Below are 116,721 nucleotides of genomic sequence, written 5' to 3' on the forward strand. Positions count from 1 at the left end.
TCGATAGTTATCGGTTATTCTAGAAGTTCCGCGCCACCTACCAGCCTCTGCTAGAGGTAAAGAATTTAAAAGAAAAATCAAGTCGTAACCTTGCGTTCGTTTGTGATTAGTCGAACGAACTAAATATTAGGTCCTTACATATAAAATTGGCGTATTTCGTACTGGCTACTTTAATCACGATGTTCTCATCTTTGGTAAGGAATTCCAAATTTAAATTTGTACAGCTATTTACTCATGTATTTGTGCTTCGATGACCGTCATTCATTTGTTTTTTCTTCGGGTTTTTTTTTCTGTTTGCGTCACTCATTTTACAAAATGGAAAACTTAAAGTATCGCATTATTTACGAGTACGAGTTCCGCCGTGGTACTAGTGCTGCGGAAACGACTCGAAGGGTGAATGATGTGTATGGCGGTCATGTTACAAAATAAAACACAGTTCGTTTTTGGTTCCAACGTTTTCGTTCTGGAAATTTCGACCTGCAGAATAAGCCCCGTGGACGGCCTGAGATCCAAGTTGATAATGAAGTATTGAAGGCCATTGTGGAAGCGGATCCATCGCAAACCACGTCCGAGTTAGCTGCAGGCTGCGGTGTTAGTGATAAAACTAGCGGCTCAACAACCTAGGCTGGTCAATCGCTCCACGCCACTGCTACTTCACGACAACGCTAGACCACACACTGCACAACAGACGGCTACCAAATTAGAAGAGCTTCAATTGGAATGTCTAAAACATCCTCCGTACACCCCGGACCTTGCTCCAACAGATTACCAATTTTTTCGAAATTTGGACAACTTCTTTCAAGGGAAAAAATTTAACTCTGATGGGGCAGTCCAAATCGCCTTCACAGATTTTATTGATTCCCGTCCGACTGTTTTTTTTTAGTAAAGGGATCAATGTACTACCTATGAGATGGCAAAAGTGCATAGAAAACAATGGTTCATACTTTGATTAAATAAATATATTATATTTAAAAATATTCGACTTTTTGTTCCTCCCATACAAAACGCCAATTTCATATGTAAGGACCTAATATAACGCGTATAATGTCGCGTGACACGATATTTGATAAAAGATACGTTGACAAATGACAATCAAACAAAAAGTCCTCGTTTTTCGGATTACATTCTCCCCCTGGAGTGACCACAGGCTACTTGGAGAGACATAGATGGCCGAGGATTTTTCCCCGTTGATTGGCCGCTCCTTGGTACAACAGGATGACATCACATGCGACGATTTTCGTTCAAGATATGCCGATCTACGATAAGTATCGTTACGTCAAATGACAAATCTGTAACAATAACGCACAGCCAGGCTCGAGTAGTGACTTAGCGCACGACTATCTGCTTGCACACGCATTTATTACTTGCAGGTTGGAACGAAAGAATGTTTGATAGGAGGATTTTATTACCCAAATTAAACAAAACGTAAAAATAACGTTTATTTACATAGCATTTTAATTAGGCAGTTAAGTATCTCTGTAGTTATGCGTGTTAAAACAATGATAATTTTGAAAAAAGATTTTCATCTGGATTGCGTTGCCAAAATGGCAACACTTTTTAAGCGTCGAAATAAAATTCGCATGCACATGGCTAGAAGACATATAATTCTAAGTCTTAAGAGCCATTTCGACTTAGCTCTAAGTACCCTCATTACAACTACCGTGTGTGATGTCAAATCCAATTACAGTTTTTAACATACGGTCGTCACCTTCGACTCTAGCACGTCAAAAATGAATTTTGACATACAGGACTGATGTCGTGTCAGTGTCAAGACAAGACCCTGACGTATTTTGACGTAGTTTTTGAATTTTTCTAATGTTTAACAGGTGTGCTCTGCTGAGAGAAAGAGAAGAGTTCTGGCCTGGGCTTTATCTGTTTTGCCCAGACATGTAACAGATCTAATAGAAACCGGTTAACATGTTTTTTGATTACACTATTAGATCAAATAACAATTGTATTTTCGACGGATCATTTTACTTCAGTATCTAGAACATTAGAATTAGCATTTGATACATGAGGCTCAATTTACATTAACGATTAACGGAATGAATAATACAAACAAAATACCCTCCAAAGTTACACATTTACCAGAATAATATAAATTCTCGCTCATTCTAGAAATACTGCTCTAACATAGTTTTTAAGCATTTGTTTGTGTTTTACATAATTCAAACTTAGTAATACTTTCAACAATTTGTTGTCTTTCGCATTACGTTTAGGGTACATAAGTTGACCCTTAAAGCAGTGGATCCAGTCTTGAATGCAATTATTTCTTGATAAGCCCGATTTTAGTTCCGACCTCCGCGAATGCGTTAACTGCCTTTTTAATGTCTTCTTCAGTGTGAGCAGCGCTTATTTGCACCCGTACTCGTGCCTGCCCTTTCGGTACTACTGGGTAACTGAATGCCACCACGTAGACACCTTTAACTGTAAAAATTGCTTCGTTGAATAATCCTGCTAGTTTGAGTTTATAAGTTAATATAAATGTCATCTATTTTGATATTACTACTATTGTAACACCTGTAATTGCTACATGATGATACGAAACTACTGATACTACAACAACGATTTCAATTCGTAACTTACGACAGAGATTCGAATAATCAAACCCAAAATGAACTAAAGAATTGGAAGAGTACCACAAACCGTTTTACAATTATTGAGATCAGATAACGCCGGTATGTTTAATTGACTAATGCTGAGCTAAGATGCTCAGCCGTTAATTGTCGGGACTGTTTCAAATTAAACTATACTAGTAATTAATCCTTTAAACCGGAAAACTATTTTTAGTCAAATCCTGGGTCATTTTCCATAAATTATAATTCTTCACTTACCTAGCATCCCAGAAGCAAGCTCTACAGCCAACGAAGCTTCTCCAACCATAACGGGGCAGATGGGATGGTCGTCACCAGCTACAGTCAGACCCACAGCTTGCATACCCTCACGGAACGCCTTGGTGTTCTGATGCAGCCGCTCACGGAGTTCGTTGCTGCGTTCTACTACGTCAAGGGCCTAAAAAATCAAGATTGATTTTAGTGAATAGGGTTGTTCTAATAATTTAAGATTTCAAAGATATTTCAACATAAAATATATTGATGACATTTTCTATGCGACTGCATAAATATAATCAGCGCCGCAGCGCAATTCACATATTTTTTTATTTTTTTAAGTTTTAGAGCTTATAACTAAATTACGTACTAAATTTAAACTTCTTACTAATACACAAATCTTTACATATAATTAAGTACTTAATAATAAGATGGATTGGTAAAAATAAAATCATTAATTTCAAAGAAAACAATAAACTACCTAAAATTTGTAGAAGAACACTTAGGGTCCTAAACTTATGATACATTATTTATTTCACTAATGAACTTAAATGACAGAGCTCTCCTTGCCAACATCACAATTGAACAGGTCTATATCAATAGTAAAATTGTTAAACTCCATAAAGTGGGAACAGCTCTGTAATTGGTGTTAACTTGAGGTGTATACAATAGGTTCATATTTTTTAGCGTCCTACTATACACGGTTTCTTATGGTCATACTCACAAAATGTCAAACTCACGCTGTATCGTAAGTAGTGAGCCGATCATAAAAGTGATTTATGAAATGGTTGACTATTTTGACGGTCACAATATGGCCTGTGATTCTAGTCTAAAAGCCTTGGTTGTGGGTTGTACCACTCATCAAATATCATATTACCTTCAAAGAAGCACCGACGACAGGTGGCGGTGGTGCATTGGAGAACAGATATGGTCTCGAGACATTTCGAAGTAAAGTGATGAGTTCCTTAGGACCGGTAGTGTAGCCCCCCGCAGCTCCACTCACCGCCTTGCCCAAGGTTGAACAGATAATGTCAGCTGCTCCCATAAGACCACAGAACTCTTCTGTACCCCTGGTAAGATATAGATTATAAGTGCGCTTTATTGACCGTACTTTAACTTTCGTAGATAGATTATTATAAAACAGGGGGCAAACAGTTAGGTAGCTCATCTACTGTACCGCCACCCATGGTCACTCTCAATGCCAAAGGCTCGCGAGTTTGCCGACCTTTTATAAATTTGTACGCTCTTTCCTTGCTTGCTTTGAACGACGGACGTCGAGGTGATATGGCTGGAATTCCGTATTCTGTCTCGACGTCCGATGATGAAACATGTAGTATATATATATGTTAAGAGCAGTGTTGACCTAGTGGGTTCAGCGTGCGACTCTGAGGTCGTAGGTTCGAGCCCCGGCTGTGCACCAATGGATTTTCTTTCTATGTGCGCATTTAACATTAGCTCGAACGGTGAAAGAAAACATCGTAAGGAAACCGGCTTGCCTTAAACCCAAAAAGTCGACGGCGTGTGTCAGGCACAGAAGGCTGATCACCTACTTGCGTATCCAATTTACAAACGATCATGAAAGAGATACAGAAATCTGAGGCCCAGACCTAAAAAGGTTGTAGCACCATTGATTTATTTTATTTATATATATGTTAAACGTATAGTATATGCATATGATATATGTAGTATTATTTGTTTAAATGTATCTAAAGGTCACAACAACAAATGTGACACGTCAAACTTTATCAACATCTCTACAAAGATTGATCTAACGTCTAGTACCTGCCAGTGTCTCCAAAGAATCCCGTAGCATGACTATCATCAATTGCTAAGAGGGCTCGGTACCGGTCTGCCAAAGCCCTCAGACCCTTTACCGGTGCCACGTTACCGTCCATCGAAAACACTCCATCAGTCACTATCAGTTTTATACGAGCTTCAGAGTGTGCGAGCAAATGTTCCAATTCTAAAAAATGGTGTCAAAAAAGCTTTACTATATCTATGGATTTATATATCCTATAGCATGGGATTTAGATTTTTCCGTAATTTTGAACACTCAGTGTTTAAACGCTTATTGTTGATATCGTTAAATGGTAAGAAGTTAATTCCTATACGCATTCAGCCAGTACTTTTAATATGGGCTGGTAGTGGACCCGCCATTTTTACTAATAGTTCTATTTAAACCTAACATTAATTACAGAAACGCTAATACACTTTTAAGTTCAACGTCTAAGATGTGGTTGGTAACAAATCATCTTGGTTCAATAAATTTAGGCTTTATTTTATGTTTTAAAGTACCTAATCGTCAAATATGTTTAACGTGTTATATATTCAGGCTGGTTACTTGAGAATAATAACGAATGAAAAACACAAATATTTAATATCAATATAAAAGCAAGCCAAAAACTAACCACTCAGATCCCGATGTGGGTACCGGAACTTCTGGGCTTTACAAAGTCGAATGCCGTCGATAATAGAGGCATGGTTCAAGGCATCCGAAAATACAGCATCTTCGGGCGTTAACATGGCCTCAAATAACCCAGCATTTGCATCAAAACATGAGCCATACAAGATCGTGTCTTCGCGTTGATGGAATTTAGTCAAACGATCCTCTAATTTCTGGAATAGTTATCTTATAAAGATGTAGGAACGTTCTGGACGTTTATTGCGCTATTTCATATTGTTGTCTTAAGTTCACTTAATTGAATAATAGTTTTATAATATTTGTAGTTGAAACTTGGCCATATATAAGCTTTATTTGAGAAGTAAGTAAATAAACAAGTAACTTGACTACGCTTTTTCGTAATTGTAAAACAAGGATTGTACGTGTTAAAAATCTGGTAATGTTATACACTAAACACTATCATCTACTATCATAAAACCATGTATCTTAAGATTTGAATCAATAGCCAAAGTCTTCATCTTGTATTATTATCCGTACCTTATGTAAACTTTGCGTTCCACAAATAAACCGCACTGAACTAAGGCCAGCTCCATACTTGGTCAAACTTTCTTGAGCAGCTGTTACCACTTCAGGGTGATTCTGAAAGAGGAGCATTATTTTTAGTACTACAAGTCTAAGTCTAAGTGCGGAATCCACACTACATCCATCGCATTATACGAAATATCGTAGGATTTTGAAAAACGGAAATGTTTCATCCTAAACAAAACGTGGAAGTCATCATAAAAAAATCAATGGCGCTACAGCACTTGGCTCTTGATCTCAGATTTCTGTGACTGTTTCTTGATATTTTTTTCTTAAAAGGCAAGTAGGCCTTTAGGTGATGCCTTTGTGCCTAACACACTGTCGACTTTTGGATCTGATGTTTGTTTCCTTAGAATATTGTTCTTTACTGTACGAGACTTAACTACGTACATTATTATAAGGGACACACATTTAAGGCACTAGGCTCTGCTCTTCGTCATATGCAAATAATATATTTTAAACAAACTAATGACCACAACTTACCGATAAACCTAAGTAATTATTTGCGCAGAAGTTGAGGAATTCTCCTTCAGCACCTTTAACTGTCACCTGGAATAAACACATTGCAATAAACATACTTACATGTTATGAAAGAGATGGGATTTCTGACACATTTGAACTAATAACCACGTTTCTATTTTTTTTTACATAAACATGTTTCCACTTTATATTTGCAAGGAACTTTTCTGTAAATAATATTTCTCGAATAAAATTGTATTAACGAATTTATTTGATAGGTATAAGTAGTAAAGATGTTGTTGTTTTTAAAACAACAAGTGGTCTGTTATACTTTAAACTTCTTTTTCTGTATAACCGTCTTTTTCTGTATAAACAACAGGTTAGGGGTTTCATTAGTTGCTTTAAATTAGTATTTGAACGAATTATATATAGACAGTTAAATAATAAAATAAATATAAGTTAACCATATTAATTTACCGTTCTGTCTTGGGGAGAGGTAATGATGCGTTCATGCTTCCACGTTTTTGCTCGTTTGATCTCTTTCAGTCTATCTCCTAACACATCACGAAGTTTTTCCACTCCTGCGCGCTCTTTTGAATTCAACTCGTGAAAGTGGCGTATTTGGTGTCCATTGTTTACTGGAAATGAATAATAATATTTTATGTGTTTTGTCAAACTTTATCATAAAAGACAGTCAACAACGCTAACTGATCTGAGAAGAACAGTTAAGTTACTATGTGAGGTTCAATTTCTTTTTGTTTAAATAGGTTCTAAAACAACATGCTTTAGGAATAGGTAGAAAGTATGACTTTAAAATTTTATACACATACACGTAAATATTTAATCATTATATTACAATATAGAAATTACAAATTATCAAGGAAAATATACAGGTAAGTAGCAGGATTGCATGAAAAAATTGAATATTTTCATTAATGTCAGTAATTCAATTGTAAGAGCGACATACTCGTAGCCAACAATACACATGAGCATTAAATTATCAGATAAGCGAGCCGAAGGTGAGTATAAAATACTTTTATTTTTAGTTGCAATAAATAAATAAATTGTGTTAATTTAAGAGGAAAATTTAATACAAATAATTCTAGTATATTTATTGACACTTCGTTGCATAGAGAAATATAATACAGCTGACATAATTAAATGACAAGTATGTGCAACTAGTGACCTTATGGAGCGATCTCTTCTAGGCAACCAATGTAAGAGAAAAAATTAGATAAGGCAAGCGCAAGAAGTGCAAATACATAAGACATGTAGACAAAACGAATGGAACAAAGCAATTAAAACATATGTATACTTAAACAGTGATAATTATGACAATCATGATAATTTTAAACCAGTTTCACATCAGTTAGGACTTTCGTACTAACTGATGTGAAAGTTATTAGTTATATCGTATTGTTATGAAGACGGGTCGAATGCAATATTTCAAGATTTTTCCACTACTTATAGATCTTTTCAGTAGGCTGAAATATGATTTCTGTTCGTTTCAGGAGAGAGTCAATCGTAAATACATATTAGACAATTGTAATTTGCATAATGTTACCCTGGTTTTCAGAAGGCTGAAACATTTTTCAGGCCGTTTCAGAACATATGTAGTTATACCACTAAGATGAAGGAATATTCTAGACGGAATTTTCTAGGTGTGGAACAAGGCCGGAATGATACGCGAGAAAAAGGGAAGATCGAAACATTCTCGAAGCTAGACTCAGCACTCTAGAACGCCGTACGACAAGGACGGAGCAATGTGCGAAAGAGACAAAAAGTACGGACGGTCTCGAATTCTGCAATCAGTACTCAGTAGCAATCCCGCCTAGAGAGTTCAGCAATATTGTACAAGATTATTCCGAGGGATATATAAGCGAGCCGATACGCGACCAGTTTACCTGCCCCCTCCTATATCCACCGTCTACAGGTGCTTCAGTCGTGATTCATGAGAATCGCGACTGAAGCACCGGTGCACCCTTCTACGTAAGAAACGTCGATCTCCACCACGACCTGGAGCTCCCTACCATAGCCCAATGGATGAAGTTGGCGTCCAGAAGCCAAACCATCTAAACACCATCCCAAGTCGCCCGCGCGGCCTATAATAATAATATTCAAATACAGATTAGGGTAAATAACCGGGAGGACCTTTACCGGTACTTCGCTCACTCCAGTGAGATTCCGTCCTGCCCTTCAGGTGATTGACCACCCCGCGACGGCCCAAACCGAGGTCCTAGTCTCACAGGAGACGCCCTTGCGCTAGCCGCGGGATAAAACGCCATTTCAGGCCGAGCTACGCTCTCCAAGCTCGAGCTGAGCTGTAAAGGCTCTTAAGGCCAACAGCGAGATTCCATTTAAAAAAAACAGTTTACCTTAGTTTCAAATGCGATATCAAGAGATAAACACCGAAGCGATAAAGTGCGAATAAAGTGAAGACAAGTGTTAAAGTGAAGCTGGAATGTGCATAATTAAGTTTATTTTGTGTGTGTATTTAATGCATTTCTGCGATTAATTTGTGCCCATAAATTCCTCATTGATTTCAAGAAATAAACCCTTGAAGAAATCTACGGATTTTTTTAAATTATAAATTTGTTCCAAAATGTCTCGATGACCTTGGCCTTGTTCATGAATTTTCAGTTCAGTTCAGTTCTGTTAAACTGAAAATTCATGAACATTTGTTATCATTTACTATAGGAAATAATACAAAAACAGCAGATAAGTTGTGTAAACATCAAATGCTAAACAGTGAGACTGAACCTTGTGCAAATGAACAAGCCAAGGTCATCGAGACATTTTGGAACAAATTTATCTTGAATGCTAAGTAGATTTCAGTTCGAATCATTAAGTACATTATGCTGAATTATATATAAATAGGTAAAAAAATATCAGCTGATGACGATAACTAAAAAGTACCCGAAATTTCGATAATAAGGAAATTAAAAATTAATAATTAATAATCTATTTCTAAATAAATTATTAATTAAAACGTATTAATATGCAATGTGAACTGTGTGTTTTATATAACGATTCCTATTTCTGATTTGAACATACACTTTTCGTACTCTTCGTTCAAAGTGTGACTTAAAGTCATAAAGACATTGATAGAGATACATAGAAATGTTTTTGTTGTTAGTTGACGTCATATTTTTGGATTCGGCACTTTAGTACAATTGCCAATTTAAGGCAATTATTGTGGCAACGTCTGGATGCAAGTTTTTTGGCGTGACTCTGCTATATCTGAAAGTAAAACCAACACACACATGAAAGTCGATTGCTCATGGTTCCACATAGTGGGGGTGCGCGGATTAAATGCTCAGTTGTGTACAGATGAACTTCGAGGCGATACGGGTTGAATTTTGTAGTGTACGTCTGATTATAAAACTCAGCTGCAGTTATTAATCTGAACAACCCTTCTGAACACTCTCCATGGTGAATGCGGTAGAAGATGCAGAAAGGTCTCCCAAATGAGAGACAACGCCAAGGGAACAAGCCGTTCGGAAAGTGACTGGTCGTCGACGATTCGAATCGCTCTTCGTTGAATACGGTCAAGTGGAAGGAGCTGGGGAGCTCCCGCCAAGAGATAAGAACACTATTGCATATGAAAAAGAATACTTTAAAAATTGCCATTGATGGTAATATCTGTATTACTATTAAATGCAACTTTATTCCCTGATTACGATTTCAGTGAAAAAGCCTAAATGCACCGAAGAACAATCTTTGTTAAAACGACAAACAATCCGTTAATAGGCTAAAAGAGAGTTACTCCCCCATTTTCCCTCCTGACGACAATGTTGGATCGGAGGCAGTTATAACTCGTTTTTCCCAAAATATAGGGTGAATCAAGATGTCCAGGAGTATTCTTAGGAGGAGCTTATTTAAAATAAAAATCTGAGAAAAACGCACGTTTCGATACAATGTATATTACGATCACGAATTAGCTGCATAATCCGCCCATGTTTCGGGTTTCTTACTACGAGGATATTGACATTTTCCACCTCACAAAAGTGGATGTGAGGAAATGTTGGAAGAGGCGGGAAGATTGACTTTGTTTAGCAGTAACAATTTAGTTTTTTCATTGAAATATTAAGTATTAACTGGCGTATTATTTATGTTAAATTTCACTTTTCTTTCATTTTTTTTATATTTTTGCCTATTAATCTACTTATTTATGTTTTCTGTTTCATATAAATCGTTTATCTATGTAATCTGTGTTGGCTTTTTATATATCTAAGTGTTTTGTTTTATTATATATATTTTTAGCTGTAAGATTCCTAATAAATAAATAAATCTTTAAAATCAACCAACACCAAATATAAACTCCAAGCATGGCTAAATGAATATCAAAACGCTATAATACTTAATGATCGAAAAAAAAACTATTTATACTACTTCATATATAAAATTCCCTCTCAAACAATAAGAACAAAAAATTTTGGGGTTTTAAATCGATATTTAAGAACATTTGAAGTTGGTTCTTGGGGCAACGTTATAAGATTTGGCATCACTAGTGGTATGATAAAGTCCTATTGTAAATGACATATTTTATATGTGTAAATACAAAAGTGTACCAGTTCTCTTAGAAGACCCATTATCAGTTAATAATGAGTAATAATACATAAAAACGGCTAAGCAAGTCTTACACAATGCTTTTTAATCACGTAACGTGTAGTTACATATATAGAATTAAATTTAATAACAAGAAACATTATATGTTTTGCTAAAAATTGGTACAGAGTGTCGTGGTAATACTTTTAATATGGTAGATGTTTCGTAGATTACATAATAGTACTTCTGTTTGAATCCTTTCAATACATCAACGCGTTATTTAAATAATTTGCCGGACCGGTTTATCTTAAATGTGACTTTGTGGTTAAACACCGAAATGTCAATGACTTGAACACGCATTAAGGCCACTGCAAAATTATGAAAAACTCTTCGTGTCACTTTTATCCTTGAGGTATTGAAAATATTGTTTTTATATTAGTAACGAGGCAATACCTAATATGTAGTTGAATCACATATTAAGGTATAAACTACACTTTCATTTAGCCATTCAATTGAACACTATATTATACATCTATAACACTAATAACTATAACACCTAATTGTTTACAATTGAAAGTGAAATTACGTACCGATGCGCAGGAGTTGTGAGCGTAAAGCCATTGCGTCAAATGCCCGACAGAAACACTTGCCGCGCGCGGGTGTGGCGTTACAGTATATAACAATTTAGTTGAGATATTAGCGAAAAAAATACTACATGAGAAAAAATCCGCTCAAAACAGTGTTTAAACTCCTGTCGTTGGATTATAACTGTTTTAGAATAGAGAATGCATTAACACTACTAAAATACCAATTATGGAAATAGTCAGTTTTTAAAGCCGTGACAACAATCCAGACAAAATTATTTAGATACGTTAAATACTTACACTTATGTTAATGATTAAATGATCGTTACTTGGAGGTCGTGCTCTTGATCGACTGTATACCAATTATTACTACGATTTTAAACCGACTTCGAAAACCTGAAGAACAACCTTTAAATTAACGCAACGAATAGTCTTTTATTCATATATTTTTTAAACTAACGGTGGTAGTTAAGAACGTGGCATATCTTAGACCCAAAGATGTCAATATGCGACAAGTACATAAGGCAGACGAACGACTTTGAAATTAACAATAATTATCCGAAACCTATGGTGACATTGAGGGTTGTAGACCAACGGTAGTTCAATAATACGTGATTAACCACTGTTCAATAATATAACATATTTGCTATTTGATAATAACTATACATCGTAATGAAATCTCCTACTGTTTCACAACTGAGAGCGATGTTTCAACTGTGGTGTTTTGCTGAGTAGTCACGCAGGTTTATATACCTTTCAATATGGTTTTCCACGGACACGAGGTCACAAGCGGACATATTGTGTTTATTTTATTTAATAATACTAATATGTCTTGAGTTCACTCATCGCATACACTACTGTTAGCGTTCGAGTAGAGACGCTATACTTAAAGATACTAACTTAGGCTTATAATGTAAAAGATTATTGTAAATGATTCCTCAGTTTGTAACAGTATTCTTGTTCATAATCGTATCAAGCTATTAAATGTTTTGTCCTTATCATTCTCGTCTAAATAAACGAAACAAAATTTGCTTCAAGTATTGCGTTTATGAAAAAGACAATAACGTATGTCATATTATTTACATCGATCTTCGTGGTGTGGTATAGTTCTCAGTCATAATTTTAGTGAAAATGATTATAGCACGTTTTATAATGCTGCTAAATGTTGGTCCAGGTTAAGGCACTCTTCTTTGTACCCTTTCTGCCTTCCTTTCTAGGAAATTTTCTATGTAATCGATGCAGAATATTTGCATTGTGAGGTAGAGGAGCCGGAACTGGTTTTTATCAGTTAGTTGTTTGTAAAAAAAGGTTACAGTCAAGAGAAACAGTTAAACGGGTGATTCGGTAAAATAAAAGACAACATACAATTATTTAATTAGGTATTTAATATTTTGATTGAAATAGCGTGTTCATTATTTAAGAATTACAGACGACTCTGAAAAAGATAAATAAATATATCGAATTGTTCTTGTAGGATAGCGATACCGATAAGCAAAAATTCATGCTTTTTACGTTTAAGGAAAAATCATTGCGAAGTATTGCTATTTATAGTTGCCCTTACTGTACCAATCATGGAATGAAAAATTAACTTTATAATTGGCAACATTTAATATCGCCCATTGTCTATATATTATGGCTTTGGAAATAGACGATACCGCTTAGCTTAAAGGTCTCGTTACCAGGCCATAAAATTAATATTTAAAAAAGTTAACGATTACGATATCTGTCAAGTTAGATGTCAATGTTAAGCATGGCGCGTTTTTTTTAAAAACATGACAGTAAAAATTAATGAATTATGTTTTTTTTAAGAGTTAGTATATAGTTGAGAGATTGAAAAACGGCAAGGTTTTCATACCTCAGGACCAACGTGTATGGCCATCATGAGGTCGTACTCTTGGGGTCCAATAGAGATGTGTGCCCGTCCATCACCACTTACTATGACGGTCTTTCCTCTACAGGTGTTATTCACATTATCACCGGATATGACGTCACAGTAGGTACCAGCTGGAAGACCTGTCTGTAGCCGAAATTATTTTATGAAACATGACAATGTAATTCCAGAGGTAGTGCATTTGAATTACGGCTATGTAAAAATGGGGGGTTCTCTATCAATTAAAATATTACTGGCTCATGTGCGAGAATACATCGCGCTACCGAAATGACTAGATCCAAAGATCCAGAGCGTGTGGCTACTTGTCTATTATGAAATATATCAAGACATGGAAATCAGAGTTGCTGCACCTGGTTTCTATATATTTAAATTCGCTTCAACAGTTATTTCATTACAATGTCCTAATACCCACCTACAGGCCTTTCTACCGGACCGCCACCTTTGTAGGTAGGTAATATTTATAATTTTAGTTACTGTATTATAACACTAAGCAATTAAAAGAAACAGTTGCAGAAGATAGAATATAACGTAAGATGTGAGAGAACATTTACGTAATGCTTTCTACGTTTGATTTACAGCGAGCTACTCGTATTTTATATCAACCTGCAAATTTTGATTTAAGCTCCATCCATCGTTGTTAAAAGCTATGAATGCTCTGTCTCCTCTGCTAAATGCGATTTGATTGCTGCCATTATCCCACCAATTGTTTAAGGCTGTTTGACCAGCAGCATTTCTAAATGCCACCATGGCATAGAGTTGACGCCAGCGATGTTGGCATATCCACCCATTCCCGCATGAACCATCCTAGAAAATATAGTTCTTAGGTTCCCATTGGAGCTCTAATAGCTTCAAGAACAAAAGATAGCCATAATTACTGCCTATAATTATCACAAATATTGTTTATATGATATTTTTGGAAGGGAGGACAAATGGGTAGGAAGCTCACCCGATCTTGCATGGCTGCCAATGCAAAAGAAGACTTGTGGGTGTGCTGGTCTTAGAATTGGTAACAATTAATAAGGCATTAAATAAATTCAAATTTTATAACACTATGCAAACTTTTTGTCGACTATTTCTCTATTTTACTATTTTAGTTCTGAACCAATACGAATTTCGGGTCCTTCACGAAAAGAGCGTACAAATTCTTAAAATGCGCTCTCATTCGCGTGCCCTCGCGAGGCAATAAGCGTGTCTTTGGGCGGCGGTATCACTTAACAGCCGATGAGATATAAAAGCCTGAGTTCAAAAGAAAATGATTTACTAAAAAGAGATAGATAAGACCTCTAAATTTGTATACATAACATAATACTTTAAAAAATCACTTTTTAAACGGATTGAAGCTATGTATTATTATTATAAACTTATAATTATTTACATAATTTTAAATTTTCCGACGTTTCGCGTGCTTTACAGCGTGCGTCGTCACCGTGACCACGCAACAATGATAAGTTTATAATAATAATACATAGCTTCAATCCGTTTAAAAAGTGTTTTCTTAATGTGTAAAAGCTGTGTTAACAAAAGACAATACAACATAATACTTACGGAATTAATTGAAGGCGAAATGATATTTTCGAATCTATCCATCGGTGGTCCAATTTCGGAGTCAAGAAAGTCGAAGCTACTCATAATTTGCGGCTCACCATACGGATGGGCCAAAAGGAATGCTACAGCTCCCTTATAAAGTCTGGATTGCTTGTAAGTCAACACGCCCCCACCACCTCCGTGACCTCTTTCGTTATCATGGTTATCAATGAATGTCAAGGCATCACCGTGAGCTAACAAACCCCAGTCAGGACCCCAAGAACTAAACCATCTGAGCTGGTTATTCCCTCTGAACGCATTGCTCAAATCCATGCCAGCTTTAAACTCTGTGACAGCTCCAAGAGGTGTATATTCGTCCCTACTGACAGCTTCGCCCCCATAGTCTATGACTTCTTGGTAAATATATGGGCGCGCGTTTGGTGGAAAGCCATGGGCTGTATTCAAGTTGTCAAGTCTGTCGTATATAATCCGGAGGTCTTCAGGCCACATGTGTTTTGCTGCGTCAATTCTATGAAACGGCAATAAAGCATTAAAGTTCGAGAGAGTACAAAAGATGACTGACGTGTGATGCGAGGTCGTAGCAGTTGTACATCACCTTTTTTTTGTCATGCTGACAACACCGTTTCCGCATTATAGTTTGACAGATTCATCGTTTTTGTTAAATATACCAGCGGGAGACTGCCCATGGACACTTACATTACCCGAAGACTCGCAGGTGCGTTGCTAGCCTTTTAAGTATTAGTACGCTGTTTTCTAGAAGGGCCCTAAGGCAAATTGATTCGAAAATACTTCAGTGGGCAGCTGGTTCTAAATAGTCTAATAATGCTCAATTGTGGAACGACGGGGTGACGGGGAACGTCCAGGTGATACGGTGAGTATTTCGTATTCTGCTTTAACATGCGTCTAATGAAACTCAGCTGCAGATATTAATCCAAAAGCCTCCATCCAATACTTATGGAACATTAAAAAGTATTTTTGTGAAGGAATGAATAAGAATTCTCTTGGTACGCATATCCGCCACGCTAGTTCTCACACGGTCTCTAGAATAAAGTATTCTTAACACCAAAAAATATTCTCGAAATTGTAATTATGTAGCTATAAAAAAATAATTAAGATAAATTTAGTATGTTGAATTACTGATTTTTAAATTGTTGACATTCCAACGCTGTAAAAAACATTAATTGCTATAAAATTTTGTAAGGCGACAAAGTGAGTAAGACACTTCACCATAACATGGAACTTTTTATTAATGACATTCGTAATGTCTTAAACTAGGGTTAATTTTTCAATAATTTTAAGCTAAAAAAGCTAGTAAGCGTGCTATTTAAACAACTATTTATTACTGGTAAAACGTCTTCGTCACAACTCTAATAGCGCTAACATAACTCTGATTCATTGTTCAGTTGTTCAATTTTCTAAGTCAAAACATTTTTGGTTCCTCTAGGCATTGAATCTCCATTAATGTCGCGAACCACCACTATGTGGAAATAGCTATCTACTGAAGTATTTCCAAACCTAGTCGACTGGGTCAAGATAAGAGCGTACATATTCTCAGGCATTGAGAGTGTCTGGTAGTGAAAGGCAGATCAGGTAAGCCTAGAGCCCGTTTGTCCTATAAAACAAATAGAAAATCATGTTTTACCTAAACCCTGCAACTCCTAAGTGAATAAGTTTATTCATAAATTCGACTATCATTCGCCGTACATGTTCGTTGGATTGATCTAAATCTTTTAATCCAACTAATTCACAGTTCCGAACCTGCAGTGGAAAAACAACAGATAAGACACTGATTTTTTGATAAAATTATTAAATACGATAACATTATTGATTAGGTTACATTGTTTTTACGACTGCATATGATAATTAAAATTGTATTTATAAATTCGTACATAATATATTGTTTAAATTTGCGGCACTTGACTTGCTCACTTGACGATATAAATCTTCAAAACCTTAATACATAGTTTATACTAAATATTATAAAGATTTTAATGTTTGCAATGAATAAACACAAAAATTGCTAGACGGATTTTAAAAAAAAATACCGTTCCAATGCTGCATTATCCCTTACAACTTCATAGGTCAACTTACCCGGGAATAGTCAACCAATCCCAAGCATGGGGTAGGTTGACCATTCTTTCCTATAACACAAGATCTATACTTTACATCATAATGAATATCGTGTTTTTGCCACTTTCCAAGGGTTAATAGTTAATCTACTAACTGGAGCTGTTTTTAAATTAACATACTTTAAAAAATTAAAATAGAAACCTTTAAGCTGAAACTTGGTCAACCAACCCCGGTCTCCCCTATCCTACAGTATTATTTACAACCTATTAAAAAATATCCTGCCAGCTCGCTACTCTAAATTTATAAGTGCAATCCGACCATAAGAATCATAAGAAATAACTCACTCTCCAAGCATTAGTATTATAATCGGAACTTTCAATGCCGCAGGGTGGCCAGTTGAAGTGTTCTCTAGTAAAAGGCACAGCTGGATAGTACCACTCCCTAAATTTAGCTGTGTTTCCAGCGGTACCAATGTTATCGAGCGGCTCACCAGTCATGTGGTTGATTACGGCATCCACGTAGATTCTAGACATCATAGTATTCAGACATTATTTATTAATAATAAATTAAAATTAGGGGAGATTCTTGTTCTTTTACAGCTGTTAAAATTATTAATACAATGCTTTTTGCTTTTATGATAGGCAGACAGAATCTAATCTGGCTCTAACTCTGGTATTGCTAGAAGTTTATGTTAGCTCCACCTCTCTTACATTTTCGCAGAGCAATTTTTTTAGCTTTTTTAAAATAAGCCCTGTCTTATAGACCTCTTGGAGTTTCCTCTCCACTTCCAACAAATTACATACATACATTGCTTTTGAGAATATATATTTTACATTTAATTCGAATGACAATTTACTATTAAATTGTCAGTGTCATTTTGCTCTTAAATTATTATATACTTATCATAACATGATATAAATTATACAACTTTAACACGAGTAAAATAATTAATTCCTTTCATAAGAAATTCGAAACATAAAAGAGCAAAAATTGTCGTGTATTTTGTTTATATCTGGCTTACCTGACTCCAGCATTATTACATCGACGGACCATTCCAGCGAACTGACGCTCATCTCCAGACCTAGTGACTAGTACATAAGACAGCGGCTGGTATCTTTCCCACCATGGACGGTTACTTGCGCCAATTATTACATTTTCGTTCGGGGGTGATATCTAAAATTAAAGTCTATTGCATACACATAAATATCCTTCAGAGTACATGATTTGATGATGGGTCTAGCCAAGTTTGTTAAATAACTCGTATAGTCGACGCCGATTACGCGTTGGTAAATTTTCGTTATAGTAAGTAAAGTTCCTATGGACTCCAAGTGTTTTCACGTACGATGACTAATACTATAGGGAATAGATTTTCGAATATGTGAAGGTAAAGACATGGTTATTGATGTCTAAAGTGTGTCTAGTTTCAAAATATTTCCCTTTAAATAATAATCTTAATTATCAATATTATTGATGCTTCTATATTATACCTTTACTACATACCTGAATGCCTCCGAACCCACGAGGACCTAGAAAGCGTTCGCACTCTAAAGCGATATCATCCCATTTCCACTCAAAGAGGTGAACTATCACCGACCTTCCTTCGGCATAGTACGGGTTCTTATAAGCACTAGTTACTAATAAACATGTAGCAAAAGTTATTAAGGCAAATAACTTTTCCTAAAAAATATAATTAAAAATTTGTATATCATCTAATACAAACTAAATATATTTGTAAATTTAACTTTATGTTACCATCTTGCTTCCAAACAATTTTATTAATGATAATAGAAAGTTACACAAATGTGAATATCGCAACGCCACAGAAAATAATAATATTTTGATAAAGTAAATAATAAAGATAATATGGATTAAAAGTGGTTTATCATTTAGCTCGGGTTTCATAGAAAAAAATATAAAAAAGATGCATTTTCTAAACGAATATAAAAATATAAAAAAAATATTTGAATAGGAAAATACTCACGTATAGTTATAATTATCAATAAAAAATAAAATATACATCGATAATTTCTTAAAACTATTCAATATACATATATAAGATGTGCCTTAAAAAATAAAAATGTATTTATTTAATATCTACCTAGTACCTGATTCTACTAGAATATACGTTAACTCTTGATTATTTATTACATAGACGTATGCTGATAAGGTTGGAAATTTGGAGTCGGATTCGGAATGTGCTATATAAGATTCACTAATAACTCACATATAATTTTTAATAGTAATATATTGGAAAGCGAGTTTGAATTTTTTTCAATTTACCATTTGTAACGCCATGCGCGAAGGCATTCGTATTAACAAAGTAGTCATTTTTAAATGACATTTGAGAGTTCACACTTTACAAATGACAACAAGTCAGTAGTCTGTCCACAATCGGTAGCGGCTAACAGTGGAGTCTGTGTACATAGAGTTATTGTATTCTTGAGCGTGGGGTGCGCCGTGCGTCAAGTTTTGTAGTTTACTTGACAATTCACATTTTTGTAGAAACGCGAAGCTGGAAGGTCGTCAAAACTTCAACGTTGTTGAATTTACAAATATTAATTAATATTATTATTACTTTGTTATTCCTACACCAAAGTTTTCGTTTAAAAGCAGTGGAAATCGTGACATTAAAATTGATTAATACTTTTAATACAAAGTCATTAAGTGTTCTTTAAAATGGCATTAAAGTTTTATGTTATTTTTGCATTTTTATGTATCGTGCCCATAATATACGCTTGTAACGAAGCGATATGTGCAAGTGTTGTTTCCAAGTGTATGCTTACTCAATCTTGCAAATGTGATCTCAAAGATTGTACTTGCTGTAAAGAGTGCTTTAACTGCCTCAGCACTTTGTACTATGAATGCTGCAGCTGTGTTGGTAAGTGTCTGTTACATTTATAGTATAAAATAATGTTATATAGATAACTTCTGCAAATTATGTTTTGTATTGATATTTTAAACGTGACGAATGTAATGATAATTGTGAAGCACTTGCAATAGTTATGTCAGTAGTTGTGCACATGTACATGTTCTATGTGTTAATGAGACTTATTTTTTTTTGTAATAGATATGTGTCCTAAACCAAATGACACTCAAATTGAGCTTTCCAAATCATCATATGTTGAGGAGTTGCCAGACAATGTACCAGGCTTGTTTGCTGCCCTAACTGGAGAACCTGACCCTCAGCAAAGATGGTTGTCCATAACATATCCTGTAGACCTTGATATCTCTGCATTCCAACCAGCTGCAGAGAGGCAGTTGGTGTATCATCTCCGTAAGTAATGTAATACTAGAAGTACTCATCATATTAACTCTTCTGTTATAATTTTATTACATTTAGAAAATGCAAAGTGAGAGGTGACATGATGTGTGTAGTATTTTGAAATTTTAGGTTATTTTAGATTTAAAGGGGAATGGACTTATATGAAGGAACTGTTCAAAATGTATATATTAATTTATGTAGTAATTTTGTGGCAAACTTGTACTTAAAAAGCTTTGAGAAATTGACTTGAAAAACTAATTTATGCTAATTTTATTTTAAAACATGTAAAATAGGTATAAAATATTAATAGTTTTATCTTGCCAACACAGTCATGTTATTTACTCATGTTTAATAGTTCTCAGAAATCCCCTGCTGAGTTACCTTTGATGAGTCATTTCATTAAGGAATGCTTAAACTACCTGCTAAAGGTCCAATTTAAACAGCTTATTTTTGTTATACCATACAGTTATATTGAATGTTATCTAAAACTTGAACAGTTAACAATAGATGATAAAACTTTCTGAGAAATGTAATAATATTTTTCCAGGCATTTATAAAAAGATAATTTTTGGCAAAGCCAACCATTTCAATCTTCTACAATATTCTTTAGGGATTAGTTTTTGTTTTTTTTTACATTGTTCTTTACATATCTTTTTTCTCATATGTTTATTTACTTCAGATACTATTATGTGAAATGTTCATTAGAAAATCACAGGTGAATAACAACTATTTTTCAAAGTCAAAAATCATTTATTCATATAGGTATCACAATGTACACAGGTAACACAATGTACACAGGTAACACAATGTACACAGGTAACACAATGTACACTTAGGAACGTCATAAACAGAAATATACATTAAATACTTCTAATTTTACATTTACTGCCTATTTTTAAGCTTAAAAATTATTTTGTGTATTCTATTGAATGAATGTTATTCTTAAATTTCAGAAAGTGTGGAACAAGATTCAGAGCCGGTTAGTCGTGATATTCTCACTTTTAACTGCACTGTGGCATACATGTCTCAATGCATGTCCTGCTCCAAATGTAAGGCGTCTTGCAGATCAATGGGCTCAAATAGCTTTAGGTAATGTATTCTATGAAATAAAATAGGTAAAAATAAAATCCAGTATTAAAAAGACGTAAGGTGAAGATTAATAGTGCTATATCTCTCATACATCAAAAATATATTGATAAAATGTATAAATCTTGATTTAATGTATTGTCTTGTCTTGTCTATGTTGTTTATAGATAAAAAGTTACTGAAACTTTATTCAGGCATTACCAGTTGAAAGAATTTAATTTATCCAAATTCAATTTATTCAAAATATTACAAGTCCTATCCCATAAGCGGTGGTGGTTAAATCCGATTTCTATTTTAATACTTTGATTGTAATTTCATCTACTCCCTTATAAAGATTAAATCAGTCTTAAAAATAATGCACATCTTCCTTTCCTTCTCTAAAACTGTGTTTACGCTGCAATTGCAATTGCAAGAGAGAGAACAAATTTTGTTAAAGACTGATTTAGTATTTATAATGCCCCTTGACTAGTGTATTAACAGAAAACAAGGTTGAATACGTTCTAACGCTATTGTTATGAATTCTAGATGGTTCCACGATGGATGCTGCGAGTGCGTGGGCGATAAATGTATAAATTACGGGATAAACGAGAGCAGGTAAGATTTCACAATTCGCGGTATTATAAACAATCGATTTTAATAGATTACGCGAAATCGTAAGGCCGCTCTATTAATACGCGAGTGGAAACAATACGTAATATTAGTAATGTATGTAGAGGGTTTAAGAAGCTTTTTATACTGGTTATAGAAAAATTACATATAAATAATATAACAACTATAAACACGTTATTTTGATTTTATTTGTTAATGAATTATGCACTTGTTGTACTTTACCCTCTGTAGGTTTTTCTTTTTCTTTATTGTTCCATATTAGGGTTGCCTGGAAGAAATCGATTGTTAGCGATAAGGCCGCCCGTTACCTTATGACTTATATAACCTGCTTTTTTTGTTTCTCTTATTTGTATAATTTAACGAAGTTTAAATAAATAAATAAAACAAATGTATGTTAGATTTTCTAATTAACGTCATATAGATCCTGTATGGCCCAGCTTGGTTTAATTACTTTGAAAAATAATAATGATTCTAGTTTCGGCAATAAATAAAAGATTTATGAATGACCTGCGTGATATGGTTTCCGTGTTCACTGTGAACCTTGTAGGAATCAAACGATTTCAGCTTAAAATAATAATTATATTTGATTAATAGGCATACAATCCAGCAACATTCCTACAATCACCTTATTTTATCGTTTGTACCTGTAAATTGTTAGTAGACCTTACATTTTGTTTATATTTATGTAACATCTAAAATTGAAAAACAAACAAGATTTTTTAAACCAATTGAAAACTGACCAAATTCAATAAGGCAAAGTGCCTGCTAATATATAAAAAGGCCTTTTATATATGTATATATATTAAGAAAGAAACTTAAAATGACCTTAGGTTTTAGTTTAGAATTAACTTCTGAATTTAAAATAAAAAATATCTTTTTATTTTAAAAAAATAGGAACAAGAACTTGTGACATTATTAAACTGTCACGAAAGGTCGAAAAAGAAGATTTTTATAATCCGAGAAATAACGCGTTTTATAGAGTGCGTTTTCTTTTAAAATCTTTTAAGTTATGTATTCAAATATATCGTGTTTATCTCCGTAATATAGAATACAAAGCAGACACCTGCGCCCCAAGGCCACTAACTCCTGCATTAACATACGCTGACGTTCAAAACATATTATATTACACGCGCAGGTGTCGCTTAACTAGTATTTAGTATTTATAAAAATATATATTCTTTTTTTCCTTTTTTTTAAACTTTTGAAACAAATTTATTTAAAAATATGTCGTCAAAATGTGTAATTAAAACTTATTAAACGTTTATGAAATCCGCATTAGGCGAATAAGACTTTTTAAATACGTCATTACTAAGTTAAATTTAAAGTTATACTTAATTTCTTCCTCTTTTTTGAAAGTTTTATGTTTACTGTAGGTGTCATACTATAGAGTATATAATGTGGTGTACTTTAATTAATAAAAAATCCACTAATGCCTGTAACAGACCGCACAGACTAAAAAACCCGTTTAAAAATTAACAATATTGTATCAATGCAATCATTTACCTTTGCGTGTAATTTTATTTTTTTACCTAACCTAACTAATGCGCTTGCGGTGGAGAATCCCCCTCTGGGCGTCCACCACCGGGACACTCAGCACCCGGTGGTGGACGCACAGGCTGCCCTTCGTATTCTGGGGGGGGGGGGCAATTCTGCGCTCTTTAAAAAAAATTATCGGTCTCGGGGCAAACGGAGCAATCCAACAAAGGCACCCCCATCCACACTCGCCGTGGACTTCACAAATATTAGGGGGCTCAACTCCAACATCCACGCTGTCCACTATCATTTAGAGGCTGCGAAGCCGGCCTTGCTCTTTCTTACCGAGACTCAAATTTCCTCCCCGGCTGATACTTCTTACCTCTCCTACCCGGGGTAGGATAGGGGTAGGATGGGGGGGGGGATTCCCTGCTTGAAAGGATTCCTATCGCTGAAATCGTGATACTTGGCGATTTTAACGCCCACCATGCCGATTGGCTCGGCTCTGAAACCACCGATCACGCGGGAAGATCCTTTCACGACTTTGCTTTAGCCTACGACTTGACGCAAATGGTCCCTGCGATTACGCGAATACCAGATGTGGATGGTCATAAACCTTCTTTGTTGGACCTTCTGCTGACTTCACATCCGGAGACCTACCAAGTCTCTGTTGACCCACCATTGGGTTCATCAGATCATTGTGTGGTACGGAGCATTGTGCCGCTCACGCGCCCTTTACGGCCTAGCTTTGCGGGCTGTCGCCGTGTGTGGCACTATAAGTCAGCAGATTGGGACGGGATGCTGTCTTTTTTTGCGTCCTACCCTTGGGGGCCCATTTGCTTTTCGTTGAGTACTCCGGATGCCGTCGCTGACTCTGTCGCTGATGTGGTCCTGCAGGGCATGGAACTTTTTATTCCATTCTCTGCGGTGCCGGTCGGTGGCAAGTCCCAGCCTTGGTTTAGGCGTTCGTGCAAAGAGGCTTTGCGCCGTAAACGTGAATGCTTTAAAGCCTGGGCAGAAGCGGCGACATCCTGTGATGCGGCTATCGGCGAACGTAAAAAAAGCATACAATTCAGCCTCTCGGTCCTTCAAACGGGAAATCGCTAAGGCAAAGTCAGAGCATATTGCCAGGTTTGGTGAGAAATTGGCCCACCTTCCTTCGGGAACTCGAGCCTTCTGGTCTCTTGCCAAAGCTGTCCAAGGGAATTTCTGTCAGCCCTCTATTCCACCACTGCATAGGGAGGATGACTCACTGGCCCATACTGCAAAAGAGAAGGCCGATCTTCTAGGCTGTCTCTTTGCGTCGAACTCAACTTTGGATGATCAGGGGAAGGAACCACCGACATTATTGCGGTGTGATACTACGATGCCTGAAGTTACATTCCGGCAACGTGCTATCCGTAAACATTTATTTTCCCTGGATATCCATAAGTCGAGCGGGCCTGATGGCATTCCCCTCAATTGTGCTGCGTACTTGAGCTCCTGAGTTGGCTCCGGTCCTAACGCGCCTTTTCCGGTACCTGTACTCCCTCAACACTGTTCCGAAGTGCTGGAAGACAGCTTTGATACATCCGATCCCTAAAAAAGGCGATCGCTCTGATCCGTCCAACTATCGCCCAATCGCAATAACCTCCTTGTTCTCCAAAATAATGGAAACCATTATTAACGGCCAGCTCTTGAGGTATCTAGAGGGCAGCCAGCTGATTAGCGATTCTCAGTACGGCTTTCATCGTGGTCGCTCAGCTGGTGACCTCCTTGTATACCTTACACATAGGTGGGCAGTGGCAATTGAGTCCAAGGGGCAGGCGCTGGCGGTAAGTTTGGACTTAGCGAAAGCCTTCGATCGGGTGTAGCATAGAGCACTGCTCTCGAAGCTTCCAGCCTATGGGCTCCCCGAGAAATTATGCAACTGGATTTCCAGCTTTCTCGCTGATCGGAGCATTAAGGTGGTCATCGACGGAGCATGCTCCGACCTTAAACCCGTCAATGCTGGTGTCCCACAAGGCTGTGTCCTATCCCCGACCCTGTTTATTCTGCATATTAATGATATGTTGCAACTTAGCAACCTTCATTGCTATGCGGACGACAGCACTGGGGATACTTTTTACACGGGCCGGGCAGGTATTTCTCGGGCTGTTGTTGATGAGTGCCGGAACAAACTTGTGTCTGAAGTCGAAACTCTTTTACGTGGAGTCTCGGACTGGGGTAGACTAAATCTAGTCCAATTTAACCCCAAGAAGACACAAGTATGCGCGTTTTCCGCTAAAAAAAACTCCCTTTGTCGCTATTCCCCTCTTTGAAGGCACTCTCCTTAAAGCCTCAGCTAACATCGGAATATTGGGCGTTGACATATCGAATAACGTCCAGTTTCGCGGTCATTTGCAAGGGAAGGCTAGATTAGCCTCCAAAAGGCTTGGTGTGCTCAGCAAGGCGAGACGGTACTTCACTCCGGGCCACCGCTTGCAACTCTATAAAGCGCAAATTCGGCCCCACATGGAATACTGTTCTCACCTCTGGGCGGGAGCTCCCCAGTACCAGCTCCTCCCACTAGACCGTATTCAACGAAGAGCGGTTCGAATCGTCGACGACCAATCACTTTCCGTGCGGCTTGATCCCTTGGCGTTACGTAGAGATGTTGGGTCCCTCTGCATCTTCTACCGCATTTACCATGGGGAGTGTTCAGAAGAGTTGTTCGGTCTAATACCCGCAGCTGTGTTTCATTATCGGACGTCAAGGCAAAATACAAAATACCATCCGTATCACCTCGACGTCCGTCGTTCCACAACTGAGCGTTTTCTAAGGCAGTTTTTGCCGCGCACCACCACTATGTGGAACCAGCTGCCCACTGAAGTATTTCCGAACCAATTCGACTTAGGGTCCTTCAAGAAAAGAGCGTACCAATTCTTGAAAGGCCGGCAACGCACTTGCGAGCCTTCTGGCAATGTGAGTGTCCATGGGCGGCGGTATCGCTTCACATCAGATGAGCCTCTTGCCCGTTTGCCTGCTATTACATAAAAAAAAAATCACAAGGAGGGCAACTGGCGGCCTTATCGCTTTCGAGCGATTTAATTATTAAGACAAAACTAAACTAAAAAGATGATACATTAAAAATAAAAAGTAAATATTACTACACGAATTCAGTTTAGTGTAATCAAAAATCCCCAGGTCCGGCACTGCATGATTTGGGTTGTCGTTTCTTATTAAAACAGTAAAGGAGTGAAATAGGTCCAAAGTTAAATAGGCATCCAGGCCAATAGGCCGTATCGCACTTAACATCAAGTTGAATTTTGACCAAACGCCTATCTAGTTCTGTATAAAAAAATATGAATAGTAACTTTCACAAAATCTAATTCTAATATAATCTTTTCCAGATGTCTGGCATGTCCAGGTGGTCTAGAGACTCCAGAGACAGCGGTAGATGACGACCTCAGTTACGACGATCTCGACTATGGAGAGGAAGTCGACGCCCAATCTGTTTGAAGTATCAATTAAGCTAATAAATAGAGAGCTTTAATTTTACCGTGACCTATTTAGCCATTCACAAGATATACTTACGTATTATTTACGAATATGAGACAAGAAGAAATGACGTCTTTAATATTTTTTAGATTATTTTTAAAATTACAATGTAATGAGCCATGTTTCTGTGCGAGCTAACAGTTTCATCTTTCAAGAAAAGGGCGTACTAATTCTTAAATGGCAAGGCAATTCGAGCCTTTTGTCAATGTGTGTGTGTGGGCGTCGGTATCACTTAACATCAGGTTTACTCCGTTCTATGAAGATAATGGTTATAAGATGGAAAGATTAGTTCGCGCGACGACTGGGATCTGAAATCCCTTGTACCGTTTCCCTCTTTCATCACAGCGTATACACAACTTGATAGAAAGAGACGAAAGAGTACTGGGGGACTCTGCAATTAGGCTTTTTCTGTACGGAGACGTATCTGATAATTAATTGCCCGTACTATAAACAAACTCAAAATTGGTAATGCTAATGAAAGCTGTCAAACCCTCTTTTATTTATAAAGTTAGACATATTTACCAGTACTCAAAAAGAGATTGTGACTCAAGATATACGATTTAAAACATGGGCCGTAGTGTTTTTGAATAAAGCTCCAGAAATCAGAAAGTGTTAGTGTAAAATATTTTTTCTAAAATGTAATTTTGACGTTCACGATGAGATTATTACTTCCATATGGTCCAAATTTTTATACTCAATAATCACAAATCCAGTTATTATGTTAATTTATAGATATAAGTTAAAATCAAGAGATTCGGAACAAACTCTTTACTTGTATTATTAATATTTAACTTTTAATAAGTACTTCGAAGCGTAGAATAGATGTAATGTAATATAATGACTTTTGTCGATTGACTCCCAACATTTAATACACATGACAAATATATAAGGAATGATTTCATTATCATGTAACACATTTATTTCCATTACCCGTCCAGCCGCATTTACCCATTTCGCTATTTGAGAAGATTAAAAACCATTTCATATTATTCATTAGAGACTGTGGAACCTTAATTATTCTGTTAATTGTTAGCTTTAATGTCTAATGTCAGAAAAACCCCGCCAAAACGTTACTCTATGCAAAATGGTGTCGCACTCTGCTGTAACAAAAGTTAAGCGTTTTACGTGTCAATTGTCATTCTTTAATCACACGAATACACTTATATTTCGATATAAAAGTCTCCAAAATTAAAGCCCAATGTAATTTAGATAAGTGAAGACATTATTCACTAACTACTAAATCTAATCTATGGACGTTTTGTGTCACGTGACTGACGGATAAAAACCCTTCACTTGTCTCACCCCAGAGGGCACCAAAGTACTTTCTATGTGCGCATTTAACGTGTATCAGGCACAGAAAGCTGATCGGTTGTCTATTAATATAAATGATCACGAAAAGATACAGAAAAGAACACAGAAAAAAGGTCGAGCCACTGGTTTAGATCACACATATTTAGCTTTAACAATAATACCAGGACTCTAATACTTTAAAAGTATTAACATGGAGTCCGTAAAATCGCTAGTTGAAAGATGTATATTTTGGTTTGTTACAACTGACGTAACGCTGGCAATATTTTTTTTTAATATCCACTTCATTCATAAAAGCTTAATCAGACTCATTGCACGCTTAAATAAAGCACTCTTTCTCATTCTGACATTGTGTTGACGCTGTGAAGAAGAGATTTGAGTTCTTTACTTAAAATCGTGCAATACGCTAATTTATTTAAGAATAAGAGATGTTTAAATATAATTTATTATTGATTTTAACCTAAATTAAGTCGACATTAAATCTCAAATATTTAATTTAAAAATTCAGAAATGTTATTAATATTTATTATAAAACATATAGGAAATAATAATTTGTTGCACCATGAAATCAACTCTGATTGTGTGTGGGTGTGTGTGTGGTGATTCAGGTGTCTATGGGCGGCGGTTATGACTTTATTCAAAAATCCAATTAGTATTTTGCCTCCTATCCCATAAAAAAGTGATCCTTCTTGAAACTTGACGTTTAAAAGCCATTTTGCCAATACTTATATATATTTTTTGTAAGAGAAAATATTGCTATTACTAATACAAAACAAAGAATCTAAAGAATGTCTAAGTATCTGTTATACCGGTTTTAATACGAAACGTAATTATTAAATAAAATTTTTACGATGTTTTAGTCATGTGTAATTGATGTAATTTGATAAATAAATTTATTATTAAGTTAGCAAATTTCCGTCCGTGAATTAATCTTAGTGTTAAGTAATATATTTTTTTAAAGCGAGATTCTAATCTCCAAGTGCCAATTGTCATGTACAAATTATTGCCATTTAAAAATCATAAATATTGCAATATGCAATAAGTGCCTTATTAGTTTACCTTTGTATATGACGTAATAAATCGTTTGTAATCATTTTTTGTTTTATTTTTTGTGTACCTCCAAACCTGTCGTCCATGTTAATTAACGTCTAAACATCGAAAATCTTTGAAGGTCACCAGTGTAACCTTGAAGTTTTTGTTTAATAAAAATTGTTATTAGTACGCTAAAACTTTATTGTTTGATAAATTATGATCTGAGACGCTTTAGGCATTTCCTCATCTATTCAAGTACTATAATTTGAGTTACATTAAGTTTACATTATGTACTAGCTGTGTTTTTGTACTATTAGCACAAAATTTTGTGCTATTAGGTAACCTGAGAGCAACTCAATAAAATAATGAAGAACTTGAATTAGCAATAATATGTTTAATTTAAAAGCCAAACATCTAGAAGACATAAGACGTCATAGACATTTTTAGGGTCAATGCACTCGCTACTGTGTGTTTAGATGTTTGCTAAGACAGTTTCTTACGTCTTACATTTGCAAAGGTTCTTGCATTATCAAATTCATAAACACAGTATTTGTATGCTTATAAACCATTAAGACATTACCTAAAACTTTGCCACCTTAATCTATAGGTTTACATAGACAATACTTTGAACTCTGTATAGTAAATATCAAAAATTGCAATACAAATGCAAATTCTAATAAAAAATCGAGAGAATTTATTTAAAATGTTTTACTTATTAATACATTTTGTGTATATAATAATAATAAATTGGACTATGTTTACGTCCGAAAGTAGTACTAAAGACAAATATAAATACATTAGGTACTTAAATTTTGTATGGCGGGCACAAAATGTCCATAAAAGATATGTGAAGCCAATGTATACCCATGTTAGTGAGTACGTTTCTGGCCAATAAGAGAGGTGTATGTTCTTTCTGTAAATTTGGAGATAGTATCTCCCACCTCCATCCAGACTCATTGGAAATCGTATCCACAGCTTACCAGTTTGCAAAACGGAATGCCGAAATGACTGGAAGACTCCCAGCCATCCCGATGGTACAGATGAAACCAGGAATTATTTGGGCTGGTGCGGTAATAAAACGAAGGAGCAGGAATCAGTTCATACATTTCTTCAGAAAACTCTCTGTAGTACACTTAGTAAAATATTCTGTCTTCATTATGTCTGCATAGCTATGTATGTTGTCGATGTTCACAAGACATTGATATGCAGTATAGTATGGTATAGTGCTATAAGCTATTGAGTACTATACTATAGTATCTGTACTACACCTACGTTAGTGTATACCTACAGGTTACGGATATTTATAATATGAAAGTATATAACAAAATAAAACCCCAAAATACTTAATTTATCTTTATTTCGTGATCCATTTTACTCAAACAATATAAATAAAATAAATTTTGAAATATATTAGGTTAACAGGTATCCCAGATTAATAAAACAACTAACGCTATTTTATTATTTCAAAAAATAATAAATAATTCCTCATAAAAACATTTTAGATGTATGATGTATCGGTTTGTTTCTTCAATATTCCCAAAACATGAATGGCTATGGGGATTGCTACATTTAATAATCGTTTCATAAGTTATTTTAAAATATTAACCATAGGATTATTTTATTGGAAATAAAGAATTGACCTTCATTTTATTGACTTAGCTGTGTGTCCGATTACGTACTATTAAGAAATATTTTTGTTCTAAATTTCAGCTACGATAAGATCCATATCACTTGGCTCTTCAAATAGATACGATTCTTAACAACAATTTAGCCTCGAATTGACATTATTTGATACTTATAATTTATAGATCACTAAATTAGAAGTAGAAATTAATTTAATTTTATAAATTATTGACACAAACGCGTTAAAGAATAATAAAGAAATACATAGGGTTTATCATCACAATTTTATCAGGAGTGACAAATGTTAGGATACGTATTCGTACACCCTTTTCCATGTTCATAATAATAGTGTTACGAAGATGTTACAATAGTTAATCATTATGACTATTGACTTGTTTCTTCAAATGTCCGAAGCATGGACATTACTGTAATAAAAAGGATTGTAAAAAACATTTAGATTTTGTTCAGTAGTACGATATTAATATGTTATATTATTGTGATACATTTTTATATTGGAATTGAGCCAATGCCGAAGGGTATCGAAGGTTCGACTCTCACCATGGAACTCGACGCGTATAATAAATAAGAAAGTGGATAAAAGAATACTTGGGTTGGTACCTTTCTCTTTTTTAGTATTAGAAACTTTTATCTACACATACAAATCATTATTAGGCACAAATATATAGATTAAAAGTACCTATAAAGATGATAAGCCCTAGAAGTAAAGCCTATGCTAGCCTATGTATTAAAAACATAAACGATTTCACAGATTAATACATAGTTATACAACGAACATACCTCTTATCTATATCAAATTGTACAACTGTGTAATAAGTAAACTGTGTGTTGAATTGCATTGGCTTATTTATAGTGAAGACTGCGGAATCAGCTGTGCGCGAGTCGAATCGAGTTTACGAACGGCGCGCACGCCGCTCCTACTCGCCTTTATTTTTTATTATAAAGTTTATGTTTTTTAGTGTAATTAGTAGTACGTAGTATGTGTTTCTAAACTGAACCGAGAGTTAAGTGAATAAGTGACATAATGCGGAGCGAACTTCTCTCACCCACGGAGCTGGAGGGGACTGACTACCTCCTCTCCTCAACAATACGGCTGGAGGACAGCTTTCTGCAAATACTGGGTAAGTACACTTGAGAAAATATTCAAACTATTTGAATAGGATATGAATATTTACGAAAACGGCGGAGTCACTGCGGTCATTTAAGTTTTAACCCAAGGTTATTTGCTTTACATGTAAGTACTGACTTCAAAGAGTATTAAGCTTGTCTAGTCAGGTACTGCATTTACAGAGATGCCGTATTATTGTCTGCTATCTGACCCTGGCTAATAGATAGCTATTAACCTAAACGACGCTAGAATAATTTATGCTACGGATAGGTTTATTATCATTAACACACAAAGTATTTACGCAAATATTAACCTACATTTCGGTTTGAAAAATGCTAATTAAAAGTTTTTTCGTAATTTTCACCATTAACTTGTTCACTGAGCTAAGTGTTCGTACGTACCTACGCATTTGAAGGTAAACAAGATTCAATGTTTTTTTACTTAAACATAAAAATATGAATAAAGAATATTGACGTAAAAATTAATTTAAAATGTATGACAATTAATTATGTATTCGAATACGTACAGAATAAGTAATATAAATTTAAATCAGGTAAATTTTTATATACTATTGGTAATCCATGTTACTATATTATATTTAGTAAACACATTCTTTTAATATTTAATCTGGCACAAATATGCGCCGATACACCCATTTTTCATAACGCCAACGGGTATTAGAATGAAAGCAAAAAAATAATAATAGGTAAACACATCCTGCTTTATACCTAATAAACTTGATTAAAGCAATAAAATTATTCCAATTTTTTTTGAGGAAGGGGTTTATAATCTAAAATCCAACCTAGAAATAGCAGAGTTACAACCTACGACGGTCCATAAATGGCAAAACGTTTAATAGAAAATCGAGGAATCTTTTAATGATTCTTTTTTTGATAATTATATATATAAAACAGACATGTCTGCTAGTCCCAACGTCTTGTCAAGAATATGGCGACATATATAACATATATGTCGACATATTCTTGTGTGTATAAGCGTTATATACTCAAAAACTATCAAACGGATTTTTGTACGATATAGCAAACCAAAATACATATACCAAAGCATATTGTGATTTATAGGCAAGGTTTAGGTATAGTTAATTATAGTTTTATATAAATTTCCTAAATTATAATGAGGATTGTTGAAGAGGTCACAAAAAAAATTCCCACAAAAAATACAGTAGACGAAGCATAAGAATTTTAAAGTTATTAAATCAACGTTAAATATACATTCTAATTCCACTAGGTACTAAATTGTTGAAAATAAAAATAATATTTCTTACTAACTGGCCAAAACTTACTTATATTTACCTTAAATAATTGCAGTTTATTAAAATAGTCTTGGCTTGTTTTGTTCTCTTATCTTCAAAATTAATCGGAACAACAAAAATATCTGGAGCTTATATGGTTACAATTTTTATAGTCACCGTTGCATGAAGTGCCCGTAGAGCAATTACCTGAATTAGTACACGTTGCTTTTTATGATTATCTAAGTAATATAAATATTTTCTTTCATAAATATGTATTAACGATGCAACTTTTTCGATACAAAAAGTCCCCTCGGGATTTGTATGCTGCGATATTGCGGGCTACTTGACTGCTATTAAGTTTCTAGGATCTGGTTAGCGATATGAAGTTCTCATGTCATTTCACACGTGTATTTATACCATATTATAAACTTATTTATAACATATTTCACAACTCTTTGATTTTCCTCGTTTTAACATGTTTGAGAGTTTGAATAATATTTAAAAAAAAAACAAATATTTTATATTCAAATTAGGACACATGACAGGTGCGTATTATAAAAAGTTCGTTGCTTTGTATTTGCACAACGAGACTATTTATTCGTATACATTATCTTGTTTATAAATAACCCATCTTCAAGAGCAAAATAAATAAGACATTATTGCACTACTCGCGTATTATGTTACCTCGTTACTTAGTTGAGTTAATCAATAGTTACTTCCGCCTACTATAGACTATATTTAGATATATTATTGAAATATTTGAAACAATGAAAAGCTGCAGGAACATTATAAGGTGCGTTTTTTTATAGAACAGGAGACAAACTAATAGGAGGTTAATTGCGGGCTTTAAGAATTGGAACTCTGTTTCTTGAAGGACCCTAACTCGGTTCGGAAATACTTTAGATGGTACCACACAGTGAGCGGCAAAAAATGCCTTAAATAATGCTCAGTAGGGGAAAGACGGATATCGAGGTGATACGGATGGAATTTCAGAGGAGTTGTTCGAAAGGATATCACCATCGAGGAATACCTCTTTCCGAACAATTCCTCTGAACACTGGTAAATGCGGTAAAAGAGAAACCAACAACTCTACGCACACTATGGGCTCAAGCTTGGAAAGTGAGTGATCTGTTGACAATTACAAGAGGAAACATAATAATACTTAATCTATCCGTAAATTTTGTTTCTATATTTTAATCATATCATGTTGTGTTGAAAATGTTACATTTTTGTGCGTTAGCTCCTTGTGTAGCTCCTCTCCTCCATTTTATTTAATGATTAAATTGTTGAATATCAGATTATAATGTCTTAGGATAACGCCAAAATAAAATATAATCCGAACCTGACCTAATCCTATAAGAGATATGGTATCAATAGTATTTATACAATTTACATACAAGAATTATATATAAGTATTTCCTCCAACTTCGGTTTTGCTCCCTTTTGTACGGTTTTGTCCATTTGGTTCGATTTTGTTCTTGAGCCGTGGGGATCAAGGGCACAAGCGCTAATTAATGATTTAAGTTGGCGCCTGGAAGATAAGTACCGATAACCCCAGAGCTGGTGCTTTCCTCGCTCAACGAATAAGTATGGCAATACAGCGAGAAAATGCTGCCAGCGTTAATGGTAAACTGCCACAGGGACCAACCGTTTTAAATTTATTTTTATTATTACTATGCAGGTTATACTGTATATTTGATTGTTATAATTAGATTCTAACGAGTTTTCTAATTACTTTGTCTAGGTTAAAACTGGTACACTGACTTGCACGTTATAAAGACTGTAAATAGTGACATTGGACACTTTCGTATGTTAAATATCGTTTTTAGTAAATCAAATTTCTTAGTGGTTAGTCTTAACTCTTAGTTAGGCTAGATCGTAATGTTAAATGATGTCTTCGTGCCTCTGCACGGCTGTGTGTCTTTTGTAGTGTTTCCACATTTCTCGTCCCTGGAGGTCCTTTCTAAGCCACTCGGCTTAGGCTTATTTATTTATGCATTTTTGCACAAGAATTAAATTTGTAATAAAGTTAAAAAAAAGAGAAACCTGTTGCAACGGGTGGCTTTATTGCTACTATATATTCCAGGTAACGTTAAAGTGGTATAGGTCTGTATACTACGCGATATGGCCTGCCCATTTCAACTGTAAGAAACTGTATGTATAGGACTAGAGTCAAAGTCAAAGTCAAAAATCATTTATTCATATAGGTACACAATGTACACTTATGAACGTCAAAAAAATAAGAAATATATATTAAATGCTTCTAATTTTACATTTACGGCCAGTTCTTAAATCAAGGGTGTAGAACGGATGAGATGAACTGGCAATAAAATCTCCTCCACTCTTTAGAAACTTAGACATCTGTGCTTTTTTATAAGACATTACCTAACGGGCTGAAGGCTCATCTGATGTTAAGTGATACCGCCGCCCATAGACATGGCCAGAGGGCTCGCAAGTGCGTTGACGGCCTTTTAAGAATTAGTACGCTCTTTTCTTAAAAGACCCTAAGTCGAATTGGTTCCACATTTTGGCCTAAGACTACACACAGTTATGTAGCTACTATTTATTATAACAAGATTCTGCAAGCTCATTTCTGGGAGGGACCTCCTTCTTGCATTTAATCGTATCCAATGCAGGGTGACTCGATTCGTCGACGACCATGCTTTTCATGATCCAATAGTTTTGCGTAGAGATGTTGGTTCCCTCAACATCTTAATCTTCTTTTATTATGGGGCCTTCATGAAAAGAGCGTCCCATTCCCTGAAAAGTCAAGTGCAGGACATCCGGTAGTCCTCGTCGTTGTAGGTATGTATGGGCAGCGGTTATCCCTTTATGTTAAGTACCTTTATTATTAATATACATTCGTCTCAATTGTAATCAATACAACTTACTTTTATTTAAGTCAATGTTTATTATTTATCTAGGCTTAATATTCCAGTCATCATATCAGAGTTAACTATCTAATTATTGATAATATATGTTATCTAAATTACGCTTTCAAAAAAATATGATATCTTAGATAACTATCATTTGAGGGAGGTATTATACTTGTATCTGCCATAATTATTTATGAGTCAACTTGTTTACTCCTAATACAAGTTGTTATAATATTAGTTAGGTATAGATTATGCTATATTTTTGACAATTACGTCGTCTTCGATGAAGTATTATTTCATTTTCTCTTGAAGAATTTGATTTTAGCAGCCCATTTACTTTCTTATTATACTTTTATATGATTTTCCTCATGTTTCTTGTTACTAATCTAAGCATACGATCAACCAAGCTGCAGAAGATAAACCACTCTTTATATGTAAATTGTATTCGATTTACAACAATTTTTTTAATTACCACTGAATAAATACAGAACTCTAGTTAAAAGTGAATTAATCAATCAAGCATTTTGTAAATTTTACGATTATTTAAATGATCCTAATCCTTGGGATTGATTTGATCCAGTTCAAACAATTTGTATTACTCAAAACTTGGCGATTAAAAAGAGTGGCGGCGAATTTATTGAAAGTTTTTTTTGCCCTCTCTTCGCCCTTGACTTGCGAACTGGTAGTAAATGTAAATTTAGAATCAATTTGACATATTTTCTGTTGACGTTCATAAGTGTACTTGATAACCCATATGAATAAAGTTATTTTGAGTTTGAGTTTGAATTATGATGATGATTCTTACTTCTTAGTAGATATAAGTAGTAAAATTAAAACATGTATCCCAGATGTACAAGACTTTAATTCTTTTGACTGCCCAATTACTTAAATATACGAGTATAAATAGCGACACTATATCATCTATCACTAGTGCAGTATTTCATTTTTAATTTCGCTTTGATATAATTACCATAATTACTTCCGTTGTTAAATAATATACAGAGAACAAAATTATCAGTTAGGTAATTATTATAAAAGTTGCACTAAGAAACTAGTTTTTTTATCGCAGATTGGTTATTTTAATCTTGTTTTGTATGTTATTATATGTATTTCGATCCAGTAATAAGTGCGTTTTATTGATAAAATTTTATACTTACTTACTTTAAATTAAATAGACTAAAAACTCGAAATAACCAAAATATTAGATAGATATTGTTAGCTTTCCCTAGTACCAGCTTCTTCCACTTGACCGTATTCAACGAAGATCGGTACGAATCGTCGATGACCAATCCCTCCGAGCGGCTCGATCCTTAGGCGTTGCGTAGAGATGTGGGGTTACTCTGCATCTTCTACCACAGTTACCATGGAGAGTGTTCAGAGGAGTTGTTCAGATTAATACCTGCAGCTGAGTTTCATCATCGGACGTAGAGGCAAAAAACAAAATACCACCCGTATCACCTCGACGTCCGCCGTTTCACGACTGAGCGTTTTTCAAGGCAATTTATGCCGCGCACCACCGCTATGTGGAACCAGCTGCCCACTGAAGTATTTCCAAACCAATTCGACTTAGGGTCCTTCAAGAAAAGAGCGTACCAATTCTTAAAAGGCCGGTAACGCATTCGCGAGCCCTCTGGCATTGAGTGTCCATGGGCGGCGGTATTACTTAACATCAGGTGAGCCTCCTGCCCCCCTGTTTTATATAAAAAAGCTTCAGAATATTAAAATTATTGTAATAAAATAAATTTAGACTTCAATATAAAATTAATGAGTTTTAATTTTATCTAATCGGTACTAGAAAGACGTTAAAAAAGGTAGCAACAAAAAATGTATCAACATGATTTGGTGCATGATAACGAGCACCCTTAAATTAGAATGATTGACTCAATTTGTTAACAATTAGCTGGCGTTCGAACTCTATAATATAGTTGTCTTTGGCCAAGTCCAGACTTGACAATATACACTTGATATACGGGAGACATACCCACATACGAAATTAATCAGTTGCACCATTTAAACTAAAGTACTCTAGCCTTTTTAATCTAACTATGTACAAACATAACATCAGAGAGTGACGTTACTATTCCTCAGCCAAAACTAACCTTTTGAAAAGGGAACATATATTCATATTTTTAATTATCCGCGAACTGACAAAAGGTTTGCTTATGTCAGTTCCTATAGTGGTATAAATAGTTAGGTAGGTATTTTGGACTTTTAATATTTTACAGATAAATAACGTGTTATTTGTTCTATATTTAAGTATCCATATATACATGTATTTATATGTGTAAATACATGCTGCATTGGGGTGACGTAATGGCAACTTATTTGGTTAAATAAATAAACATTTGACGAAAGACAAAGAGTACTTTAGTTGAAAGAATTATTTTTTATGAATCTAGAGGTAACTTACTATACCTATATAGATCTTTGTTTATTATTGACATTATGTATAAAAACATCATTAAATCCGGGTCATCGTGCGATGTTATCTGTAGCTTTCTGTTATCTATGTTTGAGTCATAAGGGTTTGAATAGCGTGGGTTTTAAAAGAATATTCCTTCATAGATTTTCTTTCGTAAAATATTAAATACTGCCAAATTGAAAATATTACTCGATTGATAGTAAGATAATTAGAAAAATTGTTGGAATAATATTTTTGTCTTAATTTATGTCTCATATGAAATGTAATAATCTAGCAATTATTTTTAAAATATCTACATTATCAATGGTGTTATCGCATGTGCTTGTTCTTTGTATGATAACGGGGATCAAAAATTCCTGACAAAAGAAATTTATGAAGGTAAATGGTCGCATACGCATCATATCCTTCCATCTCGTTTTTAATGTATTTCCAACGAAGTCTAGTCGCTAAGTCGAACGACTAAAACTGAACTATTTAATTATTTTTTGATAAATAGTATTATTTTCATATATAATATTGTATCTAAAAAATCTATTGTGTAACCACTCGATTCACGCCTTTCTCGGACCGATTAGATTAAGTAAATCATGTAAGTATTAATTTTGAAATTTCGTAATCTTTATTTATATTTTTATTCTTATCTTTTATAATGTTTTTCATATTCTGTAGTTAACAACATTTGGCTCAACGTTGTTCGAGTTTTCATCAGTAGTAATAGACCACAGAAAAAAAACTCCTGTCAATAATGGCGGTAAACACGAGTAGCATCCAACAAGCGGCCTCTGCGCTATTTCCCAAGGGATCCCCTTCAAATTAGTCTTCCGGTGATACATCTGTGATAATCTTGTGACCTGTTTATATAGTTTTATTTAATGTGAATTTGGTTGCAAGAAACACCTTAAGAAATTGTCGTAAATATATGTATAATATTCTGCTAGATATACCTAATCGTAACTGCAAATAAAGTTGTTTATCAGTTACAAGTTTAGTTATTTCTACTAACTAAAATCTGACGTAAATAAGTTTGCATTTACATTATAATTAACATTAGAAAAAGATTTTACAATGGTCCTAAAATTTGACAATGACAAAAACTTTGGTATATATTAATTATTGGATAATGAATGAAAATGACAGTTTAAAAATGCAGTAAAAAGCCGCTTTAAAAATATGCTTAGCGTCTGTTGTGTGTGAACAAGTTAATCGTTTTAAAAATTAAATAACACAATTACGAGATTGGTACTAATAATTCACACAGTATGAAACGACTAAACTACTAGAGGAGGTCATTCAACGCAACAAGGTCATAAATAACTACATGTTTATCGTGTTGACTATCACGGTTATAGTATAGTTTGTATTTACGGTAGTATACCCGACAGTATACACATTTATATTTATTTAAAATATAAGCCACATTGCGTAAGCACTATAAGGGGAGAAGGGTCACATATTACCCCCACATTGTCTATGCTTGAAAATCTAATGCATTTTCGAGGATTCCTACAAAAAATTAATAGGTTTATTTATTATTATTTTTGAGAGCTTTGCTTACTTTTGCTGACAAGAGGATGGAGAGGGGGGGGGGGTATACATTGCAGTAAATCTCCTTACGTAATACTTGAACGGCCCCTTTAACCAACGCCATTTTAGACCTAATCTATATAATGGAAGATGGCACATATCGGATTGGGTCTATGAATATCGTATTCCTCATAATAGACTCTATTGCCGTAGCAAGATTTAATTGAGGTTCATTTACTTGATGCACAGCCATGGCTCGACCGCCACGGTTTCAGCAGTAAAAATAACCTTATTACAACGGATTAAGATATATAAAAGGGTGGTTTGACATGGCAAGATAATTAAAAAGTTATATTATTTATATAGATATTTATCTATGAAGTTAAATATCGATAATTACGTTTTTTTATGTAATAGAAGGCAAATAAGCAGGTGGCTCACCTTATGTTAAGTGATATCGTCGCCAATGGGCACTCACATTGCCAGAAGGCTCGCAAGTGCGTTGCCGTCCTTTCAAGTTTATAAATATTACAAGTTTATAAAAACCCAAGTTATCGTATTATACATTTGCCTATTATTTACATACATTGGGTATGACAGTTTAAGAATTAAGATTTTGTTCTTAAGATTAATCGCATAATATCGTCCCTGGAATCGATAGATAGCTTTTCATTCACCTTCAAAATAAGTTTTTTTAAGTATAAGAGAACATAGATTAAATTCTAATAATATGTATTATTATTATTTCTATCATCGATTAGTCTAAATAATACATTCAAATTGCTACAAAGTGATTGGTTGTTACTGTTTTATTATTAAAAGGGAATGCAAGCATGTGGCAATGCTGCCAATAGATCATACATAACCTATGCCAACGAATACTATGGTAAAATTTTTAGTGCTAATTATAGTACTATTGAACTATTAAAAGACACTACATAATAAACAATTATTGCCATATTTCCTTCCACAATAAACACCAGTGGCGCTACAAACTTTTAGGTATGGGTCACAGATTTCTGTATCTGATTCGTGATCATTTGTTTTTTTTTAAATTGGCAGGTGGCAGGAAGGTTATCAGACACTGTACGTTGTATCACGACTTTTTGGGACCAAAGCCGGTACAAGAGTGTGTTTAATATGTATACCATCGTTTCTCAACTAATGTGCACGACAAAGCCTAAAAGCTAAGTAAAACAGTCAAAACCGGCATTTATAGATGTTGACGATATGTGTCTAGCACTGCAAACTGGTTTACTTCCGACATTCGAAGAAAACGAATTATAAAACTGTACTAGATATATATTAGAATTAAAAGGGTTTGTAACCTAAATCTTCTAATACGGCTTGACCGATAACTGAGAATCGGTCGTAAACAAATATTATAAAGTGTATAAAGGTTGTCAATTCGAAGTGTAATTTTTTGTAATACTATTTATTTGGTTACTTTGTAAAATTTTGTTGTCATTTAAACATACTTAATTTTTATTTCTTACTCGCTTTTTTATCTCATATTTACAGTTTGTAAGAATTGTGTTGATAGTACTTTTAAAGGGAAAGAAATTACTTTTAATTGTTGTATTTTCTTAATATAATGTATTTTTTTTAAATAAATAGGTCTTATCCTAGTAACTAAATAGATAAACAACTGTTTCGATTCTTTGCTGTAGTGCTGTTATAACACTAATGCTGCGGCTAAATAGGCATCTCCTAGGCAGGCCCTCCGATAGGCCGTATTAATTTTGGCCTTGCATGGGCTGTAAATAAATAAATAAATAAAAATGAAATTAACATTAAAAAAACATTTTTTTCAATAATCTTTAAAATGCAAAGATCAAAAGATTTAAAATAATCTCACTCTGGTACTTAAAATCATTATGTTATATACACTTGTAACAATGATTCCAAGGATTATATTGTATCTGTAAAAGGTTAGGTTAGGAGGTGATTGTTAAGTAAGTATCCAAATTCAAAGAGTATTTATTCTAAGGAAAAATTGGGTGTGATTCAAAACGAAGTATGATTTCCGTAAAATCCTTTTAAATATTTACATAAGGGTGTTCAGATTTTATTTGAAACTAAAACTGCAAGTCCAATTCAATTCATCTTACCAGGTAACGTAACTCTCTACTCCCCTGCCATAGTGTCCCGGGATTTATTATCTCCCATTAAAAAAAAAAAACAAGATACATTAATTAATTTCACTACTTCGCGAATGGCGGGCTACGTGTCGCGAATATGCGAAATATGCATCGGTAATATATTATTTACAATATTCCTGGGCGACCCGGGCCGCCGAGCCGCAATTCCTCGCGAGACCCGCCGTTTAGGTTTTGTTTGCCGCCTTTAAATATTTAATAATTTTTTCGCAGAACCGTTCCAGGCACGGTCTGTGCTTTCTTAAGATGTCTTGTAGGCCGTCACGGTCTACAGTCATCTGCATTTGTTGCTCCAGGTCGTGCCTGGACGATGCGAATATAGGGCAGTGTAGAAGCACATGTTCCACTGTTTGTTCTACATTACTGCAGTCCTAATTTTAAACCTATGCAGGTAATGTGCAAAGGCTCCGTGCCCTGTAAGAATTAGCGCCATCTGGGGTGTGAAACGCTTCTCCTTTATTAACTTATACGTTGTTCTAACATTGCCGATAAATAATTGTGTAGTTCCAGCTGTTTCACCCCCCAGGTAGCGCTCGTTCCATACTTCTAGAGTCCTTTGCCTTATCTGATGTTTTATATGTGACAAGGGGTATGCGGCGTATTCAGTTTGTGATCTAAGTTTTTCATCCGCTTCTTTTGCTAACGTATCCGCTTACATAGTTCCTCTTTTGCGGCACTCTTCCAGGCTCCGGCGGATCTCGGCTACCTGGGGATCGAGAGATCGTCCACTCACAATAGCATCTAGTGCTGACCTAGAGTCACTGTATATTTTAGTGTCACGTTTATTTTCATTTATGTGGCTAGTCGCGTATCGTAGTGCCGTCAATTCGGCTTGAAATACTGTGCAGTGGGGCTTCATCTTCTTGCTATTTATTTCCATTCCATCTTTCCATTCCGTCCAAGCGGCGCCCACTCCTATACTTGTTTAACGTAATCTTTAAACTTTTACACTATTATATATTATATTGCATGCACTATATTTAAGGTTGAATTAGTAGGGAAAGGCTGGTAGACTGTTTACAACAATAACCATTATATTTCAATCAATTTAAATAAAATCATAACGAGTTATACAACTAAGCCGCCCACAGGAATCACTCTATTTGAGTATGGTACTTTTGAGTTTGCCGCGTTAGACAAAATTTGCCGGCGCACATCGGGACGTGACGACCCCATCGCCCATGGTGAAAAAACGTGTGACAGAGGTTATTTATAACATACAGTATGTCCTTCAAGTGGTACTTCATTTTATAACATACAGTATGGATAAGAAAAGCAAGTCAGGAATATGAAAATCATACTATTATTTAATTCAAGAGTTTAACATAAGCTGAATTTATTAACCTTCGAAGGTCAATATATAATCAGATTATTTATGCTTATGCATGCCCTTATTAATTTAACTTAATTGTTTTTAAGTAAACAGTACGGTTGAAATAATACCTTTTATTTATAAACTTCTAACGGATCCGCCAGACATTTTCTTGTACACACGTCTTAACAGAGAAACAAATATATCTAATAATGTAAATCATTCTTGGCTTACTTGAACACACAAAAATTAATTTCATCAAAATATGTCCAGCCGTTTAGGAGTTAAATTACGAACACAAGAACTTTTACAATTCTACAATTGATACAGATTTTAATAAATGGCCGGAAATCAACTTGTTTATTCAGTGGTTCAGCACATATAAGTATTAGTCCTTTAAGAAAAGAGCGTATCAATCACGTACTTATCACAGGTGTACAATATGTGGAAGGTATGAATGGATCGCGTCAATGCAACGTCACCTAGTTTTAATTATGTTAGTGTCATTGAACGACAGCGATTTGGCTCTGCCAAGACATCCTTGCCAAGTGATGTAGCGAGATACAATGTGTGCACTAGATGTGCAACCACATTGTTGCAGATCATGCATCGTTATATAATTCATTGATGATAAAGGCAACTTCTTTATTAATTAATAAGTACAACTTTAGTCGATATTGACACTACACCCAATATAAAGGCAGAAATTTTATATGCGTAAAAATTTGGCTAAATTGGGCAGAACTTTAGGTCCAAATAACATCCCAGTAGAGGTCGTTAAGGTCTTAGAAGGAGATAACATAGACATAGTAAGTCTTTACTCAAACGATTATTTAATCACATTTATCACACAGGTGGCTCCCAAACGAGTGGGTAAGATTTACGTTTAGAACCCTCCCGAAAAAGAAAAAAAAGATTGAAATGATGCGAGGAATATCGTACGATCTGTCTTATGAGCCACGTGCTAAAATAATTTTTGACCATCATACATAAAAGAATAAGTAATAAGTGTGACGATCAATTGGGAGGTAACCAGTTTGACTTCCACTCTGGTGTAGCTACACGAGAGGCTCTGAATGCCCTTGTACAGGAGGTTTATTGCTGTCGTCACTTGTCTATTAGACTCCTAGTGCGCGTTCTACTTTGCTACAAATAACAAAAGAAAGTCAAAGAAGTACATAACATAACAATAACAAAAAAGAACACAAAATAACATGTAACACTAACTATAACTAAAATAAAATAAAATCTAAAGAATAAATAAATAGTAGTAATAATATGTATAAACAAAAATGTAAAAGCTAATCCAAGGGTAAATTGAGTTACAAGTAGCTAATTAGGAGGCAGAAGAAAAATGAACAAAAATAATATTTTTTAATTAATTTAAAGACTGAGCTCGTCTGATATTAATTGGTAAGGAATTATATAGCAGGTGCAAAGCGCACGGTAAAGAAGGAGTCATAAAATGAGTAGGAGTTTCAAGAATTAGATTGTCTAGGGAAATACCACCGCCAGAGAGGAACATAAAGTTTTGCTTTAAGTAAGTAGGAGTTTTAGGATTAAAAAGAACATTATAGAGAAGTTAGCCAATTAAGCTTTCTTCGGAACTCCGAAATATGGTCAAATTTACAAAGTCCAAATATGAATCTGATGCAAACATATTGTAAACGTTATAATTTATCAAGCTGCAACTCAGTTAAATCTGGATAACTCACATCAGCGTAATCAAGAATAAAAAGTAGAGGAGAATAAGCAAGAGAACCTTTAGTAGAGATAGGAAAAAAATTGCGTAACCTATTTAGTGCGTAATAAGAAAATCCTCCGGCTCAGTTCGTTAATTTGGGGCTGCCAAGACAGGGTTGTATCCAAAGTAGTTCCCAGGTTTCTAACAGTGGAGCAAAATGGAATGACGGTATTATCTGATTTGTCACTATCGGGGCTGAACTCACGACCTCAAGGTTGAGAGTCGCAATTATAACCACTGGGGATGTATATATAATGTATCTAAACTGTATGGGAATATCACCAAAGTTTTCTAATGAAAAATCTGACTAGAAAATAATGTAGGAAAATCCCTGCTCTACAACTTTTATAATAATTTATTAAAAATAAATCATCACTAACTTACATTATCTTCTATAGCAACTAAGTTTTAATAAATAATATGACATTTTCTATTAATTACTTAAGTAAAAACTCATAATCATTAAGATTAGATAACAATTTGAAATATAATTTTTTATCGGTTATTTACAAAAATTAGGGCAAGAAACACTTGAAAATGTGACTTATTTATCATTTAGATTTCACATTACAACCGTATTTAGCCCAAAAAGCAGAGTCATGTAGAAATTACAAGTAGCAAGACGATCGTGATTTAGCTGTTTTTTTCAAATGTCACTTTGATTTTAAATTAGTAAAACAAATACAAATTTCTGAACCGAAAACATCAATAAAATTAAACTTTAGCGCGATTATGCAAAATCTCTGTTATGTAATAGTACTTACGATTAGTAATGAAATTGTATATTTTTGCATAAAACATTAAGGAGCGCTTCTTGAACATATTTAGAACGAAATGGTTGCAAATCATTCGAATATTAGAATTAAATAAGTAATAAAACATTCGTAGTAAACAATCGCTTTGCTATTTTTCTTCAATATAATATACAGAGACTATCGTATCGTCAAAAGTTACGTTGAAGGGGGTGTGGATTGGAATAATAGGTACATTATGTACCGTATTCAAATATGGGGGGAAATCCAACGTTACAAAATAAATGTCATTTAATAATCATAATTTTGCATGGTATTATGTGAGAAATAAGTAGAAGTTAATCTAATACCATACATCATTTCATTTTTTGCAAGATTACGACCTCAGAAGCCCTGTATCGGTACTGATTACAATTATGGGTAAAACACTTTTTATTCTGTGTTCTACCATGTGACTTCGCATTACAAGGAATTCTTTAGGGCTTTACGGATACGACACACTCCAAATGAAAACGGGGTGATCTATTAAGTATTCCAACGCCTAGATATTCCATGGTCAAAACTAGGTCGTAAATCAAAACTAAATGATAAATCCGTCAGACCAATAAATAGATTCTGGATGTGTTCCAGTGTCTACATATATTAATTATTATTGATAACCTATGCAGTACTTATATAAAAGCAAGGGAAGGTCGAGGCAGTAGGATTAATTATACACCTTTGTATTAAACATTAACTTTAACAAAAGTAAAATTTTAATAATTAGATGTACTGCACTTGAACGTATGAACGTTACTAACTCATTATCTCATAGCACTTATTGCAAAAGTTTACATAAGGTACATTATAATCAGCTCTAAATATTTCAAACGTTACATACTACGCGTAATAAAAAATCTAAAGCTTTTTATAAATCTGACGATTATTTAAATGATCCTAATCCTTGGGATTAATTTGCTCCAGTTCAAACAACTTAGCGATGAAAAAGAGCGGTGGAAAGTTTCTTACCAGTTCTTGCCCGCTCTACGCCCCTGACATGCGAACTGGTAGTAAATTTACAAATAATTTAACTTTTATTCTGACGTTTATAAGTGTACTTGTTTACCTATATGAATCAAGTTATTTTAAGTTTATATTTATATTTTTTTTTTTTTCCTAAGCCACACTTGTTATAGTCAAAAGGGTTTTTTTACTCTTTAAAATGTAATCCCTCGTTCAACCAATGAATAAAATCGAACATAATATGTATAGCGAGTCTTGATTGATTACCTTGCCATCTATTGGCGATAGGACGTTTGCATTCTATATATTATTCTTATTCTATAGGATTGTTTTATTATAAACTTATGATAGATGGCGTTAATATAATTATCGTCTGAGCGCGATTCATGTTACACTTAAAAGTAACAACCGCAAGGTGACATATGACATAAATTAATGTCATAAAAACTGTCAGAGTTGAATAAAAGTGACAGATATCTATTATTTTTAATATTTTACAAACTCCCTTCAACTTCTATACGATTTTTTAAACTTCCTATTATTTTAAAAGTTTAGAATGTTGTTCTATTATGATGAATAGTTTGAATTTTATCTTTTATGAAATTTCATTAAAGTAAAGTGTTTTAGTGCAAAAATATGGGATTGTGCGACGAAGGTATGTTGAATGATTAACTACGTCATTGTCCACTCGTAAACAAGTCTATTATCTCGATATAATTAAAGCTGTTGCATTTCCTTTACGTAAATTTTGTGGAAGATTTTCAACTTTATGTACTTTATGAGAATTTTGTCTAATTAAGTTACAATAAACTTACTGTTTACAAAACTCACACTCAATGTGTTTTGTAGGATGATAATATTATTTATTTATTTTAATAGAAGCCCAATGCGGAACTTATACATGGGTGACCTCAAATAGTATTTGTTAGCTAATCATATTAAAAAATTGTATTTGTCCTAAGCTTAAAGAACATTTAAGACTTAATTTTCTTAAATTCAATTCAGTTCAATGATTTAAACTTATCTATAATTGTATACCACACTTGTAAAATGGTTATCAAGTTTTAACCATTAGGTCTTCAGATTAACATATCTTTTATCAGAAAAAAGAAACTTGTTTGAAGGTTTTTCTCATTGTGTGATAAAAATTAAAGGTTTATAAGTAAGTTTATTTATTTTTAATTGTCATCAGTAGTTTCAAGCAACATAGTAATATATATTCTTATTAATACACAACTCTATGATATAAAATTACATGTAATAAGCAGTGTCGCAGCTCCGTAATTGCTGTCATGGCTGTGCTATTTAAGAAGGCAATTAGTATCAATTGCAAAACAAAGTAAGAATTGCTAACTGATCCACCGTTATTTAAAATCAATCTAAAAGGCTGCAATAAAATGTAATAATCAGCTTAAAATATTAAAGATTTGGACAAAATATACTTGTTCCAATTAATTTAGGTGAATAATAAAGTCATATAGATAAAAATCAATGTCATTAAGATATGACTATCATTATATTCAATTCCTTATGTTGTGTGTTCCTCAAACTGTGGAACAAAAGTATATGGTATTGAGATATAAAAATCTAATTTACATTATATGAGTCATTTGATTTGATGAAATTACAAATTAAATCATAATAATTTATAATACAATAAATTGAAGCATAATGTGATAATCCATCACTTAATTCTTATGTATCAACCTCATTCTTTATTTAACACATTTGAACATAAATATAGATAAATACAAGAAACATTTATATATACAGTCAAAAGTGTACTTATTAAGATTTAAAAAAAAATTTAGCTAAGTGCTGTGTATATTTAATATCTCAATATATTGAGGTATAAACTTAAAATGTACTTTAGATGACATAAAGCAATAAAATTAAATTATTGGTAATTTTCCTGATAATTATTAATCAACTCAGTTATACAGGGATTTATATAATTAGAATTCTCACGAAATGGTATAACCACAAATTCCATTCCTATTTATTACTCATGAAAGTTAGTGAGTCATAAACTTAGATTGGTATATTTAGGGGGTAAAAATAACATTTGATTTCCAACATGTTAACACCATTCTTCACTTACCATCAATATTGTATGTAATTATATGTTACCATGAGGGGATTCATAAAATGTGTTCAGTTTAAAAGATATGTCATACTTCAATATAGCAGAAAAAATTCTGCATCTATTTCATTTTTATTCACACATATTGGGATTTTGGTACTCATTTCTTTGGGGTATTTGTTTTAACTAAAAAAATATGATTTAGAATTAACAATTATGTATTACAACCATTATGCCTTAACACAAGGTTTTAGAGAAAACAGAGTGCTGTGTCACCTACATTAACATCTTATAGGATGCAGGTTTTAATTTTAATTTTGCAAGTCATTGTGACTCTAGATTTTCTGTTTTGATAAAAAGGTCCTTTAGATAAAATAATACAAGTATACTTGTGTACCTATGCCTAAGTACAAAAACAAACAACAATTTTACCATATTTTTCTGATGGTTTTTCACTCCAATTTTGTACACAATGAAAGTGATGTCAGTCCTATACCAAAGTTCTCACTCATTTTAAATACATTTGGTTCTTACAAAGGCAATGTTTCCTCATAACAAAGTCCAAAGTCCACAAGTTTTTTTGTAAAGAAATTGCAAATCATGATGATTTTGCTCTAGTAATGAAAAATATTACAAAGTGCAAGTTTCTACTGATTCAATACTTAGCTAGCTTTATTACTTACAAAACTACATAACTTGCATATGTTTGACATTACCTGAAAGTATTTTTTAATTTAATAATAAAATATAGTATTGTAAATATTAATATTGAAAATGTTGAAGATATGTAATAAAAGTAATTGTTTTTAACTTATAAATAATTGAAATTTAATTGAAACCTTTTAATTCTAGATCTCAGTTCTCCGTTTGTGTTTCGTTATGTTTTTTTTTTCTTATAGGAAAGTAGGTGATCGGCATGTTGGTTTCTCCACGATATTTTGTTTCAACTTACCTTATCTCTTATAACCGTTAAAATTTTAAAACTCATTGATGTTAATATAAGATTGTCTCAGTCTTCCTTAATTATATATTCGTGAAGGTAAAGGTCAAAACGTCATCTACGTAATCACCTTATATTAGTTCTGGCCTATTGTATATAATAACATGCTTAACTAGTATCATATATCAAATTTTAATATATCTATAATGTTTTTCAGAATAAATAAACTAATAGTTTTTTGTGACCTTTTGAAGCATACAATAATCACGGCAATTACAGCTCACGCCGATTATAAATTTCAAACTAATCACTAAAAATAATAACTTTAGTATAAAATATGTAAAAAAAAATACTGTGTGGAAATACCTAATTATTATTTCCCAATCATCACGTAACGTGTCATATTACTTAAAAAATTGTACTCTAACGATATATGTAATACATACAAAATTAGTAATTCTTATGAACAAGGTCATTGCTTACTGAGCAAAAAATTAGGTAAAAACGACCACATTTGAGCGAAGTGTGAAAAACTTAACAATTTACGTAAATGCCTCGTTTTAGTTATTTAGGTATATACATAAAAATCTATCTAAAATGCAGTTTATCTAAAACATCGGGTTTGTTCGATAAATAGATAGATGTTTTAATGTTTTATATAGGGGTTAAATACCGTATGGCAGTTTGTGATGCAAAAGAAAAAGACTCTTCTGGTGTTGATACAAAAGAAAAAACAAAAAATTGTCATCAATAACTAAATGTTTGATTGGCAGGCCACGTTTTGAAAACATCAAGTATTGGATTTGCCCCCTAAAGGTGCTAATAGCATCCATAATTATTTGTTATCTGATATCACCAAATCAAACATCCGACATGTTTAGTTAAAAAAAAATACAAAAACTTTTAATTTCGCAACGAGTATGTTAATAATTTTGTTTAAGAAAGTGTGATTTGAATAAAATCTTCTCTATTAACCTATAGAGAAGATTTTATTCAAATCAATAACTAAAGGATGTGAAAATAAAATACCGAGAAAATATATTGTGCAATCTATAAATCGTTGTGCATGATAAGGTCCTAGGTCAATGCCTTGTGTACAATATATTTCCTATACTATGGAAAATTACATGATTGGTATTCTAGTTGCAACAAATTTATTTGCAACTTCAAAGATCATATTACAGCTGTTTAATTGACTATTTATTTGATTAATACATAGTAACAAAATGTTTCGTAATATTTATTATGAAAAACGAAATCATACAAGTCCTATGTGGAGAATGATCCCCATTCTTTATGATTTTAGACACTATTTTTGTCTATGCCTTCTCTGGTATTTTACGGGCTTAGTCTTCAATCACATACAAGTTGCACGTAAAGGATTAGATGCCCAGCAATTAGTTAAGATGAAACCTCTGTTGGTGGTTTCTGAAGGCTTTTCTCAATTTGAACATTTATTTTATTTACACTTCGTTGCATTACATATATATTCAGATAACATAAATTAAGAAGACAACGGGCGGCCTTATCGCTAGGCGATTTATTCCATTTCATATTTTATTTCAAATTTTCTCTCGACTCGTTAATTAAATACAATTTTGATTGTCGGTCGCCTTGATTTTAATATTGTCGTAGTTTTAACCTTATGCGTTTCCGTGTTTTATAAAGGGCTTGGAAATTAAAACGCAACAAATATTTAAATCATATGTACATATAATTTGAATCAATATATCTGTTGATTGAATATATTGTAAAACTAATCTTGTTATTTTCGCCTTATTATTATTCTGAAAAAAAGTCTATATTTATACATCTCTTAATAAAACCGCTTTCTTACTTATCGTATCATTGTACTCCTAATTAACTAACACATAATCGAATGTCCACATTGTCTTACATAAATAATATCAATTTGGTCTGGCCATCTTATTCAGACTTCCACAGATAAGACTTCCATTTAAAAAAAAAATTAATAAAGCTATGTCTCTCAACAGGTTTAAATAAGGGGCTTAAAAATTAATTAAAATATTGTTTTAACACTGAACTACTTTTTCATGGGTGTCTTAAACTTGAGGCGTAGTGTTAAGGGGTCGACCCCCGTAGACGTTACAAGGTACTGTAACCTGTAGTTTTCTATGATAGATTTTCCTTATAACGTATATTTTGTTCCGTTAGCAAATATAATTTAATGTATAGACGATTTTATCGAAATTTAACACTTCGAAGGAATTTTATATAATAATAGTTGCCCCCGCGAACTTAGTTTCTCCTTACTGTCATTTTACTTAGCCTATCTATTTAGTTCATACCAACGTGGAACATTTTGCTATGCTACCCCAAAAACTGTTCGGTTTTCCGTAATGAAATTTTTTAGGTTTTTCTGTGAATATTTTTCTATATAAAACTCCAGAGTTCAAGTTATAATTTTTTAATTAACAAATAAAATATAGGGATTACAAAAAAATCAATTTAGGGCGGTCACCCCTACTTCATCACTTAGGGTCTTTATTATAGATAGTAGCCGATTCTCAGACTTACTGAATATGCTTATAAAATCATAAGAATCGGTTGTTCCGTTTCGGAGGAGTATGGGAACAAACATTGTGACACGAGAATTTTATATATAATATAAAGACAAATACATAATGACGGTCATCAAATCATTGCGGCGAAGACAGGCGGATACTTTGTATAACATAAATCTTTAGAAGGGCACTAAGATAAACATAGATGTCGAAATGAGACAAGAGGAAGCCCTTCATGTTTATTAAATGAATAATTAATCAATTAATTTAATTCAAAACAAAAAAACAAACCTTCACTCAAAAATTCCGTAACGTATACGATGTGGTCATAAGTGTAAGGGAAGAATGGGTTGGCAATATGAATCTTTATTCGTAAGTAATTTGTTTATTTATGATGTTCATAGGAAACTAAACTCGAAATTGTAGTGTCTCTACTAGAAAGAGCCTCTGATATATGTAAAGAGAAGAAAATATTGGTGTATTCTTTTGGAAAGCATAAACGCAAATAAGCATTCAATAAATGATTATTTGCGTGAGACACTGTAGTTGATACAAATTTAATAACATTTTATATGATATTATGTACGATACAAATAATATGAGAATTGACCAATTCATATGACTAATAATGTTACATGTAAAACTCCTTTAAAGACATATTTGCGCGCCATTGTGTGTGACAGAATATGCGAACTTAGTATTGTACCTTTTTGTACCATATTCTTGCAATAAATTATAATTATTATTAAAAATAGCAATTGCTGTATTTGATGATTGATCAGAGGTTTATCTATTTTTAATAAATGGTTATCAGAAAATTATTTTCTCACTGTCCTGCTTGTGTTGGAACCACGCAGATGTAGATAGTTACTTTCGTACGTAACGGGGTATATTTGAAATCAAGTCATAATTCGAAATTCTTTTGATACCTCTGCTCAATAACGCATAGAATAGAGACGGCCAGCCCTCAAGGGTTGGCAGTCTCGTGAAGCGTGCCTTGTGGCAGATGCAACAACTCTTACGCAGTCAAACTACCCACTACGTTATGAAGCCATGTTTTTTCTTTTACCAACACACCATTTACCCTGGATTTTACCCATTATAATTATGGGTGGCCCGGATAGGCAAACGTTAATCCAAAATAGTTTTATTAATCTTTTGGATACTGATCACACAAAAGCTTTTTTTACATACGTTGTGTATATATCTTGTAAATGAAAGCGTCATTTGAAAGTAATTTTATTATAGAAACCCGGTACCAGGTACGAAATAAGATAATATAATATTAACAAAGATTAAGTATGCCTAAATTGACGAAAAGCAAACTTATATAGATTTATCTGTTGATTACAATTTCTATTAATTAACGCCCCTTGTAAAAGTTCTAGCAATTTGTTAATGTAAGTGTGTATTTTGAAAATTATAACAATATTAATTATTGTTTTAATCCCTTATCTATTGTGTTATCAATTAATCAATGTCTTTCCTGCCAATATCAGCGAGATACAAATTCTTTGCGCAGTCACTAGAAGATTACCTTGCCTTAGTGAAGAACAGTGCTTTTAACGAGAATTTTAATTATAGGTACCTAATTTATCCAAATATAATCTTAACCTTTAATTAATATAAGTTTCGTAATCGCTCAAAAAAACAGTATATAACTTGTAAATTGCTATAAAAATTAAAGTCCAGCTATCTCTAGGTAAAGTGGACCAGGCTGGGAGATTGCCTCGACTTTGCGACCCTTTTGTTGATAATGAAACTGTTTACTTGAATCTGAGAATATTAAACACGAGACGGCGTCATTATTTTGTCTAAAGAACGACATATTTCCTCCAAGTACTTTGGAGATCCTTTTTCCCTTTGGACTTTTATTGCTTTTGGTGCTTCTGTAAAAGTAAAATATGTATTGGTATAATCTAATGTAAACAATATTAAACAAATGTGTTAGATAAGTGCCGATGGCGACAAAGGAACAAAAACATACAATCAATTACTCATCCGGTCCCGATGACATTCTCTTTATGGATAAAGCTTCATCAGCTGCAGTGACTAGTTCCCAGTACGTTTGGCTTTACATCCGCTGCATTACCGATAACATTATGACTCAGCGCTGCTGATCGAACATATTCACCCATACGAGTAACGCAGTCAGCAATTTTACTTTCATTCAGGCTATTAGGTGATGATTTATACTAGTCGATAGATAGTCGCGTGCGCGGGAGGTCGCTATAACATTATCAGACAAACCCAACGGGAGATATTAAGAGCACGCAATCACCACGAGGTTGTGTTGACAATATTCGTATTCAGTGATGTAAACAATTTAAATCACCTGTTAACTAATCACGCTTATCGCTTCGGGCCGCGGTCTGAGCGGAGTCAGTTGCCGGCAGCGATCGAGTGTGGTGACACGGTTTAGTGAGAAATGCCAGCGCTTGGCTACGAAATGACGACGTCATATGAAATGTGTTCGACGCGGTACGTGGTGAATGAGGAGTACATGATGCCTCAGTTGTGGGACAAGCAAGTTCCGAGTCCTTACTCCACATACATGTATAGGGGTGTACCGGAAAGCCAGCCTCGCGTCGAAGCTGCTATGTTTTACAGTACATGTTCGATTTTTTTATTATTACCGCTTGAATGCATGCTAAGGCAAGTCCGATATCAATCATTGGGATTATATTATCGCGACGTTTATCAGGGCTTGATGTGTAGAAACTAGTGTTCAATTATGACACAATAAAAAGAGATACACTAAATATACATAACGAACCCAGAGCCGTATGAAAAATAGCAATGAATATAAGAGATACAAGATACAAGATATTACCGTTTGTAGGCTATCAACAGTTAATTGTGCTAACGACACGGAAGATTTTCCGACATTTGAGGAAGTCTTATTTTACGGTTTTAAATTTGGAAATAACAATTTTAGTTCAAATTATTATGATTAATGTGTTATGAAATCTATGGCCAGGTAAATTATACGTACAAGTATAGTCCCTTACGTTTGTAGTAACAAAATTAATAAAAATATATAATTATATATGTGATCAATATTCGTATTGACTATATTTGAATCAAACAAAAGTTTGAACTCCGAAAACATACGGTAGTCGTTTAGCTTAGATCGCTATGTTTAATCTAGATATTATTATTGTGTGTACTATTAATAAACAATTAAATGTTGGCGAATGTGCTGTTATTATACATTCAACTCAAAAATTCAGTTCTATAAAATTGGCTACGAACAGTTAATTAAATATACAAAGTAATAAACAAGATTCCCGTACAAAACATATGTAATTAAAGGTAGACTTATCAAATATATTCTCTTAAGTTATTTGCGTTTGTTTATAATTATTCAAGTTCTATCATTTATTATGTATTCGTTTTACTCGATAAAGTTCGGAAAGTTTCAGCCGAATAGGGCATGAAGAAGTCGTAATTATTTATTTAAAATCTAAATCAATTGTTTTGTTCCTTGAATTTTTAATCTTCGAGTATATAATATAAGGAATATATTACTAGATAATCTTTATTACATTACAATACAATTCTTAAGTATATAACATTAAAACTATTATTCCAACTTACAACTTAACAGTTTTCTGTTAGTCATGGCATCGTTACGTAATTGTTGTTTTTCTATGTCCTATGATCTCGACCAATATCCATCAATTGCATATGATTTTTGTATTACAGATAGTGACATGCAACTTGAGACCAGCAGTAGTGAGGCGAGTGGTACGAGCAGTACATCGCTTTCCCAGCACTGTGCTATCTGTGGCGATCGGGCCACTGGCAAACACTACGGGGCGTCCTCCTGCGACGGCTGCAAGGGCTTCTTCAGACGAAGCGTTAGAAAGAATCATTTATATACTTGCCGGTAAGCTGTGTTTGTTGAGACTCAATGTCCATCGTTATGGTGGAACTAATAAAACTCCTTCAGAAACCTCATTTGTGGCTAAAACATAGTGTATATTGTACAGCTATTGTCTACCTTTAAGTGGCTATAAAAGGTCTCAAATAAACTTGTAGTAATTGCATCGTTTCTCTCTAACTCTCTATAGCGATGTCGTGTTTTGAATGTTGAGGTTTTCCTTCGCGCTGTTCCATGGTTGCGTTATCCGTGGATATTGAGGTAACAATATATGTGTTAAATGAGCTCCGGCGGATTTACACCTTATTGTTAACATTAGTGTTGGCATTTAATTAATTTATATTTATTCCTGAATTCACACTTTCATACTTTGCACTTTGCGATTACAAATGGTAACATTTTGTAATAGTTTATCGGTTATCGGCAATATCCATTATTAGAACTGGTACGATATTTCTACGTCAGTTATATAATTTTTTTTAAATCTTGGGTGTCATTCAACACAAACAATATTCCATCCTAAATTGCAATAAATGTATAAATCGTAATAATGATTATAGCGGCTTTTGTTATCTAAAGGAAAACACAAATGAACAAAAGGAATATTATGGATATCACTTTGTAATAATTATTAAGTAATAATCTTCAAGGTCCGAAATGTCAGAAATATCGAAAATTTTAACACTTAACTGGGTTTGCATATGATGACGAGATTGCTTTCGTAAATGCGTGTTTTGTCATGTTTTCTTTGAATATTTTAATTTATGCTGTACATTGCATTAAAAGTTGTGTCACTCTTACCTCTTAGGAGTCGGCCTGGGGTGGGTGTGACTCCTTAGAAGTGGGGGGGGGTGCAAATTAACTACAAAAAACGAGGTGGGCAAAACTTTTGGTTCTATCATTCGTTGATTCTGAACACAATATTTTTTACAGATTTAGCCGAAACTGTGTCGTGGACAAGGACAAGAGGAATCAGTGCAGATATTGCCGTTTAAGGAAGTGCTTCAAAGCCGGAATGAAAAAAGAAGGTAAACGTCTTGATCATTAATTTCTTTTAATATATTCGTATGACCTCGGGGTCAGCGTATAAATTATAAGTGTATGCGTACGTCACCGACTACGATATGTAAAATATGTTACTAGGAAAGCCACGTACGTTGGACAGACTGATATTAAGTGATGAACTAAATTTAAAAATTATGCATTCTGTGAAGGTTTTAAAGGACTACAAACTAAGTAATTCCCGACTAAAGATTGTAAATTTTCAATGTAAAATGTATGTCAATAAATAAAGATTTTCTCACTTTAAGTTACCGAGAAACGCTAAATAAATGTCGAAGTTACTAAGTTTTATCCGGTACGACAAGAGATGGCGCTATTATAAGTGTCTTAACATTGAAATATATTCTCAAAGCGTCCCCATAATCCAGTAGAGAACTAAGGATTAATAAAGACAATGCACACTTTTTATCGTGCTTTTTTAATCATCACGGGGATTAACTTCGTTCGAGAGTCTTGTCTTTCAGATATATATTAAATACTATGTTTGAAGCTGGGTAAGAACTTTTATTGTTTAAAACATGAGCTTATAACTAAGATAACATTAAGGGTAGTGGGGTTGCGACGCTGGAAAAAACTAACTTAACTTATTGATGAGTTCGTAAATCTAAGCGACACTTATGTTATTGACATATCGGAAACGATAATGTTAAATTACAATTTATGAGTGTGGTAAAGGGCTCATATCGGCTTCAAGTGTGCGATCATTATTTACATTTTGTTTACGCTTTTAATTACTACTACTACTACTTACTTAACTAATGTTAGATTGCATAACTCGGAGTGGTAGTGGATTTTATAAAAATAGGCGATAACGTCTAGTAGAATCAGTGTCGCGTCATTTCAAATCACTATATTTAAATTCATGCGATATAATTTTATTCTTTGTACCTGTCAAATTTGCTGTGAACTATATACTTTCATAACCAATGTAAGAATGCATGAAAAATATAAATAATAACGACCTTCTTATAAACGATTTGCAATATTAGAATGGTCTTATAACTGTATTCATTTGATTTCCATTTGGTTGAGTCCTCTTTAATTGATGGCAAAAATTATTTTGCAAAATTTTGTAAAATTGTATTTTCTTTCTTGTTTAAGGCGTTTTAAGTTGGTCTAGATATCTTCATACACTTACACATATTTGGAATATATCTATTGATAACACAAAATTAAAGATATATACTTTATATAATGTGAGTCATTTAAAAACATATTTTTACTTTGTTAACAATGATTAATAATAATGAAATTATGACTATCGCTATATATCCATATTAATCGTTATCTGAAGTCTTTGTTAAATAATTGTAGGTATATTATGGCGTAATATAACATAGGTGTGCTGTGGACAAATTAATTAAATGTATGTAATTTGTAAACGTATTTTGACAGATCGTCAGATTGAATTTGACAGTCCGTTTTCATAGTGAAAATCTCAATGTTGCACTCGTACGGCGTAGGCGTGAGCTAATGTTAGAGCGGATTTGTTGCCATGGTTTCGATGTTATATATGTAGAGGGAATGGTCATCGAATAGAAAGATAGTAACAGACTTGATACCATCACTTTTGCGCTCATTCTATTGTACGAGTTTAACATTTTGTAATTTCGGGTAAAAATCTGGCTGAAAATGGCTACGACTTGTTAATAAAATGTTTATCTGTACCAAATTATTTATATAAGTCTTAAAATTGATAAAAATAAAAATCACGCCACTTTTCGTCACAGATAACGAGAGATACATTTGATAAGCGACGTCTTTGGGGTATGTCTCGAAATTGTTAATTTCATCCATTCGTTCGCGTTCTCCGCTTTGACAGGCCTTTATATCGTTACGTTACATTTCACATAATTCAAAATAATCTAAATTATTTATACAATAAAGATTATGTTACAAATTCGTAACACTTACGATGTTTTTTTTAATATTATGAACACGCCAAAGAATAATATCATATTAAATCTTTTTATCATTTTAGATTAGATTAAACGCATGTTTATAATCGAATTTGGTATTACCAAGTGGCAATCACCGTCTTCTTCATAGATAATCTTTATAGAATTTAACAAATATTATACTAGATTTATAAAAGCGTTTCTTCTTTTCAGGGATAACTTAAGTTGCTATTCAAATTGTAAACCACTCTCTTGAATAGTTCACAACCGTATACTCGCGAATGATTTTCGGTCAATCCTCTTAGGCTGTCTGTAAAATAAATAGTTTTATTGTGTACCATCTACGCGTCGGGGACTTGCTTTGCTTATCCGACTAACACATCAATATATTTAAAATTTTCGTGTTAATGCACGTGGCTTTCTACAGGTAAAATATTTCATCTATTTATAATAGATAGAGATAGAGATAGAGATACATTTTCATATACAAAATAAGTTACCTGTATGAATAAATATTTTTAATTTTTTGTATAATATATTCGTTATATTAATTATCCTTATCTCAAAAAAATGCTATCAGTTCATGATAATACTGCCAAATTTTGCTTTTAAAATGTAATAGTTTGTTAATTTCGTACATTGATCAGAAATTAAATCTAGGAATATTTTGATTGTCCATTGTTAGACGAAATCCTTTTCATGGAAAATCACATTTATTTATATAACCTATAAACAAATTAAATCAATATTTATCGATTTAATTACAAATTATCAATCTATTTGTACTCGTGTTAATTACACTGACGTTAATAAGCTAATGAATATTAATTATTTATTTATTCAACGGTCCCCGATACCTATCTGTAACCAGAACATTTATCGTAATTCCTATGAGCCGTAGATAATCTATATTGTCACCTGTCACTGACATATTACTGGCAATTTTAAGAGAGATGCCTTTCCGCCATTCAAGCTTACAAATTTCACGAGACTCCACCAGCCGGAAACGGAAATAACCGTCACTGGTCGTTGTATGAATTAAGAAACGTACAATATTGTTTTGTTCAAATATGTAATGTATTGACATCTCTTTTCAGCGGTTCAGAACGAAAGAGACAGAATCAACTGCAGAAGGCCGTCATACGAGGAGCCGACACAGGCGAACGGACTGTCTGTCACCTCGCTACTCAATGCAGAATTGCTTAGCAGAAAAGTTACTGATGAGGTATGTACCTTACAAAAATTTGTCTCACTGTGATTAAAAGTAAAAAATTATCTGTCTGCATGAATAAACTATGTGCGCGCTTTACACGCGCTCGTACAGGAAAACAGGCTCGTTTACGCTGAGTGAACAACGTGCGACATTGCCGCGTGCTACAAATAGAATGAGTTTGCGGTATATGTGGCATACGGCAGTCTATTTTACGCCGAGGCAACATCGTGCCTGGATTTTTTCCAAAGCATTGTGATGTTTATGGAGTGTTACTGGTCTACCTACTTGTTTGATCGAGGGGATACACCATATGGCTGATCAAGCAAATTTAGTAGTAGTTATATTAAGTACTTCTAAGCCATGCAGCTAAACAACGGAAGAAGCAACGTTGGTGGAAAAGAAGATTACTTCAGAATGGCCCACGGTCTAGATTACGAACAAAAATTAAGGCAGACTATGGTGCCTTATTTAAAAACTTTACCAGAATGTCAACCAAGGACTTTGAGGACATTTTTTTTATTTTTTAAGACTAAATATTTTTCGTTATACCACTCATATCGATAATTCTCACTTTCCAAAACAAATACAAAGAAAAACATAACCTACAAACTGTTGTCACGCACGAAAAATGTCAAATGGAATCCCGGATACAAGCTGCGACAGTCTGTCACATGACGCAAGGTGTTGCCACGCCGCAATGCCGCAGTGTTGCCCTGGTGTAATATAGCCTTTCGAAAACATCGACAGCGTCATACTAATACTGGCAGTATATAAATTACTGCCAGTTATAATTACTACTTTAAAAAAATATGTTGAAATATAATGTAAAAATAATATATTAAATCTTTGTGACCTTTAATTCTGGCCGTATCACTGTGTCTTTAGACCAACAAAAGTTTGAGAAATTTTGTTGTTTGTTTGAGTAGGAAAATCGTCTGTATTATTTTCATAAACATTAAATTAGTATTAGCTGTCTCTCTTCAGTCTTTACATTATGCAATGGAAACAGGATAGAAAGAGATTGGACCAAAAGTTTTAATTAGATTTAACAAATTTCGTTCCGTAACAAAATTTTAATGAAGTAATTGCGACATAAAATGTTTTTAAGTGTCGCAAAACGGTTATCGATAAAATGTTCACGAAGGTGCCTCAGATTGCATACCACTATCTCGTTCAAAGGTCCACAGAACGGCCGTTTTAGATAATAAACAGTAATTTAGAACAAAACAGTAGGGTGTGGATAAAACCTAGCATAAACGGGGCCAAAAAAATACTATTTTACATTGCAATTTATGAGTAATTCAAATCCTACATATGTACATATTCAAATCCAAAAAAAAAACATTACCTAAAAATGTATGAACATTAAAAGAACAAAACATGAAATAAACTATAAATAAAATAAGATAAATTATATCTGAAATTAATAAGTAATTAAATATTAGAATCGATCGATAAAAATTGCAAATAAATGCAGAAATTAGCTGCTGTGGTCTCTGGCAGAATAACCAGCGCTGTGGAACAACTCTGCTCCTCAGGGCCAATTACAACCACAGCACACACGCATTACACAATTAAACCTTTTTCTTTAAAAAAAGTTTTATATCTATTATTATTTTTTTTATATTTTTCTTTTTGATTATTGTTATTTTATGTGTTTCTCTGTGTGTGTTTTGTTGGAAATAAATGTTATGTAATGTAAATTTTGCTCATATTTTGATGTGTGATCACTATTAGCATATCTTACTTATAATGTCGAGATTTGCGACGGATGGCATATTACTGTTCTATGTTTCACATTTGCTTTTTTATTATTTGCCTTGTGGCCAGAGTAGAGATTTGTCGAATAATTTAAATTCTAACTTAATAGCGATGGTAAAGTACATTTTTAGCCTCCCTTTTATTGTCCAAATGTATTAAAGTACATCACGAAATTTAAGATATTTTTTTCTTCCAGACACATAATACAACAGATGCAGAGATCAGTAACCGCAACTTGGCGAAGATTAACGATGTGTGTGATTCAATCAAACAACAACTTTTGATTCTGGTTGAATGGGCTAAATATATTCCCGCCTTTACAGAGTTACATATCGATGACCAGGTCAGTATATGGAATTTAAATGGGTTTAGTTAACATAAGTTTCCGTTCCAATAAAAGGCTAGAAATCGAATTTATATTTTTTTTATTGCCGCGTTTGGCATACTTCAAAGAACATAGAGCGTTTTCTTTTTAACTCGTAAATTCAATATAATATATATTGATTTAAAGTTTACAAATTCCACAAACACATTCGTTAGAATTTTGTTAATTTTTATTGTTAAAAGTAAGCTATAACTTACTTTTAACAATACAAGCTTATGTAATATAAGATATGTAGGGAATAAAAAAATCTTCCTCGAAGTTCGTCATACATTACATAGACAACCACAGCTCCAATTGTAAACTTAATTTGTAAACCAAAAAGGAAAAACCTTCATGTACAAATATATATGACTCAATTTAATTTTTAATCCTCTAAAATGTCGAAATTACTCAACATCACCGTGTCCATATAAAAAAAATCAGTGGCGCTACAACCTTTTTAGGTCTGGGCCTCAGATTTCTGTATCTGTTTCATGATCATTTGTTAATGGAATATAAGTAGGTGATCAGCCTGTGCCGGTGCCTGACGCACGCCGTCGACGTTTTTGGGTCTAAGGTCGGTTTCCTCACGATGTTTTCCTTCGCCGTTTGAGCTAATGTTAAATGGGCACATAGAAAGAAAATCCATTGGTCCAATCGAACCTACGGCCTCAGGGATGAGAGTCGCACGCTGTAGCCACTAAGCCAACCCTGCACCGTGTCCATATACCCACTCTAAATCGTCTGAAAACAGCCTGCAACGTTATTAAAAATTTTAGGTTGCATTGCTGAGGGCACACGCGGGCGAACATCTTTTGCTGGGTTGTGCGAGGCGGTCCATACACCTTAAAGATGTCCTGCTCTTGGGAAACAATTGCATTATCACCAAACACAATATAGGTATGTTAAATTTATATCAAAAATCAAATTACTTGTTACGTAAAGTAAAAATATTACATTGTTACGAATCTTATCTCTTTAGCTTGAAGGGATCTGGTGGCCTAGAGTTGCCCGGGATAAGTCAAACTAAGAGGAAATATTCTGTTTTGTATTATTACTGTTTGGTCACATAAAAGGGTTTTGATGGCATATTTTTAATACTATGTTTAAAAAAAACCGTGTAGAGAGTAAAAAAATTGTTCTTGATTTATCAGGACCGTCACAGCGACGTATAGATTTATTAAAAAAAAATATTAATGTCTTTGATAGTAATCACAAATAGGTTCTTATAAGGAGACCAGTAAAGACTTATTATAGTCTCCACACAATATATATTTAACTAAATTATTAACTTATTCGTTGTTTCCATTTCGGTTAGAAACGTCGCGTATTAATTATTGTGACCGAATAAGTGCAACGCGCTGACGCAGCGCCGCGATCGCGTTACGATGAATCGTTGACCTAATATTTGTTATTGTGTAATAAATAAAGGCGAGGTTTTGTCTTTATAATTTTAATTATTATATTAAATTTATGATGTCATCTCCAAGTGTTTTTGAAATTATAACCCAAAACGAGCAATTTCTAGTGGCTGAACTGAAAAAGGAAAGAGCCCGATGCTCGGACCTGGAAACTATTGTCTATCAACTGAAGGAACGAATAGCTCAGCTCGAGAAAAAAATAGAGCAGCCCTTAACACAAAGGGACGAGGCAGCCGCTGAATCAATTCAGTATGAGACGGACGAAGAAGAACTGGCTAAAGAAACGGAATGGGTGCGACAAAAAACCAGAAAGAAAAGGAAACTAAACACCTCCCCTTCCCCCATGAAAGAAGTTACTTGTAATAAAGTAACCAAAGAAAAGCCTAAAAAAGAACCCCTTCCACCCCCGATTATTGTCGAAAATGTAATTGAATACCAATCATTCTACGATTCCTTACTTAAAAAAGAATTGAATAAAGACTCGTTCACAGTAAAAATGCTTAGAAATGGATCGGTGAAGATTAACACTAATAGTGAAGCTACCTACAGAGTGATCACAAAACATCTTAAAGAAGAAGATGCCTCGTGGTTCTCTTACGAAAACAAGCAGAGCAGGCCAATAAGAGTAATGGCAAAAAATCTCCATGCTTCTTGCAAGCCTGAAAGGATAGTTGAAGACCTTACTCGCCAAGGATTTAAAATTTTAGACGCAGCCGTCAAATATAGCTGGAAAACCAAAGAACCGCTTAACATGTTTATTCTGTCTTTCCACCATCAGGAAAACATAAAAAAAATATCTACGAAATAAAATCCATACTTGGCTGCAAAATTGATGTACAGCCACTGAAATCACCGAAATTGATTCCCCAATGCAAGAGGTGTCAGGCTTATGGGCATACACAGAAATACTGCTCCAAGGAGCCGAGGTGTGTGAAATGCACTGCAAAGCATCTCACAGTCGATTGTAACAAGCCACAAGACGTGAAACCGAAGTGTGTTCACTGTGGTGAGTCACATCCAGCTAATTACAGAGGCTGTGTAGTAGCAAAAGAATTACAGAAAATGAGAAATGTCTTAAAATCAAAATCAATGATAGAAACGGACAAATCGGTAAAACCAGCAAAATTAGTTTCCAAAACTGTTTCCTTTGCCCAGGTAACTAAAGGTCCTAAGACTCCATCCCCAACACAACAAAATGAGATAGCTAGCACAGGCATGGATGAAAAGATTAACACCATACTTTCATTATTGACATCCTTTGATGAAAGACTTAAAAAACTAGAAAGCGGCACCAAAATAGCTGCTCCCAAACGTCTTAAGCAATAATGGCTTTAAAAATAATGGCATGGAATGCTAATGGGCTTTTAAAACACCAAAGAGAACTTCAGATAATTCTTAAACATGAAAACATTGACATCTGCTTGGTATCGGAAACACATTTTACCAGGGAGTCATACATTCAATTTAAAGGATATAATGCCTACCATGCCCTTCACCCAAGTAATAAATCCAGTGGGGGAAGTACAGTCATAATAAAGGATAGCTTAAAACACCATGAGGTCTTTAAATATGAAAAAGAGCATATACAGGCTGTGGCTGTGAGCCTATCAATGAAGCGGTATCCATTAACAATATCATCTATTTACTGCCCACCAAGACATGCACTTAAGTACGACCAGTACAAAACCCTGCTAGAAAGTCTTGGAAATAGATTTGTGTTGGGAGGCGACTTCAATGCAAAACATACCTACTGGGGATCAAGATTAATATCGACCAAAGGAAAAGAACTGTTCAATGCTATGAAAAATTTGAGATGTGATGCAATTTCCACAGGAAGGCCCACATACTGGCCAACAGACAAGAATAAAATACCAGATCTTATAGATTTCTTCATATTTAGAGAAGTATCACCAAATGTTCTCCAAATAGAGGAAGCCTATGATATGAACTCAGATCACTCACCAATCTTACTCACAATTGGCGAAGACCCTATAAAGCGAAAACTGAATCCATCTCTCGTGAACACGCATACGGACTGGGACAGCTTCAAAATTTATCTTATCAATATGGTAGACCTTAGAGTACCTTTAAAGACTGAGGAACAATTAGATTTAGAAGTCAACAGATTTACAAAGAACATCCAACAAGCTGCTTGGAGTAATACTCCAAAATTTAAGAAAAAGGTACAAAACAACTACTTCCCAGAAGAGATTAAAAATTTGATAAAGACAAAACGAACTCAAAGAAAAAGATGGCATTCCACAAGATGTCCAGAAGACAAAAAACATCTGAATAACCTCACTAAACAACTGAGGAGAGAGATTAAAATACATAAAGATACTTCAATAAAGAGATACCTAAACCAATTAACTTCTGATGGTTCCACCGATTACTCCATCTGGAAAGCGATAAGAAATATCAAAAAACCTACAACACATATTCCTCCCTTACGAGAGTCTAATGGGAATTGGGCTGCAAGTAACATACAAAAAGTTAAGAGGTTCGCTGATCATCTAGAAAATATATTTCAAATCGATGAAGAAGATTTACTTAACTTCGAAGAAATAACGTCAGAAGAGCTGAACATCCGTCTAGTCACACCAAAAGAGGTCTTAAGTGAAATTAAATGTCTAACTAAAAAGAAGGCACCAGGTTTTGATCTAATTACGGGTGAAGTCCTTCAGCATCTCCCCCGTAAAGCCGTAGTTAAATTGACAACCTTAATTAATGCCTCATTTCGACTTCAATATGTTCCCAATATGTGGAAAGTTGCGGAAGTTATAATGATTCCCAAGCCAGGAAAACCTCCACACGAAGTCACGTCTTACAGGCCAATCTCACTGTTACCTGTTATAGCAAAGCTATTTGAGAAAATCTTTCTCAAACGTCTTAACCCTATTATTGTCAAAAAGCAGCTCATACCAGATTACCAATTCGGTTTTAGAGAAAAACATTCTACCATAGAGCAAGTTCATAGAATCACAAATAATATTGAAAAAGCACTAGAAGAACAAAAAGTCTGCTCCACTGTCTTTCTGGATGTAGCTCAAGCATTTGATAAAGTGTGGCATCGAGGACTTGTTCATAAATTAAGGAAATTACTGCCTCGTCAATTTTCAAATATCCTTGAGTCATATTTAACACAAAGAATGTTTAGAGTACGACAAGATGATGATTATTCAGAACTAAAAGAAATAAAAGCTGGGGTGCCGCAAGGGAGTGTATTAGGTCCGGTCCTGTACCTCTTATACACATGCGATATTCCTGATCTAAAAGATAACGTTATCGCGACCTTTGCCGATGATACTGCTATCATGTCTACGGCGACTACTGAAAAGGAAGCGGTAGTAAAATTACAAAAAGCCATAAATATTGTTGGCTTGTGGACCAAAAAATGGCGGATAAAACTAAATCAGTCTAAATCAGTTCACATAAACTTTTCCAACAAAACATCAAATTACCTGCCAGTATATATTGATAACGTCAAAGTGCCGTTCCAAAATTCAGCTAAGTACCTAGGTATGACGCTAGACACCAAACTCCGATGGAAGGTCCATGTTAAAAAGAAACGCGAAGAGTTGGATCTCCGTTACTCTAAATTGTACTGGTTGCTCGGAAGGCATTCCACGTTATCAGTACAAAATAAATTATTGATCTACAAACAAGTCCTGACACCTGTATGGACTTATGGTTGCCAGCTGTGGGGCTGTACCAGTAATAGTAATATCCAAGTAATCCAACGATTCCAAAACAAAGTGCTCAGGGGAATAGTCAATGCTCCCTGGTACATTCGCAATTACGACCTCCATCGGGACCTTAATGTAGAGGACGTCACCACATTAATAAAAAAGGCTGCTGGAGCACACGAACATAGGCTCCACCATCACGTGAATGTCGAGGCTATTCAACTCCTTGATACCACTGACCTAGTGAGAAGATTGAAAAGGATAAAACCATTCGAACTAGTGAATTAGTGTTAGTGTACTTTAATATTTAGTGCTAAACAGTGAATGAAAAAATGAAAACACAAGAACAGAGTGTCTTCCCTTTAATAGAGACTATAAGTAGCGTTATTGGACACTTACTTATTACAATCCTTTTTAGTAAATTAGGTTAGACTTAAATTACTTATTAGTCTTAAATTAGGCTAGATCGTAATGTTCCATGATGTCGTAGTAAAGACACATGTATATTTAAAAAAAAAAAAAAAATTATTAACTTATGATTTGTGTTTGTAAGGACAAACAAAGGTATATAGAGGTATATTCTAGATTTTGTGAGGATAATTGAGAGAAACGAACATTTCTTCAAAACGTGTTCTCTTGTTTAGAATTCTACGCAACCATGGCCTCATTAATGTTTTATGAAATATATTCAATTGAGAATGTGTTATTTTAAAGCCCATTTAAATTTATAAAATAAATGTTACGATTTTTTAAGGTAGTCTATAATCTATACCAATAGAAAAATATTAGCAGTCGTGATACTAGGCAAACAAGCTACATAACATTACATACATACATACATATGCTGACGTTTGAAAAAGCACTAGTTAATAGTCTGACATTTGACGTACATTGACAATTTAATATAGAGTCGCTAGATCGCTAGACGTCATTTATTTCATTTGTTATGTTGTGTTGTTATGTTATGTCTATTCTTTATCGTATATAGTCTGTGGGTAAGAAATAGTGATAATCAAATGTATAATGTTTTTCAGATGGCCGGATGGATGTGGACATCAGTATGATCGGAATGAGAGTGATGGATGAGATTGTGACGCCCCTTCGAGAGATTGACATCGACGACACGGAGTTCGCTTGCCTCAAAGCTATCGTCTTTTTTGATCCCAGTATGTATTTTTTTATAATAAACTATAAAAAGGTATATATCTGCCAATTATGCACAGCGTGAAAGGCAACCACGCTTTATTGAAAAGTTACAAGATTTAATTAGATTTTTTTTGATAATGTTTTGACTTCCCTTATACTTGATTTTTTCTTATGATTCAATTATTTAATATTTAAAAATTGTCTTTAATAGTAATGTATAAGTCAAGCCGAATTTAACACACCGGTTGCAGTTACACACACATGCACAAACACACACTTTACGCATTCATTTTGTATTATTCTTTTGCGTTTCGATTAAAAACATATTTTTATTTAATTATTACATAAGTAAGCTTCTTAATGAAGAAACTAACGGTCGCCCCTGTATATTTTTATAAATATAATTCCTTTCAGACGCCAAAGGCCTCTCCCAACCGCAGAAAATAAAGCAGCTGAGGTATCAGATCCAGATAAATCTCGAGGATTACATAAGTGACAGGCAGTACGAGGGGCGTGGTCGTTTCGGCGAACTCCTCCTTTGTCTTCCTCCCCTCCAGAGCATCACCTGGCAGATGATTGAGCAGATACAATTCGCCAAACTGTTTGGTGTGGCTCACGTTGATAGCTTGTTACAGGAAATGTTGTTAGGAGGTCGGTATCGTGATATAGAAAATCGCATATTATCGTTTAAAATGCTTGACATTACACACATTAATGTTATGTAATAATATTATGTAAAAAAATACAATTTCAATTGAAATTTTTAACACTATATCAATCACAATTAAACTGAACGAGTTATACATTTTGTCTTTCGTTTTGTATTTTTACAAGTTCCACTCTCTACCTAACTCTTTATTATTTTAACTGAATTTTAAACATCTATTAGCATTATTTTCACGAATTGTAATTTTCCCTTATAACATTCGGGAATCTAAGTCTGTAAAAAAAGAATTTACTGATATTTTCATTTATTGAACACAATTTTAAGAAAAAATTACTTGAAAAAACTAAATACGTTTGAAAGGCTTTTTCGTAATTTAGATTTTTCATTCGTGTAAATTTCTTGCTATTTTTAGGTACATCAACAGAGGGCGCGGTGGCGGGGCAAGGCGATGCCGCTTCCCCCCTTTCTTCAGCTGCGTCTCCCGCCCTCGTGCCTCAAATTCCTATAGCAGAACCCTTCATGGACGCAGCCTTCAAACAAGAACCCACCCTGTAGATGTAAAAGGCTTGGATATAAAATATGACAAACTAAACATTTTTTCAAGAGTTAACCAAGAAATGAATGCAAACAATATTTTTTACCAAGTATTGTCAGCAATCGCAAGATCTCGAAAAACATTTTATATCCATTTGTTATTATGTTTCCAGTATGTGTTTACAAAATTTTATATTTGTATACAAAATCTCAAATTGGCGGTGCCTTTAGCTATTTACATTCTGACACCAAAGTAAACTACTAAATGTTATTTTGTGAAGATCTCTTTCATAACTTTGGTGCAGCATTGTATATATCAGATTTTTAACTTATACAATATATGTCCATATACATAGGTGCTATATATTTTTATATCGTTACAATAAATGAGTTGAGCTAAATTTGTGTGTTTGAACATTTCTTCGAGGCCATATTTATAGAAATAGTCTGCGCTTCTATAACGCAAAGTTTTTAATTCTTGCGTTATTTATTTTTAAGGTGAATCCCGAATTATAGCTTAGAATATGCCCTGCAATATTACTAAACGTAACAGACATTTAGGTGAATAGAAAGTAGACTGAAATGTTGCTTAGTTTTTAATATTATGCTCAATTTAATCGTTGGAAATGGTTACTTTAAGGTGGTGCAAGTCTTCATTCGTAGGGTCGAATACGATATAATTCGTGTTAGCCTTGATAGGTGCCTTATTTTCTTCCAAGGTGTACTGTACATATCTACAATGTTATGACGTAAATCAATAAATATTTGTTGAAATTTTGGCAGTTTTATTTATAAACGTTAGGGCTTCTCCTTCACATCCACGTAACCCTTTCTTGCTATCCTGCTTTTGCAATATAGATAAATGACGGATATAGCAGAAACTGTCGACATCGCCAATAAAGGCAAATAAACAGAAAACATTCTCAAAAGATAGTGATAATTCCTAATTAAAAATACTTTAATAACTTTATAAATTGTAATGACGTAATAAATGACAGTTGAATTGTCAATCTGATAAAAAATACCTAAAACATAAACAATGCTAGAACGTGAATTAGAAATTAAAATGATCTATGGATTTTGTACCTTCTACATTTTTGTGTAGTCTAATGTATTTTTTGTACTTAAAAATACTTTTTTTAACCAAATAAGCAATCATTACTTCTATGCAGCAACGATTTACAATATGTACATACAAATACAAAACAATACATGTACAAAATAACAAAAACATACATCGCCCAGTTCAATGATTTTTTTGATATTTTCTAAATAAATCCATTCGCTGAATTGTACGTTAGTCGGACAACTTTCTGGCATATTTAATTTCATATAAAGCTGTTCCGGTACGTCGATGACAAAAGAATAATCTCTCTCGGTTTTATACATATTTTTGACGTGACAACTTCTTAGAATACAATGGAGCCGACTGCACGCACGAAATAACATGACTCATGTAGCGTTACCTCGCTGAGGCGTTCCATTTAAGCGCGGAACGAGCGACAAAGAGGCACGATAGGCCACCGCGTTCGGCAGCGTTCAACATGTCTCTCCTACTTGAGTGAGGGATGAAAAAAAACTGACATAATTGTAATTTATGCGTACAAATAAATGTAACATGATCAATTCAATTGTGATTTCCATTTACTTACTTCTCTATATCCATACAAAATATCTTTCAAACAAATAAAATAAAAATTTCTTTTGAAAAATGCAACCATTCATCAGTATTTTCTTATGACGTAGTCACGTTCAACTATCGTCAGTAAACCGACTTTACAGACAGCCAATTTTTTTAATTTGTTCTATTGCCTGGGTAAGGAAAGGGCGAGACCCAAAAAGTCGTCGACGTGTATCAGACATACTACTACCTACTTGCCTATTAGATTGACAAATGACCATGAAACAGATACAAAAATCTGATGCTCATTCCTAAAATGGTTGTAGCGTCACCAAAGGTTATTATTATGATAAAAAACACAAAATACATCAAATAAAATTTATTCAACTTACTAAGTAATAAAATACACCTATATATTAATATATTATTTAGGAAAATTTACTACTAATAACAATTCTATAGAAATGTAAACTCTTAAAAAGTCTAAAATGATCCAATAAACCTGATTAGGTCACGACGGATCTTATTTTATTTTACATAAATAACGTTTCCATAGTAATGTTACCTGTAGTATATGACTTATGATTTTCACAAAGTATTGAATGCGATCGTAATATAGTGTATATTTCTGGCGCTTAAGGGAAAAACTTTCATAGAAACGATGCAGGCTTTTTTTCATAGCGTTTAATACTCTGTGTAATATTTGTGCTTACGTAAATTGTACTTAAACCGAATAACTAAATATAATAGCACCTTACAATATTATGTCAGTACATTGGTAATTTGAACTTAAACTGCCAAACTACGTTTCTTTTTTGATAACGAATTTTTTTTAAGACTAGATAGTTGAAAACAATAACACAGCCAAAACCAAAAAAACTAAGAGATAAGATAATTAAAGAATAAATTTAATATGAAATAAAATGCTTTTCTTTCATCTCATTTCACTTATTTCAGCCTCAAATTGCCAGTATAAAATTCATACGCAAGTTTATTACATAATTCGACGTTTCAATACAATAAAGATAATATTCTTACATGAAAGTATATAGTATAGGGAGGATCCCTATAACACGGTACATTAGTTCCGCGTTATACGTGTTGTAGGAGTATTATTATATGAAACGCGTTATGTAGAAATAATGCACGTTTATCTTTTCTGGTATTTAAATGGAATATCAAAAGAATCCATATTATGAACGAAATATGTGCGAACAAATCATTATAAATGTCACAGCATATAAATATAAAGTGTGAAATCCTCATGTTACATGAGGAAATTCCCGCGATAGCCGTGTTATACGAGGGACTGAACGCGTTCTAATAGTACCCTGTTATAAGGGCGATTATTGTATAAGAGTCAAAACATATAATTGAATAAGAATAAAACAAACTAAGGTTAACATAAATTATTGACATTTCGCGCTTTGGATTTCGTGGTGTTCGTGCCGATGTAACAAAATTCTGTATTAATATTGTTACATTGAAGATATCTCATCCATTGAATTTGCTTTATTGACGGCTTGTCCGAATCCGTCTTTACTTCCACAAATGTTATCTGTAAATTATTTTCAGATGTACTTGGGCAGTTGTCGGGCGGATCCAAATATAGGTCCCAGACTCAAGTGGGGTCCGACGTAAATAAAAAGTTCTGATTTGAGTAAATTTATTTTCATACAACCTTATATTATTTTCAATACACCCAATAAATAACCATAAACAGCATTTCTAACGCACGGATCATCAGTACTAATCTAGTGAAAATTATGAAACAGATACATAGATACAAAAAACTAAATTTATATTAACTAACGTCATCGATCCAATTCATCTGCCTAGCTGTTTGATCAACTGAATATCTTTGAGACCGCTAGTTAAACGGCGCTGTTTAGTTAAAGGATAGGCTGTTAATTGAACGGATTATAAAGCTAGTTGGCTGCAATATATCTCGAAAACTACTGAAGCGTTTTTAAATTTGGACGTCCCTAGATTGAAAGTCAAAATAAACGTATCGTTTGTCATTTCGTTTCCGGGAAAGTCATGGACAAACATAATTAATTTAACAAGCGTGGCTTGGAAGCATGAATTATGTATTCAGTATATTATACTTTTCTTTTCTGTGTCTTAGACCCAAAGACGACGGTGTGCGCCAGGCATAGAAGGCTGATCACTTATTTGCCTACTCGATTAACAAATGATCATGAAACAGATACATAAGTTCAGACTTCAGCTTCAGCTTCAGAGCTCCGACCCAAAAAGGTAGTAACGCCATTGATATATATATCAAGAGTATGTATGATACACGTAAAACTGATCGTTTTTCGAGTCGCTAAAAATAGCATTTATACCGGTTTCTGACCTGGTTGGTGTGCGGATTCCACATTGTCAGATCTGGGAAGCCGCTGTGATTGTATCTATAGTCCAAAGCAAGCCTCCGACAAATGACTACCAAAGACCTATTTCCCAGACATCTACACACAGCCTCGATTTTGTCCCAACTAATTTTTTTACGCTGTATGTCTGAAAGCTCACCTGAAACGATGCCTTTAGTTAATTTAAACCGAACATACAAACTTTCAAAGTTTACTATAACTAAGGGTAAAATTTGCAAGCATCTGTGTCCCGTACGTCAAAAATGTAGTGATTTTTTATATAGTTCGTTTGTTTTTGAATCACACTCTAAGGTATTCAGAGTTATACTTAGCGCGATCTTTATAACCTCCCGTATGAAAAAATAGATTTTCGACATTAAGAAGTCATAATCATAATCATTAAAGATACATATCGGAATGATCCTAGTAGAAGATGGGACGTTCGTATACATATTAAGTTTCGCGCGTAAATAAAATACATTTTTTTTGTAATGAGAAATAAAGAACTGTAAAAATTAATTACGAAAATTCCTAAGCAGAAAATTTCAAACATTTTCAGTTTCTGTTTATTAAAAATTTAACTAATCGTATCTGTTACCATGGTAACGGATATTATTAAGCGCGTTTTCGCGCGCTCTTTTATAAGAAAAAAATATTTTTTTTGTTCCTAACTGTTTTGATTTAATTACACTATTTTAACGTTGGCAACACGCTCTTAGTACTCATAAAGGAAAAAAAGCAAAGACAAACTAAATTCCGCAATTTTTAAATTGCTTTACTATTACAGCAGTATTGGCCAAGGGCCTCGGGGGTGACTTTCATCCCTGATGTCGAAGGTTCAATACACGGTTGTGCTCCAATGGACTTCCTTTTCTATGTGCGCAAGCACTCGAACGGTAAAGGACAACATCGTGAGGAAACCGGGATGCCGACGGTCTGTTAGGCACAGGAGGCTGATCACCTACTTCCTTATTAGATTGACAAATTATAATGAAACAGTTACAGAAATCTGAAGCCCAAACCTAAAAAGGTTGTAGCATCACTGATTTATATACTATACAGCATATAAGGAGCTGCCTAAATAAAAGAAATCCGTACTAAAGTAACCTGTAACTTTAAACAACAATAAAATAATATGAATTCATAAATTCATTTATATTGAGAACAATGTCAAAATCACTGCGCAAGTTATATTTTACATTTTCGTAAAACTTGACAACTGGCGTCGTTTTTTATCGCACTCTTATGACGTCACGTGAATCCGATTTCCAGGGAAACAAAAATTTGAAGAAAAAAAACGAAGGAACTGGAGGAGAAAACAAAAATTACTTACATTCAGGCCTCGTATCCCATACTTTCTTCATAGAAGGAATCAGATCCTCAACACTCGCTTTCTCCATATTATTGAGCCTGTCTTCAATCAAACATTGCCTGTTCAAATAAAAGCTTTCGGTGAACAAATCCAATGGGTACTTTTGGTAAGGCGTAATGAAAATGCCCCTTACCCCACGCAATTCCGCGTATATTATGTCCCAAAATAGCAATGTGAATATGGTAGTTGCTATAGTCCCTTCCCAGTGTTCACCTGTAATGCATATTAAAGTCCATATTTTATTTTTCCAAGCAAAATAAACTGTAATTCTTAAAGCCCAAAAAATGGTGCAATCTGTTTTTTTTTCATTTACTACGGAACGATATGGAAATGCAATTTGCTGATAAATGAAAAATCACACACGACGGCGTGTCCCATCCTTTTTTCTGGCAAGCCTTTCTAAAATTCTTATGACTATATAACAAAATTATTTATTATAAATAATATTGTTTACTACAAGCAAATTGTTAACGAAACATAGTCCGGAAATTTTCAAAACATATGAAAAACTGAAATTCAAATTACAAATGATTTTAAGTAATTTTCGAATAGCCTCCTAGCAAACAAAATTTCCTCCCTCTGGGGCATGGGCCCCACGTTGGAAAACGTTAGTGTTTACGAACCCCGACTATTTGGGGTTCGAACTGTTATATCTATCTCTCTATAAGGGTTTGAAAATCATTTTTTTTATACAATAGGAGGCAAACGGGCAAGAGGCTCACCTGATGATAAGTGATACCGATACATTACCTGAAAGCTCGCAAATGCGTTGCCGACAAAACAAAACACATAGTGTGGCGTACACATTTGACTTCTATTTTTGTCGATGTCTTGACTAAAAATTACATTTTTATAACTCTTAACAAGTTACGAAAGAAACAAATATTTTGTAAATTTTTATATACCATGCGTATATTCTCTTTCTTCGATATAATATCTTCTGCAGTATTCTTCTGCTTCCATTACTATAGTGCTATCAGGTAAACGACACTCAAACTTTTTCTTTCCTTTATCAATAGTTCTGAAAAAAATTATAAACTTATAATATTTTTTACATTTAATAAAAAAAACTCCGACAAAGCTTTGCTTTTTAAATTTTTCATTGTAATAAAATCCTCAGTAACACAGTGACTAGAAACTATTGTATATTTCTATTTCGGTTCAATTACTTTTCTTTATTGTCTGAGAAGAATGGAATTGAGATTTGATTTGCCAAGAATCGCAAATTATAATTCGAACAATAGGGGTCATCACCCGGGGTCCTGTAAGTTTTTCCGCAGAGATAGATTTTACGCGTCCAAGACATTTTTTGATTTAAAAGAAAAATGATTATAATTGTTTATTATGATTATTATGATTATTATTGTTATTTACATTTTTTGCACAAGAATTAAAAATATTTAAAACTGAGCGATCTCTTACAGGCACGAATTTCATTCCCTATCCTCTTCAAAAGCTAAAATTTATAGATGTACGTAGTTTAAGGCCATTCCTAAATTAGTGATCTATTTTAAAACTCGTAAAAGCAAAAAAACAAAACTTACTCCATAGCTTGTTTATTGATATGTGTCGCTTTAATATCCTTCTCCACCGGTTCCTGAAGTGCGTGCCCCGTTAACGCGATGACCAGTCTATCAAAGGGCTTGTTCGTTACTCTGTTCGTTAACATACGTGCACGTACACGCAGAGAATCCTTTTCATAATCACGTACATTTAACTTACTGAAGCCCTCCAATACAATCTCTGCTGCCTAAAAATTTAGATTTTCCACAAACATCATAAAAATTCTAAACTGTATATGTTGGATACTGTTGGAATTTGATAATTGTTTTTGGGTTTGTAAATTTGTCCTCGAATGTTTTGGTAACAAAATGGTTATAATTTTAACCTATACATATATATTTTCATGGCGTAGTCCATGCTTTGTCAAAATCAGTTAAACAGTTGTAGAGATGTCTGTTGGGAACGTGTTTAATAGGCACCTAGATAAATGATAAATGTCGTATTTTTTTCTTTCAGTTGAATCTCACATACCGGATTTGTTTATTTTTTTAAAAATTTTTACTAATACTCTTATAGTATTATGCAGTTAAAAGTCTCGTGTCTTATGATCCGCAACAATACGCCTCCTAAAGTATGTTCTAGTTTTGTTGATATTTTGCATTGTATCGATGCTAGTATTATCACTTTTCGACAGATGGCACTGAATTTAAGGTATTTTTAAGTTTTAGTTAATTGGGTTATCGTTATAAATCAATAATTATTCAAACGAGACAAAAAATATTTCAGCCGAGTAGGCAATATCCTCTTGCCTATATGAAGGACATGCCACTAATTTGATAAACTCTGTTGGAAGCAGTTTTTTATAAATAAATAATAGTTGGCAATTGAAGGGAATGACAGAGATTTTTTGCCAGATTATTCTACGCCCTTTATTTGAACAGTAAATTTATGTATTATTAAGAGTCATTTAATTATTACTTTTTATTAGGTACATTGATTTAGATGACTTACTAAGTCATCTTAATAAATAACCACATTTTAATTTCACTGGCTAGAAGAGTTAGATTTAATAGATATTTCTTACGTACGGTAAGCCGGTATTTTCAAAAGTAAATAAATATATTACTATATAATAATTGAAGTCCGGCTCGAAGGACCACTGACAGCTTCTGATTATTTGTAATTATGGTTCAATATGAAAATATATTTGTCATGCCATTTTTTTTAATTTGCTAGGTTATTTTAACTTTTTTAAAGTTTTTTATTTTAATAATTAATAATATAAAAAACGTCATACCTTGTCAGGATTATTTAAACATTTATCATAAATCAATGCCATCTCAGCGTACCACTCCGGTTTCTTCTGCGATCTAAACGCATCCTGTGATACCATCATTCTCAATATGTCCACTGCTAACTGGCAGTATTTTTCTTTCTCTAGCGGCTTTTTTAAATCGGGCAACCCACTTTCTAGAATTCTAATATAGAGGTGTGGAGGTGTGAATTTACGAAGCCACACTGGTAAGGATATGTAACTGAAATAAAAATCAGTGGTTTTATTTATAGCGATATTTAGTACTTTTTACAATAACATTCAATAATAGTATATGAATACCTGTTATTAAATAAAGTGGTTCATAAGATCCAAATTCTTAGAAATGTAATAAAAAAAAATGTCAGTATCACTGTATAAGGTATAGCATTTTTTAGATTGACAATATGGAATTTTACTATGGAGCTATTACTGCTTTCCTAAGTAAATTACAATTTACCTTTAACTGTGTTAACTTTAAAGTGTACATGGCTTAATTATAGTTTATATTATAGATAATTTCATTAAATAGTTGTTTGTATAGGTTAGTTTAGTTATTATTGATCACATTGTTGAATCGTCCAAATAATAGCGAAAACATTTTCATTATAAATTCTACAATTTGGAACCTACACATTATACTCGTAAACATGATGAATTTTAAATTACCTTGTCATTTCTTCAGACTTTATTTCCAAATATTGTTTATACACCTTTTCAATAATACTACGGCGAATTAAAGTATCACTTGTATTCAGAAATTCCTCATAAATTTCGCTTGCTTGTATATAGCTACAAAAATATGTTATACATTTATAACTATACTAATACATATTAGAAAATATATTATTGTTTATACATAAAACATGTAATCAGACCAGAAAAAAATGGAGAGTTTTGTGTATTTTTAGAAATGATTTCTTTAATAAATTTAACTTACCTCTTGAACTCACGCCTATTCTTAAAAACAATACTAGCATTATCAATCAAGTTTATGTCTTGAGCAGGATATGTTTCACTTTTGCTTTTAATGTTAAAGAGCATCAGTTCTACATTCTTTTCTTTTAAAATACTCCAATCGATCCCCAAATACATTAAAATATATAGTTCGTCCAGTGTTCTGCGAGTATTTTCTGTAAGTTTGAAGCATTCACCACACTTTAAGCGAAGTCTGAAAGATTTTTAAATCTATAATAATTTTACTTATTGAAGAGTACTACATAATATTACTTTAATTATTAGAAATACTTACGATTCCAAAACTCTTTGATTATTAGTTTGTGATGTTGTGGCAAAATAATGACCAATAGTTTTTTGATTACAAAACTTTTCCAATGAAACTTTGGCTGCTTCCTTGTTTTTAAATTTTATTTTGAATTCCTTACATATTTCTTTTACTTCATTCACTTTTAATGTATCAAAGTAAAAATCTAAATTCAATGCATTTGCACCTGTACATAATAAAAGAGTTGCTTCAATTAAAAACATGTATAGTTGATATAGTACAAGTCTGGTTTTGCAATAGATAAGTTAAAAGTAATTTTAATATTTAGTTCTTTAATGTCAATTGATGGTTGTTTATCTCAAATTAAATAAAATTGCTGGTAACTTACGATTGGCATCATTTGTCTGAAGTAATCCATTTTGAATTAAACTGTCCAATATTTGTTTCAAGTTAACCGAGTAGTTGCCTTTTATAAAAACATCCTCAATTTTTTCTGGCCTATACCAAGCTTCTTTTCTCCAATAAAGTTTACATACTAAATGTAATCCTGGCTTAAGAACACTCATGCAGTTTTGAAGTACCTTTTGTGAATTTTCATCCAATAATGACTTTAAATCTTTGTTGTTCAAACATTGTTGGATTATTTTAATGACAAATATTGCTGAAAAAACAATATTAGCTGTAAGTAAAGTTCTAAGGATAATATAATAAATTTGTTAAACTCTCTTTAACAAATTTCAATGCTTATATCTTGGAAAAGGCTTTAGTAATTATTTTCTTATTGCTTAATAATTATGACTAGCTATGATATGATGTATAAATATTCTAAAAGATGTCTAGGATACCTAAAATCAACACAAAAACTTATAATAATATGACATAATAACTCTCTCCTCTTTTTTTCATTAGTAGTACAGCTAATTAAAAAATACTTATTTTATTGATTTTATAATATTTACCTTAATAACGATAATAATAAATTATGTTGATGAAAATTGGACATACTGTTTTTTTACACATTTAAATGTCTATTAATATTGAAATAAAAGCTTTGCTTACTTTTATCATCGTAACCACTACAAGCTTCTATTAAATCATTATCATTACTTTCAGAAATGATTTTGGTCAAATTTTTTCTTGCTCTTCCAGGTGATCTAATAGTAACAATCCGTTTTTTATTTGGTGAGAAATATTTTTTTGTTGTTCTAGAAGTACTACTTGTGGGTGATTTAGCTTGATCACCTACACATTCAATGTGTTCTGTGTATTGGCTGGTATCTGGGTAAGATTCCTTTTTAATACTAAATGTTCTTGTGTTTATAAAGCCTTCTGAAGAGCTTGGATTTATAGGTGATTGTGCTTCTGGAGTATAAGCAATAGTAGCATCTGATAATGGACTTTCTTCATCACTACTGCTTAAATTAATTACATCTGATATATTTAGTTTTGGTGTCTTAGAAGGAGAAGGTATTTGAAGACTTGCATTAGACCTCTTTTTTGGAGTTTCCATTTCAGTCTTTATATTGTTATTACCATAGTAATCATTTTTCTCAAATTTCAACGATTTTGATGCTTTGAATGAGTAATATTTATCAATTTTCATCTGATGCCTCATTATTGATATTGCTTTAAGTATAATTTACAGTGCAGTTTTATTAAATCATGCCAATAAAACATGCCATTGTAACCACAAGTTTAGTGAAATAATCTTTAACAAAAAAGACACGATTACGTTATCACTGATTGTATCAATTAAGAAATCATTAGTGCATTAACAAAATAGATTATATTTTGCTTGAAAGTAAGATTTTAGTTGTTTTAAACCTTGTTAAACTCCCGAATTCAAATACCCTAATACTATGTTTACTTGTATGTCTTTAATATAATCACATTACTGCTAGCTAATATTAGATTAAAACAAATTGATTATGTCAAATAACATAATTATACTCACGTGAATTACCCAATACAATAGGTATAAATTGAATTGATAGGTAAAGTCAACACAAAACTAATGTTAAATGTTCAATTGAATAATATGACAATATGTTAATTGTTAACTATGCGCATGCATTGTCGATTTGTTGAATCTTGATTGTAGTAAAAAAGTTTAGCACATGTCCTATATAAACTATAAGAAAATAATTGACATTTACTTTAATCGCGGGAATATCGCGGACGTACTCCACAGATTACTTATTAATATTAATGACAAAAGCCCAGATCAAACAACATCAAGTTGTTTATTTAGTAAAATCAGCTTGGTTACGATTTATAACTTGCGAAAGGAGCCATAATATAAGAAATTAGTTTAATAAAAAAATTTATTTAATTAAATTTGAATTCAAATTAAACTTTTATAATGGCGAACAGAAAAAATACAAAGGATTCTCTGCGTATGAGTTTCGGCTTTGGGCGTCGACCAAGCGTCAAACAAAAAATGGTATGTAATTTTACGTTAGATTAGTAAGATGGAATCTTAAACTGAAATCATCCCTTTAATGCCAAGTATAACTACAGTACAGTTTGAATACATTTTTAAATACTACCCATAGCGACACTTTACTTAAATCGGAACTGGAAATCATTGGTAATGCAACACTGAACCAATTGAATACATGAAAATATATTGATTAAACAAGCAAACATGTCTATATCAAAACCTGTTAAACAGGTAAGAACCTACCAACCAACGTACCAGTTAAAACCAAGAAAACATTTCAGCACCGAAGTAGTTGCGAAAATATTAAAACGTATTGTTGATTCCGAATTGGAGGAGATAGAGTATAGTGAAAAGGCGGTTCCTGACCTCTGCTCTAGCTTAGCTGAAAATATACGCAATGCGGTTAAAGAAGAAAGTTATGACAGGTATTATACAAAATACTTTGCATATTTAAATAAAATATTAATGAGAATTTATCAAATTTACCAAAGGCGTGTGGTTGTGGTCAGTAAGAAAACAATCTCTTCTTAGATTACCTTTTATTATTTATTAAGCTTATTTATTTGTAATAGCGAATTTAAATAATAATAAAATAGATTTAAAAAAAACAGACTTTTGAGCTAATTGTGCGATGTGTCTATAAATGACACAAAGGTGACATATAGCTTAGTGTAAACATCAACACAAATGTCAAATGATTGAAATGTATTATAAAGTTTAAACGAAAACCGTTAAAGTAAAGCTTTAAAAAATGATATACATAATATTACCAATGCTAGCTGGGGCATCGTTCACTTCTTGTATCTACTGCTTCTGTTGCAAAAGATAAATTTAGGATGTGAGTAATATTCAATGACAAAATATCGCGAAATTTTGTAAAGTCAAAATGAAATTGTGTCTTAGCAAGACCTAATCATTGTATTATTATTTAAATATTCGCTTATAAGCGATAAATGGCTATACGCACGCACTATCTCCATCAATTCATAGAGCCTATCTATAAGGTAACGACGGAAGCATAAAAATGTGTGCGTGAACAAGTGTGTTTGTTAAATATTGTACACACGAAAGAAGTGAAACTTCTCTTTGACCTTATTTTTCGAATCTGATTTGATTTTTCGAATTTGATTTTCCTATATCATATATAACTTACAAAAATTGGTTAAATAAAGTTAAATTAGATTAAGTTTTACAAAAGGCTTTTATTATCATAGACATGAATACAAATAATACAATTATTTCATTTTACTTTATTACTACTAAGATTATAACAGAATTTCATTAATTGTAATAGCATCATTGTTATCGTTATTATATATTTTGGCTTCGAATCTCTTCGAATCAACCGTGGTAGGGACAAGAAAAATATGGCGCGTAACGGAATAAATGTGACGCGTAACCGAAAAATGTGACAGTATTTTTTTTTCAACGCCGATGAAGAAATGTCACTTCAAAAATGAGTTGTTCTAATTAAATACCTCTAGTAGAGTCGCAGTTTGCGCAATGGTACTGGTCGTAGAACTTGAAGTAGAGAGATACATTGCGTTATTGCCATTCAGAGTATGACGTCATCGCACAGATTGTAAATTTAGCTGTAGATTATAGGTATAGCTTCACGTGTTGTTCACATGGTATTGTCAAGCAAAAAATGGCATAAATTTTAATTTGCAGATACCGTATATTAGTGCTGGTAACAATTGGTCAACGCCGACAACAAAGTGTCAACATGTTCCATTCATTCTTGTGGGATCATGAGCGAGATGCTTTTTCCTCATACAATTATGAAAACTGTCACCTCTATGCTAATGTTGTGGTCTATGGCATATACTTGGACTAAATTGGTTGTGAAGAAAATTTAATAAACTGAAGGTATTTTATTGTTTTTTTTAAAACTTCGTTATTTCCTGTTCCGCAACGTTCATTGTTAGTTTAGTTTTAAAGTTAGATTCGTTGATAATGTATATGGTTAGGGTATATCCAAGTTTCAAGGGGTTGACAGATAGGTATCGTGATCGAGGAGAGTTTATAAGCCTTGAAGTTTTATTTAGCAGTAGTGTAATAAGGACTTGCCTATTAAAAGAATAGTAAAACAATTAGGTGTTTTACTATTAACTTTTATGATATTTTTTAAAAATATTTGTGTAAACGGCATTGCAAACAGATTTTAGTACACCCATATGTAAAAAACGTGACATACCAGAGACATGTTCCAAAAAATCTTCTAATACAGTGAGATTGGAGGTATTGAATATCTATTCACAGATATCTAGATTATTTTTTTGTTTGACCAACGTGCTCATGTTTAGCAGTGAAAATGTATATATGTAATAAATATTGATATATTAAATTTATTTACTCAGACTAATAGCGGAATACTAAAATAAATTAATTAAGGGAATCGTGGCTATTACGGTATCCACGGGTGTGAAACACTGTGGCTATTACGGGTATGAAATAAAAGACTATTGTAAGCATTTTTACAGATCATACATATTTATTTATCCATTTCATATTAGATATCACACTGGCCCGCCCTTACAAAAATAAATGTGTAATACATAAAGACCCAGCCTATGATGTCTGGAGCGACCGCATCAACCCGAACCGGCTCTTTACAAATAATATTGGCATCAAATTCGATACTAACCTACAACAATTTGGACACAATCACAAAGACGCGGTCGCCCCAGAGCCGTGGAGTTACAAATATTCTTATAGAAGATAATTCTAGAAAACCATTATAGAGGTCGATATACACAAACTTTTATAATGTTTACATTAAAAATTCGCACAAATTTGACACATAAAGCGACAAAGTGACAAGAATACTATAGCTTTAAGGATTTGGTCCGAAAAACAAGCGAGTCGTATCCGCATACGAAACTAGCACCAAGCCACCGTACAATATAAAAGCTATCTACGTTTTGCTAATGATGCTTTCCATCTCACGAGCTTCTACGACCGACGGCATGGGATTGGATTCAAATAAAATTATTCAATAGCGCCCGAGCGACGTCATAAGTGTACATTGTGTGATATGAATCAATGATTTTTTACTTTTGACGATTATTTAAAACCGTGGTCGAATAGGCTCGCTTAAAATTTTCAAAAAGGGTAAAAAATTTATAAAATTCCTAGTCTGTCAGTGCGATGGCAGGTTACATTGAGCAGTTCCAGTAATACGCAAGAGAATAGCCTCGTTTTATTCCGGGGACCGGACACTACTTTTCAGCCTTTCCCATAATGCATCTGATATGTCACACCGAAGATATAGTACTGCGTACGATTCTATACTGTACATGTATGCCGGTTAATTAACCTTATCGCAGATATATGTTTTAAACACTAGTTATATCGAAAATGCAGAGTAATATTGTTATCAAAACATTAATATACATCGTGAAAGGGTGTAGATATGTGATATTTGTGTTACATAGAAAGCCTTAGAAGTTTTAGACTCTTTGTCTATAAAAATATAATTTAGGTATGAGTAATGATGCCACCGAGTACATTGAATTTTACATTACACATAGACACGAAAATTCGTCGTAGCCTCACTAGCCGTAGTTGGATGATTACGCTCTCTAAAATGAATTTTTAGAAAATAATATACAAAAGTCAGTATAAAAATATAATTGTCCAAGTTTCGTTTTGGCTATTAAAGTGGAAATGCTATGCAGTGTACCTCTCAAAACTAGACCTATTACAAAATATCACTCACCGTTCCGATTTTGTTTTTGATCTAGCAGGAGAACTGACCTAAAGAGTTTTGCAGAAGCTAGAGTAGCGAGAGCGCGACGAAGGGGCGGCCGGCGAGAGGGACCAGGGCCAAATTTTAAACATTTACTAATAAAATATTAAAGCTTAACATACATAAAGATTAAGCATCTCTGCATCTTATACAATAGCCTTTCAAAATAACCGCTGACGAAACTCCTAAAATTAACGTTAAAACTATGAGATGAAAACGAATAACGTAGGCCAGAGTTAAAACGAAATATAAAAATAAATTTGATTTAAATTAGAAAATCGATTGATTTCGCTGTACCGTTAATTATTACGTAATAATAAAAACGTGTAAAAATAAACTTAAATTGTACGTCAGTGACTTCTTGCAACATAATGTGACAAAAAATAACGAATAAAATATGTTTTTTTTCCACAATTTTTATTATTTTTATATAGAAGAAAAAATATTTGTAAAGTAATTAAAGAAAACCTCGTAGTCACAGATTACGTTGCAAGATAGTACAGGGTCATACTCAGACTTCAAAATGAAAAGGCAACATAATATTGTGGTGTCTAGCGCCGGTGTGCAAGCGCATCGCTAAAACGAGCAACACTAAAATAATAAATTGGCGGTGGTTTATCTGGTCCAGCTTACTGGGGAAACAATTCAGCTAGATTCCTTCTCCTTATCCTTGGACTCTGGAATCACAAAATACATTCAATTTCTAATATAAAAATAGCGTTATACTGTGGCAACAATTATTATTACTTAGATCGACAAACTACTCTTAAGAAAAGTGATCATAGAAATACCAACAATATCAAAGCCGAAACTTAAATAATGTATATGCATAGTTATAAAGCTCTGCATTTAAAATTGCAGCAAAAGCATCGACTTGTAACTGTGCACGCAGTACTTAAAATATAAAAAACCTCACTAAAGATAGCCCGACTTGTTTTTGACCAAGCTAGCTAAACGTACAAACACTGCAACCTTTAGATTTAGCCGTAGATATCCGAGAATTTTTGTTTCAGCCCAAATGCATTACTATCATTTTAATAGCTAAATGTAGATTAGGCTAAATAAATTTAAAAAGATCAAGCCAATTGAAAAAATAAATATAAAAATGCGAAGAGAAATTGTTTAAACCAATTTTGGCGTATATTTGGGAAGAAGTTTTGGTCCTATCTTGATATAAACTAAGGCGTTATAGTTTTAATTTCCGCATAAGCAAATCTAAAAGCTGCAATGAGGCTTCTCGCTGGAAGCCATTTATGTGCGCTTAGCCTGTGCGTAGCGTAAACCTCTTACACATAAGTGATTTAACAAATAGGCCTTAAGTAATGTGTAAAGGTTTAAAATGCAAGTGTTAAGATACAGCTTTGTTTAAAGCGTCTTATAACATAAGCGCGAACGATTGTTAAGCAAAATCTTCTCCTTCAGGTTTTTAACAAAGGTGTGTTGACAATATTTAATATCGCTATGAATACGTTTTAATAAAAATATTTCAATAAGTGAGAAAAATTTTCAACAAATGTGTAAGAGGTGAAAAATGCGCTCGATTGTAAATTAACTTTGCAAATATTAATTGGCAGTTTCTTAAACATACATAATTCTGCAATTGAGTATTTAACTCTTTACATATACTTAGAAATTTATATGTAAGAAAGAAAGCGCCAATATCAAAATCGAAGCGTCTATGCGTCTACGCATGCCTGGTCACAATTCGGCACTGACCTTCGTCGCTGTTACCGTTAGTGAGGGCCTCCTCACCATTTTTCTCTCCATTCTCCGCTGGCTTCTTCTCCTCCTCTTTAGTCTCTTTTTCTTTCTTGTCCTCGGAGCTTTCTTTGGCTGGCTTCTTTTCCTTGCCGGACTTGCCCTTGGCGGGAGTAGCGGGCTTCGGCTTGGGCTCAAGCGACGGGTCTAGCACGAGCTTGCCAATGTTCTTGCGGTCGTGCATCTTTTGCATAGCTTCACCAACCTTTAAAGCACAAAAATAAATAGTTTAGAATAGCGTCAGCACGAAAGTTGGCAGAGTTCCTCCTTCTAAGTGACAGCAATACAGTGTACTTACATCTTCCAATGCCCAGGTGGAGTCAACTAGTGGCTTGACTTTTCCTTCTCCCCAGAGAGTAAACACACGGTCTACAGCACGACGAACGTAATCAGCACGGCCGTGCTGGAATAGCAGGTGTCGGAGGTTCAAACCCGCCAAGCTCTTGTTCTCATCAAACAGCTTGATTGGCGACACCTTGTCCACTTGCCACCACTGAAAATATGGATTGTATATTAGATAGATTAAACATTAGGGAAAAAAATTGTTTTAGAAGTATCTCAAGGGGATTTTTCATTTACTGTTAATTATTATGTTCGTCTTTGTAAAGTCTTTTCAGCCCTTTTCTTTGTTAGCATCTTGTAAACCTTCATAAAAATTAAAATAAACAATATACAAGATGTAGGGTAACGACGAAGTTATGTTGTCGCTAGGGTGTTCTTACTAAATCACATTGCTGCCAGATTTATAAGAAAAGAGGCAGTAGTGAAAGCGTTCTACATCTACTACTACGTCTCTTGCAAAAAATGGGGGAACAGCGAGAATTATAAATAGAACGCGTCACAAATCCTAGCTTGACTCAACATTACTAATCCTGTAACCTCAGTCATGTAAGCATTCACCACAATTTCACCCGCAACGCAACTGTTGCAAAAACGTTGACGTAATAAACGCATTTCTATCAGTAACGAGTTGGATTATGTTGCCATTTCCGTATTAATACGGTTTCAAGGGAATATTGTTACCGGCGTCCGCTCATTGTTAACGAATTCGTATTAACACTGTTATAGAATTTCGCAATCTAGGGCATTTCAAATTTTACAATAAGTATAATTGCTTATTGTTGGTTAGTAATAAAAGTTGGTTGTATTAAACAATAGCAGTCACATCAGCAGCAGGATAGCAGTCTTGGCCTATTGGTTTTAATTTGTGACTCTAATCCCTGCTTCGAAAGATCGAACCCGGCTGTGCACCAATTTACTTTCTGTCTATGTGCGCATATAAACATTCGTTCGTTCGGTGAAGAAAACCGTGCCTCATAAGGTCAGTGTCTGTCACTTGCTCGCCTAATAGAAATGATCGGAACAGATACAGAAATCTGAGGCCCTTGAGGGTTGTAGTGCCATTGGTAAATAAACAAAGGTATCTAAATATTTACTAACGGTTAGTTAAAATAGTGTGGTCGTCATTAATATAATATAAGTCTCAAATAGCTTTTCCCGTATTTGTCACTTTGAAAATAATTAAAAACTCAAACGATTTGAGTACAATATTATTTGAGGCTTTTTGCCATAATATTATATAAATTTATTCAAGCAATGCAAAATAATCTGCAATTTTATTTAATCATATTACGAACGAAACGTCTCAGTTTGTGTCTAACTGAATCTTAACAACCCCACTGTACACCGTAATAATGTTTTAATAATAAAGAAGAATTTGATTTAAGCGATAGTTTTGTTTGCATTGTCAACAATCAGATTAAATTAGCCACTCACCGCGCGCGCAGCACTGAAGAAACTCTTCGTCTCGCCGGTCACGATGTTAGATGAGCCTGCGATTAAGGGACATTTTATACTTAATTTATTTTAGTACTTATAGACTAAAGTTTATTATATAATTGATAGATTAGAGCAGTGTTGGCCTAGTGGCTCCAGCGTGCGACGCTCATCCATGAGGTCGTAGGTTCGTTCCCCGGCTGTGCACCAATTGATTTTCTTTCTATGTGCGTATAGCATTAGCTGGAACGGTGAAGGAAAAGATCGTGAGGAAACCGACTTGCCTCAGACCCAAAATGTCGACGGCGTGCGTCAGGCACAGAAGGCTGATCACCTACTTGCCTATTCGATTAACAAATGATCATGAAACTGATGCAGAAATCTGAGGCCTAGAGCTGAAAAGGTTGTAGCGCCATTGATTTTTTAAATATAATTGATAAAATACTTTAAACTATAAAGTATTACAGGTTTGTTAGTTTAAATGGTTACTGCTAACTAGTTTAACTAGAAAACAGGTTTCAGGAAGTAAAATACGGAGTAGATCAGACTCAGGAATTTAAAAAAATAAGGCATCTTCACGTCATTACTATTGGGAATGTCTTTTTCTTACAAGATCTTTAACCTATAACTCGTTTATTGTAATTAGGAATTCCCATATAAAATTAACTTTCAATTACTATTTCATATATATTTAATTATAATACAAAAAATAGCAGAAACTATTTAATTACGCACCGTATAAGATATACCGTCCCATCGACTTGAGAAGCGAATAACCACGGTTGCATTCTTCACCGCAAAGGCAGTCCAAAACAATATCCACACCATCAGGGCAAATCCTAAAATTAAAACATAATATAAATATACACTGACACTTAATTGATATCTTTATTAAGAACCAAGGACATTTATCACGTCAACACGTGTTTAAAATTCCTTGAGACAATTTTATATTCAATCAGTGAGACTTATCGTTATAATTGTATCGATTAAGTTCCACAACCACGTCCAACACATCTAAGTGTTGAAAACGTTTGTTTATGTTTGGATTGTTTTTAAAAGCTCCAGATATAAAAATATGTTTATCTACAAGAATTAAATGCCGCGCGGCTGTTACAAAGCAGCTGCCCTAACAAACGAGTTATAGTTGCTGCAATTAATTTAGTACCAGACGTATTTGGACCTTGACTTTACTATGAGACGTTCCCTTTGGATAATGACTTGTTTAGGCATGATGATCATTAGGGATCTAACTAAATTGGTCGCTCACGAGACGATATGGGTGGGACAGAAATATGTAACACTAATAACGTTCAATTAAGAAAGCATGGGATGTAGAACAATTGGTTTATTTGCCTTTGGAACTTATGGGAACGTGCATCATATATTTGGCTTACACGCCGTTATTAATTATTCAAAACAAAGAGCGCTTGGTGTTATGTAAACAATGCTGTTATAGGGTTATAAAATACGAATTAAGTAAAATAGGCGATGCGTTACGCGAGGGGAACAGACAATAATATCGAGGGCGTCTTGAAATCGAAAGTATAACGTGAGAACTGAGAAATTTCACGCTCTCCTAATTAACATGAACACATGACAGAGAAGTCAATATTTATAGTTGTAAAGATTTCAGAAATATGCACTAAGGTGGAAAGGGCCGAGGTTTATTTTTAGCGGTGATTTCAGCTCCCTTCATTTGGTGTTCGCATTACAATTTTGAAATTAGATGCGGTATGAAATATGAATCACAAAGAGATTAAAATGTCTGGCTAATTTTTTGATGCCAAAAATAAAAACGACAAGTGCACAAGATGCTAATTATTTTTTATCTACATCTCATCAAAACAAAATTATACACTACGGATATTATGATTTTTAAAATTACTCGGACCTGAACCAGGTTATAAGTTCAGTTTACAATGGCCCGGGTAAAGGCCACCAAAGGTCAAGTTAGGTTATGAGTATAATTCCTTGTTTTCATAAACATAGCTCAATAATTGTTATATATATTTTCCAAGGCAGCCCATTAGTCAACTCATTTAAATTATAAATTAAATAAAGATTAATTTATTCATATTGGAAATTATTCAGACTTATAGAATCAATATAAAACAAAATTAAAGTCTAAATTTACATTAAGAGTCTTGTTTGTGTAACATCCAATAGCGATTCCGTCATCAGCTCGCTGGCACTATTGCAAGTTACAGAGGAAAGCAGGCGAAAAGAACTGGCAAGAAACTTTCCGCCACAACAGCTACTTACTTCCTGACTTCGCTAGTGTAGTCGCTGCCTCTCTCAAGTAAATGATCGATGTTGTTGTTATTCGCTTTGAGAGCTTCGTGCTTGCTCTTTGAGCATACTCCGAATACGGTCACATCGTCAACGGTTTTCGCCAGTTGAGCTACAGCTTGACCCTGTTGAAGAGATGACATCAATAATGAAACCCCTACATATCGGTATACATTACTGTCTTATATTTTTAAGGTTGAAAGTGACAACCAAGCATAACGCATATCAGTATCTAGTGTCCACCCTAGAAAATCAGAAAATTGAATATCGAGGCTCAGGCCCTGTATAAAACAAAAGTAATACGCCAATGCTTTTATACCAAAGGTTTTGTTCTGCTGAACTAACGTAGTATCGGGCTAAATCAACGAGTGTGTCATAATGTGAAGATATTTATCAAAATATATAGCCTTCATAAAAATATTCTTACAAACAAAAAGGCCTGAAATTATTTTGCCAAGCTCAGCACGTCCTGTTAAAATAGACTTTATATCATGTTACTCGTGCCTTTCACATCTAATATTACACTCGAAAGCATAAATTACATCAAAGCTTTTCGTGTCTAAGTAGATTCGTAAATATAGTCGAGTGGTGATCTAACATAGAACAGTAATAATAGTTATTTCGCCCTTGACTGAATATTTTCAAAACCCGTATAATTGGACCCCACCCATACACGCTTGGGGCAATCGTCTCGAATTACCAACAGTTCATTGACTTTGAGGATAATGAATGATGTAATTGACGGAAGAGCATTCCACACAAATATTTCTCACCTAATCCAGAGCATTAGACTGTTAATTGATAGTGCACTTCGCTAAATTAGCCTCGGGGCTTGGTACATACAATAGCTTAGTAAAACAGATAATACAACATGTAAATGGTTCGATTTTCAGTGAAACATTGTTTCGGTTTATAAGGTGTATTGGTGTATATGATCATAGAAAATTTTCTGTACGCAGTTATGTTTGCAAATGGCCACCACTTTATCCCTTCAGAACATCTCTGAGTGGAACATCTTTATAGTAAACACTAATATCAAATCGTATACCAGCCCTAGCCAGCGACACTTATCAAAAGGTTGGTAGGTCTAAGTTCCGACATTGCTATATATATAGTTCACCTGTTAGCGCAAATATTCGCCGTTCAGGGTCAATGTTACGAGTTTATTTTTATAGAAACATTTGTTTATACTCGATTCTGTTTAACAGTACATGCAAGAGTTAATTTTAAATATATTATGTAAAATGGGTTACTAGGAGCCTCTATATATGTAAAGGTATTTGAGAATCATTGATGCGGAACTTTATCTAGTCTAGAGGAAACCGGCTTGCCTTAGACCCAAAAAGTCCACGGCGGAAGGATTACCTACTTGCTTATTAGATTACATTACGACAAATGATCATGAAACAGATACATAAATCTGAGGCCCAGACTTAAAAAGATTGTATCGCCATCGATTTTTTAATTTTTTCCTATAGGAATTACATTATGTTCTATCACTTTTATTCGTTACTAAATAACTACCTATATTTGTGGAACTAATATAAGACGGGCTGTTTCCTAGGAAAGGAGGCTAGGTTATTGTCAACTTAACACAATTATTTTTACCCCGAGAAACACTCTAACGGGTTCAACGATTTAATAAAATTATATTTATATAAATATACTTGTTTATTTTATATTTGGAAATAAAATAATTTAATTCAACAGGAAGTAGTATATTACACGTTTCTAAGTTGTTGCAAAAAGCATTGGCGATTTTGAAGAGACTCAATCGTTAAACTGGTTTTTAATTGAAATAACGACACTGTTACTTGAACTAGTTCGTACTCATATAACCTCAAATAAATAAATAATAAATCGCTCACGCAATTGTTGTTTTTTTATTTTAAAAAATGGAAATCAAATCTTGGGAGGTGAGTATGGTGCCAAGTTTTTTTTAATTTTTTCCAATATTATAAAAAAAATTGTTGTTCATTGTATTATGGTATTTAACGGTATTTAGAATATTATCTTATACTACCGGACCCGACAGACGTTGTCCTGTACACAAGTTGAACAAATAATCTATTTGTAAATCTAAACCATTCTCGAAGTCAATTATAAACACAAAAAAATTATCTGTCCAGCCTTTTAGGAGTTAAATTAATACACGAATATGAATATATATAAGGTCACAGTTCTCTGGTTAAACGTATTTATAACTAGATAATGATCGCGATAATAACAAATCCAAATAAAAGCTTGAAATTATAGGAAGCTAGACTTTCACTTAAAAAAAAATAGGAAACGTTAATGGATTGTCATATTAAGTATTTCGTCGACGATTGAATCACTCTTTTGAGAAAACAACTTTTATATTACTTACCTACCGACTTAATGTTTGAATTGTTTTTTATATTGTATCTTTCGTAAGCTTCAAAATATTGGTGTAAATTAATACAACAGTGAATCACTATTCAAACTACAAGTAAGCCTCTGTTCGGACGCATATATCATGCGTTTAATGAAGTATGAAGCTTTGATTGATTCATCTTTCATAACACGATTAAAACACAAAGGACCCATTGATGCATACAACAGATATTTAGACATTAAAGGGCTTCGAAATGAAGGCCTCACTGAATATTAAAACCTAATATATCCAGTAATTAAGCAATTTATCTTTATTGGTATATATAAAGTAAAAGTTATAATATAATTACAATAATGTACCTATATATTTCATGTACAAATAACATTTGCCAATGCCAAGTAACATGGAATTCGAACTAACTGAGTAACTTTCTTAAAAGTTTTCTCTTTTAACCCTAAGAAATGTAGTAGGTTGTAAAAGTAGGGAGAACATATTACGAGGCAAGTCATTGAGTTCAAACCCTATAGGTATACCACGACAAACAATATTAAAATACTCACCACGCCACCACCAGCGGAGTGGACAAGAAGACTCTTGCCAGGCGTCAAGTTGGCCATCTCGAAGAGGAGCAGATAAGCCACCACGTAGTTGGTTGTGATAGCCACGGCATCCAAGGCCGACATACCCGAGGGCAGAGCGTACACATACTGTGCTGGTACAGCAACCAGCTCTGCCCAGGCACGGTACTCCGGAAGAGCGACTACTTGGTCTCCAACCTGCATAACGAAAATATGTGTAGTTATTTAACCATTTTTATATATCAAAAATAAGAAAAATCATAGTCTAACAAAATTAGCTTAATTTCCGAAACAAATCAAGTTTTGGCATCTGTTTGATATTTTATCAAATAAGATCCGTTTTCTGTGGCTACAGGTTGCCGCCATTAATGATTCCAGTTATCAAACTTGCTATTTACGTCACGGGCATTAGCTACTAGGCCTAAAATAAGTTAGGTTACGAGGTTACGTTTCAAGTTTTACAGTTAAATATCGTAGTTAGCGATAAAACATAAAACTATATTTTTATTCAACTCTACAGTACAAAATATTTATGTATTTTAAACACCTTATTAATTTTAATTGAACCTAATTTATTCCGACATAGTATATCTTTTTATAATGTAATGAATGTATCTTTCAGCCTCAAATAGAAATTACTTCCTTTAAACAAGGTTAATTGGTAACAAATTATTGGAAAATCTAATATTAGTTAATTAGAAACTGAGAAAACCTGTTATTATTTTAAATTGCTTTGAGTCACTCAAATTAACAAGATCTGTTACTTATAACTAGTTTATGTTTTCAACAACGGCTTAATTATTATTATTCCTTCTAGAAACTAGACAATTTAGTGGAACTAAGTCGGTTTAGAAACAAAAACCATCCCATTGTTCATTGTTAACGGCTAAGACCAAAAACCGTGATTTGAATATGACCTGTAATGGACCCACGAAAAAAAATAATGATGTTTGAGATAAGTGTAGGTTGTCGCTTTTATCAGTGGTCAAACGTGGGAACCCTCAACCCTCAGGTTGTCTCTTTAGATCTGTGCAGTAAAGTGGTGGGTTTTGTGTGTACTCGACAGAAATTTTTAATGACTGACTGAAGTAAAATGTCCAATTGTAATACCAGTAGTAATTATTATGATTTAGACAGATTTAATCTACTCCCGTGGACTTTTACGGGTAATTTTCATCATAAGGAATCTGGGGGTCAATGTATGCTGAACGTGAAGTCAGTTCACATTTAAACAAAATACTAATAATTACCTATATTTATTAAAGCTTAGCATCTTTAAAACTTTTTACCTTGAAGTTGGTGACGCCTTCGCCAACCTGCTCGACTTCTCCAGCACATTCAAAACCAAGGATGAATGGGGTTTTTGGCGGTGAGTCGATGGCACCCTGTCGCACAATCAGATCTTGGAAGTTCAGGCCACTGTAACAAAATTTAGTTGGTTAGAAGTTAGTGGTGGAAGAGGTATATTGCGTGGTATATTTTCTTTATTTACAACTAATTGCAATGGCCGCAAAACTGGATATTTTTTTTATGAATCCCTGGTAATCGACTCCTGCTCTCGCTATGTATGTATTAACCACCAACAAAAATATATCTACAAACAGGCTCGTAAATAGACAATAGTACGTTAAGTCACTAAGGAGTCAGGACTTTTAGTTGTCAAGAAAAAAGACTAATCAAAATTGTAACTAAATCTTCGTCCCATTTGCATTCCGCTTTATTTGGGACACACTAATTATTCCCCTTTAAACAAACCAAATTAATTTCAAGTTGTATATTAACTTAAGTGTTAATTAAACTTGATTTAATTATCTCATTCTACAAAGGATTCGATTTCAAAGTAAAGGTTTTCGCAAGAGGCAACAGATGGTGTCCAGTTATTTTTATTTATCACAGTCAAGTCATGGATCCGTTTTCACAAACGTCTAATCGAGGAATGTTTGGAATGCGGTAGCGATTTCATTTGTGTACACGAGTTGTACAAAGGATGTATATGTCAACTTCCATATAGAAACTGTGGACTAAATATTTTAATCAATAATTGGGTTAATTAAAATCGTATCACGTCCATGCACTTGTAGGTGAGAACTTTGCAATAGTCATACACTTGAATGTGTCATCATTTGTAATATTCCACTGAACCTCGAAACTAACTATTGCCTATATGCCTGATACTTCTTTATAGATGTCATTTACTAGCCTATACTGTAAAGTTATCAATGGCGCATATAGTTGTCTATTATTGTATTTTTAAATACACACATAATCGTTAAAAATCCTACAAATACTATTGTTTATCTACAAACTAATCAAGCAATGTTTTTATTCATTTCCCGTTATAAAAAAACTAAAACGGTACAATAACGCAAGTATTTAATTTGGAACATAAAAGTTTTACGAAATGCGCTATTAAGATAACGATGGTTTAAGCAGTCATAATACTGAGACCAGATGTCTTGCGTTGCAAAATACATAAAAATACATATGTGGAACTCCTATACTTAGCAATATATAAAGAACTTTAACCTTCAGTGTTATTTTAACAAGTTCGAACACTTGTATCTACTTGGCGTCTCCAAGTATTTATAAAGTCTGAGCATTCATTTTATAACGTTAGTTGATTTGTATATTTGTAGTGAATTAACTCAAAAACTATGTATGGACCAATATTTGGCGCTGAAGGAAATTTACTTGAGCCGGTCTAGTGGTCGGAGACCAGTAAGTCGGTCTAGGTACTGCGGGATTGACACACACAATTACCTACGGGACATGGAGCGCTGGAAGTTCATTTCGGCCAAAACAGTCTTTGGATCGCAGAAACAGCGGAGTGAATTAGTGTGAAAAAAATATGAAACTGCTTATAAGGACTGTAAGGTTGAACAAACATAAATCTATGGATTTTCTGTTACATTGTATGCAGTACTTTACATATAAAGTGCATTTAAACACATACCCTTATAATAATTGTAGGCTAATGATTCGCGTCGATTGTATCTGCGTGTTACTCGCAAATAAGTGTAATTGTTTACGAATACGTGAGGGGGTTAACAATGTCACCCGACCACCGATCGATTTTGCGATTGTCTACCGTCGGCACAGTGTTATCAAAAACGCGAGCAGACAGGTCAATGAACGACTGAAATGTGACATTTAAATAATACGCTGATTTTGATAGTTCAAATCTATGATCATGTTTGACTCGCCCCCTTTTAATGTATATGCAAATAATTTCTATACAAACCTTGGTACATAGCACCAAAATTATATACTAAAGTTTGGGTGTCGAATAGACAGAGCACATTAGACTCCTACTCGACTCATAGATACCCGAATGATAATAGTGAGACAAGTTTTAAATGTATTGTAGTATATAATAGGTAATTCGATGTTTTTTGACGTAAGTTTTGATCAAGATATAAGCTCAATGAATAATACTAATACAAGACAACGATTATTATTCTACGTCCGACTGTTTTATCTGTGTCCAGACAACGCATCATGAACTTATTCGAGAAACAATGGCTCTGACGTATGACATTGTTTACCTGTTTTACATGATACAAGTTAACATGACGGTATCTGCTATTTAAGCGCAAATAATATGTGAGTGGCAAAATAACAATGGAAAGTTCTAATAACTCGATATCAATTGTTACAAGTATTGCATTCTAAGGAAGTTTTTTTTCCATAGAATTACGATTCGGTAAATATAAGTTATAAGTTAGTTTAGATTCATATTAAGTTTTACCTAAATGTAATATTTATGATATAGAAAAAGATCTCTGGCGCTACACCGTTGCTGATCTGGGCCTCAGATATCTGGCAATAGGCAGGCAAATAGGTTATCAGTATGTCACACGCTGTCGATTGTTTGGGTCATAGGTAAGCCGGTTTTCTCACGATGTCTTCCTTCGCCATTCGAGCGAATTTAAAGAGAATTTAGAAAGAAAGTCCATCGATGTCGAAGTCCACAGCCGTGGATTAAACCTACGACTTCAGGGAAGAGAGTCACACGCAGGTATGTTTATGATATATGTAGTTTTGTCTTAAAAAGTATGAAACATCATTGCAAATAAAAAACACATTTGAACCTGCTCATAATTCAATGAAAATGTGAATCATGAACAGAATTTTATCTTTGTATTAATATGACCTTAATCCTGTGAGTTACTCATTCTTTTCGTCGACATTGTTTCAATGTTTACACATTTCTTTATGAACTTGGGGTGTAGTTCGCTTTCCCCTCGCAACATAGTACAAGCCCCTTGATTGTGTATTTACAAAATAAACGATTTTGGTACGCTTCTGTGACTGAACATCATTCATGTTTATAGATAAATTTATACATCCAGTAAAATAAATGGGAAAATAATAATAAGTATTCAAACACTAGAAGGCACTATATAATGACACATTTGTAAAAACAACTTTATCTTTCTGCTAAGAATGAAACGTACACATATATTTACAGACGTACAGTATAAAATTGGATAGGCCATACACTCCGGAGGGATTCCAATCATAATCCCAAGGAGGCGCTTGATTGGAAACCGCAAGGAAAACAGAAGCGTGGTTGTTTGTCCCAGGCAAGCCTGACGCCGTACAGTTACAGAGAGCTGGAAAGACTTGGAGCAAGGTGAAATACGAGGCTACAGACCGAACACGATGGACTCACTGTAGACGCTCTCTGGCCCATGGTTTATAGGACATTAAGCCAAAGTCAAATCACAGTATAATATTAAGTTATGTATTATTTGAGATTTGAACAGTTTCAATTTACCAAGTATTCTATATAATATTACGCCTTATTGCGTCTTATGGAAAACTTTAAATATAAGGTCTCCAACCTCATTGTATGCGCGTACAAAAAATTTCGGTTTCAAGTTACATTATTATTATATTAATCAAATATCATAACCACAAGGAAGGGTAGACAGGAGACATTCCATATTATTTTTATAGTCAAGAAGTCTTTCTGTGCAAAATATTATAATCTAGTTAAACCAAGTGTTGGGATCCACATTATTACTTTTAAAAATACTTGTTTGACAGTTATAAAGACCAATTTTATTTTATAACACATTAACATAAACGGTTTCAATAAGACTCTTAACATGTGTTAAAGTTATATGTCACGTCGAGTTATATGTTACGTAGAGTTATGTTTTTAATAGATGACACAACGACAGAAGAATTACCTTATGTTAAGTGAATCCGCCAATGGACACTCGCCTGCCAGAATACTTGCCAGTGAATTGCCGGCCGGAATTTGTATTCTGACTTGATGTGAATAAATTAATAACATCGAGTTTATATCTGTCAAAGTAGCTTAATTAAAAGTAAAATAAAGACACAGTACTGTCATACAATACGACATTAACTGAACTAGATACTTCACGCTGCTAAAATATAAAACTCGTATCTTACCAATATGGTAATGGCTTCGTTGGAAAATAACAGGAATCCATGGAATAATTTATGTTTGGAATTTCATCCCAGTTAAGCCCGTTCAAACCTTTTTATTCACAGCGTATAAACGCTACCTGGCAATGTTCAATTTCTATCGACTTTATGGACAGGCAGGTAAAGGGTATTAAAAGTCGTTTAATCCCGATTAAGGACGGTAACTTTTACATTAAATTTTTTATTACTAGGTAGGTATTGTTCAAATCTGTGACTATGAAGGTAATTGCAAAGGCTTTTAGTTAATGTCGACACTAAATATACTCTGTTATTAAAAGTGTAAACACAATTTACTTACTGTAATAATAAGTAGGAATTAAGAAAATATAAAAAAATACACGCGCAAAGTTCTTGCCTCTCTCTTATACTCAGTTTCAGAACAAACATTAGGTCTAAGTATGACCTTCGAACGTTAAATCCTTTACTTTTTAACATATAGTCCCACTAAGCCTCGACTTCGAACCTTACCCTTATATGCATAACAATTATAAGTGCGTACTTAACCCCGAGAAATATTTTAATTAAATTAACATTGCAAGTACGATATATTTTCGATTGTTTTACAAAAGGTACGTAAACGACGACGGGCCATTCAACCCTTACTTCAATTTATTAGACGTTTCGTGTGTAAAGTCAATAGGCAGTTCGTACTTTGAGCCGTCTGTTTGCGTGCCTGAATATCCTTGGATTAAATTGGCCTTGGGGTCAATATAACCTCGTATCCCTCAGCCACTATACCGGCATTACTGCCGTCAACCTTTCTAATAAATTTCCCTCTACGAATTAATGGCAGCACTAGACATTAATCAACACAGTTTACAATATCTAGAGTCGTAATGTAGCAATAATTTGGAAGGATTTAGAACTGACGTTTTACTCACTGAATACAATTTTTTACAGGCATTAAAATTAAAACCTAACTAAATTGCAGTAAGACCTACAATAACCAAATTACAAAGGTAAGACGAGTCGAGTCTTGTGCTAACTACTCCCGTATGTCGTAAAATTTCTATTTTAAGTCGTATTTGTATAGACTGAAACGCAAACAAATTTCCACCCTATCTCACATAGAATAAAAAATTTAATAATTTATAAAATACTGTCTCATCAATTGTGGGCTTTAGCCTCATCAAGTATATTTCGTCATTTGCTATCGCAATCTATTTCGTACTTCTTACGTCCAACTTCGAACACCTATTGTTTCGAGATCCTTGACAACTCCATTCCACCAACGCAGCCTCGGTCTACCAGGTTGTCTTTTGCCACCAAGTTGTTCAGAAAGGACCTTGGGAGTCGCCATTCTGTTGACCACTTAAACCTGTTGTATTTTATGAATTGTATGCTTCTGTTAAAATGTAAAAAGATAGTGCCGGCGATTTGCTTCTCCGATTCGATTCCTAAGAAAAGCCTGAATTAGTAGTTATTTTATAAACACGTAGTTATAGTTTTATTGCATGTAAATAGAGATGTGAATGCATGATCTGTATACGTAACAAAGGCAGATAATGTAATTAATTAATACGATATAATTCCAATCACGCAATCCGAATAACTTTCCAGTTTATTAAGCAACATCGAGAAACACTGGAAACATTGCGTATCACCATCAATAATGTATAAATGTGGATGTATTATCACCCCCAGTTCAGGGTAATTTGTAATTGCATCGGGGTTGAAATGGCGTCCGTCGGCTTGGCGTCAGTTGTCGCGACGTGTCGTGATCAAAGCGTCATTTGTTTAGATATACATTTGTTTAAATGTATATTAGGTAGTATTTAGAAACAGCTTACCAAAAAGCAATGTGAAATGGCGGTAACTTATGAGTAATAGTCGCATTGACTTTCAAACTAAGTAGCTAAGTTTGTAACGAATTTCGGAAAACAACTACAGAAATATTATAGAATTATAATCTACCCACATATATGATATTCGTATAACATAGCCTAGGAATAAAATTCTCGGTGACTGTCTGTCGTTTTTAATCCAGTTAATTGGCATCAATTTAGATGTCAACTTGGAGCTTTAAGCCGGTACGAGGAATAACTTCTTCAAGAGTCACAACCGCTATGACTAAAATACCATGCGAGGACTCATTCAACTAATGGAACTCATTGAAGTCTTTAGAATAATAATGCGAGATCTGTATTCTTTCCACGGACTAGGTCTTAGACATTTTTATGGAATTGTTATGATTTATGGATCGTACTAAGTGTTACTCAACCGTCTTGTGTCACGTCAATCCTTGTTCAAAGCCTTTACCCGGTGTACTGGGTTCGATTTCGAAACAATTGCTTTGGAAAACACTTGGTTATTTGTCTTCTACAAGAAAGATAAAATACGTGTTTTTTGTTTAATTACAATTTAATCCTAGGTTTGAATAATTATTAAATAATTTATACTTATATTATCTATAAAAAGATACTACTATTTTAAATATATTCTAGTCAATATTGCGAATATATTTTCATAATAAAAATGTATTGAAAGGATAAATTTTCATAAAATTTTGTGTATTATTTCCCGTTATTTCATACAGAGAATTGGATTCTAGAGAATCTCGGCAATTGTGTTCACGCACTACTCGGAGATGTATGTGAATCAGTAATTAGATAATGGAACAAAATATCTAAACAAGACCATTTAGTATGATTAAGTTTGGCGTGTGGTCAGTACAAGCGTACCGAACGGAATTTCCTGCTTTGCGTGTTGGCTGACTCATTTAAATTCTCGCCATTCACAAGGTATACATCGACGAGTGAACGTACTAACTATATCAGTTTATCACGAATACACTTAGTTTCCTGTCGATAAATTATTTTAAAACACTAAATTGTGTACTTGGTTTTCAAGGAATTAGTGTTACAACTTTGTAGTGAATTGCAATTTAACATTTCTCACGTGCTGGGATGCGATAGCCTTTATGTAATATCAATACATTTTGAGGCAGGTCTTTGTTAAAAAAAAGAGCTTAGAGTTGGAACTTCGTTACAATAAATTGTACTAGTTGCTCGGAAGGCATAACACGTTATCAGTATTAAATTAATTATTAATCTATAAACAAATCGGGATGCCTGTATCGACTTGTGTTTGCCAGCTCGGGATGTACCAGTAAGAACTACATCCAAGTAATCCAAAAATTCCAAAACAAAGTGCTCAGGGCACATTCTCCCTGGTACATTTATAATAACGACCTTCAACGGGACCTTAATGTAAAGGACGTCACCAAAATAATTGAAAATAATTGCTGGAGCCTACCAACAAAGGTTCCACCAACACGTGAATGTCGAGGCTAATCAACTTCTTGAACCTCGAGCCTACTGAGAAGATTGAAAAGGATAAAACCATTTGAATTAATGTTTATGCACGTCAGTCTTAACTCCTAACCCAGTGAAAAAATAGAAGACAGGAACAGAGTGTCTTTCCCTTAATAGATACTGTAAGTAGGGTTATTGGAAACTATCTTATGGTAAATATCTGATTTAAATTACTTATAAGTCTTACGTTAGGCTAGATCATAGTGTTCCATAAAAAAAGATTTTTAGGCAAAGTAGAATGATTATCTACATCTGCGGCTCAACCATGCCCCTTTAAAGAGACGTTGATCTATAAAAAACGGGAAAATACTTACTTAAAAATATGTCGCGTGAGTAGTTTTTTATGTTAAGTACACGTCGATTCGAACGAATAGCGTGACTAGACCATTTAACTAAAGAATTTAGGTAACCCATTACAAAAACTAACTGGGGCAGTAATCGTATGGAATCCAAAAAGCAATTAACTCGACCGAGCTGGATCAAAGTATTTTATTTAAATAACGGTTGCATAATACTTAAAATAATATGATAACAATCTCTACGCGTTTAAAATATATAAAAAAAACTAATATTTTGTGTTCCACCATTATGAGACGAAACATAAAATGTTGACATTATATGTAACTGTCCCAGGTAATTTAGACATTTAGTGTCTATTATATGTAAAAATACAAAATAAAAAGGTTCAAAACAGCACGTAGGAAATAACATATATATTATAAACAGTGTTAACGGGCCCCGCACAATCCACAGGAACTAACCACAAATCTCATTGTCAGTGCCATATTATCAATAATATTGGTATTGTCTGTGACGTAAATTCTTGATGAGTTCATTAAGGTTTGATTAGATATCGATCAATAATAAAATGAAAGGAAACAGCGCGGCAGCATTTAACGTAGTGAAGCTAAGTAGCCACTTATGGCGTTCGGATATTTTACGTCCGGGTAGCGGTAATTCGATACTCTTAGGTTATGATCATATGATAGTTTCCCATTTCAGAAACGTATCCTAAGAACACACAGAAAGAAAGTAAGACAATGGATTCGTGATTTACTTACGCAATCGTATAAGTCATCTATCGCAACAACTTTATCAATTATACGTATTTGTAATAATATATCTAAGTATAGTTATAATAAAAATAATTAAAAGAAAATTAAAACAAATGTAAAAAGTTTGGTCCCTGTGGCAGCATATTTAACGCTGGCAGCATTTCCTCGCTGTATTGCGATACATATTCGTTGAGCGAGGAAAGCACCAGCTCTGAGTTCATCGGTACTATCTACCAGGTGACAACCTAAATCTTTAATTTACGCCTGAACACTTGAACCCTACGGCCCAAGAGTCTCTACTCTAAGTAATAGTTAATTAATGAGTGACAATATAAAATAATGTTAGGATTCATTGTTGTACTTAACATCGAAACTCAGTTAAAATATTGTGTTAAAGTGACCGTGTCACCGTGACCACGCACGCTGTAAAGCATGCGAAACGTCGGAAAATTTTAACTTTAAAATTATGTAAAATAATTATAAGTTTATAATAATACAAATAGCCTTAATCCGGTAAAAAAATGTTTTCTTTCAATGTTTAAAAGCTATGTTAACAAAAGACAATACTAAATTTATATTATCAAAATAATTGATAAGTAATTATACCTATAATAGACAACCCTGAACTGACCACGTGCGACTCGTCACACACTAACTGTAATGTGTTAGGTATTTATTAGGTGTGTGCTATGAATAGTAAGAAAAGTATTTAATTTGCATGATATGGAATGTTGCTTGAGGCTTTACTTCCGATATTGGCCACGTGCTGCTCACTCATTACTAACAAATTCCTAAGAATATACTATGTTATTAATTATAAGTCCATTGTCTCTATTCTATTGCGATGCGATTGTTTTGAGGCTTTTACGCTTTATATTATATACGATTTTTGAGTTTTTGACGTACGAAAGGGTGGGATTCAGAGCCTAAATGTACTGATTGGAATGGACATCCGTCTGAATCTTTGTTGGCCTGTCATTAAGGGTCGAATTAATATGAAAACCTTTTTTAAAATAATTTAATTATATTTTTCGTAATATGTTAAACTTTATATAGTCGAGCAGTGTTGGCCTAGTGGCTTCAGCATGCGGCTCTCATCCCTGAGGTTGTAGGTTCGATCCCAAGCTGTGCACCAATGGATTTTCTTTCTATATGCGCATAACATTAGCTCGAACGGTGAAGGAAAACATCGTGAGGAAACCGGCTTGTCTTAGACCGAAAAAATCGACAGCGTGCGTCAGGCACATAAGGCTGATCACCTACTTGCCTATTCGATTAACAAATGATCATGAAACAGATACAGAATCTGAAGCCCAGGCCTAAAAAGGTTGTAGCGCCATTGATTATTTATTATTATTAATATAGTTAATACATGAGTTAATGTGGGCATTACTCACGCTCATTGTATACAAAGGATTGGTCACTACAGTACGTTTTAATTGTCACAGGAAGCTCGCTTCGCTCCACAGATGGTAATATATTTTAGGGTGACTAAACAACCATAAACTTGACATAAAGAGGTATAAAAGGTTAAACGGAGCGAAAAATTTTAAAGCAACGCAACGCTTATACTTGGAGAAACTGATTGTGGTAGGTAACAAAAGATCACGTGGCCGTTCACCAACCAGATGGACCGGTCAAGACTCAACGTTTTCAAAAATGTACTCTGTAAAAAGAACGCTGGAAAGAAACCGATGGAAACAGATAGTGAGCACCAGATGTTTCCCTGCTAACACGACACTCGGACAACTACCGACTTAAGAGAAAGAGAGAGTTTTTATTGTTATTTCAATAGGATATTATGATCATTTTTGTGTGGATGTTATACAAACAGTAGCCCTTCCTACATTCTGTCAATCTCTAACCTGATTACGTAGATATAGCAAAAAGAGTTAATAAGTTTTTTAAGCATTTCATTCACTAAACAAATATTTTAAAGAAGCCTTTTCACGTTACTTAATATTATTATGAAACACAAAAGTTTAAAGAAGTATCAAGGTTTTACCGAAACTCAAATTAGATTCTAAAACTCTTCGTAAGCGGGATAAAATGAAAAATTGTCCCTTATACGCATATAAAAAGCGATGACCTGTCTCAGGGTTCTAAGCTTTGTCCTGTTTTATAACAATATGTTTATTGCTCTACTGTAAAGGCAGATGGGATTTGTAACAAAGTCATATAATAAAATTATACGAAGTCATGTATGGCTGTGGTATACAGCTATAATTAATCAATAAATCATGATATTTGTGCCAAAATCTAAAAATGATAGATAAAGCTGCATCAATCTCTATTTTATCTATAATCTAAAATCGAATATATTTTGGTTTAAATATATTGGTGATATAATTTGTAATATATATGCAATGAGGATTTGTAACTAATTTGTATGCTTAACGATTTTCGCGAACATTACTTTGTTTTCGACAAGGTGGCAATTTTGTGACGAATATATCAAATTAGCCAAACTTCCTGCGTCATGTGTTGGGAATACTAATGCGAGACGTGTACGCAATACATGAAATTATTATTACAAAGTAAAAAGGACAAATTTCTAAAGGCCTTTTCTCATATGAAACAATAATTTACCTAAAATATCAAAAAAATATTTTAACTTAATCAAAAATTGTAGGAAACATCTTCATGTATAGGATTATATAACTCGTAAATAGACATTTTACAGTTATAAATTACTTTTTATAACTAAAAAAATATCCTATATTCGAGTACTATAATAAGGATAACAAAAAGTTTATCTTATTATTGTATTAATTATTATTACACGACCTCCGACGGAGTGAAGACCTCCTCCAAACTTTTCCATTTGTATCTCATGTTCGCTATTATTTTCAAAATTTTCCCCGCTATCTCCTTTATTTAATTGTCCCAGGTTTGTCGCGGTCGGCCTGTTTCCTTCCTACTGGGACATTCCAAGTCTTTTTGACCCATCTGTCATGACAAACGCGGGCAATGTGTAAGGCCCATTTCCACTTTTTTGAAAATGCGGAATAAAAATATTTATATTGTTTAATATTTGTTTATTACGGAATAAAAAGATGTCGAACAATAGAAAACTTTATCATTAACCAATCATGCGTTTTGTTTATTTTTATCCGATAATGTTTAATGCGCCATAATACAAATAAACTAACACAATACTTATCACTTGTTTCAAATAATGTTATCTTGCATTCCAAATCTATCGATCTTCTCAGAACAAAAGATAACGAAATCCAAGATGTGGTCAACGGACAGAAATCGCTAGGCGTGTAATTTAAGTTGTATGCGTAAGTAACAACTAATGCTCGGGTAATCTGATAAGCTTGCCTGTTAGTGCATAACTCGGGATCAAATGTATAAATATTTAAAAAGGCCGAATACGCTCAAAACTCTTGCCTCTACAAATAATTACAGTTTATAAACATGAACCAATAATTTAAAACCGATTTTATAACCTACTTTTGTTTAAGCAAAGATGAAAACGTAAACACTGTCTATTTAATGCTTTATTTCGACGTTTTGCGTTATTTAGAAGTCTAAAAGATGAAATGGTGTAGTGATTTTAAAAACCTATTGAATATGACATATGGCAGTCATATTAGGATTAAATGTAGTAGCCGAAGTTTGTCTACTAATTCTACTAATTAGATTAGTTATGGTTATTCTTCAAGAAATTTATAAACATTACAGAAACGCTGGTCACACTAGCTAGTCAAACAGAAGTCATTATTGTCTATTTTATTTGCTGTAATTGATACCCTTGTTTTTTTATTGAGTAATAAACTTTCTTTGAATCTCTAACAGCTTCTAAATAATCTCAAGTATGATCGAACAGAAATACAAACGCAACAGATCCCAAGTCAACAAAAAAATACTTTTATAACATGAGTGACACACGAATCTATTCAAAACGTTCAATGAAGGGACCCCTCATTTCGTAACATGCGGGCGGAAAAAATAACAACGCATTGGCTACAAAGTTATAAACAGAAATCATAATATGACCATTCCATACCCTTATTTTGGGGAACGAGGATCATTAGGGTATGGATCGATAGGGTGCCCATCAACTGTATCAGCAGTTGTAACACAAATTGTAATAAAATTGACCTTTTTTCCCGAATTTTTCTTACTTAAAATCGCTTAAATAATCATTTAAATGTTTCTAGATATTATTTGGCTAGTCACCTATAAAGCCTAGGCTGATGCCCTGCCTTAAAAGATGAATGATTAAAACAGCTTCAGAAACCTGAGGCCAAGATCAGTGAGTTTAGTAACAATATTACGAAACATTTTTCGAATTAACAATATCCAGTAGACAAAGAACGTTCAGCACGTACTCCTTGGTAACCAATTCTAATGGACTCTAGTCCATTATAAGGGTAAACCGAAAAAAATGGAATTCATGACTAGGACGCACGTGTCCAGACTATCTAGGAACGTGTAAAAATATACGTATATTTTTACAATGTTTTTAGGGGTTTATAATGCGGATTCTGTTTTATTTTGTACTCCACTTCCACTCTTTTGGACTAGGTATCTACTATATTTGACTTCTTAATAAAATTTATATACCTCTAAGGTAATACGTTGTATTGCTATGTATTTGTATTGCTGATAAGAAGTTTTGTAGGACGAACATTGATAACGAAATTATATAAAAATAGTAGATACTTAAACCAACGTTCACTGTTGGAGGGATTAAATCCTTGAAGAAAGTAACATGATCCGGCCGCAATATTAATTTTTAATTCCTAAAAAGGACCGGTAGCTTCGGTATTCGAGCACATCGTCAAACCAGTTTCAGATGAAAGATGCTAATAAGAGTTTAAACTGTTTTATTCAGTGTACAAAAATTACGCAAAGGATTTGTAATATTGGTACGAAAGTAGTATGGTTAGAGATTTTAATAAAGTGTAGAGAGATGTTGAAAACAGAAATCATATTATACTTTCTACTGAAAATATATCTCTCAACCGTGTGCTTGTAAAAATTGGCTGCCAACGATTTTGAATTACAATTTCTTAATTACATACATTCTACTACTTATTCATTTATTTAATGGCGAGAAAATGTGTTTGGCGATCAAGCACGTGGGCCTTACACATTCGGTTTGCCCAATTTCGTTTAGTTAACTGTCCTGTCATTATTTTAAGGGGTTTTGAAATTAAAAGATCTTTATGTGTTTTTTGTGACAACAGGAACTCCTAAGCGTGAATTTTGTTAGATTACAGGATTAATATAAACATAAAGAATTGTGATTAGTGTAATAAAAATAATAGGAAATTTATATGCAAACAAACACAGTCGCCGAAAAAGTTATAAAAGTTAAGCAATTAATTATAATAAATTCGGACTCACGCAATGAGTATTGCGCCAACAATTTTACCCTTCATGACCCTATTTTGAATGAGCACGTGCCGAAAATTCCGATATCACACCCTACGGTTTTATTATAACTCAATAGACCTATAATATTTTACAGGTTAATTATACACTTATTTAAAAAGATTATTTTGTAGATTATGAATGAATGAATTTATGAAAATTCATAATCTACTTAGTAAACATGATGAAGCGGTTGGCTAATGTGTTCTATGGGGTCACATTCAAACCAAATAATTATACTAAAATAATTTAATTAGAAAGGTAATGGGGGTGGTAGGTGTCATATTGGAGTAAGCTTAGTTATTCATCCAAATCCATATTTAAATCGGCTCTCCCTTGACATATTACTGAAAAATGACCACGCATAGACCCGTATTCTACCTCATACTATGGATAGTATATTCTTAACTTTCATTAATGATGGTTATACATTTCTTGGGAATAGGTTTGATTTATCAAACTGACTCTCACCTTAATATGAAAGATGCTCGGACCTTAATGATTATGTAAAGTGGGTTTAAATATAATCGCTAATACTATTTAGAACCATTCTTCAATCTAAACGTAACAAAAACATATAGGTGGATAGTTCATTAGAAGTTATTTCCCGTCTGATTCGCGGCTGTCTATAAAACATATTTTATAGGCCTATGTCATAAATGTCTTACGGCACATTAGCGAAAAATCATCTCTAGACAAGAATTATTAGGTACTACAAACGTTTAATGACCTTTTAACGGTGCTTAAAATAAATGTATTGTGCTAAGTGAATCTGGTAGCAGATTGCATTTTCCGATGTTATTTCTGAAAACATTATGGAACAAAGTTCTATAAAAAAGACTTTCAATTTTATGATTTACCATGAATCGAATAATGTAAGAATCGTACTGCTTGCAAAAAGTTCCGGGCAACAAGCTCGGCTCAAAGCTCGTTTACGATTTCGTCCATGTTTATAAAAAAAAATCATATATATTTGTTATAATAAAACGCCATTTTAAAATAGTATTTGTTAATTTGAAATGCGTAGTAATTGGCTTTCAAAATTATTATTTAGCAACGGTGAATCGTTTCTCGAGATTAAAAAGTTGTCACCGGATTACCGTCAGCATATTTTATTCAAAACACGCTTCGTATAGAACTTTGTTCATATCCCGGAAAGGTGTCAGGCACTTCCTCATGCTTTCACAGTCTGTTATAATATTGTTGTACATGTGGGTATTTTTTTTTAACTATCCCCTGTTCGCAACACGTGTTCAAATGTTTGGAGGCTACCCCAAATCCGGTTCACGGATTTCGGTCTGTTTTTGTTGCCCAAAACTCAAACATATAAATGTTCGTTAAACATAACAATATTCCATTTTGAATCCATGAGTTTCTATTCAACAGGTGCATTACGAATTCGAACAAACCCAAAGAAGCACGCAATGTCAGAATCTATTGTATCTATAATGTGAATAAAGATTTAACGTCTGGCCCGAGGATTAGAGCTCAGACAATTCCTCGAGACTCGAAATATAACATGTTCTTTTATACGAGAAGTGTAGGTGATGGGCGCTATAAAGAACAGGCAGCGTCGAAAGACATTAGGCCTGCGTAGTTGGTCGGGCGCGAGGCGGTAGGGGACGCGCGGTATTGATCTGCCAGCAACACTCACCCCCCTTTCCTCCTTCCCCAACCTTCCTCACCCCCGCCAGACATCACCGAAGCACTTTCGACCCCACCTCATCGCCGCACCACCGACTAACACCCCGGCGCAACGCAACCACACCCCTTTTTCATGCGAACATCGAGTCACGGGATTTTCCAATTCAATTTACGCAGCAATCAATATGTGCTTGATTAAATAAAACGTTAAAACAATTGAGACCCATACCGATATTTGTACCATGAGAACAAACGAAATACAAAAGTTCCGAGAAATAAGAGCGCGCAGATTTCTCTCGTGATGCGCATTTTGGAGAAAAAAGATTAAGAATATGCGACATGTTTCATACCATATAGAGCAGAGAACTTCGATTATTAAGGACACAATATGCGAGGAGGTTTTCGTAAGTTCGTTGACTTTGCGAACAATGTGCCCGGGGACTGTTAAGCTCGCGTCGGCAGCATCTGTGCGCGAATTTTATTTCAGATGGCACAGGGCCAAACCCAGACAGACCCCGTCTAGTGTACTCTACCTGATTCATAACGAGTCGTAGTAACAACTACACATTAATACAATTCTTCGAAACACAACCCCAATCCATTTTAATGACAGTCATCCCCCATATATCAGTAGATTATATGAGTAAGGTATTATTAGTTAACAATTGTTATCGTTTTGCATTTAGTGAGTCAATGTTTAGTGCTGACTCATCAAACCCCTCGGTTGCAAGAATATTTAAGTGACACACTGCACACACAATGATATACTTGTCATTATATAAAAACAATAATTCGTCGTTAAGTTATTCTTCTTCGTTTCTCAACACAAGGTGAGAAAGACTTTGAATCGATACTTAAAATTCTACATCTATCAATGTGAACAAAATTATAAATAATTACACGAAATACACAATTAATTTATAGACTTTATTATTGATAGGGGCACAAATAAATTTCTGTCACATCCTATGCAGGGGAATTATGTATGTAAATTGACCCGATGAAGCCGTTACATTAATCAATGAAACTGTTGTTAATAAAACTATATTAAAGAAAACACTTTTTTAACGGATTGAAGCCATGCATTATTATAACCTTATAATTATTTTACATAATTTTAAAATTTTCCGACATTTCGCGTGCATTACAGCGTGCGTGGTCACGGTGACTGAAGACAAAAGGTGTTGAATGTAAAAAAGTATCACAGCAGAAAGTTATATTTCCCCGGAGTTGAAAATAATTATAAGTTTATAATAATAGATAGCTTCAATTCGTTAAAAAAGTGTTTGCTTTAAATGTATAAAAGTTATGGTAATAAAAGACACTACTATGTGCAAAAGTATATTAGTTTAAATTAAGCATGTTAATAAAAGACAATACTATGTGCAAAAGTAAATTAATAATTTTAGCTTAAACAGCAGCAGTTCAATTTTTACAGAATTCTTATAGTTATAACTCTGAAGCATGAGCAATCGATAATCAATCATAGATCTCAGTGTCTCCACCTACACTTAATCGTGTAGTTCATAGTGGACGAACTTGATCGCCCATCTTCGCTGTGGACATTACTTTCCAGTGACTCATAGGAAGAGAGCTATCTCGCGCAGACGTTCTCAATAAGGAAGACGGTAATAAACAAATTCATCTCTCCCATCTTATGTGGCTTCGACGCCCATTAAAATGCACAATGCTGCACTTCATGCATAGTCCATGTGGGGTATATAAGCCGCAATACAGGAAAGGAAATTACAGATAATTAACAATGTCTGTCACGCCTAATTTAAAAACCCCAAAACAAATTACTAGAAGACAATGTTGAGGCGACGGTTAATTATTCTCCGAGCTTGAAGTATTCGCAATAAAATCTAATTTCGAGTAATAAAACATTTACCTTGGAGTTACAAAGTACAATTTAATATTGATTAATCTAAATTTTTTATATCACAAAAAAGATAGATTTATATAATTAGGTATTAAGAGAAAGCCACTCATACAAGGGCGTGAGCACGTCAATTGTTCTCGGAACTCGTATTTCTGACACTGACTTGACCTAATTGAATATAATGGTGTTATTTAGTCCAATCCCATCGTGAAATATGACGAGATACAGGCGGTCTTCAACCTACGTTATAAGTAAGTAATTAATTTTATAGCAATGTGTGTTAAGCTGTTTTGTTCTGAATTTTATGTCGGATTTATTAAGTTACACTACTGGAAACTATTGATGTTAAATTCCGTTTTATACTTGAATATTAAACGAATATTGAAATGAAATTTTGTATGTTAATTCATATCAATTTTGTTTAAACCAACAAATTTAATTATTTCCTGCAATTTGTAGAACTAGGCTAATTTAAAACACTTTTTGTAAATTTTTACTAATCAAACGTGTCTAAAGACAAAATGCCTGTTTAAAAAAAACCGATGCAATAACTGAATTTTAACCCTATCTACGTTTTAAAATATTTTTCTCTATCAACTGATAAGTTTACCGTAAATCATTGTTTTTCAGTATTTGATTAAAATAAAGAATTAAATGTGAAAAGTTTCTTTAAAAAGCGATTTCATATGATATGGAATTGATAATAAATTCCATTACTAGATAAAGCCCATTACTTTGAAACTGATTACGTTAAAGTTATGTCGGATTCCATTCTAATGATTTTTACTAAGCCCTAAGGTTCAAACGGTTAGTGCTGGTTCCAGGAGATATTTTTTTTTGCGGCAGATGTACCGAGAGTTGTGAGGTCATTTACATAGTAAGTCGTCGATAAGCGAGCTATATTTAGCCCGGCGGGGATGTGCCTGCGCCTGCCTCTCACCTCGTTCACACCTACGCACGTCCAGCCCCTGCTACCTTCAACAATCCCATCCAATACACCCGGCTAACATTATGTACAGGAAACGCGCCATTACGCTCTACTCATAGACATCAACGCTACAACAGAACTCATCAAATCTATCAACAAAACGAAACAAACCCCACATGTGAACAATACTCGTTAATTTTATTAAAACCAACAGTCGTAAAGAAGCCATCTTTCACAGTTAAGTGGCCGCTTTGTTAAGCTTGAAAGCAGTTAACATTAACAAGAAAAGTGGAAGATAAGTCATGAGTCGTCGTAAGTAGCCGGTCCGCAATCGGCACGATGCATTATCTGTACTGAAACGATAAAAACGAACAAAGAACAATGTCGGCGCGTTTCAACTACCTATTGACTTCCATTTTTATGTTCTTATATTTTAAATCATACTCCGTATATGGGCGTATTTTATATATTGTAAGCAAATAAGATTCTTGGATTGAATTCTATAAGCTATGAACAACAATGAAAATATTAAATCGTAGATTATGCTATTGCCTATGGTCGTTAGAGTGTAAATCCGCTTAGGGCGCGTCACCCGGCGGCGACTAGCGAACGAAGTCGATGCAAGTGTGTGCAGAATTTTCAATCGGGCACATTAGCTTTGAAACACGCCTCGGCACTCGGCAGATGTTAATGAAGCTGCATGCCGGCATGAAGCGGGACTTGTTTTACAGAATATACCGTGCGGCTAACGCACGAAATATCGAGCGCCAATTTAATTATCGTGGTGAAATTTAATTTAATTAATTTAATTTAGAACGGAAAACAATTTCAAATTAAAATTAACGAGGAGAAAACGTCAATGTAGATTAGACCGTATACATTGCGTATTTCGAGAAATTTGTAATTGAATTAAAAAATACTTACCAAGCTTTTACACGAATGACAACTTCGCCTTCGGCCGGTGTGGGTTCTGGCTTCTTAAGAATTTTGACAGTTTTAAGACCACCGAAGCCAGTTAAGACCACGGCGCGCATCTCCTTCGGCGGAGGGGTCTCCTTTTCTTTTTCTTCTGTGGCCTTTTCTGGCGTTTCTTCTGGTGGCGTTTCAGTGGTTCCATTCTCAGTTGGGGTCTTCTCTGCCGCTGCGGCCGCGGGTGTGTCCGTGCTTTCTGTCATGACTGTAGTTAAAATGTGCTATCGAGTGCTACAGGGAGCGTACGCGGTACGAATGAGCCCGGGCGAATGAAGCGGAAGCCAGCCGGCGAGACAACGCGTCGCGAAACGAATGACTGGAGGGAAGGGCGAAGCGCGCGCATCGAGGGTGTCGGGCACGGTGGGGGGCGGCGGGGGGCGGCAGAGGCAGCGGCGGGCGCAGGGCCGTGGGGGCGACGGGCGCTCGCCGAACAGGTGGCCGCCTGCGAACCCCGCGCCTCTCTCGCCCCTCTCTAATGCACTACACAGGACCTGGATTAACTTTATTACACCGTGGCCAACATAAAAACCATAGCCGAAAACCCTAGCCCTGAAACTCAACAAACTGAGTAATTCAACCCGAACGTGACTTGGCAAAAGGCTCGATGGTCTAAGTACGTGAATATAGAATTTGATACGATATTTTAACAATATGATTTGTTATGTTAACGGCCTAGTCATGAAACCTAGACCCAAAACGTATGATTAATTTCAGAGGAGCGATCGAGCTTATTCCAATTTCTGACATAGTTGCGACTTGTTGAATAAAACAACAGGTCTTGCAATGGCGAGCTGGGGCGATTGTTATTTTTACCGAATTTCCTATTTACAAGACGTAATGCGCTTGATTAAACACGATGATGCATTTGTTGTGCATTGCCGCATGACCTTCCCTCGTCGATAACATGCAGCATTGTTTGTACGATGGGATAGTGGTTTAAGTATAAACGTGGCCTTAATTAAAAGCGTTTTTACTTTCCAAACACCCTTTATTAAGAATAAGTAGGAAATAAGCCCAAAAAATATAACAAAGAAAAACTTATAGGCTAATAGGAGCCTATTCACTGGATTGTACAAGCGTATCTCATACAATTTATTATCAATCACAGCAGTAGCCATTACGAGATTAGTTTCATTCGATTGAGCATTCGTCTGCCCCTCATTTCTCTTTCGTTACTTAAGCCAATTTGTCTTCATTCGTCACCTAAGTCTATACGGGCTCTCTATATTTCTTCAATTTTTTAGTTAATTGATAGAGAAACAGATTTATTAATCATATCATTTCGGTAATGTAGAACTACAATCTTCAAATTACCAGTGTAGTAATAAATAGATTTTGTTTTTTTTAAATAACGGGGGACAAACGAGGAGGCTCATCTGATGTTAAGTGATACCGCCGCCAATAACCACAGGACACTGCCGGAGGGCTCTCAAATGCGTTGCCGACCTTTTGAGAATTTGTACACTCTTTTCTTAGATCTTGTTTCAATAGTGACACGCCTCCTATATTTTCTACCTTGAAACAATTGCTTCGTCGGCAAT

The 116,721-nt window shown here is 33.9% G+C and overlaps 7 protein-coding genes across 15 annotated transcripts; 3 read left to right on the top strand and 4 right to left on the bottom strand.

Moving 5' to 3' along the window:
* Window positions 1-1,426: 1,426 nt before the first annotated feature.
* On the bottom strand, window positions 1,427-11,478 carry LOC123713418 (2-amino-3-ketobutyrate coenzyme A ligase, mitochondrial). The gene is made up of 9 exons (XM_045667072.1): window positions 11,409-11,478; window positions 6,748-6,908; window positions 6,295-6,360; window positions 5,767-5,868; window positions 5,237-5,444; window positions 4,611-4,791; window positions 3,706-3,898; window positions 2,835-3,012; window positions 1,427-2,427 (listed from the first exon to the last, which is right to left on the bottom strand). Exons 1-9 carry the CDS (start codon window positions 11,437-11,439, stop codon window positions 2,267-2,269), a joined length of 1,281 nt encoding a protein of 426 aa, XP_045523028.1. The 5' UTR covers window positions 11,440-11,478; the 3' UTR covers window positions 1,427-2,266.
* A 1,302-nt stretch (window positions 11,479-12,780) lies between these two features.
* LOC123712798 (alpha-amylase 2-like) lies at window positions 12,781-19,265 on the bottom strand. 3 transcript variants are annotated; one of them, XM_045666067.1, is made up of 9 exons: window positions 19,189-19,265; window positions 18,409-18,585; window positions 17,930-18,081; window positions 17,253-17,433; window positions 16,481-16,596; window positions 14,839-15,346; window positions 13,897-14,097; window positions 13,258-13,419; window positions 12,781-12,837 (listed from the first exon to the last, which is right to left on the bottom strand). In XM_045666067.1, exons 1-9 carry the CDS (start codon window positions 19,234-19,236, stop codon window positions 12,826-12,828), a joined length of 1,557 nt encoding a protein of 518 aa, XP_045522023.1. In that variant the 5' UTR covers window positions 19,237-19,265; the 3' UTR covers window positions 12,781-12,825. The 3 variants fall into 3 exon arrangements, with proteins under 3 accessions (XP_045522023.1, XP_045522025.1, XP_045522024.1); XM_045666069.1 differs by lacking the exon at window positions 19,189-19,265 and adding an exon at window positions 18,661-18,715; XM_045666068.1 differs by lacking the exon at window positions 12,781-12,837 and having other exon boundaries at window positions 13,252-13,419.
* A 61-nt stretch (window positions 19,266-19,326) lies between these two features.
* Window positions 19,327-29,258, top strand: LOC123712799 (protein twisted gastrulation). Its single transcript, XM_045666070.1, has 5 exons — window positions 19,327-19,786; window positions 19,976-20,182; window positions 21,124-21,259; window positions 21,782-21,850; window positions 26,710-29,258. The coding sequence occupies exons 1-5, from the start codon at window positions 19,585-19,587 to the stop codon at window positions 26,816-26,818; spliced, it is 723 nt and encodes a 240-aa protein (XP_045522026.1). The 5' UTR covers window positions 19,327-19,584; the 3' UTR covers window positions 26,819-29,258.
* Window positions 29,259-31,712: 2,454 nt separating this feature from the next.
* Window positions 31,713-70,576, top strand: LOC123713262 (transcription factor HNF-4 homolog). 6 transcript variants are annotated; one of them, XM_045666853.1, is made up of 9 exons: window positions 31,713-31,959; window positions 56,246-56,429; window positions 57,357-57,451; window positions 60,481-60,608; window positions 62,554-62,700; window positions 63,501-63,621; window positions 68,863-68,994; window positions 69,389-69,625; window positions 70,054-70,576. In XM_045666853.1, exons 1-9 carry the CDS (start codon window positions 31,863-31,865, stop codon window positions 70,194-70,196), a joined length of 1,284 nt encoding a protein of 427 aa, XP_045522809.1. In that variant the 5' UTR covers window positions 31,713-31,862; the 3' UTR covers window positions 70,197-70,576. The 6 variants fall into 6 exon arrangements, with proteins under 6 accessions (XP_045522809.1, XP_045522810.1, XP_045522806.1 ...); XM_045666854.1 differs by lacking the exon at window positions 31,713-31,959 and adding an exon at window positions 47,487-47,644; XM_045666850.1 differs by lacking the exon at window positions 31,713-31,959 and adding an exon at window positions 54,751-55,152.
* Window positions 70,577-72,211: 1,635 nt separating this feature from the next.
* Window positions 72,212-81,766, bottom strand: LOC123713261 (fanconi-associated nuclease 1-like). The gene is made up of 12 exons (XM_045666849.1): window positions 81,535-81,766; window positions 80,640-81,288; window positions 79,969-80,241; window positions 79,608-79,806; window positions 79,296-79,526; window positions 79,025-79,147; window positions 78,341-78,578; window positions 77,085-77,290; window positions 76,446-76,561; window positions 75,502-75,753; window positions 74,156-74,328; window positions 72,212-73,354 (listed from the first exon to the last, which is right to left on the bottom strand). The coding sequence occupies exons 2-12, from the start codon at window positions 81,193-81,195 to the stop codon at window positions 73,196-73,198; spliced, it is 2,526 nt and encodes an 841-aa protein (XP_045522805.1). The 5' UTR covers window positions 81,196-81,288; window positions 81,535-81,766; the 3' UTR covers window positions 72,212-73,195.
* A 62-nt stretch (window positions 81,767-81,828) lies between these two features.
* Window positions 81,829-83,900, top strand: LOC123713263 (dynein light chain Tctex-type 5-like). The gene is made up of 3 exons (XM_045666857.1): window positions 81,829-82,023; window positions 82,255-82,448; window positions 83,695-83,900. The coding sequence occupies exons 1-3, from the start codon at window positions 81,943-81,945 to the stop codon at window positions 83,858-83,860; spliced, it is 441 nt and encodes a 146-aa protein (XP_045522813.1). The 5' UTR covers window positions 81,829-81,942; the 3' UTR covers window positions 83,861-83,900.
* Window positions 83,901-84,477: 577 nt separating this feature from the next.
* Window positions 84,478-115,485, bottom strand: LOC123712929 (synaptic vesicle membrane protein VAT-1 homolog-like). 2 transcript variants are annotated; one of them, XM_045666316.1, is made up of 9 exons: window positions 115,133-115,485; window positions 95,824-95,953; window positions 94,517-94,732; window positions 91,574-91,725; window positions 90,044-90,147; window positions 89,309-89,364; window positions 87,831-88,025; window positions 87,491-87,737; window positions 84,478-86,451 (listed from the first exon to the last, which is right to left on the bottom strand). In XM_045666316.1, the coding sequence occupies exons 1-9, from the start codon at window positions 115,381-115,383 to the stop codon at window positions 86,420-86,422; spliced, it is 1,383 nt and encodes a 460-aa protein (XP_045522272.1). In that variant the 5' UTR covers window positions 115,384-115,485; the 3' UTR covers window positions 84,478-86,419. The 2 variants fall into 2 exon arrangements, with proteins under 2 accessions (XP_045522272.1, XP_045522273.1); XM_045666317.1 differs by having other exon boundaries at window positions 84,479-86,451; window positions 87,527-87,737.
* Between the last annotated feature and the right edge of the window lie 1,236 nt (window positions 115,486-116,721).

Source organism: Pieris brassicae, chromosome 8, assembly GCF_905147105.1.
Source record: "Pieris brassicae chromosome 8, ilPieBrab1.1, whole genome shotgun sequence".
Lineage (NCBI taxonomy): Eukaryota > Metazoa > Arthropoda > Insecta > Lepidoptera > Pieridae > Pieris > Pieris brassicae.

Excerpts from the sequence above, each read along its gene's own strand:
- LOC123713418 (XM_045667072.1), bottom strand. The coding sequence starts at position 11,439 with ATGGCTTTACGCTCACAACTCCTGCGCATCG. Across the intron at positions 6,909-11,408 it reads CTCACAACTCCTGCGCATCG|TAAACAATGGACACCAAATA; the intron begins GTACGTAATTTC and ends ATTCATTTCCAG. Across the intron at positions 3,013-3,705 it reads TCGTCGGTGCTTCTTTGAAG|GCCCTTGACGTAGTAGAACG; the intron begins GTAATATGATAT and ends TTGATTTTTTAG.
- LOC123712798 (XM_045666067.1), bottom strand. The coding sequence starts at position 19,236 with ATGACTACTTTGTTAATACGAATGCCTTCGCGCATGGCGTTACAAATG. Across the intron at positions 17,434-17,929 it reads TGTAATAATGCTGGAGTCAG|AATCTACGTGGATGCCGTAA; the intron begins GTAAGCCAGATA and ends TATGATGTCTAG. Across the intron at positions 16,597-17,252 it reads ATAATACTAATGCTTGGAGA|GTTCGGAACTGTGAATTAGT; the intron begins GTGAGTTATTTC and ends TTTCCACTGCAG.
- LOC123712799 (XM_045666070.1), top strand. The coding sequence starts at position 19,585 with ATGGCATTAAAGTTTTATGTTATTTTTGCATTTTTATGTATCGTGCCC. Across the intron at positions 21,260-21,781 it reads ATGGGCTCAAATAGCTTTAG|ATGGTTCCACGATGGATGCT; the intron begins GTAATGTATTCT and ends TATGAATTCTAG. Across the intron at positions 21,851-26,709 it reads TACGGGATAAACGAGAGCAG|ATGTCTGGCATGTCCAGGTG; the intron begins GTAAGATTTCAC and ends AATCTTTTCCAG.
- LOC123713262 (XM_045666850.1), top strand. The coding sequence starts at position 54,966 with ATGCCAGCGCTTGGCTACGAAATGACGACGTCATATGAAATGTGTTCG. Across the intron at positions 62,701-63,500 it reads AGTTACATATCGATGACCAG|GTTGCATTGCTGAGGGCACA; the intron begins GTCAGTATATGG and ends TAAAAATTTTAG. Across the intron at positions 69,626-70,053 it reads ACAGGAAATGTTGTTAGGAG|GTACATCAACAGAGGGCGCG; the intron begins GTCGGTATCGTG and ends TGCTATTTTTAG.
- LOC123713261 (XM_045666849.1), bottom strand. The coding sequence starts at position 81,195 with ATGAGGCATCAGATGAAAATTGATAAATATTACTCATTCAAAGCATCA. Across the intron at positions 79,807-79,968 it reads TCAGACAAATGATGCCAATC|GTGCAAATGCATTGAATTTA; the intron begins GTAAGTTACCAG and ends TATTATGTACAG. Across the intron at positions 76,562-77,084 it reads ATCAATAAACAAGCTATGGA|AACTATTGATAAAGGAAAGA; the intron begins GTAAGTTTTGTT and ends AATTTTTTTCAG.
- LOC123713263 (XM_045666857.1), top strand. The coding sequence starts at position 81,943 with ATGGCGAACAGAAAAAATACAAAGGATTCTCTGCGTATGAGTTTCGGC. Across the intron at positions 82,024-82,254 it reads CAAGCGTCAAACAAAAAATG|GTAAGAACCTACCAACCAAC; the intron begins GTATGTAATTTT and ends CCTGTTAAACAG. Across the intron at positions 82,449-83,694 it reads AAAGAAGAAAGTTATGACAG|ATACCGTATATTAGTGCTGG; the intron begins GTATTATACAAA and ends TTTAATTTGCAG.
- LOC123712929 (XM_045666316.1), bottom strand. The coding sequence starts at position 115,383 with ATGACAGAAAGCACGGACACACCCGCGGCCGCAGCGGCAGAGAAGACC. Across the intron at positions 89,365-90,043 it reads GGGACGGTATATCTTATACG|GCTCATCTAACATCGTGACC; the intron begins GTGCGTAATTAA and ends CCTTAATCGCAG. Across the intron at positions 87,738-87,830 it reads CCACCTGGGCATTGGAAGAT|GTTGGTGAAGCTATGCAAAA; the intron begins GTAAGTACACTG and ends TGTGCTTTAAAG.